Genomic DNA, 112,284 nt, shown 5'->3' on the forward strand with positions numbered 1-112,284 from the left:
ACAGCCATACATTCCTTTGACATGGCTATCAATATTTATCACATTTATTGTTCAAAAGTACAGGATTTTCCTGGCCAGGTGTGGAGAGGGTACGTCTGCAGACGAAGAACTCATAATATTTTGGTACCAATTACTATTGATTTTCCAATTGTTTTGCAGCAGGATGTTGTTTTATTACTAATATATGTAATGTATAAATCAATGAACACTTGCTTGGTTCATTCACACCGTAAAAATCAAAGATCTGGGCTTTCTGAGAACATCCTGTGAATGACCACATGGTGTGCCTTATTAATGCAATGATGAGCTGATGTTGAAGAATATAAACAAGAAACAATCAACACAGCTCATCCAACCTACAGCTTGTGCAAAACAAAAGCTCATATTCTAGCACAGGATTATCCTCACCCTCCTATTTGGACCGTCGGCCGACCGTTTCACATTTCTGAAAGCATTATAATTCTGTTGGTGCTTAGCAGAGGCTACCAGAGGGCCAGCGGTGGGGTTTATCCCAACAAAAGACCATAAGATGTAAGTGCAATTACTGCCACTAGCAATAAAGCAGCCACTGCATTCAACCGCAACAGTGAAAAGGCGCCTAGGAACCTCGGAGCTCCGCTGGCCTTCCCGTGTGGGCCTCAGTTTGAGTGATGACGGCACAACATGATGGAGTAAGGCACTGAGAAGCAGACTGTGTAGAGTACATTTATAATCTGTAATTGATAATGTAATAAAGGCTGTGAATAGGCTCAGAGTGACTTTTCACCGTTCACAGTCACTGTCATGGAGGGTTTGTGGGGGGATTTTTTTCATGCCCGGACGGAGATTCCTTCGACATGCCGGCACGTTCCACCAAAAAATTACGAGCTTTTCTCTCTGTCTATCTCTCAGCTTTCTGTCAGCTCACTCTTTATCACAACCTACCTCTACCTCTTTTTTCGCTCCACAGACTGTGTGACATGGAATTGACATGTAGGTTTGGAGGCAACACGATGCTATTGAGCTGTGATGTAAAGGTAGCTACTAGGCTTCCTAAATACATCCATGCTAGAGCGGGCATGGAGCGGAGGAGCCAGGCAGACCTCACCGCTGGGTTTAGTTCAGCTGCAGGCCTGTTAGATCAAATGAACCGCTGCATGCCTTGTACGCCAGCAAGGTCAGGCTCCGGATCGGCTGCCGAGGAGGTCATGTGACCGTGTGGGATTTAGGTCTGCTGAGATGGAAGTCAAAATTTATGAAAGCTGACAATGATTAACCGCGTGCAGTGTTTTCACATGAACGCTGTAAATACGGATACTTTAAATGTTCCGTGAGAGTGAAACGCTACACCGTGCTGTCGTGTAATTTGGAGACAGTTGGAAAAGATGCTTTGGAAATATAACTGTTTTAAAGCAAAAGCATACAGCTTTATGTGAGGCAGCATATATATATATATATATACATATATATATATATATATATACATACTAAAAGGACTCTTTAGAGACTGCTTGCTACCTGACAGCGCGTCTCTGTAAAGTGACGAGGCTAGGGGTGTCGGCTGAAGGGCTCTAAAGCGAGACAGAGGTGCACACTGGTCAAATCGAAGGGTAAAGTGGTAGCTTTGGCTGTGCTCCCTTCTAATGCCCTATGGCACAACCACCATTAGCATTCCCCACTGCGACTTGAGTTCATAAGACTAATGGAGTTGCTACCTGGGGACATTAATTGTGCGTGACACCACTCGGGGGCTTTTGTGCACTCACACTAATATCACCGCGCCTGTCTGACAAAGCGCCCGAAAAGATTACAAACAAGCCCCAAATAACTGCCAGAGTTGCTGTTTGAATGTGAGTGAGTACGGTGAAATCTGCATGAAGGGTTCAGGATGCACTCACAGGATGCTGTTTGACCTGAGATGTGAAGTGATAGGGGCTACAATTGGATGGCCTTATCTCAGTGACAGTGGTTTTGCCTTTGCAATAAACTTTTGACACATGCATGATGGCAGTCAATGAAAATGTAAGCCTGGTCCCCAAGTGTGCCTACAGTCAACCAAGCCCAGCAGGCAAAGCATTAAAAAAAGGTGAACAACCAAGCGATAATTTAACATAGCATAAGGTGTAAATGTGAATGCCAAGGTCTTCTTGCAAGACTGGTGGCTCCAAGCGCTTGTAATTTTACACAAGAAATTAAAAATGTGCTATTTGTAAAACTACAATGCAAATAAAACTACAATGGTTTTGCTGCTTTACAATGGTTTGTAAAGCAGCATTCTAACAAACAACCTTTTTGATATCGCATTCATCTTAAGATGGTAAAAGTGTGCTTTGCTTTAGCCAGGTTGTGCTGCTAGCTTTTCCATCCAGGATACTCTAACCTTTTGATGGAAAATTAAAAACAAAATCAGCTGCGTACATCAGATAAGTTATTGACCTTCACTAGAATGTCATATTAAAAAATCGGAACTTTAAAATAAGCTGTGATAATACCATCAAGTGGTACAAGCATCCCCTTGTACTTCACTTAGCTTCTTACAGAGGCTCTGGGCTCTTGCTCTTGCCTGTTGTGAAACTATTGCTTCCTGGTGGCATGGGTTATGCTGAGGTTTTAAATGTTAACGTTTTCCCGTGACGTATTTAAAGCGCCAGTTCAATGCTAAGAAGCTTACCGGAAATTGCTTGTACTGTGAACAACCATTCTCCACTGTGAAGAGAGACGTGCCGATCCAAACGAGGCAGTTCTTAATATTAATTCAATATTTGGAAGTGTGGCCAACGTGAACTAAACTGCTTCATTTACTTAATTCTGTGCCATTGCTAAAACTACAGGTGGACTACAACTCTAAAACAGCACACAAAATGAGTCAAGTCAAAGACAGAAAGCCCAGACTCAACACTGGAAGTGAGAATTTTTTCCAAGCAGAACGGCCTGGCTACCATCAAGTGTGAACGAAATAAAAGTGAAATTAGTGTTGCTGAGGTAGCCAGTAGACAATGAGCTTACCTGGAAATGGGCCCCTTAATCAAATTCTGCCTAGGGAACCATACAACCTTGGATCAGCTCTGGATAACAATGATATGCACAAGTTAGTCAGTTTGTTTTATACAATGAGTAACAGCAACCCTGTGATAAAACCTAATGCACATTATAGAAATATTGAAGAATCTTCTCAGTGTCAACGAGATAAAAAGTCAGATTTTCTTTGGTGGTGTGTCTACCATCACTTTTCAACTTTGCAACTATTTAAATCAGAGATCCACTCCTCCGGTAGTCATAATACATGTTTTAGATGTGTCGCTGCTCCAGCACAACTGATTTGATTACCTCCTCAGCATGCTGTCAAGCTTTGCAGAAACCTGTTAATGACCCATTTATTTAAATCAGGTGTGTGGCAATAGGGTGACATCAAAAATTAAGGATAAAGGGCACTGAGTTGTGGATCACTGATTTAAAAGTTGTTTATGTTCCCATTATGAACACTGCTGTGCAGAAACAGACAAAACTAAATGTTTTGTAAAATGAATACTCCCAGTCATGCAACAGCATATCTGCCTTTGTGGCATAGGAAGACATGACTCTCTGTACTTTTATATCTTTGTCTCTCACATTTTTCTACCTTAAGCCCCCCGGTTCCCAAAATCGTACTGGTAACCGGGTCCAGGTGTGTTTCAGTGAAGAAAGGACAGAAACATACCTGGACCTCATCAGCCTTATAAAACAGTTAAACCAAACAACACAGTCTAAACAAAAAACATGAATAATATTATTAATTGATTTTGCAAACTAAATGATTTGCAAAATACAACACGTTTCACAGCCAAAAAAGTAACATTGAGGAGTATAAATATTCACTTTTAAGAATATAGAAAAAAAAGAAAAGAAAAACCTTAATTGGGTTATACCCAATGATACAATCAATGACATCATGCACTTATAAACAGAAAGTGCCTGTAGCCCCCTGCCCCCAGACATTTTAGCATAAGGGTAAACTCTGGCATATATGTGGGCATCAGAACCTTAGTAGAAAAATGGTGAAACATAAAATCTTAAGTAAGCGATAACAGTTTATGTAATTACATGTCCAATTTGACAATTTGTATGATTATTATCTCATAATCCTTCCAGAATTATTACCCAGCATGAAAAAAGATTGATTCCAAGTGTATATGTATCTGATGTGGTTGGTTTACAAGTTGGGATATAAATTAGTGATGGGATTACACTGACCCAAAGTAGTGTGTGCAGTGCAAGTATAAACAAGGTAGGATGGATTTTCTATGAAATAAATCACCAGGTAGTTACATTTTTCTAAATACTAAATTGAGTATTCATTCATTTTTAGAGTAAATCAAATTACTACTAAATGACTACTAAAGCTCAGAATAAGTTATTTTCATAACATTGACATGTTATGTCAAACATCCCAAAGTAGAAAAAGGGGTAAAGGGCTGTGGCCTCTTTTACAAGAGAGTCAAACCAATTTTCACCACCATAACTGCATTTGTATTTACATTAGGACACTGAATGTTTGATTTGTCATTTCTGATATCCGTTTCTTTTCCCAAAGCCCATTCTCTACATTGCCGGCTGGAAAAATCATTATCTGCCTTTGTCATAGCATGTACCATCAAGGCACAATAAAGCAAGAGTCATGTAATGAATGTCAAAACTATTTCCATCAGATATTGTGAAATATGGGTTATGAAGACCCATTCAAAGAGATAATATGATAATTTGATTTCTCAGATAGCCTGAACGGAAATGCCTTGTCTGGACATTTTGAAAAGCAGAATCCATTACTTATTCCTAATTCACCCTGGCATAAATTAAAGGATTTCTGCAGGCCATTAACTCATCCATTAATACCCAGGGTCAAGATTATTGAAGCTCAGGGTAAGGCAATATGAAGGGCTATTTCTTCAAGACGTGTCATGTAATGATTACAGTAGGGTTCTGAATGCTCTGCCATTAATTGTGAAATTATCTCCTCCTTTTGCTACAGATAAACAGCAGGGGAAGATAATAGTCACACGGGTAGATAATCCTGTTGCAAGAAAAAAAAAAAATTTAATTTCCATTTCCATTTCATTTGTTTTGTTATGTTTCAGGCAATTTCAGGGCTGCGGTTGATTGTTTCTGAGGATATGAAGTGTAAGAACAGGGGGTACTACTGAAAGGAGGTGTAAAATTAGGTTTGTGTCAGGGCAAAATTGGAACCCGCTGAGCTATTTTTAATTTGGAGTGTTGGAAAGCATTATGAACGAGGCCTTGAATGCAAACAAGTCCAAGGAAACACAAAGAGCAGAAAGGCTCTTCACGTCCACGTGTCCCTGCATCAAAATACAGTTTGGCTTTTTTTACATGGTTTTCTCAGTCTATCTTACAAAGTTCTGCAGTTTATTTTTGCCCAAAATAAATCCACATGGAGAGTGAAGCTTTGTGAGCTCTGGAGCTTGGTGCTCAGGTGTTCAGCAGCTCTCCTCTGATTTGGGAGCCCCGTAAAAGAAGATGAAATTAAGGCAAATAAAAATTATATTAAAGAATATTACAGCCTAACAGCCATTAGTCTGTGGCTTCCTGTCAGCTTTTGATGGATTTCTCACTTAGTCCAATGAATGGTCTAATGACATTGATAGAAGCACTAGCAACCGCATAGCAAACCGTAGACTTTCAGGTACATAAAAGTATACAGATATAGAGAACATTGCAGAAGTATTCATACACCTTCAACTTTTCCTGATTTTGTCACGTTTGTACAAAAGATGATGCTTATGAATGGGATCTTATGTTCTAAATCTACACAAAGTGGTTCACAACATTTAAGTGGAATGACAATGATGCATTGTTTTCGCAATTTTCTGCACGAAGGAAAATGTCTGAACAATGAAGATGAACAAATTTCCACATAAATATCCTTCGATCTAAACATTACATTGTGGTATTTGCAGGGATTAGGGACCACAACGCAGTTTGCAAATAGCTGAAAACTGCGACAACCTGTTACCTCTTCTTAACATGCTTAAACTGCCTGTTTTAATTGTTCAAATTTTTAAGCCTCTTGAAGCTACTCCTTGTTGTACAGCCAATCAGTGGCAAGGAAAATCAATGCTCCTGAATTGCCTGCTTTGCGAATGCTGATGGTGTGTCAAGTAGCATTGTGCCCATCCATGTCTTCCAGCTTCCCAAGTTGCACTATCCTTAAAATAGTTTAGGTTATGTTATGTAAAAAAAACTGCAACTACACTAATTTTCCCTGAACAATTTTGATTTACAGTCCACAGGAAGGTCTGCAAATAGGTGAATCTGAGAATATCGAACTGTGAACAGGCTGGGATTCACTGTAAGATGTTTTCTTGTCCAGTACTTCATCCATGTACCCTGCCCAGGTTCCATGTCCCTGCTGAAAAAAAAAAATCAAAAAAAAAATCATACACAGTTATGTTTCAAAGTAGCAACCATGTCTCCACGGTGATGCTCAATGTCAATTTTGCATGTTAGCTTGATTTTGGTCTCAATGGACTAGAGCATCTTCTCCCATATGTTCGCTGTTTCCCAAATGTCTTGTGCCAAACTTTTAACAAGACATCCTATGACTTTCTTCTGCCCGCTCTGCTCTTAAGGTCAGATTTGGTTCTATTGCTTTACAGCCTAACCCTTTAGGTTATAAACCTTCAAACTTCTCCACAGCTTTATTCCTGGCCTGTTAGTAGTTGTCTTTGTTTCTTTCTTTGCTGCTTGATCACTAATGCACCACAACAAACCTCTGAGGCCTTCATGGAAACAATTGTACTTTTATTGCGATAAAGAGGAACTCTTGTTGGGGCACTTCTGAAGATAGCAGTGGATTTTATTTAGGATGTGAGAATAAAGGGAACTGAATACATATTAATGGCACACTTTTCATATTTTTAACTTGCAGAAAAATTGAAAAATAATGCATCAATTTCCTTTCACCACATGGTCATGCACAAGGGGTCTATTGTATAAAACTAACAGAATACTTTGAGGTTTGTGCTTTGAATGGAACAAAATGGAAACAGTATGAATAGAGATTATATAGAGAACACACAGCCTAATATATATGTATATATATTTTGGTTAATGTTTTAGACTTTTCTTTTAGATTTATTTAATATTTACATGCACTCAAATACTCAGGGCATATAAAGCAACCCGCCTTCCCCCCACAGTGAAAAAAAAAATCCCATACATTAAAGCAGCTTATTTCTCAACATTTACTCCCAGGATCTTCAGCCGCTCTCTGACATCCTAAAGGGAATTAATTTTTACAAGCAGGGAGTTCCTGCTTATTGCTCCCCGCTAGTGCAGAGGCGCCCGGCTTCAGAACTGATCCTGACGTACACATGCACAATAGATGAGCTGCACTAATGCTCACAGCCCATGAATACAAAAGCCGGACCTGCAGCCCGTGGAGTCGAGTGCACTGGAAATACTCCAGTATTTACTGAACCCAGTGCTTTTTCATCCTTCTCTCAACTATTTTTCTAGTTTGAGGAAAACACTTTCTATCACTGTCAGCTCGGGCAAGGATAAAAACTCTGGTAGCGGATTAGCTGTCTGCCGGCTCATGCTGCTGTGCTGCAGCAATAAAACACAAGCTCACATACCTTTGGAGTGGAGGCATGATTTGGAATCTGATTGATTATCGTCGATAATGTTAGCAGACAACAACTCTCACTCTGAATGAGCATGAAATGGAGAGTATTATATGTTTGGACTTTTTGAGAGATAACTAACTTGATTTGGCGAGTTGCATTTTTGAACTGAGAGTGTAACGATAGAGGCTAGTGGAATTTTTGTTTGCATTTAATTTTTTAATTCATCTTGGTCAACTCATGTAAAATAAATCAAAATAAAACAATCACCAAACATGACGGTAAAAGGAAAAACTTTTGGTTGAAGCGCCACTTTTCTGGGGTTTTTTTTGTGTGTTTTGTTTTGTTTTTTGTACAACTCATCTTGTATTACATGTGTTGACACAACACAAAAAATCTGAATGTTTATATTTTGGACTTTGTTCATACAAACAGGGAACAATGAATAAACAATAAATAAAGTCAAAAACTTAACAGGAAAAAGAACAAATGTAAAAGGCAACTGGTGTTAGTGACGTGCTTCACAACAATCTATTATGATTTTTATGTTTCCCTCAATAAGTGCAATTTTTCTAGGTTTTCAGACACTTAATAGAGGTTTCAGTAAACCTTAAACTGTGTTTTAAAGAATCTCGGTCCTATTTAGGCTTGCCGGCCCAAGTATTTTGGACTGATGATCAAAAAGCATTGCAGGAAAAAAAAATAGTGCAATATTCTTATAAGTCAGTATCATGAGCAATACAATCATTAACTTCAGCATCATCAGGCAGCCTTGGTGTACACACCGAAGCTTTCCTACAGTGCTTACATGATACAGATCATTGGAGGGACGCCACTTCCAGCCTACTGGACAAGCAAGCAATAGAAAATTTATCGTTTGACAACTTTTTAAGATTTTTTGAATGCTAATGGTGACAGTCAAAATAAACTCTACAAATAAACCCCTTAAACTAAAACACATCTCGTTGACAATCATACTCCATTCTTTAGAAATACACTTCTTGACTCTGATTTGGAAAACAGTTTGGAAAAATATTGTCTTATTTTTTTATCAGCACTGCACAAAAATCTACTAATCCTCGAATGTTAAGGGCAGAAAAGAAGTAAATTATTAGTCTGCTTTGTTTTCAATTCATATTGCTTTTCTTATACATGGATTTCTCCAAACTTCGTAACAGTGTGTCAGAAGAACAAATAAACATTCTTGTGAGCTCTTGGATTCTGTTTGCCTTCAAAACAAATTGTAAACTGCATATTTTTCTACATCCTACAACAGTGACAGTGCAAATATATATGAAACCTTTCAATCTATTTAATTAAGACAGCTTAGCAGTGGCACCCAGTTGCTGGGTGTTTAAGCTAATTACAGTATTAATTACAACATTAATTAAATGACATAATTGCCTTTCAAAACAATGACTCCTGTATCCCTGGTAAGGTAAAGGGTTAATTTACTGTGGAAGCAAGGCATGCATTATTTACATGCTCGGATGAATAATACATTTAAGAAGTGGGCTTATAAATTTACTGGTACGAAGAAAACCGAGCTCAGTGCCGGAGAAAGGGGGGATTTAAATATCTGTCTTAAATGAAGATTTCTCTGAGTTATGGTCAGTCCACAGAGAGTGGAATCTGCTCAGTGTCTGTGGGGGGATCTGGGAGAAAAACACATCTTTGGTTGTAGAAAACAAATACGTCAACTTAATTTCTTTGCAAATGTGAACGTAGATTTTGGCCTTCTGTAGCACAAACGCTGTCAGTCCATGTTCTGAGTGCAGAACGGTTTGCTTTCAATGAACTTTCACATCCGTTCCATTTATTTATCATGTTTGTGACCCAAATACAGCAGAGATTTGTATGCTTCTTTTTTTTTTTTCTTTGAAGAATGACAAAAACATCAGTTTAAAAGAAAAAAGGTGTGCAGCGTTCGGCTGCAAAGGTGCCGTACCGAGCATAAAAAAATAAATAAATAAAAAAAACATTTTCAATTTCCACCGACCAGACATATGAAGGAAAAAAATTACATCTCAGTCTGACGAGTGACTAATCAAGGCGAGCAAGATGGTGCAGCAATAAATTACTCCAGTGTGAAATAAACCACACAAACAGACTGATGATAATAAATGTAAATTATTTCTGGGGAGAAATTTTCCCGGTACATGAGTAATACGAACCATCAGGAAGGAGTCTTCCTTAACATTAATTACAGAAAATGACAAGTGAGCTGACAAGTAGGAAGGCTCATTATCTGAAAACATATTCACAACTTCGCAATTTGCACAAGATGGACTCCAGCTAAATTAATCTCCTTTCTTTGCATGAGCCCCTTCTAATTTTCATGTTATTAACAGGTTTGCAGTATCACTCAGTGCTTGTCACCCTAATCAGGTTTTTTCGGCGTGTTCGGGAAACCGTGGTGTCATTTGAAAAGGATCAGGCCTCATAATGTGCTCTCCATCATGCCTCTGAATCTACAAGGTTGCTTTTAATAAGGTTCCTTAATCATTTCTCTTTTCTGCTCAACTTTTGGCCTGGTTAGCTTTCATTATCACTCTTTATGTGGAGTGGCGTCATTAAAAGAATTCTTGCCTTATCTCAGAACGAGTCGCAGGGAAGAGAATTCATTGAGTTCTCCTGTGATGAATATTTCTCATGGCTTTAAACTTCGCATTTCATCATGTATTGTCTTCTCCTTCGTCACTCTGCCGTCTAACACAGGACTGCAAATCAGTGAAACTGTTACGGTTTCTAAATTCATGCCTCTGACTTCTTTATTAAATAGATTTTTTAAAATATTTGATAAGAAAACATGCATTACATCAAATCTGTGAAGTGGGTTAGTAGAAATCATGTTTTTTTTTATTAAATTATCTTTTGTTAGAAAATCTACATTAGTCTTTTTTTTTTTATTCTACAATGACAGCATCAGTTTATGATTAGTTATGTGGTGGTAACTCACCAGCACCAGAACTTACACACAATCACAGGTTGAGGAGACAATTAAGGACATTTCCATATTCATGTTTTTTGTTATGTTACAATTAACTCCAAAAATGAAGTGGAGAGATGTGCTCTATTTTTCTAGTTTTGGTGAGAACAGCAGTGTTTGTAGGCAGACCCGAGAAGACGCTATTGTAATAATCAATTTGACTAAATGCATGGATGAGTTTCTGAAGATCTTGTTGGGACATTAGCCCTTCCAATACTGGGAGTGCTCTTTGGGTGACAAAAGGCTGACTTTGTAATTGTCTTTTTAGGTCTGAGTCCATCAACACATCCAGTCGATCCAAACGAGGCGACTGCTGATGTTAATTCATCATTTGAAAGCGTTGGACTGAATGGCTCTGTTAACTTCCGCTGCTGCCATCGCTAATTCTACAAGCAGACTACAATTCTAAAGCAGAAAATCTGCGTCATCGTTCACAACTCCTCCTTCTGTTCGCCCGGTTGAAATTCAACCCAAGGAATCCAAGTGAATGGTGGAAAGCCCGGTCTGTGCTGTGAAGCGAGAATATAATCGAGCGGAATTTCAAATCAATGGATAAAAATAAGCAGAAAATGTAATTTTCCAGTTGGGATTGCTCCCCTCCCCTTTTATAAAAAACAAAAGAGACTCCCCCGAACCTGAAGACCTACCAGTTTATAGTGTTACCTTCATCAAACAAAACCTTTCAAAAATCCATTGTGTATACGATCTAATCCTATCCATTTAATGGTACTATGTGTTCTGAGTTTTCTTTCAGGTTGACCAAAAGACAGACCCAATAAAAAAAAATATTTTATGTTTCAATAAGCTTAGATTTGTTGTTCGTTTCTGAAATCCCAGAATGCAGAAACACTCACCCAGTCATTCACCTTTTCCACCTTTTCCTCTGAGCCCCGGCAATAACATCTGTAAGTGATATTTTGTTATTTGCCTGCTTTCAATGAATAAATCATGGCAAATATAAGATATCTGCATGTCCAAAGTGTAATCTAGAAATTTGCTGCACGGCAAACCCAGTTTAATTCACAGGTAGCCTCATGATAGCTGAAGCAGAAATGCAATATGTCATGCAAAATTAGTTCAGAGAGAATAAGTTTCAGAGGCAAGCAAAATGTTATGAGGGAGTCCATAATGGCAGAGGCAGCTTTATCTGGGCTGCTCTCTCACACGCACTCTAATTACATTTCACAGATTGTACTACAATAGCTGCTGGTAACCTTTAGTGGATGGGCTTTTCAATAATGCAAAGTACACATTTTCATATCTATTTTTCCCACTGTGCTCCCCATTTATTAATTTGCTGAACACAATAAAACAAAGACTCAATGTAATGTGCTCCTTTGCTCAAAAGGCGCCCAACAAGATAAAAACACAAAGGCATCTCTCCGTAATGAAGTATGAGCTCGCAAGCAAACTAGCAGCACAATGTCTGATGTTTCCTCTTTGAAAAGGCCATTTGGTTAGTGAGAGTAAAATTGCTCCTTTTGTTTTTCAAATCTTTTTTTTTTTTCTGTAGATTAATCTGTCCGTTTAAAGTTATTTATATTCAAGTCACAATTTTAGAGTGCTTTCTGAAACCAAGCAAAACACTGTGGCATGGATCTTTATGCTGGTAACCATATATTAAGCAGAAATTAAAAGACGTCCAGACATCCGTTTGCTTGGATGCTCTATACATATGTCATAGATACTCATATCAAACTACTAGATTACTCAAGTTTTAAGACAAAATTTAAAACATTTTTAATTGAAAATGTTTAAGATGAAAAAAAGATCTGTCTTCTCTATGTTGTATCCAGTCATCATTGAAATGTATAAAAAAAAAGCACCAGCTAGCTGTTTTCTTCCTGTTGTTTTTCTCAATGTCTGAACCTGACAGCCTATATATATATATATATATATATATATATATATATATATATATATATATGTCTATATATCTAGACCTAGATATATAGATATAATATCAGAAATCTAACCTCCCCTTCAACTTTCATATCAGTAGCATCAGTTTGAAAGAACTTGAGGGGTGTGTTAGATAATGTCAGCGTTTTGATCGCTGCATTATTGCAGGGAAGTTAAACCCAATGTGTAAAACATGAACTGATTTTGTTTAGAAAACTGAGACTTTTAGCTCTTTCCTTTCACTATTGCTATGTGTTAAATTACCTTTGCTTGGTAATGTGCAGTATTTCGATGACAGTAGATGGGAGAAGTGAATATGCATCAGAAATGGAGCAGGAATTATAGTATCTGCTTGAATTCTACCATAATTTCAGTTCCTTATCTAGCTGTCGTCCCCCACAGAGAGCTACTCTCATTGTTCTTTGCATTTTGTTGAGAATAAATAATTCTGTGTTTTCCTTCTATTTCTTTTAGCTAAAGCTAAGCTAAACCTAAAGGAATTCAGGTTAGGAAATGCAAATGAGAGCTGGGGTAAGAGATGACACACTAGGTAACACCCTCTTTGGCGCATAGCTCAGAGAGACAGAGGGAATGGGAAACCCTTGTGGAATGCCATTTTGCATATTAGCTCTTAAAGGTAGCATATCAGAAAGGGACAGCTGTATTTTGGTATTAATAAATTTAATTCATGAATTCAACTCACTGACTCTTCTTCAGCCTCATACATCAAGAACTCAGCTTGGAGAACAGATGATTCTTCAGTTTATACACCAATATATACAATAACATAGGCAACTTGGGATTTGGTATCTTGCCCAAGGACTATTCAGGCAAAAGCCCTCTGCTAGCAAGACAACTACTGTTCCTACAACTTGACAACTAGCACTACCCTTGATAAAAAACTCTGGTAGGTCTCCAAGTTACAACTCCAGCCAGCATTTATCCTGATCCTGTCCTCCTCATCAAACCAATCACCTCATAAATATGCACTTTATGAATTCATACTGGAGCTAGAAACTCGGCTGTGCTTTTTTAAAATCAAATTCAATGTTCCTTCAGCAATATTTTAAATCTTCTGGCACTTTTAGCTGCTAACTTGGATATTTGTTGATTTTCTTTCAAGGATTTTTTTTTTGTGGCTTATTTGTTGACTTTGGACATGGAAATTAATTGAAGAATCATGAGCTAAATTCTTGAACCACTTGTTAAAGGAAATATGTAAAAATGATAAAACATGTCTTATAAGTTACTGTATCTAGATTTGGATAGCGTGGTTTTGCTAGAGATACATTGCTTACATAAAGTTGATAGTCATTACAAACCTTCATCAGATTTGATATCCATCGGTGTAAAATACAAACTGGTTATTTGTCTCAGTTAAGTCGACAATAACCATAAGGTAATTTTAGGTACATTTTCAAGTGTGCTTCTAGAACTGTCTTAGTGTAACAGTTCACTTCTTACCACAAATATTATGTTTCTTTGATCCAAATCAATCCTGGCAGCTCCTACAAGGGCTTTTTTAATTGAATGATTATTGTATTAAATAGTTGTTTTTAATGGAGCATGCACCTCTGCAATTATTTCCGCTTTAAGAACCTGAACCCTGAGCAGGTCTCATCAGCCACAGGCATTTGGTTCTCTTCCAAATGAGTGGCCGTCATTGGTGCAAAGTCACCTGCAGCAGAAACAAACTATAGTTAATGAGCAAACACACACTCTGCTAAGGTTTTATAAATACGTATTTTATAAATACGTCTACTGTGCTTGAAAATGTCTAAATACAGCCTGTGTGAAAACGCTTGGCTGTTACTTGCGCCTGGCATCGACAGATTCACAGCACAGAAGGCCCATTTAAAATGATCAGAGCATTTTACAAATATTAAAAAAAAGATATGTGACAATTACTGATAGAACAAATATGACTTACTTCCTTAATCCCCCGATTTCTCGCTGGTAAGAGATCAATATTTGTCAAATCAGTTCCCTTATCCACACTGTGTAATGAATTATTGAATGTGTGAGAAAGGGGATCATTTTTTCCCCCCTAAAACCTAGGATGATTTCACATTATGGGCTCAATTAAGGGAAATGCCACTGTTGTCTGAGGAGGCATTTTTGCTGACATCAGGAAAGTCTGGTAGATCTAACTTTGGAAAGGCTGTAAAAAGAAAAAAAAAGATTCAATGATTCCACATTTGGAGTGGACAATGCATAATATTAGTGTGAAATACTCATAAAATGGCACACAACAGATTGATGCTAAGGTTTCAACTCTGCAAAATGAAATTAAACACAGTTTCTGTGACATCTTAATCAAAAGCTGCCAGTGAGAAAAAATGGAAACGGTGCACAGCAAGGTAAGAAAGAGAGATAAGGGTAAGAATGTGTGACAGTTTTCTGGCACAGCTGGCAGGCGCTACATTATGGCTTTGGGCCGCTAGTGTCACCATATATGATGTCACCGTTGCTTCACATTTAAAGAATCTAACTCAGTGTTCTGGGGAAAAAATGCTGGAGGGCAGCTTTCATATGAAGTTATGTAGATTAGATGAAGAAAGGGACATCCAAATCGCACACAACAAAAAAAATACAGCTAGTGAGGACAGCTGAACATTTGCCAGTGTTATGAATAGTTTCTTCTCTATTTATCTAGCAGTGAAATCGAATCAATGTAAGAAGTCTAATATACATCATACTTCTTACGACTAAGATTACAAAACGTGCCAATTTTTCAAGAATATTTGTAAACAATTTTGGATATATATATACCTCATTTGGAGTTTAAAAGAATAAAATGGATTAGAAAATTCCCAAAGAAATTTTGATGGTACCTGCATCTTAGTCTGAGCTGTCTAGCACAATGTATAAGATGTATGTATAAGAATAAAAAATAAAACTAGGCAAAGATTGAGCTTTGAGGCACAGCTATTATTATTTTCAAACAGATGTAACATATTCATCTGCAGAAACATGCTGTTCTATATGAAGAGCAAATAAATAAAAAAGGCAACCTCATGTTTTCCCAAGAAATGGATGTAAATGATCGTGTCCAGAAGACTTAAGTTTGATGGATTTTAGTCCTGTACAGATTGCCTTAATACAATCTGTACAAACACAATGCAATTCAAGGCCTTGATAAATCAGAATATGTGTGAAAGATTAAAATGGTAAAAATCCACATTAGAGACCAGGACCAATTGAAATAAAATCTTGAACTGAATTTACCAAACATGATTCATACAGCAATGGAAAACAGGTTATCTGAAACCAGACGCATATACCTACACAAAAGAAAAATGACGTGCATTTTTTTGTCGTTAGGTGCATTTATTTTGACCATCTTCTAGAGTAACTTCTGACCTATGTCCACTCTCAGTGAGAGTATTCCACAGGGCCTGTTAAGTCAACCCTCTGGCTGACATAAATGATCAGTTTGTTGAATCTTGAGATATGTGACATAGCTGTCTTCACCATTGAAAAAGGAGACTGTATCTTTATACAATCCAAAAGTTTAGATGTGTATTTAGTTTTAAGAATGATGATCCACCAAGGTCTCCAATTTGGTCAACTTTTGATTTATTATTTAATTCCAGTGTCTCTTAAACATTGAAATATATTAGAAACAGTTTGCTAATGAGTTTAGTTTAATTAAAAACTGAGTTAAATTCAAAGGCAATCCTCTTTTTCTCTCCTCTTATGCATGGATCGGCACTGATATCGTCATCTCACTCTCAGCAAGACAACATAGAAAGCATATTTTAAAAAAAAAACAACAAAAAACTATTTCTTACTAAAAGTGAGCACTCTTCTAGCTTTTATTGAGTTCACCGTTTTGTGGTCTGTAGCAACACATTGAAAGGCTATTGTTTCTTCAAATGCTCACAAGCTGGACTGGCAATGCTAACACCGGCATTCTTTGGCTTTTTACAGACTTGGATTATCACTCATTGTGTTTTTGGCCATTGTGTGTTTACTTGGCCCTCCTCACTGTTTGCTGAAGAGGTTTTTTTTCATTCATATTATGGTACCCCCAACAAAGCATGGTCTTATTTTTACAATCAAAGCTGGCAAGAGTTGATCAGTAATAGTGGTTACATTTAGAAAAACAGAACATTTTGCCAGCTTCAAACAAAAGCTTACCAGACCACCCACTGTTCCATGTTTTCAGGTCAAAGACCCCTAATAGAAGAGAACACGTCCAAACCCCCCCACTGCCTTTGTTAAAAAACATTTTTGTAAAATGTAAGACATTGCCTATACTTCTTTTAAAAACAACTTGCTTTGTCTTTGTAAAAGTGTCTGCGACAGCTAACAGTCCGGTGAATTTAGTTAGATGACAGAAAAGAGTGTAAGATTATTAGTCATATTTTTGATTGTCTAACTAGACAAATTAAATTTTTTGGTAATATTGTTTTTAAAGACAATTTCCAACTGAAGAGTGTTATATTTTCTGTCTTGTTACTGAAATCTTGACTTAAAATATCACTGACATGATGAAGTTGTTAGGAAAACAAAAAGTTAAATTAATATACAGCACATGCTTTGAAAATATTCAAAAAAATTATAAAGTAAAAAAAAAAAAAAAAAACATCTTGACATGCATTGTGAAATGAACACTGTCAACTTTATTGTCCCTGACTGGTTGACTTGGATTTGGAAATGGAGGTAGCTCTTTGGAAATCTCAGAACTGAGTTAAGATTCTGAGTTCTTTGGAAAGACATTTGCTACTTTAGTAATGCTACCTACTCCCATATAACATACTAATGACAGTTTAAAAATCACAAATTGGTAATCATTCTGTCTTTGTTTTAACATATTAGTAAAACAAATTTTACAGTGACGGTTCTCACATGCCCATGGTTGGACTTTTATATAACTAGTTAAGGACATCTCACTGCCTTACTTACACACTCATTATATGTAATTGTTTTTAAAGAGAAATCAGAGTCAGGTAAAAGCTGCATTGGTTGGTCAAAGCTTTGCACAATTCAGAAATCACAAATCAGCCACCACAATCTGATTGGTGCATGTCTAATATTTCCCAAGTGCATGTGCTGAGTAGTCCTGCCATCTAGATCCAGCAACCGTGTCAGTGCCTGATAATGGAGCAAAGGTAACATTAAGCACAGACAATATTATCTCCTTCCTACATATCTCTGGGTCAGACAGGACCCATTTCTCATTTTACTGTCTTTGATTTAATAACGCACCCGTGCCCTGGAAAATGAGGAAGACGAGCAATCGCCTTCTTACTTTTCTCTGAAGTTAGCTTGTCATCGCTCTCTCTCCTCTTTAACAGCCCTAGCCAAACCTAAGTCCACCCTCTTCCCCCAGCCACTCTAAAATCCATCACCACACATCTTTGTCAGTGCCGCAGAGACTCGATGTCGGACTCGCTGAGATGTCCACGCTCACCCAGGCACCAGCGGACCTCCGATGGGGGAAATGCTTGGCTGCAGAGGAACCTGCACGAAATTAAATTCTCCACTTGGCTGACTAGGGTGACTCGTCCTGGTCTGCCGGCCTGTTCCTTCATTATTCCTGGGCTGATAACTGACTGAACGGGATGTCTTGTCTGTTTAATGCCAGCTCAGCTGCTTCATGGGAGGAACGGACTTGTCACTCTCGCTCCCTGCTATAACACACTGTATTACCACCTCCACTTCATTTATTTGGCCCAGATTTTGTGTGCCCATCAATGTAAATCCCCCTCCCAAACGACACTTGCAAACCAACACCAACCTACTGCATCTTTTAGGAAACTGCTGAAAATGACCTGTCCATTTTCTTTATGAAAATGTCATATGAGTGATTTTGGATTTCATGAGTTTATTTTAATGGCATTACTGCATCAGTGCAGCGTGGTGCGGAGGCAGCCAGCCTGTTGCTCTGCTGAGGTGCAAGGTTGCTTTAATAGCAGGATTCAACTTATTGACTCTGGTGTCACTCATCTTCTTCTTGACTCCATTGGCTGTCAATGAGGTTTGGGTCAACCAACCTTGCTTGCCAATTCAGCAATTATTATTTCGCAATTCAACTGCGAAATAATTTCCCTGCTGGGATGAATAAAGTAATTCTATTCTATAATTATATCACAGTGATTGTAGCAGGTAGTATACTTTTAGCAGTGTGGGCAAAAAGGACTAAAATTTCCTGTAGACAACTTTGCTCTCTTTAGCATTCATAGAAAACAATCAACTAGCAACAACAAGTAGCATCGCTCCCTAAATCCGTTCTGACAGTGGAGACTATGCACCAGATGTTTTGTGGCTTTCCACTCGTTCTCCAGAGTTTAGGACCTTTTTTCTTTTCAAATGAAATGTAAAATATTACTTTGTATCACTTTGGAACAGTCCAGTTCTTATTCTTCTTAGCCGAGATAAGACACTTTGCTTCCCAATATCTTCAAAACTGATGCTATTCCAGTTTCCTTATTCTACCACTCTTTTTTCCTTTCACATAGCTTTCTATAAGTGTGATTATATACAGTTTTCTGTCAAATTCTACATTTTGTAGTTGCCGTCCTTGTGAAAAGTGTCAGTGACTGTCTGCTGGACAACTGATTAAGTGAGCAGTTTGTCCCCAAGATTATGTATAAAATAACATTTCTGCATTCAAAATATGTTTAACTGTTCTTATGAAATATTGATGAATTGCAGGTTTTCATTAGCTGCAAGCTACAATCATTTAAATTAAGAGGAACCCACGCTTGAGATATATCACTCAAAGTCTAATGACTTTTTATGTCACTTCACTTTTTGAATTGATGAAACAAATGCACTTTGTGATGATATCTTAACTTCTTTACATGCACCTATAATTCTCTCAGATTCAGCATGCTCTCTTTATCAGCAGATGAAGAATATCTTGTTTTTATATGCCTGTGAACAAAACCAAAATAAACACCCAGTGAACGCAGCACATACGAGAGCAGAGGTTGTTGACGCTGGAGTAGACAGTAAGCTGTGCTTCCCTGCATTTATGAGCATCGAGTTAAAGGTTTCTGCATGAGGGCACTGCATGATTGAGTGTTGTGATATGGAAACACAGGCAGGCAGCCACTGTCGTAGACACGGCTTGCACTTGACCCTGCCAGCACTCAGCGCGTGGCCCCAACCACTTTAGAGTCTTCAGAAATGGCTCTTTGTTGTTTTATTTTTTTTGCAGGGATTGAGGTATTTGCAGAATTAAAATAAATACATCTCATCCTAATGCACTGTTATGTAGTATACTAATCATAATTCATAGCCTTAATGTAAGCTTTTACATACACTTGGTGGTGTCAAGCCTTTTGGTTCGCATAAGGCTAATCAATGCTAACTGCTATTGTCTTAGTGGCACACAGTTGCTCAACATGGACTCAGTCGAAGCTGTGCATCAGAGCAGGAGAGTCTTGGAGGGCGTAGTAATAAGTGCTAAAAAAAAAAGAAAAAAAAAAGACTCACAGAAATCAGTATTTGGAAGTCATTAAACATCCAACACCCACTCCTGTGTAACCATGGAACCAACAGCATTGAGGGGGAAAATGCTCTCCGAAGTGACAATTGATTGCTTTTTGAGGTAGTCGTTGCTTGATTTCATAATTGGTATAATTTTTCACAAGTACATGAGTGTCATGGCATGATGGGCTCTTGAATCCTTGTAATGCAGTGGCCCGTGGTTCAACCTTAAGATCAATAATGTATTAAAACCAAGCACTTATTGAAATAGCAGAAGGGTTTGTTTTTTTTTTGGCGTGGAAAAAGAGGCAGGGGAAGGAGAAAAAAAACAACAACAAGCCAAAGAGCCAAAGAGAAGTGTTTGATTCCATGCCATGCCTTCGTCGCAAAGTGCATTGTTTCCATGCCAGCGATTTTACTCCAAAGAAATAAAAAGGACAGACAAAGTCTTAGTGATGTGCAAAAACTCTGGACTCAGTTGTTATTGATTCGGGAGGCAATGTGAGAGCGGCACAAAGCAGCACTTGATATTTCAAAGTGCAAAAGAACTGCAACGGGAAAAGCTGCGAGCACATAAAGTATTCATTCTTTCTTATTTGGGTGGCAGACAGTGTGTTGATGAAGAAAATGATTCCAGACTGGTTTGCCTACACAGGTCATTATTTCCAGCGCCTGATCAGTGCATAACACTTGGCAATCTGTGGTTCCCCCGCTGCTTTCTCTTCCTGTTGGATCTGCCTGTTTTGACAGTGTTTGAGAGAGGAACACTCTGTGAGGTGTCAGGTGAAGACTATATGTGACAGATTTGGAGGGGAAATCAAGAGAAGACAAACAGGCAGCTAAATGCCTGGGAAATGTCTCGGCGCTCAGACAGAAGGCGATAAGTGCTGTTGACGTGGACATGACAAGCAAGCAACAGTAAACCTCAGGACAGGCGGTCCCAGCGGAGGCCCGCGAGTGGACACAATTCTCAATGACTGCTGAGTGGGCTTAACAGCTCATAGGAAAGAATTAACAAGAAGCGGGAAACCCGCCACCCGCTTTCTGGTTTTGTACTCTTCCATACGAACAAACACAAACACGCACGCATTCACGTCTGACTTCTACCTCTTCTGTCTGCCTCTAATGTTTTCCTGTTTCTTTACAACAGTCAGCTTTGGTTTTGGTGATCAAGGTTTCTCTGTCATATCTGATTTACACCATTTCATGAGAGAACACAAAGCCTCACAGAGTGGCGCAGTCTATCTGGAGCCGCCGAACAGGTCAGTGACAGGAGCTCATCGAGTTTCTCCTCTTGCAGCATGAAAAGTAAATCTACATCTGAGAAGTCATCCAATTGAAATGAACGTAGGAACTTTCCACCTTCTGTTGGTTTTCTTTCTTTGAGTGGATGTACTGTGTGGTGTCGAGGAAACTCTGACACAGGAAAGAGAATACTGCTCTTTTATTTAGATAACAGTGGAACACCTGACTTTTTTTTCATCCTTAAGAGCAAGCAGCACAATGAAGGCTGAGAATTTACCAAATGTATGGAATCTGAGAATGACTTTCCTTGCATATCCTTCATATCCTTTTCTCAGGATTTCACAAGAAAACAAAGTTATTATCTTTTGGTACTTTTGTTAATATCAGAATACTACAATGAATTTTTGCTTTTTTAACCTGTACAATGCAGAAAAGAGAAATAGTATTTAGTACTTTGCATAATAATTGATAACAACTGTGCCTTCTAATAATCAATGGAAAGAATGTCTCTGAGGAAATCATATCTTTCTTATAAATGCTAACCAAGTCTTTGAAGTTGGAAGACCTTCTTTCCATCACCCTAATCTTTAGCTCCTTTTGCAAATTCTCTAGGGGAATCTATCTTTGCCCAATTCTCTCTAAAACACTGATAATGCTTTCAGTGAAAATACGTTGAAAAAAATTGAATGATTACTCAAATTTTCTATTTGACTGGGGCATAAATAATATTTGGCTCAAATGTAAGTGCATTTATTGAGTCTTGCATTTAAGATGATGCATGATCACCTTAAACGATCATGCATCATGATCCTGTGAAATATTTACCCATACCTACAGAAAAATGAAACAAAAATAAAGGAAGCTCATTGACACAAATGACCATGGGAATGTTGCGGTCAACATGTTCCAAACTTCAAAGTTAGTCTCAGGCCAGGATTTGAATCCAGGACCGTCTTGTGGTCAGTCAATGAGGGTCAGTAACAGTCGATAACAGGGCTGCCAATTGTACCACTGTGCAGCCCAAACAGTTAATATGTAAAACCCTGTTTTTAGCCACATCACCTGTTTTTTTCCCCCCTTATTTCCTGATTGTCTTCATTCATTGCTTTTCTTGCGTACGAGGTATTTATGAACAAACAAAAGATTCAATTTGCCAAAATATGTTTCCAAAATATGCGTTATTAACAGTGACATTTGCACTTGTATTTTCAGTTTATAGAGGGATATTTAGTCAAAGCATTAGTAGTAGTCTGTGAGTATCCTATTGACTTTTCCAAAACACCTGCATGACGTTAAAATGCCTGCAGTCCACGCAGATACACAAACCCGAAGAAAGTGATGCTCGTCCTGGTTTGAAATGTCTTCCAGGAGTTATATGGGGAATCAACAGTGGGATAAAACATTTGGATTACCAAACACAACGGTGATTTCTGCCCTCCTGGACTGCTGGATCATGAATATATATTGCATTATGAAGATGTGATGACATTTAGAGGAATCACATTTAACCCTCTCTTCTTGTGCCTCTGTTTCTCCTCTCTCCACTAATGCATTTTGCAGCAAGGAATGCATCTTAAAAGATTCAGGGAGAAATGTCAGGCAGAGCAGACACCCTTCGAGAGCTTGGGGGGTGATGTGGAGGGGTCATTTCAGACAAGATCCTGAATTCTGGATCTCACACAAAAAACACACACTGGTGGATCAACCGGCATTCATGTTCAGGAGACTTACTGTAAGCTGAGCTGAAGCTGCTACTTCTGTAGCCTGAACCGTAAATCTAATTCCAACCTTTTACATGAACATTTATTGTAGCTTGCACATTAGCTTTTTCTCCACATCAGGAAAACATGTTAATAAATAGACGTAGGTTCCCAGAATGTCTTGCACCATCCTTCACTCTTCCTCACACGCCCACGTTTTATTTCCATTCCTCTCCGTCTGTAAACGTTTCGTTTTTGCTCGTCCATGTGACTGGGTTGGAGGTAGCGCAGACGCACTACTGCGACAGAGAGAAGCTTGACCAGTTGGGCGCTGTCTCCCACCTCATTACCAGATGCAAATGAAACGGGTACACATGTTTAATATTTAGTGGCAGCAGAAATGTCAGGCTGGCACGAGACGGAATTAAACAGCACTGTCAGCGCAAGTGAACTCAAGGCTTTCTCAGCTATTTCACTTCATATTGAGTTACTGTCACAATTTATTTCACAGCGGTGGGACGACTGGTGTGAAAATCTTCTGTGATGCCTTTAAGGATGGAAGGGGAATCAAAAAAGAAGTGTGAAGGGTATTGTTCAGATGAGGCTTTGTGTTGTTTTTTTTTTTCCTTTCTTTCTTTTTCCCAAGCACGGTGACAAAGCTTTATTGTCTTAACAAGGCTCTACTGTTCATCAGGGTTTGTTTTTTTCATGTTGTTGTTTAGATTGTCATCACAGCATTATTTTTTATTGTATAGCCATCTGAATAAAAACAAAGCCAAGATGGCAAACTCACTGTTCCACTTCTGTATTTGAAGTAACGTGCATGCTGAACTGCTGAGGCACATTCAACGTTTGATTTGACTGAGGCTGTGTTTCATTTACAATGGAGCCCTGGAATCCCATACGATTAGGAACAACAGCCACCCACGAACAGCTATAATCCATGAACACTTCAGACCCTAACTGTCGATGTCAATAGTTCATATATACTTTTATATTAATTAATACATACAGTGGAAACTGTTTTAGCACTACCACAGACGTGCTGAAGAAGTACAGTATTCCTTATCTCTGCTCCTGGGGGGACAGCCTATCGGCGCCAAAGAAAATGAAAGGCGCTCCTGGATTGGCTGCTTGCAAACACAATTTAATAACGTGTCAAGTTGCATTGCGACTAGCTAATTCAGTTTCCCAAGCTACATTTTTGTAAATATGTTAGAATAAATCTGAGAATAGCCATGTTTTGCAGAAATAATTTGGACTTAAATAATCTGCCATTACTGAACTACAAATAGAGTCCACCATATTCGGAAAATAGACATCCTGATATAGGGAAAAGTTTCCTCCAACTCCTGTAAAGCTGCTGCAAGCATAATACATAAAATAAGCCTTTAGAAACTGTTTATTTGTACTTCTGTCAGTTTTTTCCCCATTCTAAACTTTTGTCATTTTGGTAATCTCTTATCGTGCTTTTTCAGGTGTAAAGTAGAGATGTATTCTATGGGACGCTTCATACCGACTACACATTTATTCAACACATTGTGGATCAACAATTCAAAGTGATTTCTATACTCATAACATAACTAACAAATTCTTATCATACAGCAGGAAGTTGCTTATAGGTATTGTTGGTTGATCCCGGTTCATAATCTGCCATGTTTCACAATTTAACTTACACCATCCCTGACAAGTAAACACACTGGGCCAAGAACCAACAACCCACGAGTAAGCAAAGCCATGACAAGCTCTACTAGTGAAACTGTGCTGCTTAAATGCACAAGATGGAGAACAAAACATTTGGTATTATTGTGCATTGCAAAGGACAACGTAGTCACTGAGAAAACTGTGAGTGCTTTTCCCCATTTTAAACTGGAACATGATTTAGTTTATAGGCACAATATTTCCAGATCCAAGATCCAACTAGATAGATCACAACATATATTCGACACAAGCTAACCCAAGCCCTTATCAAACCTGTATTCTAGGTTAACAATACATGCTGGTTTTAAGGTAATGTTGCTTCCCCCTAAGAAGCTATGAAAGTGGTACAACTCAAACATTTGGTCTACTTACTCAATAGCAAAATTGTAACAGTCTCTTTAAAAAGATGTGCATCTGAGTTTTATATTTACACCATCTCACACCAAAGCATATTATCGGACTCAGGTCTAACGCGAGTTAATGTTCATTCTCATTAGCACGGTGGGTAACACAGAGGCCCACAGGGACCTAATTAAAGATACTGTACATGATATGTTTATCTTTGCAGCACTGGAGAACGTCCATACCAGTTAATGTCAGATTATCCTGGAATACAGATAGGGAGGAAATTTTGTTTAGTTGTTATTTCATGTTAGGAGGAAAAAAATCTGATTAATTTTTACATTTTTTTTCTTCCAAAGCACTCTTCCTTTGATTACAAATGAAAGGCGAGGCAGAATGATGGTCACCAGGCATGGGTCAGACTACAGAGGAATGGGCCCTTGAAAAGAGTAGAAAAATCCAGATTTTTCTTTTTAATTGATGAAAACTATTATCGAGCTGTATTGTATGAGTCCCCGATAGCAGAGAAAGTTTTGCCGCGGACAGGCAGTCAATGAACTCCCACTGCCTTCTAAAAAAGTCCAAGCATTTCATTATTCCAAGGTGAAAGCTTTAAAACAGCATTTTAAATGTTACCCCGCTGTTCAAGATCATGAAAACCTTTAATTTCATGCAAATGAACAGCAAGGAGCATGGAGCTTAATGTAAACGAAAGCTTCCTTTGTACTGCTGTAGGAGTGAGCCAGAGAGGGAGGCCAGGAAGAAAATTCCCAAGGATTCTTTAATTGCTATCTGAAATTATGTAAATCCCTCTGCTAGGCTGAGTGCAATTATCCGGCGCCTCTTGCTGCCAGCTTTACTAATGTCTAACAAAATATCGGTGGCTGACATTTAGACGTGGTAATGCAAATGAGAATTAATTTTTCTTCCAAGACAAAGGGCAGTCGAAAGATCACACCATTTCATAGAATAAAGGCTGGGGGAAAAAATTTCGCTTTTGCGAGATGACTAAAAATGTCGATTAAGAAATGAGCGACGCATTGAAGCCCGTTTTATATCAGTGCTGCATGGTCGCAAATACCACTTTCTGTTTCCTTTTATTCTGGACTATTAATCTAATTCTGTTGCTGCAAAGAAGTATGCTGCAAGCTGTAGACATTCATTTAGCCTTAAAATTAATGGCTGTGCGCGTCTCATTTTTAGTAATGATGCGGGGGGGAACCCTCCCTACTCTCCATTGTTAGAGCACCCTCCTGCCATGGCTGTGATGTCGGACTGTTCGGGTCACATTTTCCCATTTATCTCCCCAGGTACAGAGATAGATGTAGGCCAACCACTGCAGCCTGGTGAGGCTCCCCTGTGTGCGGCTCAGAACACCTGTCCCGCTGTGCGTTGGCACCCCCAATCTTTACCAGGCCAAGGAGGAGCATCGTCTCCGCACGATGCTTTCACAAGGCCACCGTCTCCTGGGACTCGGGGGGGGGGGGGGGGGGGGGGGGGGGAGAGCGGGAGGACCTGTGTTCTCGGGGAGATCTGCCACCCAAAACAACATTCCTTAACCAGAAATCAAATTACAAGCTGCTGACACGGAGGAAAACTGGCTATTAATATTTTAGTATTGTTACTGAGTGCATGACACCCCCAGCTGGGAGCACTCACATTGAAGACAAAAAGCATACTGATGCACCAACAAGTGCCTGTCTGAGACGCTGCAATATTACATGCTTCTGTCCCTAACAAAACTACAACTGAACAGTAGAGATTATTCATTTAAATGAAATTCAAAGAATTCTCAATGGACGTATTCATTGACTTTACAGTCAGACCTTCAAATTAGATATTTCCATATACTGTGTAAAAACAAAAAAAGAAAAGCACATGGGCATTTTGTTCTCATTGTCTGACTTTTGATGTTTTAGGTCAGTTTAAGTGACCTAATGTTTTTGTATTTTGTAATTGTCCGAACAAAAAGTCAGAAAGATTTTACAGGATGTATAATATTTTTCAAATTCAGACATTTACATATATTTCCTTACTATTTAAAAGAGTTGCGGGTTAAGCCATATGGTTTGAGTCAAATGTTTCGTGTTCTCACTGTAGTTTTGCTGAAGTATTTGCCCATTTGTTCTGACAGAACTGGTCTGAGTCAGGCTTGTAGGCTGACTTACTTACACACTTAAGGCCCTACCCACAAAAAATCAGAGGGATTGAGATCCCTGTTTTGATGGTCACTCCAAATGCAAACTGTTCCTGTAAAGTCAATCTTTTGTTTTTATGAACAAAAAATTTTCATAACGTAATGTTATGATATGGTTGCCTTTTTAAGGTAACATCAGTAGCAGTGCTCCATTAAAGTCAAGTCAATAAGATGCTTGCAAAGCAATGTCATCATCATTTGGGTTTTCACAAATGGTTTTAGTTATATTCATCTAAGTTTAAACTTTGGACTTTGAAGAAAAGTAATAAAGACTCTGTCCTTGGCTATTATTGTTCTTAGTAAATAGAAAGGTTTCCATTTCTAATAACTCAGGAAAAAATATACCTTATAACGGCAGAAATAATGTCCATGACTAAAATCCTAATTGATACTTGTGTGTTATAAAAATATTCTATGTGTTGCTATACTTAGATAAGTGTGGAAAATTTATTATTTTCCACAATTTTCCAATAATGTGGAAAAAAATTGTATGTGGTCATAAAATAGACGTCCAAGTTCAGATTTAATGTTTCATCTAAATTTTAAGTCCTTTTGTCAGAGTAAATGTTCACAATAGTAGGGAACAAAACTACATTTTGTTCCTTACATAACACAGGAATGCCACTTTGACTTCAACAACACCCTAACTGGGTCATATTTTGGACTGTAAAGAGCTTTAACATGCATAGTTGTCATTCATGTTAATGCATAACAACAGTAAATTCAGTGGTTTTAATGAACTTTCATAAATATTTCCTAATAAACCCCACACCGTAGCCTGAAAACAGGGGGAACTCAATCTGACCTAATTTCCAATTCAGTCATGTTTACTTCTCAACACAACACAAATTCATCTGATTGCATAACATCAACTTCTAGAAAGTTCTCTATCTATGGAAGCCTAATCAAATCAATCAGTTCCTTAACGTTGCAGCAATAACATTAGAAATACTAAAGTGTTAAACATATTTATTACAAAATTTAGCATGACTATAAAAAAGTCCACTTTGAGATTCAAAGGTAAGAATATCTGAGCCGTGAAACATTGAATTCTTTCACTGTTTTTACCATTTATAAAATTTAACACAAAGAACATACCAACTTTAAGTGTTATCACTAGCATAGTGATGTATAAAATAAATAAACTGAACTTGCTTCAAAACATAAATAGTATTAATTTAATTTTGGATGGAAAAAGTACTTTTAAAATACCACAATATGTTGCTCCGATGATGTAAAATCTGACTCTCTGTGAGCACTGAAGTCTTTGTTTTTATTGCAGAATATTGCAAATGCTTAACCTATATATTATTAGAAATTATTGTCAGTGGTTGGCAGTAAGATTTTCTGATGTCCCAAATTACTTTTAAATGGGAGTGTTATCTTCATTCAGGACAAATCATCACAAGTCACAAGCTAAAGCTTTGAAAATTCACCACGCACGACCTTTATTTTGTTTCAGAGATAGCCTGTCTAACAGGAAGCCTTATCGTGCATGCTAATGTTATCTCAGGTTCTGCACCTACTGCTAATGCGTTGCATTTGTAGGTATTTACTATTGTATGTAACCCCACCAAACCTTATATCACCCTCCCTCCTTTTCCTCATCCCCGGCTTTCTAACCTCCATCTTCCCTGCCCCTCCACCACCCGTACATCCATCAGAGCGCTGTCATGGTAGAGGGGGCTTCGATGCTCCTTCCTGATGCGGCCATCAAGGCCCTCCATCTAACACGAGCCGACACATCATAATAACAGTAAGAGGCCTTTCCTGTCCAGTGTCATGCTTGGAAAGATTAGTTCCTCTCCACAAAACCCAGGTAATTTGCTGTTGCTGCAACACATTTGTAGATTGTATTCTTTCAGGTTAACTAGTTCATGAGGAGAGATGAGACACTTACTGAACGGTATGTGCTTCTAAATGACTTTTTTTTTTCTTCAGTTCTGAGAGCAAACCAAACTAAATGTGTCTTTTTTTATGTGAATATAGTGAGTGATTGACTGTATATCACACTTTCAGTAAAATATAATAAGGTTGTCATACTTTTTGTTTGCCTTCTCACACACACACAAAGTGTACCTTATTAAGGAATACACTGCATATACCAGCATTCTCAGAAAACACTAGAATAAGGTGTAAAATTAAACAAAACAAAAAAAACATGGAAGAAATGTTTTCTTGATCACATTTATTTTATATTACAGATTAATTTTATTAATCTTTTTAGGTTATTTCTAGGGTAATTTTTTCTTCTATTTCCTTATTTTTATCAACCAGACAGGGCACCAAGTCATATTTTTTTTACCATGTTTACACTGTGGACAACACAAGGGGTCATCCAATTTCTACTGACCCAACATGCAAGCAAGCAACAGAAAGCACAATCAGGCGCAACTGATAGAACTTTGTTTTTTTGAGCTTCCCCTGGTAAGACGGCACCCTGGGTGGATAGCCATTTCTCCCAAAGAAGAAAAAAAAACACCACTGAGAATGAGTCTAAATGTGTCATTGAAAACAAAACCCTGTGTGTCACTGATTTAATAACTGTCAACTATCAACGTTATCTAAAGGATCTCGTTTTTTTTAACAATGAATTGCACATAAGAATAAATTCGCTTTAAAAGAAATTCTCAGTTTCAGTTTAATTCTTCACATGTGACGTCTGCTTCATTTTCCTATTAATCACTTGCAGCGAGTCTTCATCTTCATATGAACAGGCTATGCTGTGTTTTCTCACATTTGCTGCATGATCATATTTCATAAACTCTGCATTTGAATTTTTATGTACAGAGCACGCAATATCCATGATAAACTGAATATGTAAATAGGCAGGCTTTATTTATGGGGGCCTGTCAGACTCGTGGTCTTAAGTATTACTTTGGATGATAAGATGGATAGACAAAAATGTTAGTTAAGGGAGCACTTCCATGTCTGTAGAATGATTGATAATTAGCAGGTTAATCTGTACAGGTCGGAGGTCATAATTCATCTGCTTCCATAAGAAAAAAAGCCTTTAAAGGGCAAGATTTTTTTATTTATAGATCGAAAACACAAAAAGGGGGGAATAACCTTTTATTAATTCCTTTGAGAGAAAAGAAAATGTGTTTTTATGTTTGCTCATTGACTCATAAAAGGATACAACTATACAGAGTAGAGAAATTAGAAATTTTGTTGAATAAATCACCCAAGAAAGTGCCTGAAACCAGTCAAGTCTGCATCTTTTAGTCACACATTTAATCCTAATGCTATGTTCCATTACATTTCCCAGGCAGTAAGTGCCTTGGAATTACCCGTCCCATCCTGAAGGAATCCTTTTTGTTATTGTTTAGAGAATGGTTAGCATGCTGGGGATGCTCCAAATGCGATTTTACATCCACTTATGGAAATCCATTGTTCCTTGAACATTTCCACATACAAAGCAATATATGCTTTTCTAAGAGGTCCGGGACCCCAATTACATCAAAGACAGTTTGCCCTGATGCCGGGATGGCTGCTGAAGGCCTTAAACAACTGTGTCAATGCTACCCCCTTGTGACCGCACTGCAGCAGAAGCTTTTTCTGTCTCTCAGTGAAGGAAGGGAAAAAAGGAGCACTTCAGTAACATAAAAACAAGCTAAAATGCATCACCAAAATTCTTTATAAAAGATTTCTATAAATCAAAAAAGTTTGAACATTGTTATTGTTGCAATTCTGCCCACTTCTCTGCTTTTTTTATTTTTTAGATCAATATAAATCTCTTCTCTTAAGAGCTTGTGCTCATGTTTTATTTTAAAAAGAAACGGTCTGACATCCCGATTGTAGTTCAAACTCTGCGGCGGTGAATACTGAAGATTAAAGGAAAGTCTGAGGGATTCTATTTGCACAATGGAAATCAAAATGTGTCATCACAGAACCTTTTTGCACGTGTAGCTCTCTTTCATTAAAACAAAACAAAACAAAAAAAGTCTGACAAAGTGCTACGCTGACATGCAGACAGATGTGGATGTCAGAGGCATGAGAGATGAATTTTGGAGGGCACTCTTCCCGCTGTCCCAGTCGGGAGGAGAGGCGGGAAAAGCGTATTCGGAAAAAGAAATAATTAGACAAATATAAAACTCTGCAAAGCTGCAAAGCTCGCTTGTCACAAGGCAGAAAGAAGAAGGGCTCGTGCTATCTTACTGAAGTGCAGTTTGACGTAAGCCGGCACTTGTGTTTTCTAACTTTGCTCTACCTTTAAAGAAGCAGCTGGAGATTTGCAAGTTAGGGCACCACAGTAGCTCTTCTTTGTTATTGGAGTCGAATGTTGAGATGCAGACATAAATAGTCATTATAAAATCAACGCATTAATTCAACTGAAAATTCATTTAAAAAGAAACCACATCATTTCACAGAAATCCGAAAAATTGAATTAAGTTCAATGCATAATACTTAAGTACAACTGGTTTTACTTAGAAATGTTGATAAAAGAAATAAATATTTTAGAGCTGTAAACCGCTAAAAAAATGACCATTTAAAACATATTCATTCTTGCTTTATTAGAAGCCTCTCAAAAAACATAAGTGCAGAATAAAATAATTTCAAGAACTCATTAAGAGAAAGTAAACTAGATAAACCAGAAAGAAGCTACCTATACTTTGTTACACTTTCCTCAAGCACTTGGATCTGGGACTGACACCAAAAGCAAACATAAGTATATTATAATAATAAAAGTAAGATTTCTTGATTCATATAATTAATGACCCAACTATGTACTATTGAACACACAACACATGCTTAAAAAATTGAGTTATTTGCATTTTGTCACCTGAACAACATCAAATGCTATTATGTGTGAATGATTAGATTACATTCAAAAAGTCAAAACATCAAATAGGCCGTTTTATACTGGTCAGGACTTCAACTTTGCCATTTGGGATTGTGACTTCAGAGGGACCAACGAGCCATTTTGGTCATTCTAATTTCTGAAAACAACTGAGAACAAACCACATTTCTCAACCGATCCAGTAGTGCTAATGGATTGGCATTGATCCCTATAAAGGTGCACTATTCAGAATGCAAGTAACACACAACATGCGTGGTAAGACAGGAAGCAATGTGACAGCAGTTGTAGTATTTACTGAGGTAGCGCTTATAAAAAGTTGAGAACCACATGAAGCTGAAGGATTGGAATCATAATTACAAACATTTTTTTTCTAAAATCTTAATTTTGGATTTGAATTTATTGATGGTAATTATTCCTAAATTTGTAATGGGGACAGTTACTCGATTTTGCCAATGATTCAGAGGAAGATCATCAACCGGAATAGTCTAATGAGCAGTGATGGAAGTATGCTGTAAGATTAATAATCTAAAAGTACAAAAGAAATAATATGCTGATATATATAAATGTATTGCTGCTTCAGGTATAAACTTTTTAACAACACTTACTTCTCACTAGTACACCTCTTACTTTAACATTTAAGGAATAATGTCAAATGCAAATAGAGATACATGATGGTTGTTGCAGCCTGCAGTCTTCATCCATAACTCACTCCACTGGCTGAGGTTGTGTTAGGGGGCTGAGGTTAGGCTGTGTCAATCACGGGGCCATGTGATTGCAATAGTCCCACCTGCCCCCTCATTGACACCTCCCATTGACTTCCTTTGATGCAGACCACTGAGCCTAAGCCATTGCATTGTGCTTGTATGTTTTACCTAACTGCAAGGTTCCAGCTCTCATTACCAGTCCAGGCATACTGGACTGTATGTCTTCATGCCGTGTATGCTAGCCACCCAACAATGTTTACTCCCAAAGAAGAGGGATAGCTTCTGAATTATTTTCCTCCCTGACCTTAAGTCCAAGTATGTAAACATGTGACCTCATATCACAGCAGTGTTATTTATGTCATATAATCATTCCCACTCCCCCAGGATGTGGCTGGCACACAAACATGACCAAAATACATATTTAGATTTATTTGTCTGCAACTGTCCAATAAAACATATTCTTTGCATTTCCATCTCTGGGCTTTGGTCCCAGTGGGAGTTGCTGGCTGAGAAATGTTGTGCTTTCAAGCTTCAGGGAACAGCAATGTGAGCAATGTTCAGGGCAGGGTAAAAAAAAAAAAGAATAAAAAAAGATGCTTGTTGCCTAAGTGTTGTACTATAAAGAGAGAAGAAGAAGAAGTAAGATTTCACGTTCCAGAAGCCTCAAAGGGTTTTAGTGCTACAGTGGAAAGTGGGTGCAATCATCATACTCATCTCAGGAGAGACAATAGTCGGCTTGCAAGCACTCTGTTTGTTGTATTTTTTTTTTTTTTTTTTTTCTAAATTTGTATATCTTGTACTGCTCCTTTTTTCGCTGAGCTATCTGATCTAGACGTTTTCAATCAATATGAAAAAAAAAATAGCCAAAATTCTTTCAGCTTCCATTCTGCGGCATAAAAGCAGTAATTTTATAATGAAACAAGTCAAATCTAAAGACGGAGAGAAACTTTTTTTTTTTTTACGATGTGCTCTATATGAAAGAAAACATAACACGTCTTGATGAAAGCTACGCCTTTCGACGGATTGTGGATTCCATCCTCATGCCATCCACACATATTGCTGGGTGTTTGCGGCGCGAGAGGCATCCCCTCTGCGACCAGAGTCATAAATGACTTACTATAAAATGGATTACACAAGAGCTAAGATGGCTTTTACGTAATTGTGCGGTGGTGAGAGGGAGTAAGAGTCCCTCCATAAAATTTCAATAAATTGTGCATTTTCTCAATGACTTGTTGCCCCAGTGAACGCTTCAGTTCAGAACACTTTAAGGAAAGAAATGGGGAGCGAATGCTGGCAGAGGGAGCAGTAATTTGGAGTTGTGAACGGGTAAAAAGGTTGCATTATGCCTGCTGTGGTATTTGCAATATTTGGGCTTATTTAAAATGTCATTTTTTGGCCATACAAATATGGGACAGCTGTGGAAAAATTAACTTTTAAGTGCACGTTAAGATTAAATGAAATTCAAGACCAGATGGTTGTCCTCCCTAGAGTATATCTTAACCTTTTCTTATTAAATACATCTGTATTTATAACACCTACTTAACTATTTTACAATGTTATAAATTTGTGGCCTATAATTTACAATTTTTAATATAGAATTAAAAGAAAGCGGTCTTGAGCAGCACAGAGCACAGAAAAGCTTCATAAAGCATTACACAGCATAGTGCAAGTAGGGGAAAAGGTCAAAAATACTAAATGTTTAAAAAAAAAAAAGAAAAAAAAAATCTGTTTTACATAAGTTGTTGGTGGCACACCAGCTGGGTACTGAAGTGTAAGAAATCCAAATTGTGGTTTTCAGAAACTTATTTATAAATATAATGATACAAACTCCAGTAGCAGCTCAAACTACTGCAGGTTTGTAGAATCAAAGTGAAATTATACAGTTTAACATTTTTATTTTACAAATACAATTTTTAAAGTGTCATACTGTGTTTTCAACCAGCCGTGACCTCCAAATAAAATGAAGCAAGCAATAAATCGAAGACCAAGGAAGTCAACAGATAGGTCAAGGTAGTAGACTGAAAACATATGTTTCTGATTTATATTTGTTAATTTGTTAAGTATGACATGTAAAATTTTCCTTTAAATTTACAATGATATACAGCCTTGTATTGGTCTGTCACATCAAAGCTTAATAACAGAATTTGATGTGAAAAAATAAAGGGGTGTAACTATTTTTGTGGTACTAAAGAAACAACTTTCACATTGAAAAACATATTTCTTTTTATTTCAGGAATATCATGAAACATCCTGCAGCCAGCATTTAAATAGCAGAGTCCTATCCCACTTAACTGTGTGGTTTTAGTACACACTGGCATCTTTAATAAGTTTGCTAGGTTTTGCTGTAAAGCACTCTGTCTCAACAGAGATAAAAAAAGAGATTATAATCACAAAAAACATAATAAATCCTCACTACCACAACTTCTTTATGATGTGGTGCATTGATTGCGTCCATATTCACTTAATTTTGCATAAACCTTGATTCAAGAAGCCCTTGGGACAACTGCTGGGAAGGAGCACTGTTCTTCTACAAGATATATCCTCATTCTGTTTCTGCTTGCAAAGCTAAACCTGTTGAACAGACACTAGCATTTATTTTAGCTGCAACATGACTTACTCACTATACTTATCAAAATCTAGGAGAGGTCAGCCAGCCTACTCTCATTGGGATAAAAACGTTTCATCGTATGATGAAGATGATTGCTTGGAGCAACTTTGTATTGATTTGCTGTGATCCTTCCTTCTAATGGGACAAGTGGGCTCTGTCCATGTCAGCAAAATTCCCCCAGCAACACATTGGATCACCTGTTTCAGACCACAATATATTGGGTGTTTTTTTTTTCTTTTCAAACCCAATTTTCTTAAAACACTCGGTCTTTGCGCCTTTTAAATTGTTGGCAGCGGCTCTTCGGATACCCGGAATATCGGTTTCTCCCACGTTCTGTAATTAGCAATGATCAAGAGGAATTATAAGCAGCAGTGAACAGCATTTGGCTCCTCAGTGACCCTGATAGATGGTCAATTTTAGTGATCAGGTCGTGGCGTTCATTGGATTTAAAGTGGCAGTGATGGGCCCTTTTGGCCCAGTGTGTGTAATTATCACATCTCTGCATGATTTAAAATGGCAGTGTATCACAAGAAACATGTAAATTGAATCATTTTCCTGATATATGCATTTATGCAAAGCTTAATAATGGATGTTCATGAATGCAATAATGCAATGAGCTTAAGGCCGAGTGTCATATTCATAACACTGATCACTACAGCCGCTGTCCAGGACACCAAGAACAAGCTGCATTAAAAATCTGATAAATGTTAGTGTCTGATTCAACTAGAGATACAAAGAGGTTTATTTTTATACATTTTAAAAAGTATTAATACCCCTTGAACCTTTTTAACATTTTGTCACATGACGGCCACCAACGTGTACGTACATCATTGTAACTGCAAGAGCCAGACCAGCTCAAAATACCGCATGACTGGTAAGCCAAAGGAGAACAACAGCAATTGTTAGTTTTTAGATACTTTACAAGTAAAAATCTGAAACGAGTTGGGTGTACTTGTAATGCACGTTTTGGACCCTTTGCAAAATGCACTGCATGTCACCCTGAACACACTATGCCCACTGTTCAACACGGTGTCGTTTTCATCGTCTTGAAAACAACAAAGCTGACCAGGGTTCATCACAAAATGAATGGAGCTAAAAATAGGGCAACCCTGGAGGAAAATCTGTTAAAGGCTGAAAAAGAGGTGAGATTGAGGGGGAGGAATACCTTCCAGCAGGACTCCAACCCTAAGAATACAGCAATGAGAAGATTTAGATCAAAGCAATCTCAATGTGTTATATTGTCCTAGCCAAAGTCCCAGCCTAAATCTAGTTGAGAATTTGTGCAGAAACTTACAGACTGATCTGCACCCATCTGACTGAGCTTAAACCCAAATCCACACTGCACTATTCAGATTCCCATCTGTAAAAACTTTAGAAAAGCTCACTCCACTTCTCAACGGTGCACAAACCTGTGTCTGTCACAAAAACTCCAAATGAAATACATTGAAGTTTGTAGTTTTAATATGACAAAATGTGAAAAAGTTCGAGGGATATGAATGCGTTTGCAAGGGACTGTCTATGCCTATTATCCTCTTTTCTGAAGTGTCTTTTAATCTTTCAAATGACTGGTGCCTCCACAGGAAGTCATTTCTTTCTGAAAAGACACTTTAAGCAGAACATCTTGCGGCAAACAGCTTTGAGTTTTGTCAACCAGGGAAGTCTGCCAATAGAGAGAAGACAATATACACTGATCACAGTTGTCAATAAGTTTTTTTCTTTTATTCCCATCATCCTTTGTTTTCTCTCACTCCTTATAAAGTGAGATAGATTAGAGAGACTACAGACAGATCTCTGGATCTGGACGCCTGTTTGCAGTCTACAGGAAATCTGCTGCTCGGCTCCTCGGGTAACAGGAGGAATACATCAGTGCCTTGTTTATTTCCTTTTTTTCCCCACATGCCAGAAAAGGTCAAAGTCAGAGGATTATACTGCGCGGCCCGAACAGAACTCAATAAGAGCCGCGCAATGAAAACAATATCATCCATATTTTAAACAGCTGGCACCAAACAGAGGGAAACTTACACTAGGGTGCCAATTATTCCACTTCTCGGGGTTTCGCAGCAAACCACTGTAGCTCAGGTGTGTTACTTGGATAACACATCTTTTGTATAGTTTTTTTTTTTTTTTTTTCAAAAACACGGGAGATTCACAGCAGAACTTGAGCCGCATTTAGGTATTTTTCAATAAATAACACACAAAAAAAACAACAAACAAACATCATAACTAATACTGAGGGGGTTGTGCAAATTTGTTGGAGATAAAATGCAGATGTGTTCCAGGCAGTGAGTGGAGTTGTTTTCATTGTCTGGGATTGTTTTCCCTCCATGGACTTATTAAAGCCAGCGCAGCACAGTCTGTGCTATATAATCCTGATGTATTATTAATCATGCCTTCCTGTGCATCTCCAAAAAACTTCCCTTTTTTTTTTTCTGATGTGAAAGAGCACTGGATGTGAAACACTGCCAGGTTCGGTTGTGATGCTTCATTTTCTCCCTGTTGCAGAATTCTAAGCACAAGAAGACAATGGCAGCATTGTTTTGGAAATAGATTTTGGCGCCGTGTTTCTCGTCCGTGGAACATAATGCTTCCAGCATCGTCTACCGAAACATTACTACAACTGTCGAGATGTACAGTAAGAAAGACACAGGATACAGCATACAATACGTGGGGTGAAGGGATGTTAGGATTGTGTCAAATTGTTGTGCTAGCTTTTCAGTATCATGTTCTCATTATTTTTCTTCATTATCTGGCTCATTTTTCATGTTTTAGTGTGTAAACGTCTACTGAAGGGAATGCTAAATCTGAAGGGAATGATTCAACCGTCAAGCTTTTTCAAAATAAATTGTAATAGGAGATTCAGTTTATTTCGAATACATCACATTTTCTCTTACTGTTATTTTAATCATATTTTTGGGAGGCTCATAAAGTACAACTAACAATGTGAGAGTCATGCTCTTTTAAAAAGTTTACCCCCAGAGTTTCATAAACTTTTTTTAAACATTTTGTCAAAAACTTCAATGTTTTTATTGGGGGGTTTTCCCCCAATATCAATATGAAGTAGCACTTAACTGTAATGTGGAAGGAAAACGGCATATGAGTTTCAAAAAATGTTTACAGAAAATCCCAGTATATTTGAATACATTTGAATTCAGCCCCACAGGAACCTAAGGTTTGGCTATTTACAGTATCTTTGTAAAAAGTGCAAGTTTAGTCAGTTGGAGTCGATGAAAATCTTCTTCACTTTTACCCTGATCTGTCTACGGTGTTCCTGGTCTTCATGACGTTGTTTGTCCCCAAAACAGCTAAATTTATAGATATGAAATTATATACAGGTTGATTTTCTAATTAGGTGAGTATTAAATTGAGCTGGTGTTAACAGGGAAAGAAATTACAGATGTCAAAGTTTTCCAATTTTTGTCAAGAAGCTTAAAGACATTTAATCTTTTTCCCTCCACTTTACAATTATGCACTGATTTGTGTTGTTGGTCTATCACATAAAATCCCAATGAAGCAAAAATCTTCAAGGGGTACGAATACTTCTGGAAGCCACCATTTATGTATCACCATGCCATCATAACAGGTGCTCATTCCACATTTTCTACGTTTTTTTTTTTTTTTTCATATATTTCGCCTCGCTTGGGTAAGATGATAATCCAAGCCTAGTCCACTGACAGACTGCAACATGATTTACTTGGACAGTGACTGACTGCACATCCAATTTGTTTCAACTCCAGAGCAGCAGCTTATTATCTGAAATGCATGAGATGTCTGTGCATGAGAGGCGTGATCAGCTGGGGCATGCGCCGGGGCTGCTGGGAAAGTAATCAATAAGGGATTGTCTCTTGTAGTTTAGGCCGACACATTATGACAGAGCTGAAAATTAAACAGGCAGATATTAATAATAATGGAAATCAGATTCTCATGGGTGACTACTGGGGGAGGGGAGAAACTCAAAATATGTATCATATTTGGATGTGGGTGTGTACATGCGTAGAGGAGAGGGGTGAGGGGGATTACACTTGGTGTTTTGGTGCTGAATTGAAGGACGTTATGGCAAAGCTGAAAAAAAAGTTTTAGTGTTATTTTTTATGCTATTGCTTCTTTCTTCGTCTATTCTCTGACAACAGTGTGTTGCCTTTGATCTCTCCTTACTGAATAAAATTGTCCTTTATGATTGATTAGTGCAATAAATGATTTTGCAGAAATCTAGATCTTTTAATAACTTTATCTGAGTACACTTGCATGGAATATAATCAGGTTTAGACTTTGTCTGCTTAAAACAAATCAGAGTAGTGCCTCTCTGCATGATTTAAGGCTGCTCAGAGGCAATAAAAGAAACAGAAAATAAACTGACGCAGCTTACAAGGAGATTCTGCTGCTTCGTCAATTAGCCCTGGCAATTCGTTTCCATTGTTCGAGCAACAAACATGCCATCCCGGGTGGGGGGAGGGGTGGAGCGGGGGGAGTTAACAAACAGCATTACAGCCTATTACAGATTCAGTGTCATTGATTATTTATACCCTTATAAAACGCAGGGCTCCCTGGTGGACCCGGCTCCCTTGGCTAGCTCTGATAAAATGTTCCCTCTAAATCACCACACTGAGGCAAACAACACATACAAACATATGAAAGAGTTAAGTGACAGAGTCCTGGGTGTGTAATAGATCTGGAGATCACTCCATGAAGGTATAGCAAATAAAAGAACAGGAGGAAATTTTTTCTTTTGTGAAATGATCTTTGTGTTCTACTAAACTTTACGGCAAAACTATTTCTGCTCTGTAAACAGTTTTACACAATTCAGGTATTGTTTGTGTACCAACACAAAGTAGCGCATATCTATGAAGGGATAGAGTTTGCTTGTTAAATACAAGTCTGAAAAGTGGGGCATTTTTGTATATTTGTATTCAATACCCCTTTACTACGACTCCCCTAAATAAAATCCATTACAATCAGCTGTCTTCAGTAGTCACCAGAAACATAGCTCGTAATTTCATTGCAGTATAAAAACAGTTGTTCAGAGAACAGGCTACAGAGAAGATAAAACCAGGGTTAGGTTATTAAACAATATCCCAAGATCTGAACACCTTACAAAACTATTTTTAATCAATTGTAACAAAAGAGAAAGAGCATGAAATGAATACAAACTTGCCAATTTATGGCTGCCCACCTAAATCCAGAGGCTGGGCAAAGAGAGCATTAATCGGAGAGGCAGAGAGAACACAATGCAATGGATGAAGGTGCTCTGGTCAGTCTGGTCAGAAGACTAACTTTTTTGCCTATTTGCAAATGCTATGTGTGGCAAAAAAACAAACACTGCATATCACCCTGAACACATCATTCCCACAGTAAAAAGTGTCTGTGGCCGTATAATGCTGTATGCAGGGAGGTTTGTCTAAAGTAGGGATAGAAAAGATGGTCAAAGATTATATTAAGATGAATGGAGCTAAATATAATGGAAGAAAACTTGCTAAACATTGTTTGAGACTTGGGAGTGGTGGAGGTTCAAACTACAGCAGAGCAAAAATCTCAAATCAAAATCAAATCAGATTTTATTTGTATAGCACATTTCAGCAGCAAGGCATTTCAAAGTGCTTTACATCATATCAAACACAGAAACACAATGCAACAAACATAAAAGTAAACTGAAAATGATCTATTTGACAGGCCTAGTAAAAGTCCATATGTACATTTATTTAAGAATTTGTGCCAAGATTTAAAAAGCTGATGTTCAGTGTTGCTCTCCTTAACACTGGACTGAGCATGAACAATTTAAAAAAAAATAATGTGTAAAAACATCTGTTTTGATGAGCAAGATTGCGAGAAACGTACCTCCAAAAGACCTTTCAAAAAACCATGTAGATGGCATAATCTTGGTCACGTTAGAAAATTTGAAGTTTAGATCAGATACATCCTTTAAATCTGTGCAGAATATACAATCTTGTTTGCAATTTAACTTAGGAGCAGATGGCTCTCGATAGCAGAGTTCAGGAAAGTCAGCACTTTTTTTGAACTTTCATGTAGTAGGTGTCTGCCCAGGAGCAAGACCTTCTTAAACCAGTCACCTCACCATGGGAATATTCCTCTCAGAAATTAATGGTTGCCCTTGTGGAGGCGACCACCTCAGCAAAATCCCCCAGGGAGGTAGGGAAGCAAATGCCACACCTATCCGAGTCGTGCCCCTTACTGGTAACGCTCTGACATTGTGGTGTGTTCAAAAGAAAACTCACTGAATAGCAAATTTTACCCGCTTAGTCAACTAAAACGCCCATGTACCGATTTGACACCATGCACCACCACCATTGTTGGTAAGATATATGGTTGATAATGAAATTAATCTTTAATAATATAAGTTAAAAGGTCAGAAAAAGCCAGATGTCCCTGCACAGCATGTGGAAAAGCATGCAAGAAGCCCCCCGATGGCCTCAGTAGTGACGAACGGAGGCTAACAATATTGCTACGAGCTCAAGTAAGTCCATATTGGACACACTTCCCAGAGCACAAAGAGTATGAAAGAGGGGGACAACATCTTGGATCATCTATCTTCCTTAAAAGCTGAAGCCGTGACAAAGTGGTTGGTGAAATTGTGATAAATGATAAGACAAATTTAGTCAATACCTGGAATTCTTTTTCTACTCTCTGCTGTGTTTTTATCCTCAAATTGTTTAGACAGAAAGATGCACATTAATTTAAATTGCACTTTGATGGCCAGATTGTGATCAAATTGAGATGGACATTGCAAATGTTAATATCAATATCTTCATTTAACAGCCGGATTGTCAAGGTGCCTTTTCATGCATTTATGTCTTATTTAAATGGCGTGTTTGCAAAAAAACACAAAACAAGCTTCAGGGGGCTACGGTTACTGTTAAAGATGCTACACCTTAAAACTATTGACTTTGTAGTTTGCAATGCAACTATGGATTGACAAATACCTAAACCAATCTTGAGCAGTGAAGAGCCTTTCTTTATGCTACGTATGCATATTCAGTGGTGGTTCTTTTCATAAATGCTGCTTGGGTTGAGTCTTTCCTTCTGTGCCCCCAGAATGAGAAAAACAAATAATTGCTTAGACATGTTTTAGACAGAAAACCCAAAACCAAGCTGTTTTTAAAAACCTAGAATCAGTATTAAATATATTCAGTATAGATTCTTAACCTGTTATTCCAGATGGTAAAAATATCTTTCACAGACATTTGTCTGTGAAAGGCAAATGTTTTTTTGTCTTTCACAGAAAGAAACAAATTGCCAAAATATATATATGTATTTTTCTTAAATCCATTTTAGTGCAGAATAATCAATTTCTATATTGTCTGTCAATTGTATTTTAGATAAAGCAATGATCAAATGCTTTCCTTTACCGTGGTACCAGCTTAACATCTCAAACCTGATACCAATTTCAAGATCATTCTCACTTTCATACATTATGTAAAACGCAAGGTCGATGAGAAGAATGAACATGCCAATAAGCAATAGAATAAGCAATAAAAAACTTGCTTTAGGTGCCACTGGCAGATAAAACCATTCCCTTACCCTGGGCAAAGAGCCATACTATACTGAACACCTCAGCCAGCCTCAGATTTTATTACATCCTCAGACATAATTTCCTTTGGAGTCCTGTTTCCAAGCTAAGCTCAATGAATTTATGTCTGGGAATCAGATCCAACACCAGTTGCACCTGAGTTCAGTTCTTTCTTGTTTCAAGTCAGAAAAGCCTTTGGGATTTGCTAATTGTTTTTGCTCCAACTACTATTGGTAAAACAAGCCAATCACAATGCATTTCCCTCCTTTTTATGCTTTCAAAGACTAAAAGGAACAGATGTTCACAAATAGATGTCGTGAACCACCAGTTAACGTGTATCTGTGACTCCATCTCAGACACACGCTGCAGAAATTATTGAATTGTCATTAAAAATATGATGCTGTCAACATTCTTTTGTACACTTCGGAAGCAAAAAGCCTGAACCGTAATCTCCCCTGTTACTTGGTCTCTGTTTGACACTAACGACAATAAACACACATAATATACTTGACAATAAATACAAAATACGGTAAATACATTGTCCGTTAGAATGGCTTAAAAATATTTAGATACTTAAATCGCACATTGCCTTCAAGCCCTGAGGCCAGTGTTAGCCCTTAAAAGAAGGGAAATAGCAAGAGAAATGATCACAGGAGATGAAATCACTCACTCGCTTGTACTGAGTGTAATTCAGAAAACATTTTTTTTTAAATAGTAGCACTCATGACGTGAAAGTCTTAACTTTCACGTGGCAGTAATGTGGCAGTTTAGCCACATTACCTTCACCTTGACAAATAAAATGCAGAACACATACATCTCTTTTCACACCATCTCTGTATAACCTTTGTAATTGCAAATTATTTTAACTACATTTTTAAACAAAACCGAGTGCTTTACAGTAAATGTAACAGTTTTAAGCATTTTGTTTTGAATCGTTTAAATAGTGATTTAAGCAAAGTCAAAACTAAATTTATAAGCATAAAACAGAAATATTACCGATCAAAATGACTAAAAAATTCATTACTTGTGCTAACTGAAGAGAAATCATAAATAGGCAGTGCATTATTCTTATTTAACCAAATCAAACTGCACTTAACAGGATATGAGGCCTGCTGCCGTTAGCAATCCAGCTAAACTAATAATACTTTTCACACTGCACATTAGCGCCAAGCAAACTACTCTGGAATGCAAGGCAAACTAAATATATACAAACAAATACATACAGGGCTAGCATTCACCCACACCCCTCAGTTTCTTAAACATTGTATAGCATTAATGACCTTAAAAGAAGGAAAATAGCAAGAGAAATTGTCAAAGGAGACGAAATTACTGCTCTTCTACTTACTGGCTTGTATGTTCTCTTTGCACGAACGACGCTGACGTCATATCAGCAGCTTTCTTGCTTCCCCTTTAGTTACCATGACAGCTAGAAAAGACAAAGTCGTATTTTAGAAACAAATAAAGCAATACCATGAACATTGTTGTCTTCCAAATATAATGGGCTTTTTAGTTTTCATGGATTTCCAAGAGATTCTGAATTACGGTGGCTTGTAAGTTCAAGCAAACACTCATCCGGATCAGCTTCTTCAGCCTAAAACTACCGGGGGGCAGAAGGATGGTAAACAAAGAAGCTGCCCCTGTGTTATTTCCATAGAACCACTATTCAGCCTGAAAGAGCGAGTGTATGGGAACAAGTGACCAAAGCCAGACAGCCGAGCAACTGATCCGCCTGTACACACTGCTGTAAACACCGTCCTGCTTCACAAGAAGCACGCAAAAGTAATAAAACTAAATAACACGGAGACCTTAAGGAACATGGCCATATTTTTCTAAAAGCAACAACTTTGAACCTGAACCGTCAACTGAACTAGAACTCTGACACCAGAACTGCTCTACTGTTAAGCTATGAGGCCTGTTGTGTTTCCTCAGGCTTCAGAAGCAAAAGGCCTGAACCGTAAAATCTCCCCGTTACTTGGTCTCTGTTTGACAATAACGACAATAAACACTTGACAATAAATACAAAATAAGGTAAATACATTGTCCGTTAGAATAGATTAAAAATATCTAGATTCTTAAATAGCAATTTTTTTTATAAGAACCATGTTCGAGAATATTGCCTACTAGCATAAGCTAAAGCTAATGTTAGCCACAAAGTTTAAAGAAATTAAAACTCACCTTTGTATCTGTGAATGTATAACGAGGCGAACATCTTAAAATCTTTCTCCAGCTTACTTGTTGGAGCTTTGGCTCGTTGTACATCATTAATTGTTACCAGTGGTTACCGTCAGGGCCTGGAAGGCCTTCTCTGCTGGCCTAAAAATATCTGAATCACAGACTGATGTTAATTATATTTTGTCCATGAATATGTATTAAATAAATCCAAATGGTCTGTCCGCTTCCTTTCATTGCTAGTCCCCTGGTTGCGCTGCTTCCAGACGTGTATTTTCATATTTAAGCATTTAACCAATCACATTTCAGCCACTATTTGTTGCCAGGGTCAAAGAAATCTGCCTGGAGGCCCTGTAGCATAAAATAAATGTCGATCAAACTGTTGCTTCAACCAATCAGATTTTGAGTTGGCGACACCAAGGCCCTCTAGCAGGCGTAACGTCAGCGTATTCACACGCTCTGATTGGCTAGTCAAAGAGCGTACTAGCCAGAGCTAGCAAACTGCGTCTGTAGCGAGCAGCACAAGCAAAGATGTTGTTGTGTTGATTTAATAGCTGGTTTGTCAACCCACACTGGGTGAAGGAGGAGAAGAAATGGATTTGGTTGGAGATTTACTGTCAAAGACATTTTCAAGACGGACTTTTCAAGAAAAGCTGGACATTGTTAAGCAAAGTTTAACAACCGAAGCTAGCAAGCCTGTCACAACCGGGAAAAGGATTTGTCCGCCACTTTCAGTCTACTAACTAAAACTTATGCCAGAAATACGACAGGGCAGGCTGGACTTCCAGCATTAGCTTCGATGGCGATAGAAAAGGACTTCTTCATGGAACTGAAAGGCACGGATAATCTGCACAACAGAGTAATTGAAATCTTCTTGAGGAAAGAAAGGAGGATGGATTTTGTGTACAAATAATCAGGATTTTTGGTGAGTAAAATGTTGCTATATTCCTAAATAATATTGCAATTTTATCAGGTTATTTTTGATGCTTTTTTTTATGTGTGTCGCAGCTGTAGAAGTTTTATAGACATAAAATAGTTATTGAGGGTTGGATTGATTCAGACGGAGCACTACTGAAGGCCTAGGTGTGAAATGCACGGCCCGCCACTGATTGTTACCTTTGGCAAGCTCTGCAAGCACCTAGTGTAAAATGCCGCTTATCCCTGAACACGAAAGCTGTCGTGCAAAGAGCCCATTGAGTTTGGGAAAAGAGCACAAGTCCCCTTAGTGGATCTTGCAAGTCGTAGCGTTAAACTAACCCGTCCTCTAAACAAATACAATTTGAGTATTTTGTCTTTTGCACATTTTGAATCAAATTAGATAATAATACAAATGCAGTAATCTAAATAAATTAACCTGTTATTAATAAATTCAAATTGAACAGGATTATACCCTGCAACACCAACAGGAGTCTGAGCAGTTACAGAGTTTACTTACTAGTATAGTCATAAAGAGATTACAATTCAAATTCCAGTTCTGGACCTAAATTAATTTGCTTGGTTTTATTTTTGGAGCATATTGTTTATTCGCATTTATATGTGGTTAATTTTGTGAAAATGTTGCCACTTATTATTGTTATAGTGAGAAACAATATAATTTTGGTTGAAATAAAGACTTTCACCAAGTCTTACATAAGCCCCTTTTGACCAAAGTGATGAGTACACAAGATATAGAACATTTTTTCTTTTGTTGTTATGGAAAAGAGCCTTAATGCCAGCTGGCACAAACAGCCTACACAGTTGTTTTTTTTTTCTGGGGAAGACAGTTGTGCAATTGTTACTCAGTCAATATTCACACTGTGATAGCATTGTTTATTTCAACAGCTTTAAAAATCACTGCCCAGATGCCTTGAAGTTATTATTTCTGTATTCTTCCTTGGCCGGGCAGTGTTCATTTGTCAATTGGTTTTATCTGTTAGTAGTTAAAACCTGAATGTGTTCCGTTTAAGTAGTTCACTAATTTGTAGCATTAAGCTGTCTGAAATCCTGCAAATCCATTGAAACTCTTTGTTGATAGTGATTTCGTCTTTTGTCGAAGCATTGTCATCTCGCACCACAAAATCCCTGTGTGGGGAAAAAACTCTGTTAAAAAAATATTGTTTTCAACAAAATCCAAAGTGCAACCAATTTTAACACTCCTAGCAAGTCCTATGAATTAAATGTTGTCAAATAATTTTTGTAATTTACACTTTACTTTTTAAAATTGATTAGAGAGTCTAGAATATCTAATTTGCAATCCATTCATTTCTGACATGAAGTCTCATTTTCCTGAGCCATTCTAGATGAGAGAACATGCCACAGAAGGTGGATGCATTTTGATCTTAATTTCTCAGGTGATGGCTCAAGCGGTTTCTTCCCCAGATTTTCCTCCTCGAAGTGATCATCCATCACTCCGTCTCTCTGTCGGTTCGAGTTGTCTATCCCCCAAAGCCTCTCTTTGCGCTCTTGAGCAGGGATGGGTCTAGACTATGTTGGCTACTAGCTTCACTGTCTGGATCCGGTCATTTATCCTCAGTAGAAGCTTTCCCTCACCTGTATGCCATACAGTTACTGCAAGGGTTGTGACTGACGGCCTTATCAGTCACCATTAACTCTATTCCCTAAGAGTTAACAAACCAAGTGAGCTATTCAGATCCTCACATCTGTTTTTACTGACTTGGCACATAGGGCCCTCCTACTCCGTTAGTCTGGGCCCCACGTTGGGCGCCACTTGTTGTTGCGCAACACCCCCCCCCTCCTTTCTGTCTCTACTCTCTCACTCTCTGCTTCCTCTTCTGAGAGGGGAGATGTGCTACCAGCTCTCCATCTAACGGGTTAATTGAGTTTCCTAAATCTGCTGGGATTTACCCTGTCCAGAACTGAAGTAAACTCTGTTTAAGCTGGTTTCGAGAAACGATTCGCCTGGTTTCTGACGGCCAACATCCAGGTGTCCCACCCTTCTTCCCCCTGTGAATTAGCCAGACTGAGCAGCCTACAGCCAACTAGTTTCACAGCGCACACCTGTTAACGGTCGCTCGTTCTCTATTTTACAACTTGCATTTGTTATTGAACCAGGTAGGTTTTAGTGACTCGGGCGAGTCCCAAGGATGACGTTTTAAATTTGGGCTACCAGCAACCTAAAAACATTTTAAACTTTTTCCTCTCCAGAATCAAACATCACAGCTATTTTACAACCATCAAAGAACTTTAAGGTGACTCATTAACTGAATGTCCACAACATCTTTTAGATTTTCTTTATGCTAAATATTTTATTAGTAAGGCATTTTTGCAAGGGTCAGTACAGCTTAATTCAGTAGCAGAAATAATCAAATAAGTAAAATCAATCATCTAGTCTATCTTTCCCTACTGCTGACACTGAGAACTAAAAAAGGAACCTTTGAGAGAGACGGACGGAGCCTGGCGCCTCGAACCCCAGACCTGGCACGACGACGAAGAAGGTGCTGCAGCAGGAGGAAGACGCCGATCGATGAAGGCCAGGATCTCCGCAGGTCTGATGATGAAGAAGGTGTTGCAGCAGGAGGAAGACGCCGATCGATGAAGGCCAGGATCTCCGCAGGTCTGATGATGAAGAAGGTGTTGCAGCAGGAGGAAGATGTTGATCGGCGAAGGCAGGAATCTCTGTAGGTCTGATGAGCTTCTTCTCCGCATGGATGGTGAGGTCACACAGGACTTGGTGCTGGCAGGAAAAAAGGCACCAGTTCTTCTTCTTTGTCTTTGCCTTTGCCTTCATCTTTGTCTTTGGGGTCTGAACCCAGCCGATGAGAGAAGTGCGATTCGAAGCCACAGGTTGCAGGGCTGACGGGTTGGTCTCCATGAGAAGGACAGTCTTCGGCTCCGTGGCCCCGGCTCTTCTTCAGCTGCAGAGTTCTTTGTCCATCTCGATCTTGGCTCGAAGCTGCCCGGAGGATCCAACGAACGGTTCCTCTTTTGCACTCACCTTTTATAGGGTTTCTTTGGCTAGCACTGTTGCTGGGCTTGTTTCATTGGCTGACTGCTCAGACAGATGATCTCATATCCATCACTGTCTTACAGACATTATGTCCTGATGTCTGTGCTAATGTCTCAGAGTTGCTCAACCTCCTGTCCATTGCCTGCACAACCTTTCACCTACTCTCTAAATAAGGCGTTGATCATCTCTGCTCTCCTGTTAGTTCCTTGCCTTTCACCTTTCACCTACTCTCTACCTCCAACATATCAGTGATGTTTAATTGCAGTTACACCTTTTACACCATTTCAAGTTCAATGTCAAAATCACATTTATATCACATTTATTTTCTTTAGCTTCTCTGATCTAGCATTCATTTATAATTTTATAACCATAACTTATATCACATTTATTTTCTTCAGCTTCTCTGATTTATCATTCATTTATGATTTTATAACCATAACTTATTAATTATACTTATTATAATCCTAATGTGAGTTATTACAGATGTTTTTCTGAAAAGAAACCAAGAATAATCCATGATTCTAATTATTTAATACTAAAGTTACAGTTACTTGTTTTTCTTGTAAGTGTTCCCACAAATGTTCGTGTAAATATTATTACAAGTAAACCAATATTAATGTAAGTATTTTACTTTGAATCTTATCAAATTACTCAAAATGTTTTAGATTTCATTCTTTAAAACTTTCATGATTTAAAATAAGAAATAGTCTCAGCTATTTTTTATAAATCTGCAGGCTGGAACTTACTTCCTCTTTTTCCAGGAAACCTGCTTTTCCTGTTTAATGACTCTCTCTGACTGACTATGATTTCTTATGATTAGATAGAAAAAAGTAAAATTAAAGCAAAGTTTGCATGAGACAAAAGCAACACACACAACCAGATTTATTTTATTGACACTTAAGTCTACTGTTGGGCCTAGATATCACTTGAGTGATTCATTTTAAAGATAACTTTATTTATTATTACTGTTAAACTAACTTTATTGACACTTAAGTCTACTGTTGGGCCTTGATGTCACTTGAGTGATTCATTTTAAAGATAACTTTATTTATTATTACTGTTAAACTAAAATCTCCAGCATGGGGAAGTGGGATGAGCTCGGATTTTCTTGACAGTGCCCTCATCCAGAACAGCTATGACCAAGTAGGAAACCTATCAAAGCTTATCATGTAAACATACATATTTATTTGGTAATGTCGGTAGGGGTGAAGAATCCTTTATCTATACCATTCGAATGAAATACGATAACAATGGCAATATTTTTCGTTATTATATGTTCTTATGCAAATATTTTGATCAAAATGCTCACACATGTGTAAAGCCTTGAAGGCTGAACTTGAAAATTTTGTAAGGTGTTGCTCTTTAGATTTTTATGAACACCAGAAAGGTAATTTAGGAAAGCATCCTTGAGGACAAAATTTATGAGGCATTAGCTTTCTAAAAGATGCATGCGCATTATAGACTGCAATACACATTTTCACCGAACTGTTGATGACTTATGAGGAAAATAAAAAGTGTAAGTGTAATTGTCTTTGTCCTGGGAGTTCATGTTTACGTTACCAAAAATCCAGTAGCTTCATGTCATCTGTATGCTGGAGGATCTAGTCTTAGCTTGCAATACATGGAGCCGTGTGTCAATGCAAGCAGCCATGGGGATTCCAGAGATGACTGACAGGAAAATGAGTGAAGTAGCATGCACCACAAGAAAACATTCCATTCCCTTGGTAGCAAAGAAAAAAAAAATCCAGAAGGTGTCTCATAATATTTAATGTTTCGTGCTTATGTGCTTCGTTCAACTGCATAGAGTGCAAAGAGTCCAAAAAAAAAACTTTTAATCTGCCAGACAAAACACCTAAAAAACACCAGATTATGATCAACATAAGGACGACCGGAAGAGGTGGTAAAAAAATTGGATGGTAGTGAGGCAAGAGGCCTTGTAGCAAATCGTTTCCTTTCAGTCACACATCTGTGGGAAACACACTAAAGCAACAAGTGGCCATCTGAGCACAGTAAAGATCTCTGAGAGCTTTAACACACAAAGCGAGGGAATCTATGAGAAGAGGACAGGGACGGGTATAAAGGACAGGAGGATCAAACTGGCCAAAAACTCCTTTCAGACAGAAAAGCAAAGACCGTTGTTGAGGTTACTATTTATCTCATGCCAGCCAAGTTGGCACGCACATCTGGCGGTGGGTACTTAGTGCAATTATTTATGATTTCCTCCAAGATTTAAAAGCTCTTCGCCCGGCCTTGTAATGCAGTAACTGATTGCACTGCTAATGTAATTAAGGGGAGATTATGATGTCCACGTGGCACACCAGATGGTGGCATTCACAGCAATGGGGGAAGGCACAACTGGCACACCACTGCACAAGGGCAGTGAGGCGCAGTCAGTCGGAGCAGTCCAGACTCCCCACCAGACGGAGGAAAGCATACATGAGTGTGTTTGTGTGCGTGCGTGTGTGTGTGTGTGGAGGCGTGGGCGGATGGATGTGAGGTCCACATACACAGATGCATGACAGTATATGAGCATGTATTTGATGATAAGTTGAGCAGGAAAGTGTTAGCTAATGCAAAACAGCACCAAGGAAATTAGAGATGCACGTCCATAGTAATAATTCAGAGTCTTGCTGGGAATTTATTTCATTTATACAGTTCAAAAAGTGAAACTTGGACCGTGTATCATCCAAATTTGTCAGACACATAAAGTGATGTATTTTGAGTATTTATTTCAAAACAAATGCTCAAAATATGGCTTCTGATGAAAAAAAAACCATAATAAAAATCCTAATAAAGTAATAATAGTGCACAAGGACTGACAACCTACTAAAGAAAGACCAACTAATGCACTGATAAAGAAGATGGTTGTTCACAAAGTGCAGTATGTAAGTGTAATGAAAATGTGGCAAAATTCTACCTGTAGCCACTCCTGAACCAAAAACAAGTCAGAAGAGTCCAGGGGGAAAGTTAGTGGCGATTGCTCTGTACTCTGTCATCTTTTCAGTTAAATCTTGCATTTCATTTGGAAGTTGCTTTAGGTGCCACTTCAACTGTTGGTGTTGATCCACGCTGTTTTTATCGAGTCCAAAGCCAGTGCATTTCAGATCATTTAATGCTTTGTTCTGCTGAAGAGTTTTATGAAGATGCTCATTTCATTTTCCTGCAGGACTTTGCGGCTGCAGAGATTGACCCAAAGGCCCCAAAAAGCACACTGAGGGTGTAATCAATAGGAAGACAAGAGGCCAGATATTGAATGGGTAAACTGTACAGTAACTCCACATAAAGTATTTTTCAGTAGGTGTTATTGTATTAAAAAATATTTTTTGTTGGTCCAATGTAATGTAATGTAATCACTATGAGAAACTCAAACTTTACTTGTAAGCCATAGTCTTTTAAAATGAACAGAAACAAACCCATGAAGTATGTCACTGTCTGTGCTTTTTAAATAAATGTGATTGTTAAATTTGATGCACTTTTCTTTGCATTAGTTAAGCCACTCAATCAACGAGACTAAATTCCAAAAGCTCAGTAGTGCAAGGCATGAATAAAAATGAAAACCTGCACTTTGATGTTAGAATGTGAATTTTTACACTTAAAAGCAGCCCAATGATGTACTTTCCATAAACTTGCAGAATTAGAAATTAAATATAACAGTTCATACGTTTTAAACCCTTACAATTCAGTGTTTTAGTGAGGAAAACAGATGGGGTAAATGTAAAATTAAATCACATTTGGACAATCCATCATGTTTCAGAGGACTTTTCCAGCCAGGGCGACAATGAGACCCGACCAAACTGACCTTTAATTAGAAAGAAGCATGACATTATGGAGCCTTGCAAGGCTGTATCCTTTGGGGGGCACTAAGGGTAGGCTTCTTAAAGCTGGTTATTATAAGCCATTCAGGAGACACAGGGATTTGGTTTTCTGTGTGTAGACAGAAAAAAAAAAGTGAGGAGGAGAGGAGGGGGCTGGGGGTTATGTATAAAATGAGACCTGCAGATTTCTACATAGCACATAATGGGTTCATGTGGGTGACATTGGGACTGTGTAGATTTCCCAAGTTGAGATAGGGATAATATTACTCTTGGGATAGCAGCACAGAAATTTCCATCTTCAGTCCCTACGCTGGTGTCAGCAAATTACAGACTGCAATAAATGACCTTTAGACATAAAAAAGAACATTTCCCTTTTTTTCTTCTTTCATCATTTATGTGGGAAGTTATTCAAAAAAAAAAAAAAGAGGTAGAATTTTGGGTCCCAGTGCTTGTCTGTCCTCTGTTAATTAAAACTCAGAACGAACAGCATTCAGATTGATGTTTCGAACACAATAAGATGTTCTGGTGTTCAGGCGGGTCAGCACGAGTTGAAATAAGGCCGATGTCAAACAAAAGGTGAAAACAGCAATCGGGGCTCTAATGAATCTTTTCAAAAATACCAGCCGTAACACCCTGCACCTCCCGCTGGTGGCTCCCCTGCAGAAATCTGCCACAGCCATCATTCATCTTACCCCACAATCCTCCGCGTGCGAGGCGGCGCCCGTTAAAAACACTGTAAAAGCTGATGATTTTCACAGTTAGCATGTGTTGCTGATGACTCCGCTCTCAACGAGCGCTTCATCACCGCTTCCATAATTAGACCATTACTTTAGCAGGTGCACCTCTCTTCCAAACCAGATTAAACGGATGCCTGCGTTGTATTTTTTTTTTATTTTTATTTTGTTGTTATTCCTTTCAGCAGACACCTTTGAATTCTTTTGCTCTCAACTGTGCCAAAAATTCAACGCGCCTTCTCCGCGGTGCGTCAACACCTTGATATGGTGGCATGTGTTTGGTAGGATTATGTGCGTGTGAGGGTGGGGGTGATGACGTGGGGTGTAAACGCAGACGAAGGAGTGAGATTATTGAAAAAGGAAATCTTTCATCAAATACTTTTCTCTGCTCCAATCATTTGCCACAGAAAGCAGCATCAGCGATGATAAGCAGCACTGAGCTGCTGCGTGTGATTGGAGGTTCGGGGTTTGGCAGCGGGGCGCTATCTCCAGAAATATTTTCCTGCCAGTCACTCCTGAATTAGTCTGACTTTAAGCACACTGCCACACCTGCCTTCACAATTCCAGTTTCAGACACCAGAATGTGAAATCAAACAAAAGAAAGGTTCAACGCCTGTGATTTCAATTCATACAAGAAATTCTTTTTGTTGTTGTTGTTGTTGTTTTTAGATTACATGAACAATGCCTCATTCAGTGTGTCTCAAAAATCAAAACTCAGCTCTAGGAACGATGTCACATTAAAGATGAGTGGGTTCCAGCTGCAAGCCGGAAAACCTGTGGGATTTGCCAAATGTTGTGGTGAAAACTACTATTAGCAATGTTTTTCAAACACCAAAATAAGATTACAAATAGATATCATTGCGATGCGTGGCACTACTTTAATGAGAAACAAAATAATAAATTATTAGTTACTAATAAAATAGTATATTTCTCTGCTAGGACATCCTATGTGTTAGCCATATTAGATTCTGACCTGAGGGTGTATTTTTGTTGTACTGTCTGCTGGGAACAGCAAACTTTCAAACAATAGTAGATCTCAGGGTTTGAATAGATTGCTTCTTGATTTTTAAAAAAATTACTTTTAAATTATTATTTTACCTAAATGTTAGTGCAGCAGTATGTCAGGAAGGCTAAAGTTTCATTTTTTTATTGTTCCTTTTGTCCTTTTTTTGCTTCCTTCCTTGTTTTCATCATTCCGTTTTATCTATCTATCGATCTATCGATCTATAGATCTATAGATCTATCTATCTCTATTCTCTGATAGAGAATCAGCCTAAAGTATGGCTGATTCTATGTGGATGCCCTGCCTCTTGTTCAGTATCTAAAACAAACATGCATATGTATGTTTTTTTTTTTTCCTGAAACATATGCATTGAGAAAAAAAAAAGTGAAAAAAAAAAAACACATCAGAAATGTAAAGAAGTTCAGCTGTCAGTGTTTAGCCGCAGAAGAAACAACCCACCGACATATGGCGCCATGTAACAGAACAGAGCAGCAAATCTCAGGTTTTAATTAACTGAAAGATGGTATCATTGGTGTAGTGATGGTAGAAATAATAAACCTGATGATGGGGAAGCATCTGTTGCCTGCTGGTCTTTTAGAGAGCCTACAAAGAGGCTCTTAACTTCTGCGCTCAGGGAGATGCACGACTTAGCTAATAATGTAAGGGCTTAAGTAAATACATTGCTCTGTCTTACGTTTATCTGATTACAGCAACGACATGTGATAACTTTTAGAGAGACACACAGCTGTCAGGAGGCCCCGACCCGTGGATGCATCTATGAGAGTCAAAGTGCAAGATAGCCGCAAATGTGGTTACACAAATAATTAGGCTGGATAAGTTATGGCAAAGAAATAAAGCCTCCTAGAAGTTAACAAAGCAAACTGAACCATTAACTAGTTTTTTTTTTTTTTCTAGTTTTTGGTGAGTAATGCAGATAAATAGATAAAAAGACTTTGAACCGGACAGCAGCTATTTGTGATGTCACTCTGTGGACTTTCAGGTTAATTATTACCAATATGCGACACCCGGAAGTGTTGAAGCTTCGTAACACGGAGGCAACGTCGAGCTGAAGAGGCAAATACCAGACATTTTCACTTAAAAAGGTAAATATACAACAGCCAGGATTATTTTATTTGTTTAGCCTCACCTTTGTGTTCCGGTTAGAGTCACGGGTGCACGTGGAAATAACCTTCGACTATGGATATAAGTGGACTTGCTACATCTTTAGGAATCTGAATGAACACTATACTTGCATTAGCTAAATTGTCTGATCAACACGTGCATAATTACTATAGCTACATATTCTGTGTAACTTATTATTGTATTAAGTTGTTTTTAACATGTAGCTAATAGCTACGTTTTTCAAGCTTGAGCTGGTAAATAATACAACGCCACAATAAAAGCTAGGGGCATCATTAGGATGGAATCAATAAAAGATAGAAGGGGTGCAAAGTGTTTTCAAAAAGCTTCATTAAACTGGATACACTTCTGACAACTATATTTATTAGTGTTATTAATCTATTGACTGGAGTTTCAGTCAAACTATGCAGCAACACCTCCTAGAATAGTCATTATTATTGTTCTGTTTTGTCATTAAACTTTCTCAGTTATAATTTTATTATAAGAAGAAAGCATCCAGGGTTTTAACTGCCTGAACATAAAGATGAACTTACTGAGATCTAACCATATGTACAAAAACTTTAGATATGACCAGAATGAAAATGTTAATCAAATATTTACACAATCAGTTTGATCAAATGATAACACATTGTAATATTATTTACACTGTATTAAAGTTGTGCTTTCTTCTTCGTTAATTGCAAGTTTATTTACTAAAAATATTTATATTAATATGGAGGGTTTCTAATCCTCTACAATAGACCTAACAGTTATCTTGCTAAAAGCTCCACTTTATACATATGGCAATTTCATTGACACTTCAATAATATGAGGAGAGGGGATTAAGTTTATTATTATTTTTGGTATAATTTAACTGGGCTATTTTTTAAGTCCTTGAGCACTGATTTGGGTTGGGAGAAAAAAATAACTAATTTGAACAAATTAATGTTATAAAGATATCTTTCACCCCATTGGCTAAATGGCCATTCGGTTTCATTTGAATAAGTACAGCTATCTAGCATTTGTTAACGAGACAGCATGTTTCTGGAGTAAATCCTCTAATTTGATTAGCTTAATTGCAATGGATTTTGTAAATATAAAGATTGAATGCTGCAACTTTGTCAGTTACTGCAAGAACGCTTTAGACCTAATCTAATAAAACGGCATAAGAGAACCTTTGCAAAGCCACTTACCCAGTAAAAAGGCTTGCATATCCATTAGGCAAAAATTCCCTTAGACAGAAATAGATAGCAATTGATCGGGACTTCCTTGAAAATATGTGATCGCTCCCCCCTAATCTGCGATTTGGTGAAGTCAGACGCTGGTCTCCGAATGCTGTTTTGTCACTGGTCTCACTTGTCATTTGATCCCGGATTAGGCGCCCGCTTTTTCTTCTAGAGCCTAATAGGCCTCATCAAGAAGTCAATAATGTAGCCATTTAGACTAAGAAACCCCCCATTCCTCCTGCAGGTCAGCATTGTAAAGGGTGTAATTGTCATTTTCTTTCACCTTTTGTACATTTGGTTTTGTACTTATTGCTAAATTTACAAGTTTTCCTTATCGATGAATGTGATTTAAAAAAAAAAAGTTTTCCTGTGCCAGAAAAAAAAAAGTGTTGTATTGCATTTTGATGCTCCTTTGCTTTTCTAACAGATCTCCAACATGTCTGAAGAGAGCAACAAGCTGGACCCCATCTCTGCAGTCGGAATAGTTAGCTCACTCACCAAAATCCCTGACGGCTACTATGCTGTGAGTAGAGATGCTATAAGATGATCTTAAATAACTGAATAAGGAACAATACAGGGATAATAACTCTCCATCACTGGCTAGTAGAAGTATTTCAGCATTTCTTTACTCTTAACTCATAAAAAGTTGTACTTGCGTTGAAAGGATAGTGTGATGATTTAGGCAAATTGCCTCAAAAATGTGTCCAGGCCCCTAAGTTTCTTGTATTCTGTTAAATTATAACCACAAAATGTATTGTATTTTATTAGGATAGTGATAGACCAACACAAAGTAGCACATAAGTATGAAATTGTAGAAAAACGAGACATGGTTTTTTAAATTTATGACAACTAAAAATCTAAAAAGTCCCCTTTAAATCAATTCTCTGTTAAAATCCAGTGCAACCAGTTTAGTTCAGAAAGCACCTAAACAGAGTTTACCTGTATGTAATGAGCGTAATGAACAAAACGTCACTGGATATTAAAAATCCTTAATACTATGAAAGGTGTAGACCAGTGGTCCCCAACCTTTTTAGTATCGCGGACCGGTCAAGACTGCGGAAATTTGCTGCGGACCGGGGGGTGAGGGAGGAGGGGTTCGCACACCGATGCTGTTGCTGCTGTTTCTAAATCATTCTGCTGCTTGTGGGCTCAATGTTGACGCTCAAGACGTAACCGGCAGAATCCAGTTAAAGGATTTTCAAAATGAAAGCTCCTCCAGACTCAGTACGTAAAACGGAAGTATTTAATTATTTCTTGCGCGGCCCGGTACCAATTGGTCCACGTACCGGTCCGCGGCCCGGAGGTTGGGGACCACTGGTGTAGACCACATAGATCAAGGATAACGATGTGGGGAAATCCTTTCCACACTGTGATCACTTATTTGCACACTAGCACTTACACTGATGGCAGGAGCGTCGCCATGCAAAGTGATCCGCAGCCATCTGGAGCATCTTGAGGCTCCATGTCTTGCCCAAGGACACATGGACAGGTGGACAAGCTGGGAACATTAAAGCTTGCTGTAGATAACCTGTTCTCGTACCTCAGCCAAATCTGCTGTCAGCTAGCTTCCTTTAGCTGACAATACGCTTGTGTTATGCCACAATACTTGCAATTTAACTTTTTGAAATGTAACATTTAGCTTAAATGTCTTAACTGTGCGTTCTTCTTTTTAAATTAAATTATGAGAAAAAGTAAAAGAGACAGCATTAGCTGTCTAATGCTGTTGTTTTAGACAGAGTCCAAAGAGTCCAAATTTCAAGTTAGTGACAAGTAAGACATGGATGTTTGTTAGTGTTCGTCTCTATATTAAATGTGACAGCCGCCATGTGTGAACCCTGAGGCAAGATGTTTGCTCTTCCAACATAAAAACGACAATGTTTCGATTCATTAGAGATATTATCACAGTTGTTGTCATTAATCTTGTTCCACGTGCCTTATGGGTATTTCACTTTTAGAAATTTACGGAAATTTTAAAGAGTATAATCAAGTCAGAAAAAGAAACGTTTTGCTGTTATATGCTCTAATTACAAATGTAACATCAGCAAAAACATTAATAGAAAAAAATGGGTACTTTCAAAAAATACAAAGAGGGAAAATGGCAAAAAGAAAGTGAACCCTTTACTTTCTTTTTTCAAAAGAAGTCTGTTTCTAACTTTCTCCTCTAAAATTCTACATGCTATCATATCACTTGTGTTTTGTGTTGTTTTTAAGTGTGATTTCCATTTAGTAATTTTACTTGTGTTTTAACTGACCCTGAGGCTACTACTATGAAATACAGAGATAGTTAGAAGGTCACTGAGAATGAAGGAGTTGCAGAGAGTAGCTTGGTCAAGCTACCAGAGTTGAAAAGTGGAATTCCTTCCAAAATTTATAAAAATCATGAGATCTGTGCTGTCCATGAACCTCTAATGTTTCTTAATGGCTCTGTTGAACTTTGTGAAATCCATTAGGGATTTTAAAAGTCCCATCAAGTGTGCTTGATGTTTTTGTTGTTAATATCTTTTTATTTTTCAAGAAATTGAGACTAAGTAGACAGTGATAGCTAAATTGTAGGAAAGCTCACAATTTTACACTGCAATGCCTTATCGTCAGGCTCTCTATAACAATGCCCATGGTTCTGAACTGTCCACAAACAATGGTAAATATGAACACCTTCTGTGTTTTTTCACAAATAAATTGCATTTATCTTCAAGAGGGTTTTCCAGAATCTGTCAGATGTACTGTATGTTTTTGATGAAGATGTTAGGGTATGTTTTGTTTTTCTTGGTGAAAGACAAAACCGATGCAGAAGAAATTTAGAAAAATTGTTTCTTCAGCATCATTTGATGGATTTTGAATGAACCCTTTTTACACATTTTTTGTGCTAATTTTTTCTTACACAAGTTGTAATTTTATGTCAGACTTACTTGTTTCAGGACTGAGTTTGACTTAGTTACCATGCAGCTGGTGCATTTATAAACAATTTCTATTTCTTACCTTGATTTTCACATTCATTTACCTTTGATAGTGAATCAAGCATTGAGTAGGATGACAAAGTCTTTGCCAGCACTTAATATGATAAGTTTCCTCTTAAAACAAAAGAAACTGATTAAAAATACCAATTTTAAAAAATGTGTTTGACAATTTGTTGCACATTGCAAGCATGTGAACGACATAATGCACAGTCAGAATGTTAGCAGCTTTCCATGAGGTTGTTGACTTGTTAGATGTCTTTTTCATAGAGATTTGCTTTGATGGTTCTGAGAATCCCGTATATCTGTTGCCATCACTACTCCACAGGTAAACTGTTAATGATATTTGGGCCCAATCCTATAATATTTCAATTTGTCCTCTATTTGTTTTAAACATGCAGCAGTCTCACAATAACAAAAGTGGGGCCTGATGTGAACCATTGAAGTTCAAACTGATTCAGAACTTTTTTTTGTTGTTGTTGTAGATCAAGTTGGCGCGGGTTGAAAAGAGAGGAGCATGTGAAAGTTAAACAAAGCTCCAAACAAGCTCAGGGGCAGATCTCTCTTCCTCTTTCTCTCTCTTCCTATTCCGACCCCTTTTGTTTTACACCTCATGCCCGCAATCCCTCCTTCTCCCAGTTCTTATCTCTTCCTGCTCCACCCTACACACCCAGCTTGCTGGAATCTCTGGCAGATGATGGTGGGTGGAATAAGAATGAAGCCACAGGCAGGAAGACTGCATGCACATCACAGGATAGTGACAAACAGAAAGAAACCCCATCAGACTTCCCCCCAGTTTGCAGCGCCGTAAAGCATTAATACATTTTGGCTGATGTGCAAATACCGTTCTGGGTTGGGCAGTAGAGGAAAAGTTTACAATCTAAAAGTAAATCCACATTCTGCTGACTTGAGAAGAAGATGGTGGGAGTGTAGATCTGTAAGTGATGGACGATCACACAACCACGGAAACAAAGCCAATTCCCGAACTGAAAGCGACACAGTTTTCTAAAAATATCACCAAGATAATTTAGTGAACAATATGAAGCTGTTGAACTACTGTACATACTGTATATCCAACCAAATACGTATTTTTGTTAGAGATGAGTTAGGAGTTAGGTAAGTTATTGAAGACTTGAGATCGGTCAGTTTAGGAGATTTTCTTTTTATAATAAGGTATCATTCCGACATTAGAATTTGGAAAATACAACAGTTTTTAATTTACCTGCAAAAGTAGCATCAAACTACATTTACTATACTGGGATTGTATGGCACTCTGTAGATCTGGTCGTGTTTTATGGTCATATTTCTCCAAGCTTCATGCCTTTTGCTGCCTCTAATAACTTTTGTTCCAGTCGTGCGTTTAACTCTGTTCATCCTGCTGAAGATCAGCATTCCCACAGTATGATACTATCTCTACTGTGTTTCATAGTGAAAATTATTTATCTCAAGTAATGCGTAGTATGGGGAAAACCAGGTTACACCTTGCTTACTTTTAACAAGGGTTTTGCTCTTGCCGCTCTTCCATCTTTGCCGGATTTGTCGGTTTTGTGAGCACTTGTCATGTCAACTGATTATTTTTTCACCTGAGCTATGGTTCTCTGCAGCTCTTTCAGAGTTATCATAAACCTCTGAGCAGCAGATATTTAATACAAACTTTAATTTCTTTATTATGAGATCCTGTAAATTTTACACTTTGCCCAGAAGCATTATGTCTTTTTTGTTTTCTTTAAGCCCACTGGTATGTTTTTATCTTTCAGAGCTAATTTGAATATTTACATAGCCAAACAGAACATTTTATTTCTTGTTCTAATGCAACTTTAATTTTTAGAAGAAATACAAATCTGTAACAACACTCTTTAAAGTGAACTCTTTTGAATATGATGTGCCTGTAAACCTGACATAAATTCTCCAACTGAATGAATTTTTCATTAGTTTTGTTGTAGATTGAGTCTGTAAAAATATACCTTGAGAAGTGTAGGTGTAGCCAAGGACTAACATTAAGTGTTCATAAGTTTCCATGTATTTACTTCATTTATATATGTAAGATAATATGTGTTAGCTCTTATTTTTTCAAGGCTACAGATTAAATTTCAAAACATTATCCCACTTTTGGGAGTTTTCAGAAGTTGAATAGAATATTTTGAGGCTAATTTTTGTGTGAATGCTGAAACTATAAGCTCTTGATCAAGAAGCACAAATAACAGAAATGACAACTATTTTCTTTATTTTCATAAATACTGATGGTGATGAAAAATGAAGCTAGAACAGCAACCCTACTTTGGGAAGCTTTGACACTCTTATATGCATATTTTTGGATCAGTAAATGTTGAAATCTTTATACACAAACCCCTATGCACTTTTTTCCCCTCAAGAACCTGTTTTGATGTAACTTTCTAGTCTAATATGTCTTTAAAACATCTTTTAAGCAATGCTACACTGTCTTTAATCTGCTGATTTGAGGGACGAACAAAAATATCATCTTTACATATTGACTCGCTTATCCAACATTAAAAAGTGGAGGTGTCAGGATATTAAGCTGCATATATACTGTATATATATATATATATATATATATATATATATATTTTATTTTTTTTTCTTAATACTAGAAATCTTCACAATCCTCCCTAATACTGACTGCTCCACTCACTTTGAGCACATTTTACATAGCAGATCAAAGGACAGATTACCTCTTTTGCTCTCTGATATGGGGCTCTTACATCTCTGAACTTGAGCAGGTTGATGCAGCGCAAGGGAGCGCGGGCCCAGATCAAACGCCGTTCCACAGGGATCAGGAGTTTTGCCGGAGTACCAGCCACCACCCGACATCAAACACCACTAGCAGACTCTCACACGTTCACACTACAATCAGGATGTGGCAGCAAACTCTTACCCCTATTTTCAACTCAACTAATTGCCAGTTTGTTTAAACTCTCAACCCACAGGCTAAATACCACACTATGGAATCATACAAACCTCAACAATAGTAATTTAAACTGATTTTTATTATTATTTAGATTTTGTCAGATTTTTAATACCCTTTTCAAAGGCGTTCTCGTGCCCTCTGAAGTAAATTCTTTATTTTAGTCTTCACTGAGAGAACATAATTTTTTTTCTTTAATATTACATGTTTCATAGTATATGACCAAGTATGATCCCTGTGTGTTGTTAAATTTGACTTTTAGGGGCTGGAACATTGAAAAAAAATAAAATAAAAATTATGAACGATTCATTATTTTTTATATCAGCAGAGACTGGTTGGTTTCTCAAAGTAATTACAGTTACGCAGTTGCTTTTCCCACAAAAACATCGCTTTCTCTTTTGTTGAATTTGGAATTAAATGCTACAACTACTATAATCTTAAATAAGATTGTGCTGCAAATAATAATAGCGGGTAAAGTGGAGTTTGAACCCTGCTAATTAAGGTTTTGATCCCATTGAAAAAGAAAAAAATAGCTAATTGGGGCATAAAGCATTATACTCTATGTTATGAGACTTCATGCATTTACATGAGGTGTGACGGCATCTTGTATTAGAAATGTTAATCCGCTTAAAGTTGATTGTACCAACTCGGAACCTGCAGTTCCTTTAAACAGCCAAACAATGGGGGGGAAAAAATGAAACCCCTTAATGATGTAGCGTATTCAGCTAATCCAAAGTAATCGGCTAACTTTAACTGAATTCACTTTCAGGTTTTCTCTTCAGTTTATTTTGCTACAGCCTTCTGAGTTTAGCAGCTGAGTAGGTTTTGAACAGTGTTTCCTCTCTATAAAAGGTCAAAGAAGAACTCATTCCAGGTCCAAAATGGATCCAAAGCTTGTATCTGAAAAGAATCTATTCCATTTTTAACTTTGAACTTATTAAGTCAAGTTTTAGTGTGAGTCTCTGCTTGTTTGTTTGTTTTTTCTTTTGCCAGAGTGTATTTCTATTGCTTGCTCCTTTTCTATAGAAAAACAATTAAGGCATTAATATTCACTGGAACCGTACCACTGATAAACACATATGATCAGACTTTTCTCATCTTAAAGTTTTATCTGTTATTATCTTACTAATTACATTTCACCAGGTAATTACATTATTTATTTAACGCCTCACTAGTGTTAGGATAAGTGAAACTTTAGTGAAGTATTAAAGAACATGTTTTACCACCATTTAAGTATTCTAAAAAAAAAAAGACAAATTAAATTGATTAGACCACACAGAGCTCCTATAAAAGTTATTTGTGCTTATTACATGGCACAGGTCCCATTGTATCATGAGATTCTCTTTTTCTGGATTTTTTTGTTGCAGAATAGGTTGCAGGTGAAAAATGTTTGGATTTCGTTCAATGGACCATTGGACAGAATATGATTATTTTTCCTTTATTTTGTATATCTAAAATAAGCCCAAGCATGAACATTTCTGGAAACTTATCAGACCTTTAGTTTAGCTATGCACACACCTGCATTTAAATATCTCCTTTCACAAAGAAATGCGAAGCCCCATGAATGTCGAGGGACAAACCACGCTTGGATTCCAGCGAACAAGATCCAGTCCAGCAGTTCAAGCATTTTTCTTTGTGGACAGACATCATCGACAAACATAAATCTGTTGTCATTTGCTGGCTAAAATGCTGACGACAGGCTCTACTCATGTGTTTTCTGCTATGAAGTATGGTCAAATATCTGCTGATCCAAAGGCTTCTGTGGTGTTTGTTATGGTCTTGCTTCTGTCTGAATTGTTAGCAAGGTCCTGCGTGCATCTTAGAGGCAGACGTCTTCATTTGTATTTTAACTTGCATTGGTTGTTGTTAATTTCAATGGTAATTAAGTTTGACAATGCTCTAATCAGGATGTTTGATACCAAGTCTGACAAATAGATAAAATACGCCACGTATATGCGATAAATTCACTCTATTTTTCATGAAGGTTGCATCCCACTTTACTCACTCATAATGTTCAAGAATACAGTAATTTTTACTTTGGATAGTTTCATAATTTATTGGTTATTTGAACTACAACAACCAATGAACTTTTGGTCATGCTAATGATGTTTAAAGGTGGAGGAGTTTATTGAGCTGCATGTTTGCTCCGTTCTATAACAATATGATAATTTGGCTCATGGTGCAGTTCTTGTTAATCATATGTAGACAAAACTGACAAAGTATGTTCTTTTTCAGATACTTAACTCATTTTCACAATGTTTCTAACTATGTTGGACAGATTTTCACCTTTCGTCTGTACTTCTTGCTGTATGGCGTATCACTAGTGCTGGAACTCAGTGACTTTCGTGCTATTGACAGTCAGACTGTGGTGACTCTTCTGAGGTTTCTTTTTCTTTTTTTTTTAAAGCAATTAGTAGCAATTGTATCAGCTTTTTCCAGTGTATTTGGAGACTTTTGGATGAAATCATGCATTCTTCTCCCCTGAACTGTAGTCAGACAAGAGATGTGTATCCCTCCACATCCAGACTACAATTGAGTGAAGGCCCCGTTGGGTATTTGTTGTTTATGTGGAGCATAAGGCTAAAACTAGACAAAACTTTAAAAACACAGAAGAATTAAATAAATAAATAAAGTGATAAAAGAACCAGAAGAAGAAAAAAATCTAACTACTTTCTCTCTTTAGTGTAACTTTTTGTCAACACCAAGTCTAGATAAAGGAGGAAAGTATAAAAAACAAGAATCAACAGAAGAAAGTTGTAAACATATTCATGATGTGCATTTTACTCTTTTTTTCCGATCACACTTTACTTCTTTCTCCTACAATAACCATAGCAATTACACACACAGCCATTTATGCAGATTATGGGATACAAATTCAGCAACTTCTGCAACTTTAGGACAGCCAATACTAATTGTCACTGAGGAGTTGACAACACTGCATAGCCCAGAGAGCAGGTCACATAACACAAGAACTCCATAAGAGTTTACACAAGTGAAGAGTGAAAAACATTTGGACAGTTAAGGAAGACCCAGATTTATTACATCACCTGCCATGCAATGAACATAAATATTTTTCTTAAGAGGAGAGTAATCTCAAAACTTTCAATTTAGATTTTTGGATGAGCTGACCTTCCCTCCAGCAATCATTATAATATATGAATCAATGTAATCTAAAAAAAATATTAGCCTCCCAATGGTGTATATAGGAAACAGTTGAACTTTGAGAGATTAATAGATTGCACATCTTCAGTCGTGTCATTCCTATTTTCAGTTCAAAGATAAGATGTAAAGCATTTTATTTTCCATGTTGTCAAATTCTACTTTGAAGGGAGTGTTTGATTTGCTCTACCTGTCCCGTTTCTTTTTCACCTGGCTTCACTCTCCAGGGATTGTTTTTTTATTTTATTTCAAGCCTTTATCTTTGAATTCACAGCCGTGCCTTTTAGTGCTTCGCAGCCCTTCGCCGGCATTGTCTGTCTCCAGAGATGCTTCATACAGTAGCAATATTAATCATCCCCTCAAGACATGTTTCACAGGTGGGCTCTCAGATCACTGCAAGTGGCAGATGATTCTGTCTTTGCATTTTAAATCAAATGATATGACATATTTCAATATCACAGCGATGATGTCTCTTATCACACATGTGACATTCCTCTCATTGAAGTCTGTTTAATGATCAAGCTCTACAGAAGAAAATGTAAGGTTGTTAGAAAAGGGCCAATGTGACTTTTTTCATGTTTTTTTTTTGTATGTTTCTGTGGCTGTGGCTCAGCGGTTGGTGTTTCGCATTCAAGCTGCGTCGCATCCCTGCTGCCGGCGTGAAGCCTGAGGTGCCTCCTCGGAGGACCGTGCCCTCGTTACTCCTCAGCTTGACTTTGGGTTTCACAAAGCGAGCCCTTTGTTTACGCTGACAGGATGTGCTGGCCACTGACCTGGAAAAAGTGGCCAAGACGGGCTGTCTTGTAAGGAAGAGGGAGGCTGGTGATGTATGGGCTCCTTCTGGGACCTTTCATGGTACCGCCGTTGGAGACACCCGACGATCCCTCTCCCCTGCTCGTCGTCTCCTCGTTCTCCTCCTCTCCCCCGTCCCTCTATCCGACTCCAGTTCGTGCTCTCAGCCCATATAGTCAGCAGCGGTTTTGGATGAGTCTCCCCACACCACGTTTCCCCCCTGCCTATAGCCACTGGGGTCATTCATCATTATTGTCAAGAGGGTAATGTGTGTGGGTGGGTGCAGAGATCTATGACTTCTTCATTTGAATGAACCTCATTAGATTGACTCTTCTTTGTAAAGGATCCCTTTAGAAAATAACTCTGGCAGTTATTTAGGTGATTCTCACATGATAGCCAATGGAACATGACGTTTCAGCCAAGCATGTTTGCTCGAACGATTGAAGAGTCTCTGTGATGCAGTCTGCAGCTTTTTTTTTTTGCTTTTTTTTTTTGCTATTTTGCCCAAGCATGCCTACATTTACATAGCAATGGAGTGTAGGACCTTGAGGTTGACTTATGGTGCTCACATATTGTCAGAATGATGCAATCTATTTCCTTAAAGTGACTTTTGCTTATTTACAAAAATGAATGTTCTGCTTTGCAGGTTAGGAGTGGGTTTAAATGAACTGTAATTTATTCCTCTTAAAAGTTTTTCTTTAAATTACAAAAAAAAAAGCTACTGATGCTGCAGGTATTTTCAGTTTACCTGTTTTTTGCTTATTGTAACTATTCTAGGTTTGCTTTATGTAGGAAAAAAAATGGTCCAAGTGTAATTCCAGCTTCATCAGTGAAGCACATAGAAGTTTGGTTTCCTTATTAGAGCAGATTCTTGTCAGGGCATCTTTAATCAGCCTGCTCCCAAGGGATGGTATTTTTAGCCACCTTTTTTGGAGGCTAAGACTTTACCCACGCAGAGCACTAATGAGATGGAGCACAAGTGTAGGCAAGCGTTAATTAAGGCTAGTATGCAAAGGAAGAAGGCAAAAGCAGTACGCCCATGGCATACATACATTAACTTTATCCCACCTCTTTCATGTGTTTTTTTCTCTCCCTCTCTCTCTCTCTCTCGCCTTGTTTTTTTCCCCTCCTGTTTTTTCCACATAGGTTACACAAACAACAGATGGCTCCGACGCCGACCTGTGGAAGGACGGCTTATTCAAATCCAAGGTCACTCGCTACCTTTGCTTCTCCAGGAAAACTGTAAGCGTGCAAACTTCTCTCCTTCCTCATCCAGAAGAGCTTCTCAGTTTGCCTGCGGTTATTAGCGCACCTCGCCGCTAGTGGAATATCTTAATGCACTTTGCACTTTGATCAGTGAAAGTACCACTTTATAAAAAAAGGGGGGGCCCCGCGTTGGCAGCACAGTTTTGAAGTTTTTACATATAATAGATTTGCATGCATATTTGAAATGAATATTACCGCAGTGAGATATTTTTTTCCTGTTTTATGCCCTCCCGAGGATATTATTTATGTTTATTCATGAAACAACAATGAGCTGCATTTTAACTATTCCAATTTATTCAATCAACACTATCCCTGTGGAGAAAATTGTTACCAGCAGACTATGATTTTTGAAAGATACACATACATCAGTGTTCAAAGTGTGTTTTCAAGAAGTGAGTAAAGCTTAAAATCCTAGTCACAGGTTTTATTTAGAAATGCAGAAATGGATTGGGATTATAGCGCATTCCATTCCAAATCCAAATGTGAAGCGAAATGTCTCAAATTGGTTATCAGTCTGTATGAGGTGGAAAAAAAGGAAAACTTTGACGATTGGGATGGCAATCCATAATGTCAATCTATAAGTAGTTCCTCTTCACGTTAAGATGACTCAACACTTTCATGTATTTTGATGTATGAAGACACTGTCTTTGTGATAAATAGGCCTATATACACAATTACTAATATTCCCGTATCATGATACCTAAGCCAAGATGCTTCACACAATCCTGTGACTTGAATTGAGTATTCAGAGGTTTTCTAAGAGAACCGCCTGCTGTTCCTTGGTCAAAAAAGATCAACTTTGCTTTCATCAGTGACACATTATATTTTACCTTGTGTCTTCAGGAGTTTCAAAGGAGCCCCTTATTTGTTACAGGTCTCTGACTACCTTTACTTGCCCCAGATGAGGGGTCTGCTACCTTGGCAACCCACAGTCCTGCTGAATAAAACATACAGCTGCTAACATTACATGACCTTTTGATAAAAGACAACTGATGCTTTTTTTTCATAAATAGCTACTAGAGGAGATTTGTTGTCTATTCTAAGAGCCACCATTTTATTTCTGTTTAGAGTTTAAAATGAAGAAAACACAAAAAGAGAATTAACAGTTTCTTTTGTGGAATGTTGATATTTGTGAAAAATTGTGTAAAAAAAAAAAAGGAGTAGTTTTAAACATACCGACAACAAAATTAGAAATGGAAATATTACTGGTAACTTTAGATGTCTCTCTGTTTTGGAAACAATAATTCCATTGAAAAGCTGAAAAAAAAACGGCATTTATTATTATATCTACTTTTAAAAACATTAGTAGGTTCTTAATAGTGCTTAGTTATTAAAAGCCAGTGTAAAATCTCCTGAGCCACAGGTTGCAGGCCCATACCCTAAACAATCACTTAAGTCATTGCCATTTTTGCTATTCTTCTGTGTTTTGAAATAGACGCTTCCATTTTAAATCGTTTGACATTTTAAAAATAATTTCTTTAAGTTGAGCAGCCTAGACGTTCCTTTTCTTCTGATAAAAACAAATCTGGGACCGCCCATTTCACTTAGAGGAATGCATTTTAACCAATACATTTAAACACTACTGCCATCCTAATGACATCACTGGTCGAGCTCCACACTGCTATTACTCTGAACATGTTGCTTTCAATTAACATTAACAATTCTGCAACACTAAGTCAGCAGCATACATGTCATGGTCTGTTTGTTGGTTTTCTATTACTCCACTACACCAACAAGTTAGCTGCTATATAGACATATAACTTCAATCAAGTTGGACTATTGTTTTGAATACAACTCTATAATTTATAAATGTGAATATTCTTTCTTTTGGAGGGGGTAAGAGGATAGAACTGTACTGCAAAAAGCAATTTCAGTGTAGTTAAGGCCATATATAGAATTCCCAATTTGAGCAGCCATGACTCCTCTGTGTCTAAAATGATCTTTACATTACATTTCCACATAATGTGGTTGGGTCATTTTTGGACCCTTCGCTTGCCTGCAGTCAAGAGTTGATGTGTTTCTGCTTGGCTGTCAGCTGCTCTGTGGCCATAAATACACCTGCTTACAGAGCCAGAGCCACCAGCCTGTCCAACCCCAGCTCATGCTATTGGCTGTCTATTAATTAAGTTTCCCTGGCTTGCAGGTGGATAATGCAGACAGCATTGTAAACAAAACCTGAATTTTTTTTATTACTTTGCATCAGCTCAATTTTAGGACTTAATCAAGTCATATTTTTTCTGTATGTCCTCTAAAAGCCAGGCAACTTGGCAGGCTGAGCACAATTTGGCCCCCAGTTTAGTATATAGCATGCAAATGGCCTTTCCCTAGTTCCTGCGTATTATCTTAAAATGTCCGTCCACATTGTTTTAAAGGCTTTGACGCAAATAAAACATGACAGAACCATCAACAAAGGCTATTTTGTCTGCCAGTCATTGGAACTCCTACTGTAATTGTCTATGACAAAAACAGATTCTGTAAAATTAGCTCCTGAATTATTTGGAGGGGGAGGTAAATAGTTTGTGATTTATCATACTCTAGGTTGAAGGTAGATAGCCTTCTTTTGTCAGGTTGTGATGGGGGAAAAAATCTCCTGGAAAAAAAGGAGCGAAAACAATGAAAAAAAAAAAGAAGCTTCATGCATTATAATAACATTCATCCATATTCCTCCTTACGTCAGTGTAAAAACTATGAATAAAAAATGCCTCTAATGGTAATGACAGTCGAGGAGCTGTGAGAGTGTAATCCAGGCATTTTGGACGCATCAAGTCACGCCTGGCTCGCCCCACTCCTTGCTGCCGCTGTGTATTATTGCAATTTATTATGGCAAAAAATGAAAATGTAATGGGAGGCAGGGAAGAGTCATGCTTGAAAATGTCAACTACACAGCCCCCCTGATTATTTTTAACTAGTTCAATTCTGTTGATCAGAGTGCCCGCTCTGTCTCCCATCATTGCACAACTTCTATCCCTGAAAGGTTGAAAATGATTGAAAGTTCACAGATGCTCCTCTCAGACCAAGAATAAGTTTCTATAGCACAATTATTAGGCATGTTGCTTTTAGTAAATTAGTATATTATTTACCTTTTCTTCTCACTGCTTAATCCATATCTTGTTTTGAAAAATGAATTTGCATAACTGCACACGTTTAGTTTCTTCTTCCTTTTTTATCGCCCTCTCTTCGGTTTTAGGAGCCTGAAGTTGTTGTGGATATGAAGCTGATTGACATCAAGGACCCGCTGCCAGAGTCCTTCACACTTGTGCAAGAAACATTAGACAAAAGTAAGTAAACGGTAAACGGTCAATACTAACCACAGGCATCCTCCTTCTCCTGTTTTTTTTTTTTTTTTTTTTTTTTCACTCTCCAACCAGCTTTTGCGGGGGGTCCTCAGGGGCAACTTTGCTTGAGATAGTAAATGTTTTATGGGTGCAGGTTAGCTTAATTTATGGCAGACTGTGGGAATAAAATAAACATTTTGCCCCAGAGGTATAAGAGAGGAGAATCATGAGTCATTGTTTATCTCAGCTGGAGCTGGGCTTTTCTTTATGAGGGGCTTATTTATTTATGTATTTATTTGGGGAGAGGACCAGTAGATGGGGGTTATCTAATATTAATGAAATGCATTCCCCAATGCTTTAGTGGGTTTTGAGTGCTACGTATTTCCCCCCCCCCCCCACACTCCCTCTCACCTCATCCAAGCCTTGAAAATGTAATAATATTTTGGTGTGTGGAGTGAGGACAGCTTGTTTATTATTTTTATTATCATTGCATTTACACAGCACTTCCTTGTGTTGCTGAGAAAATAAATGAGCAAGGCACAAATGCAATATAGAAAAGCATGGCAATGTTTTTTTCTTTCTTTTTGCCAGAATGAGAAAAAGAGATTATGTTTTCTATGGCTGTGTTGTAATTTAATGTTTTATTACTTTGCGCGAATCCATGTTTAATGTATACATGTGGCATTATGTATGAATCCCTATCCAGAATATCAAGTTTAAATCCCTGTCGTGCATTAAACTTGATGGAGAATTCACTTGTGTCCATCATTTTACCTAGAGAAATGATAAAAATGATAATAATGCACGCATATTTTGTGCCTTTCCACTGTCCAGTCAATTCCCTCAGAGCCCAGTAAGTCAGCCAGAAACATAGATAAGACAATTTCCTTTTCCTGGGTTATGCATAACTAGGACTTTTATAAATATGCAGAGTCTTGCAAAGGTATTAATTTTCACATTTTTTTCCTACTTGTTACAACCACAAACCTCTATGTGTGTCGTTGGGGTTTAATGTGATGAACACAAAGTTGTGCATAACTGAGAACCAGAAGTTAATAGAGTCCACGTGTGTAAAATCCAGCTGCCCCGTGAAGACCTTCAGCAATAAATACTTTTACTTTATTGTTAGAAACCATTAGTAGACACGCAACATCCTATGTTATAAAACAATATCCCAAGCTTTGAACATCTCATCGAACTTCAAATTTTAATCAATGAATGGATCAAAACAGCTTTAAAAAAATGGACGGATAGAGTATGGTACAACTTTAAATGTACAAAACCATTTCTGACTATCTAGTGACAGACCAGGTAAGGAGAGAATTAATCAAAGCACCCACAGTCCCTTGGTAACTCACAGCTCATCTATTGAAGGGACAAACATTGCTACATTCTAGAAATCTGGCCTTTGTGGCAGATTAGGAAGAGGAAAGACATTGCTACAAGAAAACCAAAACAAGTCCTGTTTGCGACAGACCTTGTAGGGAATATAGCATGTAGCAAAAGAGAGTAAAATAAAACTTTTTGACCATGTAATCCCAAACACCATCCTCACAATGTGACAGCATAATGTAGTGGTTTAGAGCAAAAACATATTCATGTATTAGAAAGGCCCAGTCAAAGCCCAGACTTCAATACAATCAAGAATCTGTGCCTTTAAACCTGACGATCGCAGACACTTAACACCCAACATAGGCAATAATTTTATTGTCAAGATGTACAAAGCAGGCGGAGACATACCCTGAAAGACTTGCAGCTGTAAATTTTGCAGAAAAAAGTTGATTTTCAGAGGTATTGACTCAGAGGGGGTTTGAAACAAAAGCACAGTTCACTTTTCAGATGTCTTCTAAAAGCTTTTAAGATCAAAAATCCACACAATTACTCAAAACCACTTTGTGTTGGTCTGTTATATAAAATCCCAATAAATTACATTAGAGTTTTTTTAATTATAATGTGAAAAAATGTGTAAATGTTGAAAGATTTGAATACTTTTGCAAGGCTCTGTACATATATATATTATTTTTTCCATCACTGAAGGTGTCTCTTGGTCTCTTGGAATTTTTTTTATATATATATATCCAATCTCTGAGGACACAGAAGTGAATATGCACTAGTTCCTTCCTGACACGCTCACATGTACATGACTTTACTCATCAGAGGAAGCTGCCATGAGGAAGAGGAGGCTGTGTGTGAAAATGAGCACTCGTGAAGCTGCCGAGACAGCTGTATGTGACATCCAGATCACCGCCAAATCCAAGTACCAGCTTGTTAACTACACCTGTGTAGGGTGAGCTGATAGTCACTGGAAATGAATGAAATCAGTCACAAAATTTTCTTGGCTTTATATATCCTGATTTTTTTTCTTTATTATAAGTGTTCTATTATTAAGCTTACTAACTTTACACAAGCTTCTCCTTCTCATCTTGATGTTTTTCACAGAGAGATAAACAATATGGGAATATGGTATCGTATGGGAGACGTTCCTCGGAGTCAGTCATCTCACCAAACCAGGAGCGCTCCAAAAACTGATGCCCTGTACAGCACAATAAGGTACCATCATACTGTGTTTTCTAACTTGTTGCTTAACTTTCCTCCTGTGCTTTCCCTTCTTTTTTTCTACACTCTCTGTGCTCGTGAGCCTATGTTGCACCTTTCTCTACCATGTGTACGGCAATGAAGACACAAGCAATTGATCACTACTGGGCAATCTGCCTCTGAGGGTCGTGTCTGGACAACAAGGCAGCGAGCGAGGGTGAACCGGAGAGACATTTCTAACTAGACAGGATCCCCTGAAACAACAACAGGAGTTCAACGAGGGCTAAACTCCTGCTATTTGTGTGGGGGGCGTCCCAGGAGACAGAGGAAAGGCCGCTCCTCCGACACGGTGCAGACACAGAGGAGGAAGACGTGGCCCAGAGAGTTAGTGACAGCTGCAGAGGAAAGGGAGGAGAGCTCCCGAAATCTCCGCCATGTGGAGCGCGCACGCTTGTGGCTTCCTCCGCCTTGGGCCTCGGAGTGAACAGAGCGAACCTTTGTACTGTGTTCAGATCAAACAGCTGAATTATTTATCCCAGTCAAGAGCAGGAGATTTCCACAGCAAATTGTAAATAAACAATTTATAGACTCCTTTCCGCCGTGGTGTGCCTGTTTGGTGAGAGTGGAGCTTTGGCACGGGCCAGCTGAGGTGTTTGCCAAGCTGGAAGGGAAGTGCGCCGCCATCCTGCACTGAAGCCGCTTAAAAAGCAGCACCGCGCCGGAGACCAGGAGGCAAATTTGAAACAGAGCTGCTGCTCGCATTTGGTCGCTGCTGTGGGATAAGAACAATAAACGGACCGTTTTAAAGCGGGAAACTGGAGCTTTTTCTGCGAATCCGCCGCAATTTGGGAGTTGGATGATCAATAATCTTTGATGTGTCGGAGCTCAGGCCAACACGCTCCCTTCACGACTTCTTCCTGGTAATCCTAAGCTCTTTTGAAGCCCACTTTCAAGTTGGTGAGGCTCAGAGGTTGGAATAAATTGCACCTCGAAGCGACTCACTCCCACCCCTCCCTCCACCTCCTGATGCCTGCTGAGATCACAGGCTGCCGTTTTTGTATTAACATTAAAATTCATTTCACAGACAGGGAGCCTTCTTTTGAAAGTTTTTCCGTCCGTAAAACACTGACACATAAGGACGGGACTGTAGGCGACTCAAACCGTCGCACCCTTTTTGACTATTTATTTCTGTGTAGTTACATACACTTCAGACAGCCATACACACAACCATAAATAGTTATGCTCCTTCTTTAAAGTAACAGATTAGATATCTTGACACAACGGTTTATAAGCAGTTCCTCATCTCTCACCATTCCCTCAACTCAGCTGTGCTTTTATACATACTCACGAATAGTCTCCACTCCAAGCTCACTTCAGGCTTTCTGAGGCAACTTTATGACCTTAGCAGAGCAGCACCTCTTAAATTTAAGTGCTCTTTACAGTCACTGGAAAAGATGTTTTAAATACAGTCAATAATGTGTAAATTTTTAATAACCCTTATAATTTTGAAGGCGCGCTGATCCCCCTCTTCAAATCTCCCATTGCCTCAGGCAGAAGGAGCCTGTTAGTGTTGTGTACAAACATAAAGCACAAATCTTGCTCCCTCCATCACTCCCCCCACAACCTCCAGCAATGCGGAGTAGCTGCATCGTGTTGCATCATGATGGGATGCACAAGGTTGTTTCATCAAGGCAGATGTGTTTCATTGGTACTATTTCTCTATTGCCGGGGAAGAAGAGCGGTAACCAGATTATCAAAATTTTGTCGTCAATAGTGTTAATTTTCGATCGTTTTGGCTTGCCACCGTGATTTATTTTGGAGACTCTTGAAAACTGAAAGGGGAAACATGTCCCACAATCTGTGAGGAAGAACTGCTGCATCTTTTTAGTGATTTAAAATTTCAATCAGCAGCATTGGAATTATTCAACTCATTACATAAAATAGAGGAATATAATTAATTACTATTTGCATGGTTAATCTGAAATGTTTCTATGTTAAGCTGCCATTTGTTTTGTTTAAAGGCATAGGCGACACAGAAAATGCATAGAAGAAGGCGCTCTGGTCACCGACTTCTTTAATAGGAGACCAAAATGTCACTTGCCTGCAACCAAAACATTATATGGTGTAAGACAAACATTGTACATAACCCTAAACAGATGCTATCCAAGGGGACACATGGTTGTGGCAGTTTTATGTTGTGGGGAGGCAGAGACAATCTCCATCCATCAACGTTTTTTTAAGGGAAATTTGAAGCATCGCTTTAGAAAAGGTTGATGGAGTCTGCAAGATTCTAAATAACTTCCTCAGTTTTGTAAAAAGCTTTTTTTTGTTTGCATAAGGTGGTTTTAAGAAAAAGAGATAATGCACAAAAGTGGAGATTGATACACATTTACCTCAATAAGTTCCAGCATAGTGAACGCTCCGATCCACTGGTGGGCTTGTTGCTTACTAGAAGCATAACATTTTTAAGTTCAAACCTCTATGTTGGGTGGGAGGACTCTCCATGTTTTCTGAGATGTGTGGTTCTTGCTAGCAACATCTATCTCTTGTTTATTACAGCCATACACAACGTCGACATTTGACAAAATTCCGCTTTTCTTAGCCTGGTTTATTCACTCCTAACCACACACCTAATTTGCATTTTCTCTCTTTTTTTGTTTGTTTGCTAAAAAAAATCAATGAAAACATAGCTAATGTGACTGAACTTAATCTGCTTTCAACAACAATAACAGACAAAAATATTGGCTTCCAATTGTTCAAAGCTGGAGACACACATCCCAAAAGACTGACTGTGTTCTTAAACTGATTTGTTGAATCATTCAAAGCAAATCTTTGGATAAAATATAACAGTTATATCAAACTGAGTCTAAACTCCTATTGCAGTCAAAGTATTATATTCTGCTTTATGTTTTTAGCCATTTTGTCGTGCTGCTGCTCCAGAGACGGTTGACGAGTTGCAATCAAATGGTGATTATGTGATTTTTCTTTTAACCACATAATAACTACAGTTATTCTGTCAAGATACAAAAACAGTTACGATCTAAGGTTATGCTGTAGCCCTTCCACTAGAAAAAAAGCTTGTTTATCAGCATGCAGATGGTGAAATTAGAAGAAATATTATGACGAATTTTAGAGTTTCATTATAATGTGTCGCTAAAATACCTTAAATATGATCACCAAAAGTTACGAAATGTTTATCTTTTTGGGGACGGGGGGTTTCTGATTCCCAGCATATAACTCAGTTGCAGTGATGCAGCTTGTGTCCATGCTCTGACCTTTTAACATAGGAACCAAAGACTAAAATAGTGACATTTCACACAAGCCGCCACCACATACCATACAGTTGATGTGAACCCGGCCAGACGGCGGAGGCCTGTGAAGCTGTGTTTAGACCTTGTGTTAAAAGTCTCTTTATCAAGTCGGTACACTGCATTTTAAGCAGTGACGGCGTTTTGTTTTGATTCATGGCCGCAGCTAGATGTCAACCACTTTAGCTTGTTCTCTGTCAAGACAGGCCGTATCAGCCACTCCCCAACTCTATAATGTAAAGACGTCGCGCCATCCGGTCAGCGTTTTAATGTATCCTGTAAAGTATCTTCCCTCCTTCCTCCTCCTGACCAGCGCTGCCATTTGTTCTCCTGATAAAACTGTCATTGCGGAGGCTGATATCTGACCTCTACACTGACTGCTGGCATAAATTAGCCTTGTCCTAATATTGCAATTTCTTTCACTTCACTCAGAATCAAGGTTTTTGACATTTCTCTTAGAATAATAGGCTATTGTACACACGGCCACTTTTTAAATCAAACTGTATGGTGATAAAAATGTCAAGGCCAGTTTTTTTTTTTTTCCTTTTCTTTTTTCTCCTTCTTTCTCTCTTTGCATAGCTAGCTTTTTCAGGTGAAGTATATAGAGTGTCATCAGTGTCAGAATTGGCATTCATATCAATACTTTTAGAATTGCAGTCTTCTACCTGTCAACCTCCACACGTTGGCAGAGCTCTGCTGGAGTATTGTATCAGCTTTCATTGCATGCTGGTTAACCAAGACTTGCCAGCGGAAGAGCAAGAGAGAGAGGGAGGGAGAGAGAGAGAGAGACATTGTGACTGACTGTCACAAGACAGATCTTCTGTCTGAAGTGCTGAGGAACAATCCTTTCCAGCTCAATCTCGCTCATTACTTTGTGCTCAAGGAAGTTGCGAGAAGAAGCAGAGATCAAGCAAAGGGATGAGCAGCGATGCCAGAAATGATTGAATGATCAGGTGAGATCGCATGGGGGGGCCTCCGAAATTCAGAGGGATCCCGTCTTCGGCAGCTGACACTGAGCTTAAAGGAGGATAATGATGGGTGAGAAAGCAGCTCCCACAAAGCAACAGTGCCGGCACTCTGGGGAAGGTGTGGAGATGTTGTCACAGGAGAGGCTAGATGTGTGTCAAAACAAGAGCTTCCAGCTCTCTGTAATGCAGCTCTGGCTCCTCACACTCGGGGAGATTACTCCCATTCTTACCTCCCGTCTGACTGCTGCCTGCCGGTCCCCACGGTCTCCCTCACACTTTCTCTTTACCTTCTTGTTTTATCTTTATAAAAATACAAGTCCTTTCTTTATCCTGCGCTAAACAAAGATGAATTCGATACGAGGCAAATCTGTATAAATTAGAGTTTGTGTCTTCAAAGTGATCCTTTGTGTTGCAGTTTTGCTTTTGCTGCGCTAATTTGATTTTAACCTGGGCAGATTTCATGGGAACACAACACTTTTGATCCACGCTGTAATTGCGTGAATATTTCAGGCCTTGTTCCCAGTTTTGCCATAATTTGATGAGGAACTCCGCTGTAATTGAATATTCAAATTAGGAGTATGTGTCAATATGGCTCTCCTTGCCTGGAATGAGGATTAATTGTTTTCAAAACTCCAGTGGCCGACATAATGTGGGCCCAAACACTGCTGTTGATTAGCAAATGCTCTTGCCATGTTTTTGTTTTAAGAATTAGTTGTCTAATTGATTTGCCATATGTTACCCTCTCCAATGCGCCTAAAATTGTATTTAGAAATCAGCAATTTGGATTGAGACTTGCTTTTTTTTTGTCTGTTTTTTTGGGGAGGGGGATGTTGTAGACAGAAGGGAAACCAGCCCAGGAGGCTGCTTTTACACTCTAAAACAGAGCTATGGAGCCTTTTAAATATTATATTAGTTAAATATTGGTATTATTCAACATCTGATGAAGCATATCGGTTTGAAACTATTTTGATTAGAATTTAACTGAAGTTAAGCCTGTCATTTATTGTTCCTAGCAATCAGTAAGGCTGTTATGTTTATATTGGGTTTTAATATTCAATTCAATTTTATTTACAAATACTTTATTTACTCCAAATGGAAGTTAAACATTGTCATAACTTTTGCCACCCAGGTATCTTCAAAGTGTTGTTGACGGTGATACTGTGGGCAGTCCGACTTATAACAAAGAGATGATATTCCATAGTAACATCATCGATGAAATCATCAGTTGGCAAGGGCTGCTAATCCACCTCTTTTGCTTTAGCCATTTCTTTTTAAATCTCTATCTGGCCGTATATTTAGAAAGTCTGGGATATAACCTTTGCCCAAAATGTTAACTTTGTCCTCTCTTTGCTCTGGATCCATAAAGCTTCCTCTTCACTTCCTCTGGGATTTGAGGTTGTAGTTCAGGTATAATCAGCTGCTCACAGTTCTAAAAACAATACATTGTTTCCTTGGTTGTGCATCATAACAGCAGCTACAGATGAATATGCCATTTTAATAAATGATGGGAATTGTCCAAAGTACGTATATATACATACTGTATATAATCCATTCCCTAACATTCTTGTATATTCTGTATAATCTGTAATCTGTGCATATCTCTTTGCTATAACCCCTTATAGTCCATACATACATAGTCTTGTACATCTGTAAATAAATATGTATGTCTCGTAGAGCACTTCTGGATAGATGCAAACTACATCTCGTTGCTTGTACTTGTGACAGTGCAATGACAATAAAGTTGAATTCTATTCTATTCTATTCTATTCTGTTACCATTATGAACATTTAACTGCAGCAGCCACTCTTAAACCCAAAGAGGGCAATAATAAGACAGTTTTAAGTTATGTTACTGAATTAAAAACATTTACAAGAAAATTTCACAATTTATAGGCTGAATTTCTACAGCTTTTTTTCAACAAAGTTTATTTGGGGTTTAGTTACTGTTGAAGTCCTGGGCACTTGATGCCAATAAGCAATGCGTTACATGCTAAATTGGTTGAATAGGTTTTAAATAATAATTTATAAATGGCCTGTATTTTGATAGTGCTTTATAAAGTCCAGGGGTTCCCAAAGCGCTTCATGCTACTTTCAGTCATACACCAATTCACGCACACATTCCTTTTTTTAAAAAAATGAGTGGAATTTCAATGACTTCTTAGCTACATAAGTCACGGTTAAAACACTAAAGTCGAACTTGCGAGCAAGCTAACCTCCTTAATCCTCTGGTTGCTAAGGAAAGACTTTAAATATCAAACTGTTAGAGTCGACAGACCAGTTGAGCAAAGTAGTCTTAATAATGATTTAGAATAAGTACAGTGGACTGATTGATTGGTGCTGATTAAAGCACGATAAAATATTATTGGTGCTTCAGCGTTTTCAGAGGGGATCTCGGGTATTAACGCATATTAGTTATTTGGAGGTGACTTGGTCCTCTTGTATTTTTAATATACAAAAGGACCACTGTATATTACAAATGTCCATTTAACATCAAACTTGCATAATTTCTCCTCAGAAATATTAATTTGAAATTTACCCAAGCAAAACGCTTTAATCTTACAAAAAGTCTTACAAATTGTTCTATCAGTGTAAGAAAGCATTTCATGAGCTCCCTCTTGTGTGTTTCCATTTCTAACATAAGTCTTAAAGCCATTTTCTTTGTTCCTTTGTTTATTCTGAGCATTTGTACGACAATAACAACGTGCAGCACAAGCCCTAAAAGACATTTCAACCATCTGGCTCTAGTTTATCTGCTCATGCGATGTCTTTGTGCTTTGAAAGATGTGTACCTCTTTTTTTTTTTTTTTTTTTCCGTTCTCCAGCAATGGGATCAACCTTTGCGAGGTAAAAGAAGTCTGCACTGAATGTGGCAGTTGTTCCCCACAAGATTGATGCCAACCTTTTAAAAATTCACCATTGGCCCGGATTTAACATGGCCAAATGCTGATGTAAATGAGGTGCAGAAAAGTCGACCCTTTCACTGCAAATAAATCTGAGTTGCAGGCTTCATCTCATAAATACCACAGCCTGTCACAATTCTTGTTTTATTGCTGTTGATGGAAATTATTGCGTTTATTTATCTCGTCCGGAGAGATAAAGCTCAGAAAGTCACAACTCAAGGTGTGGCGCCCGCAGAATATGCAGATCTGGCCGTCGGCTTAAATTTAGTGAATGTTTTAGTTTACATGCCCCCTTCCTTCTTTAACAGCAACTTGCAAATCTGTTCGATCCCGCTTTTAAATGCAATTCCCAACTTCTCCGCATTATAATTTCATGAGTTCTGCAAACCCATCCTGGAAATAGTTTAACCTCCAAAGCATGTCATGTTAAGCAGCTCTCTCTCAAAGCTGTGGTTCCCCCCTCCCCCCTCTCTGCTTGCTGCGGATTTATCGATCCGTGGGGGTGAGTCACAGGGTGTAATTCATGATAGCTTGATTGATGAGGATTTCAATCTTATATGGTTTGTTAACTTCAACTACCCACAAAGTGCATTCTGTGCTGTTTTCTGTAATACAAGGCCACAAAAAAGAAGAGCAAAAGCAGAAGAAGAAAAAAAACTTGTCTTCTCTTTGAATAATGGAATCTCTCAGTTCCTCAGAATTAACAAGATCCCGCTCCAAAGGTCTGTTCAAGCCCCTGGGCAGCCAAGGCACTGTTGAACTTCTACCATGTTTCTCCACTCTGAATTCACTTTCATTCAGTGCTCTTTTTTTTTTTTTTTTTTTTGCTTTTAGATGGTTCAGAAGCCACTTGTGTTCAGAGGGAAATTAGATTTTTGAATGCATTTCTTTAAAAATGTCCGAGATACATCTCTTGTAATAAGCCATTTGACAAGCACTGTTTCTTTCTATCTTTTTTTTTTGTACATTATAAGCTGTTTTTTGGTATATTTTATTCACTTTATTTGTTTTTTCCCTTTCAGTAGGATCGCCATCAGCAGGCCACAGTATCAACAGCTGAACAATGGCATCTACACTATGACAGGTAAAAGATGACAGACTGATGCAGGTACATTTTGATGTTTGATGTCTTTTATGTTTTCAAATAAATTAATTGCGCAAAATGTTTCAGGTGTGACCTTTGGGGGAAAAGGGAAAATTGAGGAAAGCAGAAATCAGATTTTTGTAGCAGGTTTCTTTCTGGTCTCCGGTTTTTGTATGGCTGAAAACGTTTTCAGCTGATTTTGATTTCTCTTGTACAGCCATAATAGAACATCGTTATTTTTATTGTGAATGGAGGTGATGTCACACTGGGTGTGTGAGAAAGCAGTCTGCAAAGTGACTTAGACTTATTTTTAAACTATGTAATAATTATGGGGTTGACATGTAGTGATCCTACATTAGCGGAAGGATCACTAATGTATCCTTCCGCTTACATTAGTGATCAACACTAATCAACAGCAGATTCCTACAGAATGAAGATCCTTAACCCTGGGATTTCCGAAAGCCTCCCAACATTTCCAAATCCAGCCTGTTCTGTGACAGACAGAGGTTGGAAGCTCAAATGTTCAATCTTCCTGTAATCTGCTGAAATACTCTCATTGTCCGATTGAACCGCAGACGTGTTTTGGCATGCCATCGAAAGCACCGTTGTCTCTAAAATGACGACTTTATGTCTGTGCTTCCTCTGAATTGTGCTCCAAACATTTTCACTGCTGTTGAAAATAGCAAACCTTCACTGTTCTTCAATTGGTACATGTACGAAAAGGTAAATATTTTTTACTTTACAACTGCCCTGTCACCAGTGGGGGTTGATGAAGCTGAACATTTTCCAAAAGTGAATTTCTTGGCACATCTCTTTTTAAAAAGGTTTTTTTAAAAAAAAGTTTTCCAGGATTTAAAAAAACAACAAAACTGTTTAAACATTTAAAGTTAACCCTCCCCATATTGGAGTTTCTCGGAGCCGGACACCGTACAGAGCTTTGCTAATCTCTGCGAACGTGACTTCCCAGAGGAGCCCGGCATTAACAGCCGTCAAAGATGATCCATCACATACCAAACTTGCACATGTACCTCTTGTGCACTGGATGCTTCTTTTGTCTTCGTCGGGGAGAAATTCCAGTCTTAACAACTGCAATATGCCCCACGACTAAAACTCAAACAAAACAAAAAAAAGGCAAATTTGGTTGGAAATGGCGCTTTGCTCTGACAGCCTCAGCGCCACAAAACCAGAGTGGGCTGAGACACTGGAGGCTTTAAGTGTGTGTGAGCTGTGGCAGGTGAATGTGGCAGGCGGGGTTTTTTTTCTTATCTAGCTGGAGAGAGACACCATGTGGTGAGGATGCCTCCTGCTGCTCCAGCAGAGGCGCACGCTTGCAATAGCAATGCTGCACCCATCCTGATTAACACAAGTCTGTTTTTAAGCAGCTATTTCATATAATACAACTTTTATTCAGGATTTATTCCAGAATTAACCTGAAAAGAGAGAAAAAGCACTGTTTCTTTCTAAAAGAAAGAAAAGAGTTTCTACATGGCATCATTTAGTTTTGCGAGTTAAGCCCTGACACACAGTACATTGTCACACTCCTGAACATTTTGTGGCATTTGGTGTGGGATCCATCCACTGGGACAGGGTTTGAGTGACAATGAGGAGCATGCACATACTCCACAGTGCCCTGCCAGCACTTATCATTTATCTGCAGAGAACCTGTCCTCTGCAGGTCCACACACTCCCGCCTTCTCCCACTTGTGAAAGGAGCAGTTTCAATAAAATACAATAAGCACCACAATAAGAACACTTCTTGCTTTTTTTTTTGTCAGACTGTTCTCATCAGCATCACTGCAAATGTGAAAGTACACAACTTCCCTTCATTAACAACGTGATAGCCTGCAGACCAAGTGTGAGGTCGTAGCCGACAGCCTGTTTGTGATAATTGTTAGCCCAATAGAGCTGGAGTGTGTGTTAGTGTCTATATATGCTCATATGTGCGTGGGTGTGTGTGTGTGTGTGTGTGTGTGTGTGTGTGTGTGTGTGTGTGTGTGTGTGTGTGTGTGTGTGTGTGGGGATGGGGTGGGCTGACAGCTGGCCAGGTTTGAGTTGGTCTAAAACCATGTGCGCTCTGTCAGGGTTGTACAGGCGCCTTCTTTAGGATTGATGAATTGCCTGCTTTCTTGATTAAACCCTCCGTCACGTCCCAACAAAACAAAAAAAAAAAAAACAACACACACACATGCGCACCCCCGCACACAAAAAGAAAGGGTTAAAAAAAAGAAAGAAAGAAAAGACGAGTTGAGAGGAGAGGTAACGTGTCTGGGAAATCTGTCATCTACAGTCACATCATGTTCACATGTGATGTGCAGAAGCTTTGACATTTATTACCCGAATATTAAAATCTAATTCACATTTATTTTGAAGCCCTCCATCACTTGACAGTTCAGGCTCATTTGAAAAGTTATCAAGTGTTCATAGCAGCACTCAGCCTCCCCCGTTCCCCTGCCCCTCCTCTCTCAACCTTTTTGCTTTCCTTCACCGGCATTGCTTTGATCCATGCCAACTCCCTCAGCCAATTAGGTCTATTATTCATGCTTTGACAGTAAATCTTGATATTTTGAAAGAGATTGTTTGTGCATTTAGAAAAAATAAAAAATCTGTCTTTGAGTTTAAAAAAAATGCAAATGCATTAGTTGAAAACTCTCATATTAAACTTCCTTTGCGCATGTTAGATTGCAGGCTGCTTTTATTACCAGCTCAGCGACGTATAGCATTTGGCAGTCGTCCACCTGATGAAAAGTTAAATCTAATATAAAGTAATACATTTGCATATCTATAGCGTTAATCAAAAATAAACACTGACATTGGCCCTGATCTAACATAATATGGAGAGCAATTATTTCCCTATCCATTAGAGGAACTTCAATTAACAGACACTAGACAGACCATCCTTCAGAGAAGAAAAAAAAATATGGAGGCTCAAAATTAACTCGGGTTTGCAAAATATCTTGGCAGGATGACAGTGATTTTTGATTTTCAGGAAACAATATTAGAATTCTTATTAAACTATGTGCATCTGCTTTTAATTTGCTCCAAATAATTGGAAAATGCAATGGAGCTTTCCAATTAAAGCTCCACTTTATACTGTTTAATAATACCCTCATAATATTATAGCTTATGAAATGACAGGTGAGTTGGTGTATGAATAAAACATAAAGCCCTGTAATAAGAGACAGGGAAAAAAACCCAGAGACAGTTGTTGGGGGGCTTTTAAATGCTCCACATAATTTGCATATATTAATCTCCTCTTTTCAGCCTTATCAAGTATTCCACTGTATTTGAAGTTAAAATAGTCGTGACAGGCAGGGGTACGCTTCGTTTTTCCAAGGATTTATTACTTGTATAATTCTGGATCTTTAATAAGCCAATATGACTGATCCTCTGAGTTCTGTGGAATTTGGTTAATTGTTCCAGATGGTGCTCACTGATTATGCAAAATTACTTTCTTTCTCCTCTGTTTTTTTTTTCTCTTCTCCCCCACCCCTAACTACACGATTTCTTGATTGACTAACATGAAGAAAAAAGATTATTTTTGGCGCAGCACTTTCATTAAGAGGCTTCTCATCAGGTTTCAAACAAAAGTTCCATCTTATCTCCCCCGTGTAGTTCTAGGCTAGTCTGTGCAGAGGGAGGAGATCAGGCAGCTCTTATCTCCAACCATGATGAATCTCAACTGCTTCTGCGCGGCTCGGGTTATATTTTAGACTAACACAATTCTTTAGGTTGAAAGATTAAAAAACATGACCTCTGAATAGTGACATAAAAGTTATTATCAGTGTATACCATGCTCTTCTCACTCCTTTCTCCCAGTTTTATGCGTGAGAGATTGATGAAATTACTAAGCAGTTTGTTCCGTCTCCCCCTCTTTTTTTTTTTTTTTTGCAGCTCTGCCTCTGTCCACGACTCGCTAACATTCTGTTTTGCATCAGCTAAACTGAGCTGAATGAATCATTTATGGAAGTGTTACGGGGGAGGCTCGGGCAGATTTACTGCCACGCTTTTTACTTTAGATGGAAAAAAGGATTTCTATGAAACCGATCTTGATGTTTGAAGCGATGCCAAAGCTTGCATCAAGACATGAAAGGAATGCTCTTAAAACCCTCGTTTTGCTTCTTAATTTTCCTGGTCAGCGAAAGGGAAACTAGGGGCAGAGTGTTGCAAGGGAGAGAACGGTATTTACATGTAATGCATTCACGCACACATACTAAAACAACCTCCTAACAAAAAATATATTCAGCAGTACAGAATTTAATTGTAATAAAGCTGCAGCTACTAATTAGTGTTTAATTTTGCTTTTTTGTGCTTCTTTTCATCATGACGTAGCAGATTAGCTTCAGTGATTTAAGGTTAGATATTGCTGAGTATGTAAGCAGTGGGTTTATTTTTGCCTCTAGATGGTCTCTCAAAAAAGTTGAAATTGCTTCACCTTGCCGTTTTTGGCAAGGTGATTTGCCAAAAACGGTTTTATCATATTTAATATTTAAAGCGTAAATAACATTTTCAGGTTTCTTTTTGAAGCGGTATAAATAAAATTATGAATAATTCCATATTGGCCATTCAAGTTAACAACAAGTGTAGACACAGAATAAGCAAATTCTACAAAATAGTCTTAAAATGATGAAAGGAATGAACAAAAAACATGCAAATGTTGCCTCTTAGCGTCACACATGCTCTCATCTTTCCAGCTGTCTAGATAAGTCAAGAAACAAGAAGTGAAATTAGAAGGGGGCTTAAAGGCAGTGGTCCAAATTCAGCTGAGTTACAGTGATTGGTCAGAAAAAAAGCAAGTACAGAAAATGTTAAGATTTGTGTGAAATTTGCAATGACTTTTGGAAATTACAAGTCCGCGTGAACCATAGGGGTGTCAGATTAGAAAAGAAAAATAAATTCTATTATATTATTCCATTACAAATGGTCAATAGAGTAATAGTTGATGACATTAAAGTAATACATACAACACTTATTTTAATTGGTGACTTGTTTTTTTTTTACGTTTCCAGTGGTATTTGTGTTTATCTGATTATGAGCTCCAAGTCTTTGACGTCAGAAGGCCTCCTTGCCAACACCCTAATCTTTAACTCTCTCCACAGATTGTCCATCAAAAATATTTATTCTGACTTGACCGCTCCAAAGCATTAATATTTCTTCTAGTGAGAACAAAACACCTTGGTGAAACTCAAAAACTGCATCCTAAATTTGCCAGGGGTGTGAATAATTTTGAGGCTAATTTGTATATTTCATGCAAGCATAACGACACTTTTACACTCAGACATGGATCGGTTTTCAAATGCAGCAAAAGAAAGAGTCCATAAGAGCTCTTTAAACAGTTTAAAAGTTTATAAACAGGCATTATAAAGCTGATACGCTGTGAGAAATAAGACTTTGTTATTACATGACAGCATATTGACTTTGTCACAATTTCATTGGGACAGGAAAGGGAGTTAGTTCACTGGTCATGAGTTCTCTTTTTCCCACAGTTTTTTTTCTAATGACTGCAGATATTATTGTTGCATATTCAAAAACCAAAGAAAAAAAAAGAAATCCAATAAAATGTGACGAGAGTCAATTGCGTTGAAATACAGCTTAAAATAATGACTTTTATTCATTTCATATGTCAGGCCGGTCTGTCCAGGTTCGGCTGCCAAACGCGATCAATCCCAACGTGATGGCGCCATTAAGTTTTTGAGGATCAATCCTGTGTAAATCCTAATGGATTTTTTGACTGGAGCCTTGAAGCCCTGAGGCATTTCTGGACCTTTATTACAGTCAAATAAGGGACTTTAAATGACTTTGCATTCGGCCAGACTGGACTGTGGAGTCTCATCCCTCATTGCTTTCTATCCGTCCCTGAGATAGAAGCGGTGCTCCATTAGTTTCGGTGTCCAGACGTGGACGGCCTCAATGGATGGGCCTGTCACGGCTCTCTCATTTGCCCCCATGTACAGCAGGGTTTGTTATCACACATCTAATTAGAACTTGATAAAAAATATTTCACAAAAAATCCAGTCATTAAATATAGTTTAAGGAGATTTATGGTCAAATATGCCTTAAAGATCTTTTAATGGCTCTGCTGACTTGTTAAGTTTGTAATTAATGGTCTTCTAATACAAAGTGTGGTGTGATTTAGAAAGCACAATGAGATTCTGGGAATGAAGTCGTTTTGGAAAAGGGCATCTGGGGCTCCCAGTAGCCATATTAAATAGTTCTGCTCAGACTGCTTTGCTTAGAACCATAAAGTCTGCTTTGAAAAGTTCAAACACACCAGTGTTTTTAGAAAGATGAGGCCATTTTTATGCTGTGGTGCACCGAATGCTGCATAATTATAAAGCAGCCGCAGCAGAAGTCTCCGCTTCTTCTGTAATGCCGCATGCATTTTTAAAGTGCAAAGCATAACAGTTTAATTTGAATAATGGAAGATATCTCTTTTTTTTAAAGTCCCCTCATTCTGACAGTAAAGCTAACAAGCAAACTTATATGTATTCAACGGCAAATGCATTGCACCAGAAACAGTCTCCTTTTTCGTCAGGAGAGTAATGGTATCCTTATTAGCATAATTAATGACAAATGGCAGTGCAGCATTGGTGAATTGGTTCTGGGGGATGATAAATTGGTGGATGCCCAGGTTAGTGGCTGCCAAGGAGGCCTCTTTGGCTGTCATCCCTCCTGCTTCCGCTCTGGCGCAGTTCATTACTCACCATGTGAGATGCCACATTACATTGCCCGGTACTGTGAGCACGGAGAACTTAATAACGCCACCCACAACCACGCGGGGCCCGCTGCTTTACCCACAGTCCAGAGGGCAGGTCTCTCTGCGAGGGCTCGCATTTGCGAAGAGCGAGGGCTGCACGGGAGCCGTCTCCTGCAGCTCCGCTGATCAAAACAGATCACACGTCAGTCACTACTTCAGGGGAGTTGAAACCATATGACCCAGTCGCCCGAGCTGCTGAGTGTTTCTTGTTAGGATTTCTTGGGGCTCGCCACATCCCTCCCATCATTACGGGTTAGTTTGCCCACAGAACCGCTAATTAAGAGGGGATTTGTGTAATTGTGCCTTCTGCTGCGTCCCATCCGGCACATGCAATTTACTGCCAGTCCTCTGCCAGCTTTTACACTTGTCCAGAGAGGCGGACACCATTTATGCACACATTCTGCTGCACATTTACCAGCAGCCACAGCTGGGGATCAACGCCAGTGGCATGACGGTGTCTTAAAATACTCCATGCTGCTGATTAAAGTCTGATTGTCAACTGTTTCTTTTCAGCAACGCTCCCAGTTGCAAGCTAGCAGACGGGGCTCTCCTGTCACTTCTGAGAGGTTAGTGTTTTCAGTGACAGAAATAGGTTCCTTTAGGTTCTAAAGCTCTGCATATCCCTTATGAATAGTCACATGTTACAACCACAAACCTCAATGTGCTAAGCTGAAGGAAAATAATACATGCAATTCAAAATTTTTCTTTGCAAATAAAACCCGAAAAGTCTGGCTTGTATTTGTTTTCAGCCTCACTGTGTCAAGGTTACCTTTACTGTAAGTAGAGCTCAAGGTCTTTAGGAATGTCTCTACCAGGAAGTCTACTGTAGAGGTTGGCACAACTGACTTAAAGTTTTATTACCGTGTTGTGTAGAATTTACCATGATTAAACAGATGATAAAAATAAAACAACTCAAATACTAATCCAAAACTGAACGCACCCGTCATCAAAGAGGCTACTTCAAACAACTAATAATTAACTTCAATCATATTTTCAAATATATCAGTTTTTATTCACTCTCTTATCAAACCAAAACTCATTCAAACCTAAAAAGTATTAATTATAATTGTGTTGCCTATCTTCAGGTTTTGCTGACAGGAATAAAATTCTGTACATGACTTTATAATCACAATTTTATAATGATTGTTGTTGTACTGCAATAACAATAAAACATTTTTTTTTTTTTTACAATTCTCCATCAGATCGAATCTGGAAACGGCTCTTCAAGTCGTATTTCAGGTTGTTGTCCTGCCAGAAACTGAAACCGTAGCACCGAATCTGTTGCAAGGACTGTTGCTTATTTAGCTCCATCTGACTTTCCACTAACTCTGACCGGTTCCCTTGAATCTTCTAAAGAAAAGCAGTGCCTCACCATGATGCTGCCATCATTTTTCTCTATTGGGATGATGTTTTCAGGGTGACGGGCAATGCTTTAATTTAGCATTTCCGTTTGTTGTTTCCTTATGGCTTTGTTTTAAAGTCCTGCTTATGGTGTGCAGCTCCTTCAGATTTACCATGACTCTCCTCCATTATTAATCCTCTGCTCGACTGGGTTGTCAGTTTCAGAAGACAGCAGTATCTTCATAGGTTTGCCATTGTACTATGCTGTTTCCATTTTGAAATGATAGATATGTGTGGTTAAAACAGATAACCCATCTGTGTTTTAAACTTCTCAACAAGCTGCCTCCTGACCCGTCCGCTGTGTTAGTCTTCATGATGCTGTCAATTCTAGCAAACGTCTCAGAACATCTGCAGTTGCACTGAGATCAAATTATGCGTTAGTGGATTCAGCGGCATTAAATGAGGTGATTCTTGAAAGGATTTGGATTTTTTTATTTAAGGATTTCAGAGTCAATTCCGAAAGCGTACCATACTTTATTTATGTAAAGCCATGTGTCGTTTTCCTCCTACTTCAAATAAATAAACTCTGAATAAAATATGCTGGAGATTTTGGTCATAAAGTGGGAAAAAAAAAGTGATAAAGTTAAAGGGGGATAAATGTTATTTCCAAGCAATTTGGCATGAGAGCTGTCCAGCACACAGCTGGGGCTGACTTTTGGCTGAATCTCGCCATCAGATTTTTAGCACTGCTTGTAACAGATGTAAACATGAGTGAGTCATTTAACCTAGATTTTTTATTTTTTTTATTTTTTGCATCTGTCTGTTGTTACAGAAACATAAATTCAATTATTTTCACTGTATGTCCACATTAAGCTTGGATAATAAAATACCTCCGCCATGTAATTTTAACATTTTCTGTGAACTGGACAAAGAGTACGCTTATTTACAATAAAGTAGCTTCTTTGCACATTTCCTCATGTTCCCGCTCCACTTCGTTTCTTCAAAAATCAGAAACATCCCACCGTCTCATCCAGCGGTTTGTAACCACAAACAGATTCCTCCACTCCGTCGTCCGCGTTCGCAAAACCTTTTCAACTTTTTTTTTTTTCCGCACATCCACGTAAAATAAAGTAAATATTTTAACATAAACCCAGCTGCTGTCAGGAAGGTTGCAACAGAATGCTCCACTCCCACTGCGGTGAGGCTGAGGAAATAAGCCGCACACATCCAGAGGAGACAAATAAAAATAGATTCGACACCATTTTCACACGTAATCTGTTTCAGTATCAGTGTTTTGTGCATTTTAGAATGTTAATTGACTTCCCAGTAAACATTTAAATTATTCAAAATTTACACTTCCGCTTTTGCAAATCTTTTTTTTTTTTTCCTTTTTTACTCATCTGTCTTGCGGGTTTAAAAAAAGTAGGGGAAAGATAAAAGAAAAGGAATGAGTTTCACAGAGCCATAGTCATTAAAAGAATCTGAAAATAGCAACTCGCTATCATCTGTTCTCATAGCACGGGTCAGGAGCTCTGACACCTCCAAAATTCCTCCTGTCAGGGTAGGGGGCCATTTGTATTCTCTCTCATTAGGCAATTTGACTAATGACCTGCCGCGGCTGCAGAGCTACTGAGGGACCCAGAGCCTCGCGCCCTCTCCCTTGCAGCCGCCTGAACACACACCCTCTATTGGAATGGCACAGATGGCATGCCCGGGCGACAAAATAAACTACAATATGTCTCCGAGATGCTGTCAGGCCTGGGCACCATTTCTCATGTCAGAGCGGGGCTAAGGGCTGTGAGTGGGCATAGGGGTCCTCCTCCTCCAGCTCTCTGTTCATCTACTCACCATTATCTGCAGTGGTGACAGAGAGCCGGGTCTGCAACTAGAATAGCATTTCTGTGGTCTGCATGAAGAATAAGGCTCAAATTGAACGTCACATCGACACTGAAGGGATTGCTATGCCTAGCCTCGCTGCATGCAGAGGGAAGGGATTATTCAGGTGTTTGGAATGTGAAATGCAGCAGCTTCTGGATGAGACTTTCTAGCTATTTTGGAGTCGTTTCTCTATTATTTCTGTGCTGCCGAACAATAGAACCGCACAGGAGAGGAGGTTAATTTGCGCTCGCACGTCGTTCCTCGCTTAATTCAGGGGCTTAGACAGATTCGCCCGTGTAATCACACCAGACGGAGATCAATGCACTTCTGCCGGATTAGTGAAGTGTAAAATAAAAGTTCATCAACATTCCTGAAGTGCTACTCCTGAGTGGTGGCTCAGGTAATATGGGGTATGCTCGATCAGCCACGCATATTTTCCCATCAGTCAGCGCTGCGGCTTGTGTGTTTGTGCGCGAGCGCTCTTGGCGTGCGCGGCGGCGTATGTCGGAGGTGTGGGAATGCGATGTATGGTGTTGCTGAGGTCCTGGGTGACAGTGCATCCAACAATGGAAGAGTGAGGGATTAGTGCTCAGCCCAGCGTACGAGGGAGCCCTTCCCGCCCTGAAACAGCCATTCATCTGTGCCCAGGGGCTGGAGATGACAATGCAGCCATTGCTCATTGCACCTGACGGAGCCATTAATAAGGCAATGATCCACACGGGGCCTGTGCTGACTTCGTTCTTTACACTACAATCACTCAAGCCACAGGGTCCTCCTTACTTAACACCGCCGCCGCGCTCACAGCCATCATCATCACTACCATCATCACAGCCACTCTACCAAAAGTCCTGCCAGATGTTTTCCTATTGACTCCAAATGCCAAACAGGTACCCGGCTTCCCCGCACTGCAATACGCTCATGAGGTAATGGAGTGTAGCGTGGCCACTTCGGCGGGTGGAACATGCTTCATGCTGGGATTTCTACTCAGAAGATTGGATTTACATTATTTTTGCCCTTTGCACCCTCGGATTGCTCCATAGTACAGCATCCATCCCTTACCGCCAAGTCATCTGCTGCGCCTCTCCATTTGTCTGGATGTAAGATATGCTCTGTAGTATAGATGGCGGAGGAATACAAAGTAAGATCTGGTTTTAAATGTAATCCTTGAGCAATAAAGAAACTCTCTGGCCTTCGGCTCTCCGCATCCATCTGTCCGTGCCGTGTAGATCCATCAGCAAGCACAATCTCTGCTTCCCATTGCCAGTTATTGATTTAAATGTATTCTCCCTGCCTACCTCTGCCCTGGCGTTGGTCCTGGCAGCAACAAAGTGGTGTTCACTTGTGTTTTCAAGGTTCGAACAGCTGCCATGAATGGCTCCAAGCTCTGAATAGTCACACATTAAAAGCTAATCTAGTGAGATAAGAATCTGTCCTGTATTTTGAAATGTTTTTGATCACTCCTGCTTTGGGCTGGGCTTAGGCACTGAGGTTATCTGCAGCGCCACCTTTCAGGTTGCGTTATTTTAATGACATTTTGTATATTTTAATGATAATCATGAAATCAAGCGCATAATGTCAATGATGCCACAAAGATTAATAGCGATGCATCAATCATTAGATTTGTAGCCAATTTTCGGTCGCTGGTTTTGGGAAGGCGTCAAACTGCCAGCATTGATTTCTCTTGAAAAAATGTCTTTCTGGCCTTTTATATTGTTATTTATGTCAAAAGCAGAGGTGACGTTTCACTGTGTGTGTTACAGAGGACTCACTGCAAGAAGGAATCTTGTATTCATTTAAAGCAAAATCATATTATTTGGAGTTACCATTTTGAAACAGCTTGTAGCATCTTTTATTAGCAAAGAGCTTAGTTAGCAAAGTTAGTATAAGTAACTTTGAATATCAGTTTCCTTATTTTAAAAAAAAAATTATGTTACAGAATTTCTCAAGCTGACAACATTTCCAGATCCAGCATGTTACAAAACACACAGAAGATTTAAAAAATCATAAGAATGAAACAAACCACTGTAGAAACTTTTTAAAGCTATTTTATTGATTTTCTGGATGGTACTTTATGATTGTTTTGTCTGCGAAAGGCGTTTCAACAAATACACTTTATTGAAATACTTGTGCTAACGCAATCAACTTCCAAATGCCGAAGTCAGCTATGGGTCAATTCCCCCTTTGGTCAACAGCTGATTTCTCATTATATCAAAGTGTTAACATTCAAATATTAACTAAGAAAACATTTAACCTGTTATTTTAGTAATTATGTGCATCAAAGCTTGCTCACATTAGCATTTAGCTCAAAGTGGCTCTGTGTTCAACCTTTAAGAACAGTATGGGGTAATGAGCAAAAAACAAAAAGCCAAGAAAAGTGAAAAAGCTTTCCTTCTTTGCCTGCGAGGCCGTAGCCACACTTTGATCACAAAGATCGCATTGTGTTACGGTTGTCTCCGAGTGCCAAACCTTGCATCCCTGTAATAACCGAGTCACAGAAAGCTTCAACCTGAGGAAAATTTTTATCATGTCACAACTGTTAAATATTGCTCGGAACAGGAAAAGCCGACGCGATCGCCAGCTCCCAGACGGTGACTCACAACCTTGGCTTACATTTATGAGTTCCACAGTCAGGTCCAGCGCCGTGACCTGACTGTGGGTTAAAGAGAAGCAGTTTGAAGCTCGGCCCCTTGATATTTGGAGCTGTGGTCGGGAGCCAGCGCCGGCAAGTTTTATCACTCCAGAATTGGGAGTTTTTACAAAGACGCCGAGCAGCTGCAGTTTCCCCCTTCAGCGGGGAAGCGAGAGGCTTTGTGTCTCCTGTCACCCCGTGTTAATTTGGGCCCTAATGTATTTTATAAACAAAGGGCTGCTCTCTAGCCTGACAGTCGTGACACCTTGATTCCAGTGCAGGATGCATGCAGGACGGGGTTACACCATTAATAATCAACTGGCAGCCATCACACCATTTTAACCACGATCATTATGATAAAGGGCATACACTTAATTACAGGCCTGCTTAATTATAGCTCTGTTGAAGCTCGTTTGTTTGGTCAAATGCTAATTATACCACCACGCTCCTGGCAAGTCCTCATTTCAATCCACTTTTTTTTCCTTTTTTTTTTGCTGGCTGAACAGTGCGCCTTATTTTCATGCAAATTTGATATCTCGTGAGTGTTTTGTCTCCCCTCTATACGCTTTTCTGTGCCTACAGTGCGAGCGCGTCTTTGTTTCAGAGGTGAACATCTCTCAGACAAGACAGAATCAGGAATAATAAAGAGTAATTAAACTGGAAGAGGGCTGGGAAAAGGGCTGGGCTGGAGGAGAGAGTGGAGGTGCTCATACACAGTGAATAAAAAAAAAAAAGCCTTTCATCTTCTCTCTGTAGACGGAAGGCGGGGAGGTGCTGGGGCGGCTGGGGATGGTGATAGCTTTGCTGTTTTGTAATCCTGCGTTCAGACTTCAGAAAGTAGTTGCATTTAAGGCTAAAGATTAAAATGTTCTGCCGGTGTAAAGTTCAACTTTGTTTCTCTTTCGTTCTCCTCTCTGCAGCTCTCGATGATGTGCCATTTATGGTGTCGGAGAAGTTTCATGTAAAACCTCAACAGGTAAATAAGAAAATCCTTCGGATCAGATGGCAAATGCATGATTATTTCCTGACCATAAATGCAACACGAGAGTGAAAATAAGTCATTTTCTAGTGCATCTCTTCAGATGAGCAGTAGCTCCCATTTCCTTCCTTCATCTACCTTTCCTTTCCTTTACTTTACTTTCTTCCACACTGAGAGATGAATGCGTGCAGTCAGGCAGAGCTGACTCAATGCAGTCCATTTGGCTGGCTGGCAGAGGTTGTCACTGCAGCCCCGTTTGTATTGACATGGAGCTGGAAAGGATTAAAGTTTTTAAGCATGCTTACTTAGCCTTGAGCCTAACCGCCATGTTTCTTCTGTGCTTTTTTTTTTCTTCCTCCTTCCTCTCCTTCCTCCTCCTCCCCCCTGCTTTTGATTTCAGATGCAGCAAGTCAATTTAATGGGCATTACGATCAAATCCCTGGCAGAGATCGAGGAGGAAGTGAGTAGAGGCTGCAACGCTCGGCTGCCGCCGCCGCCGCCGCTGGCCCAGAATGCAAAGCAAACGGTCTTGGGTTGTAATTAAGTGTCTGAGACAGTGAGGCCCTGTTGGCTCCACTAAGCCCCAATTGAATAAAAGCATGGCCATGCTAGGCAGCCTTTCTCTCCTAAAAGTGTAGCCTCCTGTTCCAAGAACTGTTGACTTTTATCCCCTTATTCTTGCCTCCTACAACTCAATCATGCATCTCACACAGCGCTGTAGAGCTTAAAGGCGCAGTTTGGGTTTTTAAAAACAAATTTCTGTTAAAATGTTATAAGATGGTAATGATTCTCTGGACCTCTTCTTATCATTTAAGTCATTATTAGTTGATCCAGGAGGACTGGATCGATACCACCTTTGACTAGTCTAGTCTATCGGATGGGCAAAATAATATTTGGTGATGAATTTTAAATGTGTTTTTTTTTTTTCCTCTGGCTGATGAGGTCATTGCCACAGAACAATAAATGTGACATGACAAAGGAAGCTTTACCTTCCTTGTTTTATTGTAAAAGAAAAACAATTTCAATACTATTTCAACCAATAATCCATCGGAACTACAGCTTTTTCTCCATCTTACCTTGGATTTTAATAGAAAAATTGGAGTAAATCTGCACAACGCTAGAAATGTGGATTGTGACCTTACTGCATCCAAACAGTTTCTTTGATCTTTAGCATCTTGGACCCCATCATAAGTGTGGGGTGTGGACATATACTGCACTAAGATGCTAAATACATCAATAGCATGGAAAGAGTTTATTCATGACAGTTGGAAATGGCAACCTATAAATATTGCACTCCCAACAGTCTTGTGCACACAGATGAGGTGATAATGATATTCAGTAATGTGAAGCCTCTTTTCAAAGTCTGTGTATTCATTTAGCATGAGGCGAGACCGTCGCGGAGAAGGGTGCTATTTCAGCTAACCAAACAGAGAAACAACAACAGTCCTTCGAAATACAAAGCTTTTCAAAGTAGAGGGGGCATAATCAATGTGAAATGATCAGGTTATTATCTAACAACTATATTTTCTCCATCTAAATGTGGCCCAGGGGGCTAGGAGACGCCCATGTCTGGTTTTATCAGTCACCAAGTTTTTTTAGTGCGCGTTTCATGCGGGAAGATAATTGGTGACGCACTGACTCCAACTTTGTATACTTGTGTAAATAACCGTTGCCTTTTCCATAAATAATCACCCAACGTGGCTCAAGTTTAGCTGTTAGCGTCAGCAAGTGGGACTAGGTAAAAACACCAAGAAAGTTGTTTAGTGCAGTTAAGATAAAAGGTGCTTACGATATTTCAACACAAGCTCGCTTTAAAATCGCAAGCTAACCTTTTTGAAGAGCTTTTAGTTTCACATTCGGCATGTTAAACTTTTTAATCTTTCAGTCAGCCCCACCGTCGAGAAGAAAGTGACATTGTGCCGTAGAGCAAATAAAAAAGAACTACAAAAGTTCTCCCCATTTCTGATGAAATACTGTAGCCTGCAGGCATCTGTAGGAAAGGAAATCATCTGTGCGCAGCTCCTTCCCTTTACAGCTCAACTGTTTGTGAAAGCGAGAGACAGAAAGAGTGCGCATGTCTTTGTGCGTTTCGGTGTGTGTCTGTGCGTGCGCGCGCCAGAGGGGGGGGGGTGCTCTAAAGAGAGTGACAACCCCCCTTCTCTCTCATTAGCACGGTATCTTGGTATCAGAACTGCCAGGAAGTGACAGACCACTGTAAAAGAACAGGTGCTGTTGGGTTTGAGATGTGTTACAGAGCAAACACTCCCTCATCAAACCGGGTGTCTGTTCTGCACTCTGCCTCTGTCTTCTGTCACACACTATCCAAATCACACAGAGTCGCCATCTTGTCATATGGTCATCTGAATGAAGCTCATTGCCGGCGCAGGTATTAACGCCATCTACATGTGCATGTGTGTGTGTCCAGGCTGGAGACAGGCTGACTACTCATCCTATATATTCTTGTCTTTTATTCCTTCTTCCTCCACTCTCGCTTCCTCTCCACCTCCTCCTCCTCCTCCTCCACCCTCCTTTTCTTCTCCGGGAGCGTGATTAGCAGGAGGACACATGGTGAGCTGAGCTGGGGAAGAGAAGGGAAGGGCATGAGAAATCATTAATTACAGCCGCGCTGGAGCTGATGAAGTAAATGTGAGATAGTGTAACACACAGGATTTAGTGAAGTGGACGACAGCACAAGATTAATGGCGGGGCCAGGCTGATGAGGATAAGTCACAGCTTAGCTTGATAATTAGTTTCCAAGTGGAAACATCCCTCACCATTGTGTTATTTTTACTTCTCTCCTCTTATTATTATAGCCCGATGAGATGTGCGGCACAAGCAGGGCGAAAGTGGAGTCAGTGATGTACCTGCGAGGACCAAACCCTTCTCCTTTTGTTTTCTTTGTTACACTTTTAGTGCAATTTCTAAGATTCTTTTTTTTTTTTTTTCTTTCTTAGATGCAGCTGCTGCTTTCCAGTTGCAAATATCTTCTTCCTCTGCTGTCCAGGAGAGGTCACTCTCACTTGTCCTCTGCTATTCCTCTTTCTCAAAACCTAAAAGCGCTCCTACTACGAATTCTAATTGCCTTCTCGTCTCAAACTCCTCCAAATAAAAAAATAAAAACACACACACACAGAAGGAGAAGAAAGAGATGTACCTTCTCAAATTCTCCACATGCACGTGTAATTGAGGTAAACTGTTGTAATCAGAGCCACAGTTGTAGATAAGACCATTCCCTAACAGGCATCACTTAAGCCATGTCTCAGACGATGTTGGTTCCAGCAATTAGGCATTCTTTTCATTTCCCAAATGACTCGCAAAAAACTTGCGGATATTATAATTGCTTTTAGCCACGCATATCTAATTTGTGTCTTTTTAAGTGTTAATTAGTAAGCGAATTAAAGTGACATCTTTATGTAGTTTGCTCTGCTGAAAAATGTTGTTGGCGGCTGCTTAATGATTTTTAGAGCGAGTATAGCAGAGTGGAAAGAAGTGTGTGTGTGCACACATGACGGGGTTTTCATTAGCACCTATGTATGATCGCTTTTTAGTGCTTGTAGGGAGTTCTCTGCGGGCGTGTGTGTTTGGGTGTGAATGAATGGAAGGACAGTGGTGTACAGGGGTGTGTGAGAGGGAGAGAGCTCCAAATAGAGGTGGAATTAATGAAGACAACATGTCACATATTTTTGGCAGTGGAGCAGGGACAGGAAATGAAGCTCGGCTCGTCTGGGTGACTGCCGCCCATGTTCGAGTGTGTCACTGTCCTGTCAGGCTGTGTGTAAAACTGGCAGACATTGATACATGCTCTCCCTGATAACACCCCATTCCCCCATCCATCATCCCCACACACACTCGCACGCCGCACGCACACACCCGTACGCACACTGGTATATTTATTTACTGTGCCAGATGTTGAGACTGATTTGTGTGTGAGTGGTGGGAGCTGCATTCTTTCACAAATAATAGGCTTCTGATATGTGACAGGTTTGGGTAACTTGCAGCTTCACCACCAAGTAGATGAAGGTGGGTCGTCGCCCCCTTCTCCCTCCCACAGCCCCCTCACTGCCCCATCGATGGCACACAGTTTCAAAATTTCAGTTATTGCAGCTTGCTTTCTTGGAGTTGGACTGTGGAAAACTTCTTCCAGTGATCATACAGCATCACCTAGTGCTCCGTAGCAGTAATGCAACTGCTGGACCTTTGTCTTTAAATTCATCAGAGGACGATTCGTGCTTTTGTGTAGCTCTGAAATAGTTTTTTTTTAATATAATCTATCACAACAGTGCTGTTTTCAGTCCAATTGTTATAAAAAAAATCTATGTTTTTGCCTTGGAAACTTTCTTTTAATTACCGGTATGTCATAATAAACGTGTCCTTCACACCAGTGTAATAGATTAAGTTTTGTAATCAGAAATTTGGAATTTGTAAAATTTTGGAATTATTGCAATGTAATGCTTTGTGGTTTAACTCAGTCATTTTGTTGACAGGTGATTTGATGCTTGTGAGAAATAGAAGACTGAGAAGAATTAGACTGATGATTGAACTTTATGCAAAAATTACGAGTCAATTTAACTCCATACATAATTTGGCAGTTGCATATTTTGATAGAAAGGAAGACAAGTGGAAACACAAAATTGAAACATAAGTAATGTTTCTGGTCTTAAACACATGATTTTTTTAAATTAAAATAATAAATATAAAAATATACATATTAAAACGCAATATTGCCAAGAGACGCCAGTTCAAAATCAGAACATGTAAGACAAGTATAATGTATCAAATGAGTTCTGATGAAGACTAGCATTTAAAAAATGTAATAAAACAAATGACAAGACTGAAGTGTAAAGTTTTTCTGGCTATCATTTTAAATGTGAAAAATAGAATAGCAAACCAAAATTACATTATTTTTCAACAAAAAAATTACTTCTGCTTACCTTTAATTGTTTACATTTTAAAGTTAAAATCAATCAAAATTTTTTTGGTTTTGCTTTGTTGATGTTTCTTGCCTTTTATTGCTGGTTTCTGGTGAGAAACTACCGAGCCCTGCACGGACCTCACTCATTCCCTGGCTTTGAGTCTTTGTCAGAACTCCAAAGACTCAAGCAATCTGCTGACGCAGTGTTTTAACTTTTCTTCTTTATTCAATTTGTGTCAAAAATTATTTAAATGAAATCCCAGGACGTCATTGAGCAACATACCAAACGAATAAAAACTATAAAAAGAGAACAAGACAAAGAAACAAACGGCAATAACCAAAAACTATTTAAAAAAAAAAACCAAACAAATGAATTGATGCCAACTTCTAATATTGACTGTCTTGTTGATGTTTCACCGCAAGGGGGCAGTAGTTCTTTACATTCTCCATAAATTCCTTCTCTCTTCTATCTGCTGCTGTGGGCTCCCAGCTTCTGTTTGGATGGATACGATTAGATCAGTCATTTTTAATCAGAAGCTGAATGGCTTTAGTCACAATCCAGTTAAACTAGGTCAAAAATGTGTAATTAATTGTGTTTCTTTGCTCTACACTCCTCAATACTATCTTTGTTCTGTTTTTGGCTCGGTTTTCACTTGTCAGACTCTAAATCCACCTTTTTCTTCTCCTTGCAGTTCCACTACAACTTCGGCACAGAACTGAGTATTGTTCCTTAACCCCTCGTCCGGCTCTTCCTCAGAGAATCGCAACAAAAACACTTAAATGGACAAGAAGGATCATTTTTGAGTTAAACAGGATTTTTTTAGTTTCAAATGTTGCATGATTTTTAATTTTATTTAAATTATTTAATTTCTAAAAAGTACTAGAAAAGATGCTTTGTACGTAATTTTTATTTTAGATAACTCTTGCAAACCTTTTGATAGTTCTTTTTTTTTTTATCTGTGTTTCTCAAATAGCAGCACAGGGTGAGATTTAAAACTTTATGTGCCAAAAATAAAACTAATTCACATTCCCAAACGGAGTATTTGTTAAATCTACGTTAGCTGTGACTCACGTTTCGCTCATCAGAGTTGCACGTCGTTGCCGATGCCTCGGGAGGATGAAGGAGAACGCACAAACAGGTCCATCTGATGCTCATTTGCCAGAAGAAGCGTCTTTCTGTCAGGAAGTTGATCATGAGCAGCACACGGCACGAATGAGCGGAGCCTTGAGACGTGGAGCGTTTACCCCAGACACACACACACACGCGCGTCAACAGTGGCTCCTTTACTGACTCAGCTCTTTTAAAAGCACCACTATCTTAAGTTTTAGCAGTGGAGAATATTCATCCAGTCTGCTGCATATCCTGAGCGAATAATTGATAGAACTTGGACTTCATTGACCTGAATTATTCTGACAGCAATTAAAGTTATCCTTTAGTTTTCTGTGCAAAAACACAATGGCTTAGAATTTTGGGTTTTTTTCTTTCTTTTTAAATATGAAAAAAAAAATACATTCTAGTAATAAAGCAGAATTTTAATAACAAAGCATGACTATTTTATTGCTCCTCTAGTTTCATTTGCAATTGAGTACACTTCTGTGCAAATTTATCAGGTGTAATTACTATCAGACGCTCGTTCACAGACTAACATCCTGGCTGTTAATTAGACTCTCATTCTGCTAAGTTTGCTACAAGTTGTGAACTTGCAGCTTTTGCCAACTGTGTGGTTTTTTTAATTTTATTTATTTTTTTTTTACCAAAACTCCTAGTGGCTTTTGATATTCACAGGTGTTTAATGAAGCAGGCGGCAGATGACAGCCCTCTGTGAGCGTTTGGTTTGTTGCTGTGCTCTGCTGCTAAAATCAGAGCGACTGAGGAATTCTCTGCAGAGGGAACAGCTTTCACGCTCCTTCGCGAAGGTGACACTCGTGTCAGCGAAGCCCCGGAGAACGTGACAGGCTTCAACAGCCTCCCTCCCTGCTGGTTCACACAGTGCATCTATGCAGTGTGCCATATGCATACTGCATGACCGCAAGAAACATAGTTAAGATTTGCAAACTAATGTGCCAGGCATTTTTAATATCACACGAACATTTTGGGCTTTTTCATTCTAGGTCCTCCATTTGCTGTAAGCGTTCTTAAACATTGTTTCTTTGTGATATTGTTTTGTTCTACACTATGAAAATAGACATGGAGCGTTTTAAATGTCGGCAATTAAAATAATTAAAATTGTATTAAAGCATATTAGTCTGTAATTCCATTCAGCAAGTCTGGTTGAATATAATTGTTTGGTAATGAATCCAACTTAAAAAGTTTGTTTAGAATCTGAAAATGTTTGGCTAACTGTTTAAGCTTATTTATTTACATTATATTATACATTATATATTATTTATTTGGTATTATGAATGATTACATAACCTTGGTTGTAATGAACCAAGCTGCAAAAGGACAGTCAGGCCTTTTAAGTTTAAAAAGAGTGTTATTTTTAATTTAGTCTAAAAAAATAAAAAAAAAACTTGGGTAAATCATACAAAATAACAATATTGGGCCCATAAAAGATGTCAAAGTAACTGAAGTGTACTCAAAAAAACAAGCAACAAGAAATAAGGCAAAGGGGAAACTTAAATACTGACTGGTCAGCCCACAAAGACAAAAAAAGGGGAGAACTCACAAAAACCTAACATATGGAAATCCCATTTCCCCCCCATGATCTTAAGTGGTGGTATGACCCAATTTCCATATACATATGCTTGCTCCGCCCCCTTTTCCCACCTCTGTTCACCTGAAGGACTGGAGCAGCTGCCGCTGAGGTAAATATGAAACAAAAACAGAAAGTTTAAACCCAGTCAAACACATACAATAGTATGATTCTGTAAATTAAACAAAAAGTAAGTGTTGCTCTGTAAATTAAATCCTTCATTGTAAGAATTGACAACTATGGTGAAATTTACAATTGTCTATTGTAGCAGGGAGATGATTAGACATTAGCCCATTTGTGAGGCTGTTGCTGCAGCCATCACATTGGTAAGAGCTAGGAGGTGTCATAGGACTTGTGGCTGAAAAGGTTTCTGCAGTAATTTAAGTTTAAACAGCTTTAGCTGTCTTAGCAGCAATGCTAACGCTAAAGTCAAACCTGTTAGCTGGAGGCAGTAAGGCAACACATCTTACTTGTGGTTTTCAGGAGAAACATTAACATACAATCTTTTTAGAATAGACTTTTAAAAGTAAAGTTTCAAGTATAAATCACAAACCAATATTTATTTATTTATGTTTTTTTCCTATGGATGAGGGACCAGCTGAGCAAAAACAATCTCAACGAGGTAGAATTTAACTAATTTAGCTCAGTTTGCTCATAAAAAAAAAAGAAAAAATCTGTTGAAATTGTGTGTTTATGTATCTTTTAGTTGTTACAACTATTATGTTATTTTCCGCATGATTGTTTAAAAAAAAAAATCATGTTCAAACTGGGTGCATATTCCAACAGTTTGTTTTAATACTGTTTACTGGTTATTTCTAAAAAAAAATTACCAAACTGCTTTGCTTTGAGGCAAGTGGCCATTTCAGTCTGCCGGGTCTCTGCTGCTGAGTTGCCCTCAGAAGGGCTTGCCTTTAAATGATGTTGAGCGGAGCGGAGCAGCACATCAAAGCCCCACCCCTATGCGAGTCTGCCAGATGTCTCATGGTCATTTTTAAACTCACACCCCGGGCCCATGACATGTAGCCGTGTGTAAGCATGTAGACAGAGGTAGATGGGCCACTTGGAAATTGGAAAAGGAAGCCTGTATTTATGAGGTGGTTTGAGGTGCTGTGTTAAGACGGGCTTAGCCTGCCACTCTCCCTCTGACAGGCCTGCTTCCCCTCCCCACCCCTGCCTTGAGTGGAGGTGACCAGAGACAGAGTGAGGTGAAAGAGTAAAGGCAGGAGAGCCTGTCTAAGACGGGGGCTCTCGGGCAGGTGATGCAGCAAATCACTCTGCCACAGAATGTAGGGTTCACTAGATCCATCATCGTATTCATGGAGTAGTAGGGAGCAAATGCATTGTCTGGTGGGGCGGCTTTAAGCTTTCAGAAACTGATATGGAAAAGTTAAGAATGATCACCCAACCTCTAATCCGACCACTTACCTCAGGTCTTTTCTGTTGTCTTGGTTCCCTGTTGATGTCATTAAGTGTTGGGAGACCCTCACTGAGACTGAAAGCAAGAGGTCAGTCGTGTGGTCTTCACCGTACCTCCACCTTAACAAGCCCCTGGGCTGCACTCAGAGGGAAGCCGCACATCATGCACGTCGTTCCATGCTTCAGCTGGAGGTAAGATGAGTGATGTCCCAGAGCAGAGAACCCCCTTTTTTTCTCCCCTTCTCCTCCTCTCTCCCTCTCTGCGCCAAGGCGGCCGGCCCATGTGAGTCACATTACTGGAATTGTGCAGGGATGGAGTTGGGTGTGAGGTGATCTCTCTCTTCACCCTCCTTCCCCTCGTCCCCCACTGCCTCCTTTCCCCTCTCATTCTCTTGCAGATATTCGCCACATGTTGTGAAATGACCAGCAAACATCTTTCCTCTCCCTCTCTCCCCTCCAACACTGCCTGCGACACAGAAATCAATTAACTCCTTTCAAGTCAGATCAAAGACCCAATGCACCGACCAGGTCTTACTGAGACCTCTAGGACAATTAAGTCTCCCTTTGGACAGCGACGGGGCCGCAGAGACACAGGCGGGCCGCTGCCACTGTTCGCAGACGTGTGAAGTTTCTGTAAGCAACTGGGATGATAACAAAAGGGAATATTTTTGTTGCACGATAATCAGTAATGACATTTACAAATAGCTCTCTTGCAAAATGATCTTACTCCCAGTTATCCTACAGAATTTGCACTTTGACTTTGAATGGTCATTTGCCTCGCATAAAGATAACACACCTATAGTGCAGCACCCTTAAAGATACATACCTTACGGTAAATTATTAGAGACTCTAGATGCCATTCTTTGCCTCAGTTTCAAACTGTTTATAGTTCTGGACAAGTTCCAGAAAGCGATAATTTTCTTCTAGTCATTTCTGGACCTGAGAAAACCAACACATATCTGACTTTTTTGAATTGGATGGAGATTTTATTATGTCTTACCCATTTTGAAAAGTGGCGATTTGGCCTCGTGGTCAATGTTTGTTATTGACCAATAATAAGCATTTGTTGTATTTGTGAAAAGATTTTTAAAAAGTAGAGATTTCATTGGTTTCATGGACCACCTTGGGTCGAGAAAAGCATGAAAAGTCGTACGTATCTGCTGAACTGAACTGAAGTATTCCGCAGCGCTTTTCAGATAAGCTAGTCTAATGTTTCTGATGTTGCATTAAAAAAAAAGGTGAATTTCAGTAGGTAGTTAAAAGTTCCTAGACTGTGTGATTGTGTGATTTTACCTTCAAAAAAGTAAAGTATGAACAATTTAAAAGGCTTCAGTTCATTGGACGTCATACATAATTTTAGACAATGTCACAACCGTTAAAGCAAAAAAAATCGTCTTCCACGATTCTAGATGTTTTAATTAGAATTCTTTTTAAATTTTATAGGGTTTTTCTTTTCATATCTTTACCAAAGGGGCTCACCACTGAGAAAGCTGGTGAATGTAAAATATTTTATATTAAATTAGGTCTGAATCTCTTTGTGTTTCGTGACTCTATTTTTTTTTTACATGTCTGTTGAGCTGTTCTCTGACTAATGTTTTCTGTTTGGGGTTTTGGACAGTTTTGACTTACTGTCATTTTTTCTCTATTTTGCTCCTTGGTGTGGTTAGCTTTTACGATCTCTGCATCTAATGTAGTAGTTAATGGTGTTTTCTTTATTCTGCTTTCAAGTCATGTCTGGGTTTTCAGCAACTGTTTGACATATTTGGCCATTTTTAAAGTCTAGAGTATTTTTATTTTTCTAGTTATGGTTCACTTTTTTAAAGTGTCTTCTCGTTTTTTGGGGCGGGGGGTTTCCCCAATGCATTTGACATATTTTTGGTGCTAAGGAGAAAAATCAAAGGTCCAGACTGCAGAGCCCATCTAACTAATCTCTCCCTCATCACTGCTGTGGCACAGAACGTGACATCAAACCAGTCGGACATGGGGGAAGTGACTAAAGTTTTTGTCCACAGACAGGTGCACTGACCCTGTCCACCCTCGAAGGTGCCACTCTCATTTTATTGGACATTTATGGCCGGCCAGCATTTTTTAACCACCACCTGGATGCAATAAAGGTCCGGCTCCTGAGCCCTGGCTGCCCAGAGGATTTCCCAGCAGCTCCCACGGGACCTCTGGCTAGTTAAGATGTTTATTAAGCTGAAAGTGGTCCAGTGGGAAAACAAGGCACTTCTGAGAGATTCGGGCCAGCAGTTTTCTTGTTAGACAGTGGGCTCCCTGGAGGATTGGGTTTCTTTTCCTTTCAGACCTCGAAGGGGAGGACGGGGTCAGTTCACGGGGTGCGGGGTTGACCAAGTGGTAACTAGGCACATGAACCCAGGAAGGCAAACATCTAGATAGCATCAAGGTCAGCCCGCTGTGATTCCCACAGTTGCAAAGCCCGCAGAGATCAGCTAAAAGCTTCACATTAGCTCTGAAGTGCGGTTGGTTTGATGTTGGAATTCCATCAACTAAATACTTTCTGCTTCGCACGGACTCACGAACATGTCATGTCATGTAAAAGTTTGACATTGCTACCAAACATACATTATTTATTTTCTATACCACGTAAAGCAGAAATGTTTTAAGAAACTTGTCCATCTACAGTATAGAGAAGCTATTTCTCCAAGCTATTTGGCAGATCTTGACCTCACTAAGCCTCTACTTCAAAACCCCGGATTGTAGCCTCCGGCGTTCTGCCCTGTAAGAACTGAAGTTAGTCCCCGGTTTTGGTGAGTTTTTCACTCACACTTTGCTTTTAGGCAAAGTTCCACCAGCTTCTTCCGCGCTCCGCCTGACAAACATCACTTTTGTTCTCCTGTAGCTGTGAACTTTCAAACTGCGGAGGCCGCGGCGAGCACATTGCGTGCCGCACATGTTGCGAGCGATGGGTTTTTTAGTGTTCTCTGCCTAATGTTCAGGACAGATTAGAAATGCTCGCCTGTGACAGATGCTGTCTCCATCTTCACTACCAGATCCACCCAGCTGCAAGACATCTGGAGGATTTCTACCTTTTCCTCTGAAGTGCGGCCTGTTACTGGCACACTCACAATCGTGTATGCGTATGCTTGCGCGCAAAACACATCCAAGGCATTTAATTGAGACATGAAAGAGAAACAAAAAGAAGAAGCAGCAGCAGCAGCACATTTACAGATGTGTGATCTGTTAAAACCCTGCTGGCCTTGGTAGGCAGATCGTCTACATGTTTTGTTTTTGTTTTTTTTCCCCCAGTAGTTTAAAAAGATAAGAAAAATTCATTGCATTTAAGTCTGCATGAATGATGCATGAACCTGTATTTTTGTTCTACTGAAATTAAACCCATTTTTGGAATATCTGTCACTACTTAAGCCACAAAAGTATGCAAACACACGCAGCTTACTCGGTCGACGGAGAAGTTTTCCTCTCCACTTGAAGGCCCGGGCTTGTTGCTAATGGCACACATCCTACAATAACGCCCCCGGCACCCTGCAGCTTGAACTTTTTTCCCTCAGAGGAAACATTATTTTTGCGGGACAAATCCACTGAACAACATGACCATTTGATGAAAGAAGCTGCAAATCATACCTGAGCAGAGGCACCTTTGCTAACGACAACATTGACCTTGCAACAACAAATGTCATTTTGCTCAGCCCCAGGATGACACTTTTCAAAGTTTGTGAGAGAGCTGAAAGATTTTTGAGAGTGCCAGGCTTTATTTCTCTGCCTGCAACTCCACCGTCATGAGTTATGAAACACTAAGTTGTGTTTCTTGCCTCCGACTGTGTCGGTTTTATAAAAAGTAGTAGAGGAGAAAACTGAGATCATAAAATTGTTTAAAGACATTTGAAAAATAAAGTAAAAAGAATATATATTGCATAAATATGTAATTATTATTATCTTTATTAAGAAAATTAATTGTGACACATTTTTCTGACATTTTTTTATACTTAAAAAATTTAACATTTAAAAAAAAACAAATTACATTTGTAATACATTTATACCCAAAAATGTCAACATTTTTTATTTAAAAAAAAATTACGTTCGGGGAAAAATATGATGTAATGCAAATAATTAAATTAATTTGTAATTGACACGTTAGATATTTTGGGTTTTTTTTTTTTTTTGCATTTGTAAATTTTGTTCTTTTTTGAGTGAAGTCAACAATTACAATAAGACAGAGAACGATAGGCTTATATCATGTATTGTTAAATGTCATAAACATGCCTTCTAGGCGTTTTCTTCATTTTTGCTCTTTACATTTTTGGCCATTACACATATATTATTGTTTTTTTGTTTGTTTTTGTTTGATTGTTGTTAGTTTCTTAGTTGTTGATTATATTTGTCTATTAGCTTTTGGGTTGAATAAAACAATTTAAATCTATTCTGGACAGGTTAGATGAGAAAAAAATATATATATGCTGCTACAAAACGTAATCAAAACTAACTTTGCAAAATATTATGTTAAATTTAATATTTTTTGGAAAAATGGAAAATACTTAAAATTGGAACAATTTTTTACTGAACTATTTTATATTGCTCCTGATACTTAACAAAAGTGTTTCACTTCTGTGTTTGGTTACATGTATGAAAATAAAATAAATAATAATAATAATAATAATAATAATAATAATAATAATGGAAAGTTATGGGACCTGAAAAGATTGGACAAACCTATGTTAAAAACGTCCCATACAAACAAAGGTTCAAGCATTTATACTATGAAAAAGGCATCCATATAAAATATGTCACTGTGACGGAAGAAGATCAATATAATGTCCAAATTGCATCATATGTAAACGGTCTTGTTTTGTAATGTTATTATTATTATTATTATTATTATTATTATTATTATTATTATTATTATACTAAAAACCTGTTTTTTCTACAGTTTTCCCTTTAATTCAATTTAGTGTATTGTCTCTCTCGACATTATTCATGGACAACATTGATGATTTCAGTGACACGACAGTGAATACGGCAAACATAGGATGACGAAGATTCTGCTGGAGGAGGACACTCAGGAAACTGTGATGAGAGAAACGTCCCAGTAGGGGGCGATGTTGTTGTGCAGAAAGCTGGCACGACGACCTGTGCAGCTGCATCAGGCCTGTCTGTTTCAGTCAGGAGGAGACGGGGCAGAAATCTGCATGGGTCACAATGAGCAGGTTAGCTGGAATTACAGAAGAAGAAACCAGCTGCTGAATGATGATGCATCTTATTTTTAATTATATATATATACATACATGAATTAATGAATTAACTGAAATGATTCCACTAGCTTATTGGCTACATTTTGATCACTCTTATTAGTTTGGTAGTGTAATATTAAAATATTGCTAGATTCTTACAACACTAACTGTTTTATTCTGGTAATGAGGCTAAAGATTTGATTAGAGTTTAAGTCGGTTCAGGCAACAGTTCACTCATTCACAGTGTCTGGGAGAGAACGAGGGCAATACCTTTTATATTGATTTTATTACCAATGGATATATACAATATCAATTAAGAAAAAAAAAAAAAGTATAATTTGTAATAAGTGTCGTCATGGAGAAGGTTTTCTGTAATGGAACAAGCCGGTTGAGCAACAATGCTGCTGGTAATGTCGAGTAAACCCTGAGGCAACCGTTGCCAGTGATCAGCACACTGTGGTTGTCAGGGAGAAGGTTGCCATGTCAACTTGTTAGAAAAGACTTGAAAGGTCTATTACTATTTAAATAACTTTTTGTGTCTTAATAAAAACTTAATTCTTCTTCCTTTGTTACACTGCTAACGTGAAACCAAGACGATTGTTTGAAATCAACAGCAAAAGTCCTTATAATTCTAGGACCAGCAGAGTTGTGTGTAATTTAACGCATCTATTCAGCCAGGAAGCTTTATTATTATTAATCAGACGCCTTATAATTGATCCAAGCTTGTACGTTTTTATTTTTAAGAGCATCATCATCATAGAGTAAGATATTTAAATACATGCTGTTAGCTTTTTTGCTTCTGAACTGTTGGCGGTGGAGATGTTGAGAACTTCCATTTCACTATTAAAATACAAATTAATCTGCATTTTGCTCGTTGTGATTAAAGTCTTCATAAATATTAATAATTTTTTTAAAAAACAGACAATTAAAAACTAACATTTACTTTATTATTAGGTTGGTTAAGACAGTAGGTTTTAAAAACTACTAAGAATAAAAGTAAGTTGTCCTTGAAGTTAAATTAAATTTACAAAATTTATTGACTAAAATCTACCTAAATAAAAGCTTCAAAAATTGTTACATCGACTTAATTGGTTATATTTGAACAGTTTAATCAGTGCAGTAGAGACCTTTGATCAACATTAAATTTTCTTTATTGACATGCACTTGCTAATGAATCTAACCAATGAGATGGACGACCTAATTTAACCAAGTTACAGTCACATTCGGTTGACTTTAATTACAAAGTGCAACTTCCCAATAAAATAAAATAAAAAAAAAAACCTTCTAAGGGCGACATGAGACTCGTGTCCAGTTTCACAAAATCTGCAGTTTAATTATTCATTTAGTCCAATTCATCTCAGCCTAAATCTTATCGCAATACAGCACGACAAAATCGGATCACTTTAAAGTCAACAGCACACAGCAAAAGTTAGACGTCTTATTTGACAGATAATGAGGTGAAACTGTTTGTTCAACATCTTACATAGAAACCTCTTTAATTTACAACATGAATTCCCCTAAAAGCCTTCGGGATTGTAAGCATTTCTCATCTTGGATATTTAGGGCTGAAGGATTGGGTCTTAGGGATTAAATAAGAAAGCGGGGGAAAAAATGTTAACAATCAAAGAAATGTATGTTTTCCTGAGTCAGAGAACAGAGACTGGTGAGGCAGGAAGAGTTGTCTGCTGCTACAATAACAGCCAAACTGGGCTGTTTCTTCAGCTTGATGAAGTTGGGGGATTTCGTCCAGCTCATTGATTTAAAGGGATCATTGATGAAAACAAACAGTGAGCATTTCTTCTGTTGGAGTGGAGAAGTTGTGAGTTTGGCTTTGCTTAGTGTTTTGTCCAGCAGCTTCAAAAAAAGGAAACAAATGTATATATATTTGTTTTAGTTTTTGTTTACTTCACCTTAGCTTATATAACATTATATAATTATATTTAATATTTAATGTATGTTATAATATACTACAACATTATGTAATATCAAAGTGATAATTTATTATGTTACCATATAAAAATGTAACTATTTCCGGTCTAAATGGGCTAAGCCCCCCCAGTGCTTCAGCATCTTAAAAACGCCTCTGTTCCCATAGCCACATCCAAACTAAGAAAACATTTTAAAACAGTGACACGTTTAGTTGCATTTATAATCAGGCGTCCCCTCACCGGTTGTGACTCTGCTCGTAATTAAATCTAATCCTAATCAAGTCCCGGCTCAGTTTTGCTTTAACAAGCTGCGGCCCACAGCCACAGGTAAACAGATTTCAGAGTCACATTTCAAATCTGGATGTCAGCTCGCTGTCACACACCAGGCTGTCAGGTCATTTGTCAGAAACTCAATAAATTTGTCAGTGGAGGGGATGATAGTAGGGGAAGAAGAAGAAGAAGAAGAAAGAAAAAAAGAAAATCTGAATCCAATAAATCATAACGTAAACAAATCTCGCCATGGGTTGACAGTGCTGTATTGTCCTCTGGTCTAATCCTCCGGGAGCCGGGATTATCCCGCAGTATCATTTTTTTTTTTTTTTTGGCTGCCTCTGTAAAGATAAGAG

General features: G+C 38.5%; 1 protein-coding gene across 2 annotated transcripts; it reads left to right on the top strand.

Annotated features, from left to right (window-relative positions):
- Window positions 1-55,416: 55,416 nt before the first annotated feature.
- LOC102236031 (multivesicular body subunit 12B-like) lies at window positions 55,417-101,576 on the top strand. 2 transcript variants are annotated; one of them, XM_005814732.3, is made up of 10 exons: window positions 55,417-55,519; window positions 57,189-57,284; window positions 67,733-67,828; window positions 71,040-71,130; window positions 73,285-73,414; window positions 73,567-73,677; window positions 81,860-81,921; window positions 95,444-95,499; window positions 95,903-95,962; window positions 101,107-101,576. In XM_005814732.3, exons 2-10 carry the CDS (start codon window positions 57,198-57,200, stop codon window positions 101,146-101,148), a joined length of 735 nt encoding a protein of 244 aa, XP_005814789.3. In that variant the 5' UTR covers window positions 55,417-55,519; window positions 57,189-57,197; the 3' UTR covers window positions 101,149-101,576. The 2 variants fall into 2 exon arrangements, with proteins under 2 accessions (XP_005814789.3, XP_023199998.1); XM_023344230.1 differs by having other exon boundaries at window positions 81,863-81,921.
- The last annotated feature ends 10,708 nt before the right edge of the window (window positions 101,577-112,284 follow it).

This window comes from Xiphophorus maculatus, chromosome 12, assembly GCF_002775205.1.
Source record: "Xiphophorus maculatus strain JP 163 A chromosome 12, X_maculatus-5.0-male, whole genome shotgun sequence".
In the NCBI taxonomy this organism is placed as follows: domain Eukaryota; kingdom Metazoa; phylum Chordata; class Actinopteri; order Cyprinodontiformes; family Poeciliidae; genus Xiphophorus; species Xiphophorus maculatus.

Coding starts and splice junctions, on each gene's coding strand:
- LOC102236031 (XM_005814732.3), top strand. CDS start 57,198: ATGTCTGAAGAGAGCAACAAGCTGGACCCCATCTCTGCAGTCGGAATA. Junction 73,678..81,859: donor GCCCTGTACAGCACAATAAG/GTACCATCATAC, acceptor TTTCCCTTTCAG/TAGGATCGCCATCAGCAGGC. Junction 95,963..101,106: donor TGGCAGAGATCGAGGAGGAA/GTGAGTAGAGGC, acceptor TTCTCCTTGCAG/TTCCACTACAACTTCGGCAC.